General features: G+C 35.4%; 1 protein-coding gene across 1 annotated transcript; it reads right to left on the bottom strand.

Annotated features, from left to right (window-relative positions):
- Window positions 1–3,048: 3,048 nt before the first annotated feature.
- On the bottom strand, window positions 3,049–101,882 carry HFM1 (helicase for meiosis 1). Its single transcript, XM_041749784.1, has 39 exons — window positions 101,460–101,882; window positions 97,233–97,329; window positions 93,549–93,661; window positions 91,733–92,042; window positions 83,043–83,308; window positions 82,628–82,675; window positions 74,550–74,620; window positions 73,918–74,050; window positions 73,105–73,256; window positions 72,454–72,531; window positions 71,860–72,015; window positions 69,021–69,221; window positions 68,850–68,938; window positions 65,951–65,994; window positions 65,743–65,844; window positions 65,206–65,351; window positions 64,219–64,313; window positions 63,260–63,393; window positions 62,208–62,255; window positions 59,022–59,102; window positions 56,436–56,527; window positions 54,925–55,031; window positions 54,782–54,829; window positions 39,983–40,080; window positions 39,772–39,900; window positions 37,425–37,510; window positions 37,114–37,197; window positions 36,819–36,976; window positions 35,342–35,445; window positions 34,745–34,891; window positions 22,463–22,543; window positions 21,832–21,947; window positions 19,402–19,481; window positions 18,130–18,233; window positions 11,687–11,800; window positions 9,883–9,973; window positions 4,858–4,969; window positions 4,611–4,765; window positions 3,049–3,487 (listed from the first exon to the last, which is right to left on the bottom strand). The coding sequence occupies exons 2-39, from the start codon at window positions 97,301–97,303 to the stop codon at window positions 3,418–3,420; spliced, it is 4,314 nt and encodes a 1,437-aa protein (XP_041605718.1). The 5' UTR covers window positions 97,304–97,329; window positions 101,460–101,882; the 3' UTR covers window positions 3,049–3,417.
- Between the last annotated feature and the right edge of the window lie 19,802 nt (window positions 101,883–121,684).

Genomic DNA, 121,684 nt, shown 5'->3' with positions numbered 1-121,684 from the left:
AAGGAGCAAACTGTGCTAAAACCTAAAAGAGTGAATAATTCAGCAATCATTTCTATTTGGCTTTAGAATGCATTATAATACAATTTGCAAAAGATTTATTTTCTAATTACATTTTACCTAAGGTAATATTAAAATAGATTGATATGCTCTACCATAAAACAACTAAGAGTGCTTTTGAACAGGGGACAGAGATAGAGGAATCTATCTGAAAGCATGAGGAAGTATATGTAGGAGGGAGGTGTAAAAGAAAATTTTTCTATGGATGATATACCTATGGAAAGTCAGAGAGTTCATTTGTCAAGTCCTATGCAACTTGAATTGCAGTAATAATTCAAATGTGATTTGCAAGGAAACATTTTCCTTGACTTATGCTTATGATGAGGTTATATCTTAATAAACCTATTGTAAGTTGAAAATATCGTTAAGCCAAAAATGCATTTAATACACTCAACCTACTGAACATCATAGTTTAGACTAGCCTACCTTAAACATGCTCAAAACAATTACATTATCCTATAGTTGGGCAAAATCATCTCACACAAAGCCTATTTTATAATAAAGTGTTGAATATTTCATGTACTTTATTGAATACTGTACTGAAAGTAAAAAACAGATTGGCTGTATGGGTACAGAATGTTGTCAGTGTATAGGTTGTCTATCCTCATGTTCCTGTGGCTGACTAGGGTACAGCTCCCAGCTGCTGCCTAGCATGGCAACAGAGTATCCTATGCAGATCACTAGCTTGAGTAAGGTAAAAACTCACAATCGAAATATGGTTTCCACTGAATGCATATCATTTTCATACTATCACAAAGTTGAAATCAACTGTTAAGTTGGAGACGCTCTGTATTATATTATTTCACCCCTCTGATCGGTTATAGTACTGCTAAGGAGAGGGTTTTTTAGTACAACTACCATTTTTGAGCACATATTATGCATCAGTCCCTAAACTAAGAGCTTCCTATGCAGTGGCTTACTCATTCTCACTCCATACCTGTGAGGTAGGTGCCTATATGCTACATTAGAGGTGGGAAAAATACAGTCTATTAAGGACTTTTTTGACTGAAAAAAAATTGAAAAATTGAACCCAACAAAGATTTGTTATATGGTTTATTATATATTTGAAATGAGTTACAAAATGGAAAACTGTAGGGTTATTCACTTATGGTAAGAATATCCAGTGACTGGACTCCTTTAAGTGGTTAGTCCACTTCTTAAGGACTACTACATCTAATTTTCCAGGTAAACACTTGCACAAAATAAGGCATGTCTATGTTAATTTGACATTTGTTTTGATTACTTAGGAAATGAACTTACCCATATCATATGTTTCCAAAACTGGCCTGATAATAAGGAGTAACCGGGAATCTTGTTATAACGCCCCTCCACTTGGCAATTCTGAATCAGTAGCCCTTAGGTAAGGTCTAGAAATTTTTATATTTAATATATTATCCATGTTTCTTATGATCAGGCAAGTTAGGGAAACATCTGACTGCCGAATAAAGCTCAGGTTTTTAGCATCTAAAGTCCTCCACAGTCTGGCTTTAAGGTACATTTGAAATATCTCCTACAGGGGTACCTGGGTAGCTCAGTTGGTTAAGTGTCTGCTTTCAGCTCAGGTCCTGATCTCAGGGTCCTTGATCAAACTCCATGTCAGGCTCCCTGCTTAGTGAGGAATCTGCTTCTCCCTCTCCCTTTGCCTTTCCCTGCCATCCTGGTTGTGCTGTCTCTCTCAAATAAATAAAATCTTAAAATACACACAACACAGAGACACCTACAACATTAACCCATGTTTAAAATTATCTATTCATTATTCCTCAAAAAGATACTTTCCTCCCTTGGGGCTTTGCTCAAGCTGTTCTCTGCTAGAATGTCCCTTCATATGTTTGTTCATCAAAACTGTATTCATCTTTCAAGTCTCAGCTCAAATTTTAACTTCTCTATATAGGGTTCCCTAAGTCCATGGTCAGGATTGTGTTCTCTCTCTTATGAACTCTCAAAGCTCTTCAAACCTCTAGTGCAGTGATTCTCAAGGTGTGATCCCTGGACAGCAACATCAGTGTTATTTGGGCATCTGTTAGAAATGCACATTCTCTGGCCACACCCTAGACCTACTGAGTCAGAAACTCTGGGTATGGTGCCCAGCAATCTGTTTTCAAACTAGCCTACTAGATGACTGCAATGCATCCTGAAGCTTGAAAACCACTTCTCTAATGTATTCTACATTTTATTATTGCATTATTATATGTCTTAGTTTCTGTACCAGAATGTAAAGTAGGATCCATGAGAACAAAAAACTCCACGAGTGTTTTTATCATTTGCCTCCTTTGCAGTACCAAGCACGGTGCTTTTGCTTAGCAGATCATAATAAGTCTTCTTGAATTAAATTGCTATTTCTTTAGTGTCAAATCTATGTATGCAAGATGAGCAGATTGTAGTGCACCAATTTTTCATTTTAATGGTGTTTAATAACCTTTAAAGGTTGTAGCATGATTGATTCAGATACAGAAACATGGCAAAGGTAAAGATGACTAAAATAAAGGAACTGGTTGCCCTTATTTTTCAATACATAATATAGCTTCTTAGTTTTAAGCTTTTTCTCTATTCTTAATATATATGATGCCTCATAACTATTTACCAGTGACAACAACAGCAACAATTTCATCTGGAAGTTTCTTTTCTTCTCTTGCCTCTAAGGCTTTTATGTTTAAAAGAAAATTCCTAAAATTTCTTAAGTGGGCTTTGACTTCTCATGTATATATAAATAAATTAAATAATAAACACTGCTTATACTTCTACTTATCAATAAATTTGAGAAAAAATTCATGGGAAAATAACATGAAATAGTGTTTGCCATAGCAAAAGTCAATGTAACAAGGTTTTAGAATTCACCATACTGGAAAACAAGCCAAAGGAAAACAATAATCTATATTGATTAACATTTTATTTATTATTGTTTGAAGTCATATAACAATAGGTTCAGCCAGCCACTGGACTCATAAAAATCTTTAGCAAAACAAAACAATATTGGTGAGTTATCCATACAACAAATTGATTCCATGACCTAACATTATTTTGCTTTCAAAGAATATCTTTCTTAAGAAAATATAAAAATGAAATTTTTAATTCTTTCCTGTCAAAATCCAATCAAGATACATTAAATAACCAAATAATATCTAAGTGCAACTTAATTTTCAGCTTACTGAAACAAACCCACTGTAAAAGTGCTTTTCATGAAGTTACAAAAGGAAAACAAATCAGTCCAAAAATGTGGTGCAAATAAGTCAATAAAACTGATCAAACCCAAGAGAAAAAATTTGAGCAATTGTGACTACTTAAAAAAATAAAATGCATGCTTTGTAATTGGGTGTCTTTATATCTTGCCTTATTAATATAAGATGTTTTTTTTGTTTTGTTTTAGAAAATGTCATCAAATATTCCCAGGAAAGACTTCATTTCATCAGCTTCATCATCAGGATGATACCTACTGGAGGGCAGGGGGAAGAAAGTATAGAAATATATATAGATTGCTGACAGATTAATGTGTCAAATAAACCTCAATATGCATAACCTAGGAAGAAGTCTGTGGGGCAAAATCAGACTTCATAAATTATGAGAAGTAGAGATCAAGTCTCTTAGGTATTTCCTTAAGGTTTTTAAAAAGTGATAGCATTTAATCAGTGTATGAACAAGTCTATAAACTTTGACTATTCAAGAGGGTAAGAGAAACTGCTACTTACCCACAGAAGTGACCAGCTTAGAGGGAACTGATCAGACTTAATCTGACTTTTCATTGAAACTGTAGAACCGTGAGAGAATTGATTGGCTAAAATACAACTTGAACTTCTGCAAAATTAGCCAATCTCATTGGGATTTAAGTGATTTTACACTTTATATTATCAACATGTTGTATTCAAATCAGTGAAATAAAGTTTACTAAAACAAAATGTTTTAACTAAAAGTATTAAACATACGTTCTCAAAAACTGAGATATTAATATTATGAATATCTTAAGGAGTTCAGGTCATGAGGGGTCTAAATATTTAATATTTTTCAGTAAATAAAATGTTTAGGTTCTGATCTTTAAAATAAACCAAGGAAAGGGGCATCTGGGTGGCTCAGTCAGTTAAGCATTGGACTCTTGATTTCAACTTAGGTCATGATCTTAGGGTCATAAGATGGAGCCCCATATTGGGCTCTGAGTTGGGCGTGGAGCCTGCTTGAGATTCTCTCTCTTCCTCTACCTTTGCTCTTCCTCTCTCTCTCTTTCTCTAAGATAAAAAAACAAAACAAAACAAAATAAAATAAAATAAAATAAAATAAAATAAAATAAAATAAACCAAGAAAAAAATAATGTTAAATTTTTTTCTTCTTTTTTTTTTTTTAGATTTTATTTGACAGAGAGAGAACACACAAGCAGGAAGAGCACCAGAGGGAGAGGGAGAAGCAGGCTCCCCGCTGTGCAGAGACCTTGATGCAGGGCTCTATCCCAGGACCCTGTATCATGACTTGAGTCAAAGGCAGACACAACTAACTGCCGGGCACCCCTTAATTTCTTCATAGAAAGTTTTTATTGGCATAGTCTTGAAATGTCTTTAAAGAATTCTTACCTGAAATCAATTTCCTCTTTACATTCATTGTTTCTAATAAAGAAATCCACTTTCTTAACAAAATGTGAAGAATTTGGTATTTTTTTAGAGTGAGTAAAGCATAGCTTTTCAATCTCTGGTGACAGATTTTGTTGTTTTCTTTCTTGTGAATGGACCTATAATTTGAGGTTAACAGAAAAAAAGCCAATCATTGAAAGTTTAGCAATTCAGTCAGAATTTAAAAGAAAAACAATTAGGTGCGTCTTACAATAGTTGTATTTCCAGCTTGTTGAGGTAATTTCATCAGGGAGGATGTATCAAACTCGAATACAGGAGAATTTGATAAATAAGTATCTGGCTTCCCATGTGATGAAACAAAACTAAAAAATCAAAAATAATTATTTATAAAATATGGCAACTAAGAGAAACAAACCATTCTAATTTAGATCAATAATGATTCTTTAGGGAATATGATTAAAGTTAACCATATTCATTACCAAAAAAATTGATGCTGTTTCATAGACTCATGGAAACTTTGGTGTAGCTCCTTTCCTTTAGACAAAACACTAATATCTATATTCTAAATTAGATAAGAATACTATTTTTATAAGCCTACAGAAATAATCAATCATTTTCATTAAAATTCGGGCTTATGCTTAATTTTCTATTACCTAGCAGCATGTAAATCTTTTCTAAATCCCATTTTGCTAATTTCCTATCCCTATTCTGGTCTCACTATAAATAGACAACTTGACTTTTCTTCCTATGTAAAACTACATTAGAATTCACCTTCAATCTTCTGTGTTAAATTCATTCATTAAAAAACATTTATTACTATCATATGCCAGATATTGTACTAGGAGTTAGGTATAAAGAGGTAAACAAATCCTCAAGGAGTTATCATCTAGTAGAGGAACAGACAATAAGTAAACAATAAATACACAGAATTATAGATCTTAAAGTGATATGAAGGAAATTAACTGAGTTATATTGCAGGGAATAGTGTGGAGACATAAACCCACTTTAAAAAGGTGGTCATAAATGCATGTCTCTCTGAGGAGGTGACAATTTAAGCTGATGCTTACAGCCTAAAATATGACAGCCATGTAGGGAGTAAGAAGCAATGAGTACAGGTAGTAGAGAAGTACATGTATTGATATGATTGCATCTTTTTGCCTTTGAGGAAAGGCAAGGAATTAAAATAGTAAAAAGGAAAAGCATGTCCCCTTTCCACACCAAATCCTCAGGTCCTGCAGGCCTTCTTTCCAATATCAACTTCTGGCACATTTTTTTCTTTAGAGGCTTCTTGATAAGGATTCCTTTTCAAATCTGCTTAATCTTCTGTTCATCACTTTAAAAAAATTTTTTAAATTTTTATTTATTTATGATAGTCACACACACACAGAGAGAGAGAGAGAGAGAGAGAGAGAGAGAGAGAGAGAGGCAGAGGGAGAAGCAGGCTCCATGCACCAGGAGCCCGACGTGGGATTCGATCCCAGGTCTCCAGGATCATGCCCTGGGCCAAAGGCAGGCGCTAAACCGCTGCACCACCCAGGGATCCTGTTCATCACTTTTAAACTCTCCCTAAATTATCTATAGTTTCTAAAGGTATGGCTCACAAAACTGTTTATGTGCTTTGTTATTTTCCTACTTGTATCTTCCTACTTCCTATTTTTTTGCCTCGTTATACCCACAGCTTTGTTCTACTTTGATGCTTCTAATCTGTTTATTCTGTATGACTCAGAGTTAGAACCAATGAATGGAAATAGTAAGAAGAAATTTTAGGTAAATATTCTTAAAAGCTATTGAATAGGCTGAAAGATCCAAACATGGAACAAACATGTTGGAGTGAATGAGCTCCTGACCACTAGAGCTGTTTGATACACATGGCATGAATACCTGCTGGTGATATTGGATGGTGATTCAGTATCTGGTAGTGGGAAGACTAAATGGTGCTTAAGTTAAACACCTCTGAGTTCTGGAATTATCCAAAATCTGTAATTCTGTGATGCTGATAATCAGTAAAATGACTAGATTATAGCAAATGTGCTGAAAGACACCAAACATTTCTTATTTTTTAAGATAGGAGAAATAAATAATCCTTAGGTGAATTAGATCCTGAACAAAAAGTTGTCAGTATTTCTTCTGGGGAAAGTTTTGACTGTGGCTATAATTGCTCTCCATGACTTCTAATCAGGTCCAATATCCAGATGCACTTTGAATTTCTGAAAAATACTTCAAGTTGAACATTTAAAAAAATTTTTTTTTTTACATTTTTTTTAAGTAGGCTCCATACCCAACATGAGGTTTGAACTCACAACCCTAAGATCAAGGGTTGCATGCTCTACTGACTGAGCCAGCCAGGTACCCCAAGTTGAACATTTTTTATTTTATTTTATTTTATTTTTAATTTTTATTTATTTATGATAGTCACAGAGAGAGAGAGGCAGAGACACAGGCAGAGGGAGAAGCAGGCTCCATGCACTGGGAGCCCGATGTGGGATTCGATCCCGGGTCTCCAGGATCGCGCCCTGGGCCAAAGGCAGGCGCCAAACCACTGCGCCACCCAGGGATCCCTGAACATTTTTTAAATGACTATTTTCTCTTCCAAATGTCTATGTGTCCTATATTCTCAGATAACAACTTCAACTATCCACTTGCCATGTATTTTTTGCATTTCCTCAACTACTGTATCCATCAATTATTAAATCTAGTATGTGCTGTCTATGAAATGCTTCAAAAATCCAACTCTACCTCTCAGTTTGTATCACCTCTTCTCAGTTTAGGCCTGACTATAGCCTGCCTCTCATGCTGGCCATCATGCTTCTTGTGGTCCCACTTTCTACAATTCATTTTATATATCATATCATATCATATCATATCAATCATATCATATCATATCACTATAGGGCATCTATGTGTTATCTTGTGTTTAAGTATATTGGAAAGCTTCCTACTGCTTACATGGAGGTTAAAAACTAAGTTACAGCTAGAGGAGGGCTATAGATTATATCACATTTAAAAAAATTAGTTCTTAAAATTTATGTCAGGAGATGTCACATTAAATTTTAGAGTCTTAGCTTTTTTTTTGAGAATAAGAATATTTGACAACACTAGGCACATATTTCCTGTACAGCAACAACTGGCTGGAGTCAAGTAGTGGTTGACCCTCTTATTTTTATTTTATTTTTTATTATTGAAGTATAATTGACATACAATGTTACATGAACTTCAGGTGTACAACTTACTAATTCAACAATTTTATACATTATTTAATGCTCACCACAATAAGTCTAGTCGCAATCTGTCACCATACAATATCATTACAATATTATTGACTATATTCCCTGTGCTGTAATTTTCTTCTCTCTCTGACTTATTTATAAGTGGAAGTCTGTACATCTTAATCTCCTTTATCTCCTTAATTTCCCCACCCACCCTCTGGTTACCATCAGTTTGTTCTCTGTATTTAAGTCTGTTTTTGTGTTGTTTGTTCATTTATGGTTTTTTTTTAGATTTCACATCTAAGTGAAATCATATGATTTGATTTATTTCACTTGGCATAATACCCTCTAGGTCCACCCGTATTGTTGCAAATGGCAAGATCTCATTCTTTTTTATGGCTGAGTAGTATTATAGATACGTAAATATTGCACATCTCCCTTAGTCATTCATCTATTGCTACCTACAACTTGAATTGTTTCCATATCTTGCTTCTTATAAATAATGCTGCAAAAACACAGGGGTACATATGTCTTTTAAAACTAGTGTTTTTATTTTCTTTGGGTAAATACCCAGTAGTGGAACTACTGGATTATAGGGTAGTTCCAATTTTTTGAGGGAACTCCATACTACTGATTTTCATAGTGGTTGTAACAATTTACATTCCCATCCCCAGTACACAAGTATTCCCCTTTCTCTATATCCTCACTAACACTTATTATTTAAGTCTTTTTGATACTAGCCATTCTGTCTTGCATGAAATAATATCTCATGGTTTCAATTTGCATGTCCCTGATAATTAGTGATGCTAAGCATCTTTTCATATGTGTCTGTTGGCCATCTGTATATCTTCTTTGGAAATATGTCTATTTAGGCCCTCTATTTTTTAATCAAGTTGGGTTTTTTTGTGTGAGTTGTATAAATTCTTTATATATTTTGGATATTAACCCCTTATTGAATATACTATTTGCAAATAGCTTCTCCCATTCAGTAAGTTATCTTTTTGTTTTGTTCATGATTTCCTTTGCTGTGCAAAAGCTTTTTATTTTGGTCTAGTCCCAATAGTTTATTTTTGTTTTTGTTTTCCTTGCCTCAGGAGACATATCCATAAATATGTTGCTAAAACTGATGTCAAAGAGATTACTACGTATATGTTCTTTTAGGAGTTTTATGGTTTCAAGTCTTAAACTTAGGTCTTTAATCCATTATGAGTTTATTTTTGTGTATGGTGTAAAAAAGTGGTCTAGTGTCTAATTTTGTGCCAGTACCATACTATTTTGATAATATTAGCTTTGTAGTATATCCTGAAATCTGGAATTGTAATATTTCCACCATTTTGCCTTTTATATGGGACAATCTCCAGTTGGTCTTGGCCCACCAAATCCTGAAGGCAGTTTGAGTTTGTAACTCCTACCTACTTGATATGTCAAAGTTGTCTAAATACAGCATTCGAGGCTCTTTAGAATCAGACCTCAGCACTCTCGGCCTTAATGCTATGGCCATACAGACAACACTTTACTGACCCTTGAGCATGAGATGCCTTTTCAAGCCTTATACCTTTACACCTGCTTCATCTATCTGGAATACCTTATCCTTATCTTTTCTACCTTTCTCTTCAAACTCCTATTTAGCTTTCCTGGGACCATAATTTGGTAAGTCTAGTGTGGAGCCCAGAAATGTTCATTTTTAATATATTTTAATACTTTTTAAGTAAGTGGTCTGTCAATAGCACTTTGAGAAACACAGCTCTAAAAGAAAGGTTAAGGGGATCCCTGGGTGGCTCAGCAGTTTAGTGCCTTCCTTTGGCCCAGGGCACGATCCTGGAGTCCCGGGATCGAGTCCTGTGTCGGGCATCTGGCATGGAGCCTGCTTCTCCTTCCTCCTGTGTCTCTGCCTCTCTCTCTCTCTCTGTCTCTCTCTCTCTCTCTGTCTGTCTATCATGAATATATAAATAAATAAATCTTTTAAAAAAATAAAAGAAAGTTTAAGCTTCTTTGGCATCTATTTATTTGATCTCCATCTCCAATTATGTGTCAGGAGGATATAGAGTTGTATAGTATTCCAAACTTGCCTTTTTGTCATTTCTCCTTGGAATTTGCTCTTTGGCTCTTGGAGGAATAGCTTACTTCCCCTGGTACTTGAACTCAAAGTGTTTCCAAATCCTATGTAAAGAGATAACATTTTGAAATTAAATGCCAGGAAACAGATGAATGGATCTACAATGGCTCTCTCCAACAGATGTGATCTTATTAAAGAAGGAATAAGGGTAACAGGCACTAAGGAGGGCACTTGATGGGATGAGCACTGAATGTTATATGTTGGCAAATTGAATTTAAATAAAATATTAAAAAAAGAAGGAATGAATAATTCTTCTCAAAAATCAAATTTAATTTATATAGAGAAATAAGGGAGCAAAGCTAAGGGAGTTAAACTATAAAACATAGGTTAGCTTACTAGTCATTAAAGGTCTACTACTACTAAAGGTCCTGAAACCACTTTTACTTACTTAATAATTTTAACTCACGGAAATAATAAATTTAACTCACGGAGTTGAATTTCATTCAGTATTTTCAAAGGTCTACATATAATCAATTTCATTTAAAGTGCGCTATACATGGCATTTAGAGAGTCTGACTTTCCCAGTGTCAAAATTATGCCCGCACATGATTAGGCTAACCTCAAAGACTCAGTACAAAGTGCATCCTAAACTGCAATACACAATGACTTCTAATTTTGAGGTAGGGACTAATAGCTGTTCAGTGATACAGGAAATTGTGGCTACTGACTCCACATCATAGATTTTCCTGGTCTATTTTGTGAAGGTGGTCAAATCCTATTCCTTCTGGAAGGAATAATAGCTCTTAAGGTATTTCTCAGAATCCAGAAACGATAGTATTTTGACTTCTAATTGCTTCCCATTAAGAGTCAACTAAAATTCTGAGAGACTGATTTCCTCCTCTCAGCCATCATGGGAGAGAATACCTCCATTTTGCTGTCTTCTCATATACTCATCAAGATTTACATTTTCCGTTTTAGTGACATAGAGTAAATCTGCCAGTAATTTGGAAAATTAAGTCCCATTATTTTATTTTTTTATTTTTTTTTTAAGTCCCATTATTTTAAGGACTTAAATACAATATCGAATAGAGAAGAAACCAATCTTTTCCTATTATTTATTACACTTGAAAAAAAAATCAGTATGTCTACTAGAAATAAAAGGTATCTTTTATTTTCCTGGCTAGCAGATGAATACTTTTTAAAATGGAGCAATTTTAGGGGCACCTGGATAGCTCTGTAGGTTGGGCGTCTGAATCTTGATTTTGGCTCAGGTCGTGATCTCAGAGTCATAGGATCAAGCCCTATGTGGGGTCTGTGCTCAGTGTGGAGTCTGCTTGTCCCTCTCCCTCTGTTCCTCTCTTGCTCATGTGTATGCTCTCTCTTTCTCTCTCTCATTCATAAATCAATCAATCAATCAATAATTAAAATATTTTTTTAAATGGAGTGATTTTGTCCTTCACAAACATTAGCAAATTTTGTGTGATCACAGAATTGAAAGCTGGATAGTCTGTTTCATGAGGGAAGATTCAATAAATATTTTGAATTTAAATAGAGTTTTTAACAAAATAGAGGAGCAACAGAACAGAAGAAGCCCATCTGCTATATAATTATCATGGAATAACCTTGACTTTTATCCTTAAAAGGAAATGTGATTTATGGAAGGGTCATATTTTCAGTTTTACTAAAAATTATAATCTTAACAAACAAAAGCTGATGAAACAAACATATAAGGCAAAGAAAATTAGTTTCAAAAGCTGAACTGAAAAATATTCAAAGAATTTCTCATGAAATTATTTCATGCTAAAAGCCAATTTTACCTGATGTTTTTGTCTTCTCAGTACTGGCTGAAAAACTAGTAACTTCTAATAAGTTCTCATCATCAAAATCATCCCAAACTTCATTTCCCAATTCAAAGTTCACATTCAAAACTTCTGAGGATGGAGAATTACTTTTATCCCCATCTGTCAAATTCTGGTTTCCAGATGCATTAAGATGTCTGTTGAACAGCACTGTTTGAGGGGCTTTCTCATTTGAAGTTGCAGAATAGTTCCATCTAGAGAAATCTGTCATGTGTATGTATAAAAGAGTATAGGTACTTTTTAAACCATTAACATCATTTTCAATTGATATATCAAACACATCTTTCAACTACTAAACTGAAGTTTGAATAGTAGTTTTCAAAAGTATTGGGTCAAGCATTGTTGATACTGTTTCAACCAATTCTATTTACTATATTACATATACTGATATTTTCACTAAGTTTAGTTTTCAGTGGATTCTTTTAGACAGAATTAATTTTCCCTCTTAATTCCTAAATGAGAATAACCCTACTCTAAAATGAATTTATAATTTCTAAAATGGTCTTCCTTCTTCCAGCTCTTCTCCCTACAAGTGAATTTTGAATATTATTATGAAATATGTTCTTCCAAAATATATCTTAATTCTCCTGCTAAAAAAAATCCTCAGTGTTATCCACTGTTGATAGCCTGGGCTTAGGGCCAGACTACCTGGGTGAAAATTCTACTTCTCTCACTTACTAGTTGTATCATCCTAGACGAGTAATTTAAAGTTTCTGAACCTTATTTTCTCCTCTGCAAAATGGGAATGATAACAGTAACTATTTCATAAGATTATTAGAGGGAATAAATGCTTTTACTTTTGCAGTTTTCCACAGTAGTGTGCTAACAAATTTTTAATAACTGCTTCTCAAAAAAATGTATGCATATATATATTTACATTTATTACATGCATTTATTATAGGTAAAGGATATGTAGCACACAGTTTACAATTAATAATACAATATATAGCATGCTTAATTATACATTCTATATATCTGATTTTCACTGAATGCTCTCATCGAGTTTTGTATCTGTAGCCAACCTATGGTCGCAATTAACAAATGAACATAGTTTTCACATGAATGCTACTTGATATTCTTGTTGAGTTTAACTAAGATGAAAGTAAAATAACTAAGATAGATGAAGGAACTTGACTCATTCACTCATTGACTTAGGCAACTCCTTCGCTAAATTACACAATAGTTTTCAAATACTAGAAGAATATTCCCTCAACTTTTTGTTAATCTGCATTATTAACATTTTCTCCATCATTTTCATAAGTCTAAACAATAAGTCAAGTCCTAATTTGCAGTTTTTGCTGATTCCCATGGTATAAATACTCCCATTATTAATAATTTCAAGCTATCAAAAAAAATAATTTCAAGCTACCAATGTGACATCTCTGAATGCAAAGTTGAGAAGATATGCATAGTAGCACACCACTATATAATATTTCTACCATATAGATACAAATATAGAGGCAAATAATCTCAAGAACACAAATAGTAATATGCAGTAGAATAATTAGGAAGTGATTAGTTTTGAATATTTACCGTCTTTGTTTTTAATTATTTAATTGAAAGTTTATATAATTACACTTTTAATAATGGCTAAAAGATTCCCAAGTATTTAATAATTCTCTCTCACAAGCCAGCACAAGCTTACTCCAGCATATCACCAAATTTCCTTCACTTTAAATATTCTCTGTACCTTTTTTCACCTAGCCAAATCCTACTTTATCTTCCAATTGTACCTACAACTCCAGTTCACATTATTCTACTTTCATTCATTGATACACACATATGATATATATTAAAATAGAAGTAGGGCACAGGAGTGCAATGGGAATACAAAGGGAACAGGATCTAAACTTACAATGGAAGTTAGAGTGGACCTCTAGGGTGGTAAAATGATAAGAAGGTAACACTGGAATTTGAGCTTGGTAGAGTTGTGATTGTGGAGCAGGGCTAAGGGGAAGGCAAGATACTCCATGAAGAGAGGACAGCATGTGAAAGACATGGCGATAATGGAGACCAGAGAATGTCTGGAAAACTATAAGTTTTCTGGATTTCTGGAGCACAAAGTAGAAGGAAAAGAAGTCCACTGAGACTGCACAGGAAGTTTAGTGCCAGATTATATTGATGCTTTTTTTCTTTTCTTTTCTTTTTTTTAAGATTTTATTTATTTATTCATGAGAGGCACACAGAGAGAAGCAGAGACATAGGCAGAGGGAGAAGCAGGCTCCATGCAGGGAGCCTGATGTGGGACTTGATCCTGGGAATCCTGGATCACACCCCGAGCCAAAGTCAGAGGCTCAATCGCTGAGCCACCCAGCGTCCCTTGATGCTTATTTTCCATGTTAAAGAATTCACCTCCCCCCCCCCCTTATAGGCAATGTATAACCACTAAAGACATTTTAGCAAGAGGTTTAGATGATCAGAGATACCTGTTAGATGACTCAAAATAGTCATGGGTGGGATGATAATGAGACTGAAAGCAAAGAGAAAAGTAAGACAGCTACTCCAATAAATGAAAGACAATGAATGTTTGAACTAGAGCATCAGGGACAGAGAAGAAGAACAGATATAAGAGATGTTTAGGAGGCAAAACAGATAGGACCTGGAGATTATTTGCAGGTAAGGTAACATATTTAGGGTGACTCTTTTCCTGCCTTTAGCAGCTTAGAAAAGAAGAGGGTATGCTTAAACACTCTGACCTTTATAAAGATAAATAAAACCATAAAAATGTAAAATATTAACAAAAGAAGAGAAGAAAAGAAAAGGAGCAGTGTGAGGTACAGAGAAGTAGAAGGAGTTCAGATGCTGATATGTTAAGTTTCAGGTGGATATATCCAGAAAGGTGACTGTATAGATGGGCCAGAGGCTAGGCAGAAAGATATAGATGGTAGTTACAGATGTAGAAATCATTTGAATAGAGTTAGTAATTTTAGACATGGACTCAGATGACCTTGTATAAGAAAAGTTTATGAAGTGAGAACAAAAAGAAGAAAAATAATCCTTTGCAACATTAACAGGAAAAAATGCCCAAGCTATTCAAGAAGTAGGAGAACCAACAGAACGGTTTAACTGAAATCAAAGCAGAGTTTTCCAAAAGGAGGGAAAGACCAGATGTGCCAAATACTACGAAGGTAAAAAAATAAAAGTTGAAAAGAGTTTACTGAACTCAGCACTAGAAGATCACTAACTGGTCTAAGTGAAAGCAGTTTCAAAGGAGTGGAGAACCCAAATTTTAGTTAGTGAAAAATGACTAGCAGGTAAGGAAGTGAACACAATGAGTATAAATTGCTCTTTGAAGAATTTTTGTTTTGATGAGAAAGCAGACATTAAACTGTATATACCCTGGTGATTCTGTTCTTTGCCGGACATACTTTCAGATGTATGGAGTATCTTTATTAGGAGTGTCTTTCCTTTCCTTTGGGGAAACTGCCTCCACCCATTCCATGTGATCCTGGTGAGGATGTCATTTATAGTACCCTGGTCCGCAGGGCTACAGAGGAGGAACACATGACCCAAACCTCAGGCTAAAGGGATTGATCAAGGGATGAGTACATAATTTAACTGAGGCCATTTATAATGAACTCTGCTCTGCCAAAGCTAACAGGGAAGACTTTTCTACTGAGGCTGTACAACTGGGAAGATGGAAGGACTACCTGCCATGTGAAAAAGCCTGTTGAAAAAAATAAAAGCAATCAGTAACAGGCATACCAAAAAGACTGAGAGAAAGCCAGAGGCATGACTGAAATCATTTGAGTGCTTAGATCTAGCAAGATTAAATCCAGATGCATGCCTGGACTTTCAGTTTACATGAATGGTCTCCCCTTTTTTGTGATTCAGTTACTTTGAGTAGAATTTCTGTCACTTACAACCAGAACCATTATGACTAGCTAGATGAGGGCAGGGAGCTGAAGAAGGAAGACTTGAGCCTATTTATATGTTGAAGAGAAAGAGGGAGGAAAGTATATGTTAAGAAGAGAGGGATAACTGGTCTCCTAAAGCCCCAAGAGAGGCAGGACTAGAAAGATAAAACTACAGGTGGAGAGATAAACCCTGAATAGAAGAAAAGAGAATTCTTCTATAAAGACAAACAGTGTAAAGAATGGATGCAGACATAGAGAAATATACAGTTGCAAGATGGAAAGTTGAAAGAGTTCATATAGGTTCAATTTTCAATTCTGCACTGATAACTAAAAGTCAATTTCATTTTATAGAAATGGCATTGAGCTGGGAATCAAGAGATATAGAATCTATTTCTGGCCCTGCCATTAATTAGATATGTGATTTTGGGTGAGTCATTTAATCTCACAGAGTCTTGGTTTCTTTCACTATAAAATGAGAAATTGCACAAAGGTCCCTTACAATTTAAATTTTATGATTCAACACACTTTTTCATATAATTTCTGACATTTTTCTTTTTCTTTTCTAAGAATTAGAATATAGATGATAAAAATTGGCATGTTTTTCTTAAAACATTCTCTAGAGAAATATTTGAATACAAATGAAGTATGTTTTGCCATCCAAAACTGACATGTGGAAAGTATAATGAATATACTCAATTACTACTAATAATAGTACCAGATACTATGGTAAGGGATTTATGTATATTATCTCATTTAAAAATCCCTAAAACATAAGCAGATGAGGGAATTGAGATAAAGTAGGTAGATACATTACAAAAGGTAACACAACTACTAAATGGCAGAGCTAGAATTTGAACCTAGACAGATTATTCTAAGTATTTTTTTTTTTTTTTTTTTTGGTAACCTCTAAACCCAGTGTGGGTCTGGAACTCACAACCCTGTGTTCAAGAGTTACATGCTCTACCAACTAAGCCAGCTAAGCATCCCTAGACCGATCATTCTAGATCATGTGAATTTAACTACTATACCACACAGCTTCTCCTTTTTAAAAAAATGTGGCCCATTTTCAATAAAACAGGGATACAATTATCATTGGGGGTTAAAGTATCTAGATGAAACTTTAATATCATAATATAATTTGGATTTGGAATACGGGATAGGAAAGAAATAAAAGTAGGAAAACTATGTAAAGACAGCATGAAAGGAGGCACCTGGGTGGCTCAGTCATTTAAGCATCTGTCTTTGGCTCAGGTCATGATCCCAGGGTTCTGGAATTGAACCCTAGAATCAAATCTCTCTCCACTGAGTAGGGAGCCTGCTTCTCCCTCTCCTCCCCTCTCGCGCTCTCTCGCGCGATTTCTGTCTCTCTCTCTCAAATAAATAAAATCTTAAAAAAAAAAAAAAAAAGCATGAAAGTAAGCAGAGGGATAAACTGTGGTATGGAGAAGGGCAGGGAAGAGAGCAGCAGAATGAGGAATAAGTTAGAGGGCTATAGGTTGAAAAGAGATAAAAATAAGGGAGTTGATAATCTAACACCCCTCCATGTCGTAATGATATTCAGACTTTGAGCAAGCTGGATAAATACTCTGACACTCTAAGTGTGATTAGGGGACTTTCCAACACTATGAATGAAATCCTAATCACTAGGACTCCAGCCCTAGCCTACTTAAGATTTTAAATGATGGCTAGAGGAAGCATAAAGTGACAGCATGAAGGAAAGACTCTCAATAGATGCTAAGGCTACACACATGAAAACATTTACGAGAAACCCCAAGTTTATCATTTCTACATACAGCAACTGAAAAACAATTCTATGGCCAGAATTACTTCTCACACATTTTAACAGACAGGCTATTAATGGCATAACCCAAACAAATAATGCTATTAATAACAGGATCCAGAGTAATGATGAGCTGTCCCAATGTTGAAGAATTATATGCTTTATCTCATTAATCAAATGATTGACACAGATAAAAAGCAAATCTAAATTACATATGAGCTATACCCCATAAACTAGGTTATACTCTCATACTATCAGAGAAATTTTAAGAATTATAAGTTTAGAAATTGGAGAGATATTAAAGATCATTTAATTTAATCCCCTAATTTTAAAGATAAGACTAAGACCTAAAGGGGTTAAATAATTTTCCCAAGATCATACAGCTATTTGGTAAAACTGGACTAATTTTATAAACATAAAATTATTTTAAATAATTCCAAAGACATATAAAAGTAATAGCTCGGTATTTTAATACTTTGTGTATCTCGAGATCCCTTATTTTCTCAGCTTTTCCTCATATTATCTTTAAATAAAAATAACCAACACTATGTAGGGAAGAGATTTTTTAAAAATCTATAACAAACATAGCAGATAGATCTAAAATAACAGACCTAAAAATTTGAAATTGATCCAATAACCCAAGAGGAAAATGTTGCCAAGTTAATAATCATAGTAATTTCAGATGTTGATTTTTCAATAACAATGTCATTCCAAAGTAATGATACACCATTTTCTCTTTCAAGGCAATATCAATGGTAATTCACCTTTGTCTTCATATTCAGATGGTTCTTGTTGAACTTTTACACAGAAATCATGCTGATCCCTCTGCTCCATTACAGACAATCCAGGTATGTTTAAACACTCTGACCTTTATAAAGATAAATAAAACCATAAAAATGTTAAATATTAAAATTAATCTGAATTTGAAAACCACTTACTCATATAAATAAAAAAGAAATGTTTCATCTTCTCAACACTTCTGTGATAAACCGCATTAGCCTGGGTAGTAAAGGGTAAGAAATAGGTGTTTATTGGAAGCAAGATACTTAGTCATCTTTACATGTCCCAAATATGTAGATATCTGTTATCTGTGTATAGCCTTAAAGATCTATTGTTAATGCTACTTTCAATTAGATAACAAAAGCTAGGATCTCTTGAAGTAGTGTTGGCATCTGTTCTGATTGGTCAGTGGCTGTTCTGTACTGTTTGTTAAGTATATTAAATGTCATCCCTGCGTATAGAATACCCTTATCTGGAAGGGAAATGACATATATTCTAGGCATCATGATATAGGAAAAGAATGCTGAGTTATCAGCTAGGCCCTTCTGCTTAATAACTAGGAATATGAGCTTTGATTATTTTATTTATAAAATGGGATATAAATACCCCATTTTATAAGCCAGGTTGTGGTTAAGGCCAAAAGAGATAATATGCAAATGGGCAATTTTAAAATTGTAAGTTATTTTATAAATCTGAAGTGTTATTAACATAGAGTGGGCCCTTAGATGGAAAAGATTAGACTTTGTACAGTAACATGATTTTTCTTTTTAAAGTATACTTTTGTTACCTGTTAAATTTAGAAGGCAGAGAAAGCTGAGGGCATGACATAGGATGAGTAGTTTCCCAGGAAAGACAGGATTCAATGAACGTTAAAATGTAACTGTAGAGTTCTAAATAAATTTAGATAACCAAACTCTTATGATGTCATTACTTCATTATGGGATGAAATAATTACTATAATTTTTTAAAAATATTTTATTCGTTTATTCATGAGAGAGAGAGAGAGAGAGAGGGGCAGAGACACAGGCAGAAGGAGAAGGCTCCATGCAGGGAGCCCGACGTGGGACTCGATCCCGGGTCTTCAAGGTCAGGCCCTGGGCTGAAGGTGGTACTAAACCGCTGAGCCACCCGGGCTGCCCAATTACTATAATTTGAATGTAGCCAGTGTTCACCTTTCACTGAATACATGATTATTTTGGAAGAGCAAGGAGTTTATTATAACCATTCTACGTTGGATAGTAACATTATATTTGTACCTTGATATACTGGAAACAGAAGGTTTTGGAGTAAAACCAAATTCTTTAAGGTCCACACTTCGAGATTTATTCATTTGCATCTATTAATGAAAAAAGTCCAACTGTCAATTTCACACCCAACACTTTTTAACAAATAAGCCAAACAGCAAAAGTCCTGCTGGTACATTAAGTCCCAAAACCAATGAATTATGAAAAACTCAGGCTAGTTCTCAAATCAAATCTCCTTCTTAGGCGCTTCTTAAATGTTGATATTCTTCATTGTTCTTTACCAGGCCTTCTTCTCTCTCTACACATTTTCAAAGATCTCATTTACTTCATGACTTCAATTATCATCTACAAGTGAATGACTCTCAAATCTATATTTCTAATTCAGCTCCTTCTCCTGATTTTTAAACAGTTATATACAACTGTCTGTAGAACATCTTTACAGATGTCCATCTTTACAGATATCTTGCAGACTTCTAAATCCAATATTTTCCCTTAAGCTTATTTTACATCTACTTCTCCAAACTTGCTTTTCCTTTGGAGTTTCCACCCTAGTGAGGCCTCATTTTTTTCCTAGTTGCTCAATCCAGAAAGCTGGCCATCATTTTTACTCCTTCTACTTCACCCTTCATAAGCAATTAAGTACCAAGGTAGTTGATTTTATCTCTGAAAAATGCCTTAAACCTAGCTACTTCTTTCCACTGCTACTGCAGGCCATCATCTTGCCTGGATTATTGCAAAACCCACCTAATGAGTCCTTATGTTCCTCTTCTATCATCCTCTAATCCATTCTCTACATTGAATCTGGAGTGAACTTTAGAAAATCCAATTCTGATCATGTCACTGATTAAAGCCCTTCAGTGGCTTCCCAATACTTTCAGGATAAAGTCCAAATCCTTAAAATAGCAAAAAGGCTTTCATTATCTAGCTCTTACTTACCTCTTCAGTCTCATCTCTCTCTACTCCCTTACTTGTGATTGAACTCCTGACACACTGTGTAACTTCAGTGTTTTAAAAGATCTCTGTTTCTTTCTCAGGTCTTGGACCACTGCATATTTTCTATGCCTGGAATACTCTTCTATCCTTCTCTACTACCACTGTGATGCCTACCTCTCCATACCTGGCTTATGCCTATATATCCTTAAAATCTCAATCATGTTTATTTGAAATCCTTTCCTGGTCTATCACTTTTAAGCTATCTTACATGTCTGTCACAGAATCATTCATCACACTACATTGAAAAAGTCTACTTAGTTATTTGTATCCTTCACCCAACTCTAAGCTCTCTGAGGATTGGGACTAAAACTCTTATTTACTGCCATCTCTTAGCACCGATCACAGTATTTATAGCATATTGTTGGTGCTCAATGAATATGGAAGGGGCACTTGGCTGGCTCAGTTGAAGAGCATGAGACTCTTGATTTCAGTTATGGGTTTGAACCCTGTGTTGGGTGCACAGACTACTAAAAATAATAACTTTTTTTTTTTTTTAAGAGAGGAAGACAGAGAAAGAGGGGAAGTCGTACAGGGGGAGAGAGAGAATCTTAAGCAAGCTCCACACCTAGCACAGAACCCAACATGGGGCTCGATCTCAATACCCTGAGATCATGACCTGAGCTGAAATCAAGAGTCAGACACTTAGCTGACGGAGCCATGTAAGTGCACCAATTAAACAAACTTTAAAAAAATGGATATGGAAGGAAAGAAGGAATAATATGGAATGGGAAGGAAGGCAGAAAGAAAGGAGGGGGTGGGAGGGAGGAGAAAAACCTTGGAGCTACTAAAAAATTATTATCTCAGAGAAGGTGGTGGTGTTTGAAACTGCATGCCTCTGCCTCTTTCTCAATATTCCCCTTGTTTTAGCCTCATGACTTAAAATCTTCATTCTTATTAAAGCCCTAGAAATGCAGACACTCTGCCATTTTCTTGCCTTGTTTCTGTTGCCTGATCAATTATTTTGCCCTGGATGTGGTGACGTAGGGTTAGAATAAGTCTGCTAGTGACCAGCCTATCAACCAGTAGGAACAACCATACTTTCATGACTTGGAAAGGAGGCTCTTGCTCAGTACTCATCTAGGTACTTGAATCAAAATCAACCTCAGACTTTCCATACCACTCCAGCACAGAGAGAACCAGAAAAGGGCAAGCATGTCTAATTTTAATTGCCAAACCAAGCCAAGTGACATATCCCTCTCCATTTCCCTCTTTTTTAGTCAAACACTAATAAGGGGCTGTAGAACTATGTCCCAAAAGTAGATTTACAGACTAATTATTAAGAAGTACAATATTTTACCCTTTAGAAACAATTTGAAAAATGGCCATCCTCCTAGACAAGCCCTCAAGTAACTAAAGTACACTTTGGATTTATACCTAATTGATACAAAGAATAAAGGAATATTCAATACATTAAATTACAGAACAAGGGTAAATACTATTAAAACTTACCTTGAGACGTTTAACCGGAGGCAGTGATGAAACAGCATTCCTGTTTCTTAGATCGGATAAATATGAAGAGATTGTTGGCTCTTTTGTTTCTGACTTTTGTGCCACTCCAGTTTTACCTATGAAAAGAAATTCTAGATTCTTAGGTAGTATTCATGTAAAGCCAAATTTCTTCTTAATTTCTTTTTAAATTTTTTTTAAATTTAAATTAAATTTAGTTAGCATATAATATATTATTAGTTTCAGGGGCAGATCTTCATAATTTCTAATCTAATTTTTTTTCATGTTACCAATAAAGAAAGAAAATTATTTGAGTTATAAATTGAATAATATAAATATCACACATAGGTAATTAGGATGTCATTACTATTCAAAGACCTTTCAATTTTATTTTATTTATTTTTTAAAAGATTTTATTTATTTATTTATTCATGAGAGACAGAGAGAGAGGCAGAGACATAGGCAGAGGGAGAAGTAGGCTCCCTGTGGGGAGCCTAATGCAGTACTCCATCTCAGGACCCTGGCTGGGATCATGCCCTGAGCCAAAGGCAGATGCTGAATGACTGAGTCACCCAGGTGCCCCAAGCTCTTTCAATTTTAAAATCTCAAATAAACTTATTTTTATGGAACTCACAGCAGTCATGTCCACATGTCTGTTTATTTTTACAGTGATGATTACATTCTCGGTTCCCAGGTTTTCTGCAAGCAGTCATTCCTAAATCAATATAAGAAAAACAAACCTACTTTTTACTACAGTTTATTTCCTTTCAGGCAGTACAAAAGTTTATGATTTTCACACTTCTTCAAATGTTAGCCCTTTAATATATAATTTTTTAAAAATATTTTATTTACTTATTCATGAGAGACACACAGAGAGAGGCAGAGACCCAGGCAGAGGGAGAAGCAGGCAGAGGGAGAAGCAGGCTCCACACAGGGAGCCTGACATGGGACTCGATCCTGGGACTCCAGGATCAGGCCCTGGGCCAAAGGCAGAAGCTAAACTGCTGAGCCACCTGGGGATCCCTAATATATAATTTTTAAAATGGTATTTTTGATAACAGCTAGTCCCTGCTGACTATTAGCCCAATTTCAACTCTTCACAAGGAGTATCAACCCACCTATAAGCTTCTCTTCACCTCCCTGATATAAATAGAGCCAAATAAAATAAATAAATAAATAAATAAATAAATAAATAAATAAAGCCAAATACCACAAACTATCAGTAACTCTTATCTTGAATGAGATAAGAATAAGGGTGGGGTTTTGAAACTTCCCTGTTACTTTATACTTACACATAAGAAGAACCTGGAAAGAAGCAAACATCATGGCATTTTGATGGTATCAGTGATAGTTTCTAGTACTTAGGATACCGTAAGTATTTAATAAATGTTAAAAATATATGTTTTAGGGGTATAAGAAATTTGCTGTAGAATTCACAGAGAAAGGAGATTGCTTACAGGTTGACCCCAGGCTAGCATATCCAAATACATAATTTATTCTTCATTTAATATTTCAAATAGGCTTTTTCTTGATCTTAGTAACATGAGGGAAGGGAGAGACATCTGAACTGACAGGATCTGGACATAAGAAGAGGATGAGGGAAAGATATTCTAGATAGAGGGTATAATACTCAAAAGACAGCAAACCATAGACTGTAGAAAGAGAAATAAGTTGACTTTTGCCAAAATGTAGATTTTAATTGAACTAGAAATGTTGGAGAACCTTTATAACCTTTTATGGTCCTTTATTCTTCATTTTCAGTGCTATTGTTCAGTCAATCCTTTTCAAGACCTAGCACATTTAGATAATGATAATATTTGTATAGCACCCTGGAGTAAATGGATAAGGCCGCTTACCTTAGGCAACTGCTAGATGCCTTCAGGGCCTAACAGATCAATGTATTGGGTAGTGATAAAGTAATTAAACATCCCTGGCAGCTGGAAGCTGACAGTTTGAACCACAGTGCTCCCAACTGAATATAAATAATTTTGGCAGAATATAAACAATACTGAGATAATGCCATTCTGTGACTAGCAAAGATTGAAATATGACTACTATGTAATTATTTCTGAAACTTGAAGCAAGGACACTCAAGAACCACAAAAATAACTAAACATCCCCCTCTTCTGGCTAACACAAATGACTACTATTTCCTTAATTCTCCCATCTCCAAGATAAGATATACCAAAATATCCAATACTTCACTTTTTGAAAGTATCCAATTAGAACTGACTTCTGCTCTCTCTAAACCCTCCTAAGAATCACCAGCACAAGCTGAAATCCTATAAATAAGCTCCTCCCAACCTCCTGAGATAACCCACAGCTCTAGCAGTTCAAAAATACTTAACTTTCCTCAAATACAGGTGTGTTCCCAGTGGTCTTTGGATGAAAAGTTTCATATTTAAAGTCCTCCACAACATAATTTGAGTCTCCCTTTCTGGTACTCCTATTAACACTAATCCATCAAAACACATTCACTTACCATTATTCAAATAGTCTCAAGACTTTCTATGACTGTACCTTTGATATTACCTCTTGTCTTAGAAGCTGCTCACTTCTTTGTCTATCAGAAGCTTATCAACTTTCAAGGTCAACTTTAAATGGTACCTCTATTATGGACATCTATCCTTATCACCCCATCTGAAGTGATTTCTCTTTCCTCTGAGCCCCTAGAGAATTTCTTTGTCCCTATTGCTCACTGCATGCTGCCTTATATATTTACGTGGGAAGCACAGTGGTGACATATAGAGCACTCTAAAGTAAGAAAACGTGAGTTTTAATATTGGCTCTTATCTGTAAAAAATAGATTAAAAATACCTGTTTTGTTTACCTCACAGAGATGAAAAAGATAGAATGAAATTAAGTATGTGAAAGCATTTTAAAATTAAGTGATAGAGCATGGATTATCTTTACTATTATTACTTAATTAAGGATTAAACAAGTAACTATAAAATTAAAATTGTCCAGAGTGCTATGAAAGAGAGGAGTACAGTGCTATATGATAACTGGAGACATTGTCCTAGTCAGGAATGTCTTGGAAAGCTTCCCTAAGAAGCAACAAATGAGTTGAGGATTAAAGAAAGAATGGGAATTAAGAAGGCAAAGAGGCAGAAGAAAGAGTACTTCAGGCCGAAGGGATGGCATATGCAAAAGCTCTATGACAAGGGAAAGCATGGCATGTCAGAGAAATTGAAAGAAGATCAGTGTGGCTGATGCTCAGCAAGTAAAGAAAGCAGGCAAGAGATGAGAGGAGAAAGGTCAGGCTGTATTTGTAGATGGCTCTACCGTGGTACCTTGGCAATTTCATGTCTCTACATAGGCCATATCTAAGACTCAACCATTTACAGAATGCCCACTGATCCTCCTTGGGACATGTCAGGATAGGCAGTCTTGTGAGGAGATGCTAAAAGCCACTTCTCATTTGGCTCTCTATCTGGCATAAGACAGCCTTGAAGTAGTCTCTCATCTGCCTCTGGTTCCAGTAAGACACTGGATTTTCTACCTTGTCCCTTCCAAATGCAGGCTATAAAGCCACTTAACTGCAGCCTAGAGCTAATGTTTCAAAAACAAAACAACCCACCATTTGTGTTATCTGGCCCTTCCAGTTCAGTGTCATCCTGTGAGATTAGAAATGCAAACAACTGATAACATGTTGATCTTGTTTTGCTGTCTATGAAAGTTATAAACTATCGAGATCCATTTAGGTTTTTTGTGTCCTTACCAGCCAATTCTACAGAGGTGAGGCAAGACTATCTAGCAGCTGCCGTCCCATTGCAGGAACTGACTGACCACATGACAGTATGGGATGTTAATGATTTGGATATTTTATTCCAAGACCTAGGTTTTATTCTAAAACCACTACAGTGATTTAATCAAGAAAGGAACATAATTAAACTGGCATTTTGAAAAAGGGCTACCAAAAGAGTCTAGGCAAAAAAAAAAAAAAAGGTAACTCAATCTAGAGTGGTGATAGTAGTAGAGTCAGAGAATGGGCTGACTTGAGAGCTAAACAGCAAGTAAAAATATTTTTAATACAGAATCAAGTGAAGCACTTTTCTTTCTTGAGCAGCATATTGTTTTCCCTGTAGTTTTACTGCCTTTCCTTTAGCGTAGCAATATCTATCTTAAATTTAAGTGTATTTGATATTTCAGAGACAAAAACAAATATTGGAGACACCACATATTTATTCTCCCTTCATAGATAACTCCTTTCTTGAGCCCTCCATCTTCCTTCTAATGCAATGTAGGCCTTCCTATAGCTGTTATCCCAAATTTCCTTTCATTAGGCTTCTTGAGTCAATCCACTATTCTCAGGATCTTTGATTTTTTTCTTTCTTGGTTAACTTTGTTATATTTTGCTCATCCTCAAGCAACTGCCTCAGAAAAGATACGCATGAGTTGAACTTTCTAAATCTTTGAATGTATTAAGATTATTTTACTTTCACACTTAATAGTTTGGCTGGGTATAGAACACAGAGTTGAAAATCATTTTTCCCTAAACTTTTAAGACTGTTGTCTTCTACCATCCAGTGTTGCTAATAAAGATTAACAAAATTTCAATTTTTGTTCCTTGGAAGCATTTATTAATTTCTCTTTATCCATGATGTTCTGAAATGTTGCAGTTATTCCTCCTTTGTAGATATTCTTTCATTCATCCTAACTAGCACTGAGTAAGCCTTTTTGACATGCAAATCTGCATCTCCAAGTGTAGAAAATTTTCTTAAATTATTTCTTCTGATTTGTTTGTTCTCTCTTTCTGGAACACTTATAAGTCAGTTATCACACTCCTAGATTTCCCTTTCTCTCTTATATTTTTTCTTCCTTGTCTAATTCCAGATAATCAGACTATCCAGATAAATAGCAAAACTGAGATTCTAACTAAGGTAGTCTAATTCCAGAGCCTGATCTCTCAACACCCTGCTTCCCTAGTTATACTAGCTATCTTAATTATCCCCCCAAATAATACACTTAATTTACATAGGGAAGAAATCATAGGACTTGGGGATGGGTAGACTAGGAGGAAATGCCTTGTAGGTTGTTTTGCAACAAGGGATAAGGAATTGTCTTGTTTCTTAATTCAAGGACTCCTAATAGATGCATTTCTATACATCACCACAAGATGGTGTACAATGACTACACACATTTATTCCCAGTGGTTGAAAACTGCCATTTGGGAGTCAAATTTTAGAGATTTTGGAGACTCCCACAAATTTCAAGGCAGAGTTGGCAAGTCTTGTTGGGAACGAAGACTGTATATACAAGTTTGTTTATAGAATATTAGCATATGGATATTAATGATCTAAATGACAAAAAACTTTTTATTTCTTTTAGAAATGGTATTTAGAAATATAAGTGGTCTCCCATCTCCAACCCACTTGCCATATCTTGAGAATTGTTTTAACTTGTTTTTTTTTTTTTAAGGTTTTATTTATTTATTCATGAAAGACACACAGAGAGAGGTAGAGACACAGGCAGAGGAAGAAGCAGGCTCCATGCAGGAAGCCCGATGCGGGACTCAATTCCGGGACTCCAGAATCACGCCCTGAGCTGAAGACAGATGCTCAACTCCTGAGCCACCCAGGCATCCCTTAACTTGTCTTAATAACAAATATAAGCTTCCAGAGATTTATAATTGGAAAAATTAGGTTCTCAAAGAAAATTAAGGTAAGCTGTATTCTTAGGTGTAATGTTAATCGATCCCATACTACAAAACTATATAATCTGAAATGCATATATTTTCATAGTTTTCTCACATGTGAATTTGAAGGTTTTTAAGGCCCCCCCAATACTAAGGATTTAAAGTAAAATAAATTTATTAATGGCAACTAGAAGTGTATTTAAGGAAAATATTTAAAATTAACAGGGTCAGTTAATAATTTTTAACTATATTATGTGAATGAAGGCACATACTTTAGTTTGTATATATGGCCCGAAATTTGATATTAAATACTAAAATATGTGTTGAACTTGTGAGCACATTTAGAAACAATTATTTAGCAACTACAGTCTCTGAACTGAATATTACTTTGTATCATTTAATGAGAGATCAGTTCAGAAGAACTGAAACGTGGATTGTTTTGAAAAAGCCCAAATTTTTTTTAAATTAATTTTTATTGGTGTTCAATTTACCAACATACAGAAAAACACCCAGTGCTCATCCCGTCAAGTGTCCACCTCAGTGCCCGTCACCCATTCCCCTCCAACACCCGCCCTCCTCCCCTTCCACCACCCCTAGTTCGTTTCCCCGAGTTAGGAGTCTTTATGTTCTGTCTCCCTTCCTGATATTTCCCAACATTTCTTTTCACTTCCTTTATATTCCCTTTCACTATTATTCATATTCCCCAAATGAATGAGAACATACACTGTCCTTCTCCGATTGACTTATTTCACTCAGCATAATACCCTCCAGTTCCATCCACGATGAAGCAAATGGTGGGTATTTGTCGTTTCTAATTGCTGAGTAATATTCCATTGTATACATAAACCACATCTTCTTTATCCATTCATCTTTCGATGGACACCGAGGCTCCTTCCACAGTTTGGCTATTGTGGCCATTGCTGATAGAAACATCGGGGTGCAGGTGTCCCGACGTTTCACTGCATCTGAATCTTTGGGGTAAATCCCCAACAGTGCAATTGCTGGGTCGTAGGGCAGGTCTATTTTTAACTCTTTGAGGAACCTCCACACAGTTTTCCAGAGTGGCTGCACCAGTTCACATTCCCACCAACAGTGTAAGAGGGTTCCCTTTTCTCCGCATCCTCTCCAACATTTGTTGTTTCCTGCCTTGTTAATTTTCCCCATTCTCACTGGTGTGAGGTGGTATCTCATTGTGGTTTTGATTTGTATTTCCCTGATGGCCAGTGATGCAGAGCATTTTCTCATGTGCATGTTGGCCATGTCCATGTCTTCCTCTGTGAGATTTCTCTTCATGTCTTTTGCCCATTTCATGATTGGATTGTTTGTTTCTTTGGTGTTGAGTTTAATAAGTTCTTTATAGATTTTGGAAACCAGCCCTTTATCTGATATGTCATTTGCAAATATCTTCTCCCATTCTGTAGGTTGTCTTTTAGTTTTGTTGACTGTATCCTTTGCTGTGCAAAAGCTTCTTATCTTGATGAAGTCCCAATAGTTCATTTTTGCTTTTGTTTCTTTTGCCTTTGTGGATGTATCTTGCAAGAAGTTACTGTGGCCGAGTTCAAAGAGGGTGTTGCCTGTGTTCTCTTCTATGATTTTGATGGACTCTTGTCTCACATTTAGATCTCTCATCCATTTTGAGTTTATCTTTGTGTATGGTGAAAGAGAGTGGTCCAGTTTCATTCTTCTGCATGTGGATGTCCAATTTTCCCAGCACCATTTATTGAAGAGACTGTCTTTCTTCCAATGGATAGTCTTTCCTCCTTTATCGAATATTAGATGACCATACATTTCAGGGTCCACTTCTGGGTTCTCTATTCTGTTCCATTGATCTATGTGTCTGTTTTTGTGCCAGTACCACACTGTCTTGATGACCACAGGAAAAAGCCCAAATTTTGTTGTCATAACTTAGTAGAGTAAACCTATGATCCCTTCATTGTGTCACTTATTAAGAAAGATGCATATAGGATGTATGTATGTTATGTTTAAAAGTATAATTATGGGGATCCCTGGGTGGCGTAGCGGTTTGGCGCCTGCCTTTGGCCCAGGGCGCGATCCTGGAGACCCGGGATCGAATCCCATGTCGGGCTCCCGGTGCATGGAGCCTGCTTCTCCCTCTGCCTGTGTCTCTGCCTCTCTCTCTCTCTCTCTGTATGACTATCATAAATTAAAAAAAAAAAAAAAAAGTATAATTATGTATCTTTATTTGGGGACATATGAATTTGCATATAAGAACTGAATTATATAATTGAAATGTTCATAAGCTTTGGGATAGTTGAAAAATAGATTCAAAGGGGTACATGCATCCCAATGTTTATTTATTTATTTATTTAAAAGATTTATTTATTTATTCATGGGAGAAGAGAGAGAGAGAAGAGGCAGAGACACAGGCAGAGGGAGAGGCAGCTCCATGCAGGGAGCCTGACCCGGGACTCGATCCCAGGTCTCCAGGATCAAGCCCTGGGCTGAAGGTGGTGCTAAACCGCTGAGCCACCTCAGCTGCCCCGCATCCCAATGTTTATAGCAGCATTATCAGAATAGCCAAAATCTGGAAAGTGCCCTAATGTCTATCAACTGATGAATGGGGAAAAAAAGGTGTGGTATATGTATATATATAATGGAATATCACTCAGCCATCAAAAAGAATGAAATCTTGCCATTTGCAACGATGTGGATAGACCTAGAATGTGTTATGCTAAAAGAAATAAGTCAGAGAAAGAAATACCATATGATTTCATTCATATGTGGAATTTAAGAAACAAGAAAGATGAACATAGGGCAAGGGGGAGAAAAAGGGAGGGGGACAAACCATAAGCAAATCTTAATGACAGAGAACTGAAGGCTGATGGAGGGAGGAGAGTGGGACGGGGTTAGATGGGTGATGGGTATTAAGGAGGGCACTTGTTATGATGAATACCAGGTGTTCTAAGGGAAAGACCACTGAATTCTACTCTTGAAACCAACATTGCACTATATGTTAACTAACTAGAATTTAAATAAAAATTAGGAAAAAAATATTTGGGATGGTTGTGTGTATATTTATGTGAAGGGTGTGTGTGTGTGTGTGTGTGTGTGTGTGTGTGTGATAAAATATTATTTGTCTGATAGGAAGCATCTTTTGTCTGTTTTCAAAGGATTCTGCAAAATAGGTAGGGAACTTCTGCCCTTGTAAAAGGCTCATGCTAGCAGAAAGTAAACATTCCAACTTTTCACTACAATCTTAAGTAACAAACAATTCAAGCTACTTTAAACAAATACAGCTGGTGAGTGGAGGAAATGTGTTACACGGACACAGAAATGTCACAGAATCCAAAAGCAGTTCAGCAAGGCATCAGAAGGGATTGAACCCAAGAAATGGGAAGTCATCAGAATCCCAGCTCTGGCATTCTCGCCTTTGCACCTCTCTGTTCCTCTGCTTCAGTTTTCTCTTCCAAAGTGCAGCTGTGATCTTTTCTGAATGTGGTAATGGATGGTCGCCTGATGCCTCTGAGTCCATATTATCTGCGTGCAGCTCTAATTCTAAATTGTCTTTCTTAAAATGATTTCTGATGCTACTGTAAATGGTATTTTAAAAATTATTATTTCTATATCTCTTTTGTTTGCTTGGGCATAGTAATACAATTGTTTTTCAAATGTTTTAGTTGAAATATAATTTATACCATAAAATCTACCCTTTTAAAATGTACAATTTGTCTTTAATTCTGTACTCTCAAATATATTCCACTGATCTATATATCTATTATTATGCCAGTACAACATTGTCTTGATTACACGGCTTTGTAATAAGTTTTGAAATCAGGAATTCTGAGTCCTCTATCCTTGTTCTTTTTTTTTTTTTTAATAGATTGATTGGCTAATTTGGATCCCTCACATTCTCATGAATTTTAAAATCAGCTTGTGAATTTCTGCCAAAAGCAGAGCTAGGGTTTTGATAGAGATTGCAGTGTATCTGCGGATTGATTTGGAAAATGTTGCCCCCTTAACAATATTAAGACATCCAATCCATGAACATAGAATATCTTTCCATTTATTTACATCTTCTTTAATTTCTCTCAGTGGGGTTTGTAGTTTCCTGTGTTCACATGTTTGATATGCTTTAGCCCTGAGGTTATAAGAGTATTTCTGTTGGGTGCCTGGGTGGCTCAGTGGTTGAGCATCTGCCTTTGGCTCAGATTGTGATCCTGGGGTTCCAGGATCGAGTCCCACATCAGGCTCCTCGCAGAGCCTGCTTCTCCCTCTGCCTTGTATCTCTGTCTCTCATGAATAGATAAATAAAATCTTTTTTTAAAAAAGTATTTTTGCATTTTAATTCTACATACATTTAAAACTCTACAAGTCATTTCAGTTATTTTACAAGAGTTAATTTATATTTAGCCATTTTTTGCCCTTTCTAATATTTTTCATTCCCTTCAGCATTTCTGTACTTTCATCTGTGGTCATTTTCCTTTAAGGAACTCCCTCAAGTATCTCTTTTACTGACGGCCAATAAATTTAGTAATAGTGATGGAGTGCTTCAGTTTTGTTTTATTTTGTTTTCTTCTCAAAATGTCTCCATTTCACTTTCATTTTTAAAGATATTTTTCACTGGGCATAGAAATCTAGGGTAGCAGTTTTTTGAAGCATTTTGAAGCTGTTGGTCCATTATCTTCTGTTTCCATCATCATAGTTGATAAATCAATCAGCTGTCAGTTTCACTGTTGCACCTTTGAAGGTAATGTGTAGTTTTTCTGTGGCTGCTTTTAAGATTTTCAGCAGTTTTGCTATAACATGCCCAACTGTGGTTTTCTGTGTACTTATCTCCTGGGTCTGCAAAGTTCTGAATCTATGAGCTGATATCTTTCTTACTTTGTAATATTCTCAGCCATTGTCTCTAAATATTGCATTTGGCCCATTCTTCTCTGTTTCAGAGATTTTAATTATGTACATTTTAGAACTTTTGAGTATTATGCTTTTTTGTGTTCTTTCCATTCTCTTATCTCTGGGTTTTGACTATTTTTTTCTTGATATGTCTAACAGTACACAAATCCTGAGTTTGGCTATATCCAATCCATTATTAAACCTACCAATGAGTTTTTTCACTTCAGATATTGTATTTTTCAATTCAAGAAAGTCCATTTAAATCTCTGTATGGGTTACAATTTTCTGGTGAAATTTCCCAGCCTTTCACTAATTTTTTTCCTTTATTTTCTTGAAAATATTAAATATAGTTATTTTACAATCTTTAAATGCTAGCTCTTTAATTTGAATCATCTACAGAGCTGCTTCACTTTCTTTACATTGTTTTTTTTTTTTAAAGATTTTATTTATTCATGAGAGACACAGAGAGAAAGAGAGAGAGAGAGAGAGAGAGAGAGAGGCAGAGAGAGAAGCAGGCTCCATGCAGGGAGCCTGATGTGGGACTCGATCCAGGGACTCCAGGATCGCACCCTAGGCTGAAAGCAAGCACTAAACTGCTGAGCCACCCAGGGATCCCCATCTTTACATTGTTAATTATCAGTCATATGGTCTTGCCTCTTTGAAAGTCTCATCATTTTTTACTGTGGCAGACATTGTGTCTGTAGATTCTAGATTATTTTGTATTACACCAAAGAAGGTTTCCTTTTCCTCTTTCTGGCAAACATGGTAAGTGGCTGATAATAGAAACTCTTTTTGAGAGCATGCATACTCAAGCTTTTTAATTAAGAGCCTACAGGTCCTAGACTCCTCAGCCCTGAAATGGTTCTCCCTCTGGAATTTTAGGTCCTTTAATCTGCTTTCACAACTGTCTTAAAAATTATAATTTTTATAACTTGGGTAGACTTAATAGTTGTTGCTGTGGATGCCCTAGCCTGCCACAAACTACTGCATTCTACCCAGAAATGGGAGTTCTTCTGCACTTTTTTTTTTTTTGAGAGAGAGAACACGTGAGAGACACAAGCAGAGGCAAGGGCAGAGTGAGAGGGAGAAGCAGATGCCTCCCTAAGCAGGAAGCCCAATGAGGGGCCCAATCCTAGGATACAGGATCACAACCTGAGCCACAGGTAGATGTTTAACCAACTGAACCTCCCAGGTGCCCTCCTCTGTGTTCTTTAAAGGGGAGGGAGATGAGTGTTCATGGGTTCACATGTGCTCTTCCTGCCTTCTTTCACTGCAGTTGCTATTACTACCAATTCAGAAAACATAACTGTTTAGGTTACTCTGGTAGGAGCCACAGCCTTCACATTCCTCAATACTTATTAATTGCTCCCCTTACTTATAATTAGCAATCTGAATATGAACTCAGTATTGAATGATAATAGTTACTATTCACTTTTTATGTATGAGTAATATATTTATATTTTTTCTTAAATCCTTACCATTTACAAATATATACTGAAACATTTACAGAGGCTATAATATGATAATCAATTTTCTTCAAAACATATAAGGGAAAAACTGAAGAGAGGTATAGATGAAACAATATAAGCCGTGAGTTGATCATTGTTTAAGGTAGGTAATGAGTACATTAGGGTTCATTATATACGTCTGTCTATTTTTTTTTTTTAATTTTTTTTTTTATTTATTTATGATAGTCACAGAGAGAGAGGAGGCAGAGACACAGGCAGAGGGAGAAGCAGGCTCCATGCACCGGGAGCCCGACGTGGGACTCGATCCCAGGTCCCCAGGATCGCGCCCTGGGCCAAAGGCAGGCGCCAAACCGCTGCGCCACCCAGGGATCCCACGTCTGTCTATTTTTGTATATGTTTGAAATACTCCATAATAAAAACAAATTGAAAAAAATTTTTTAAAGATTTTTATTTATTTACTCATGAGAGACACACAGGGAGAATAGCAGAGACATAGGCAGAGGGAGAGTCTCTCTGTGGGGAACCTGATACGGGACTCAATCCCAGGACCCTGGGATCAGGACCTGAGCCAAAGGCAGATGCTCCACCACTGAGCCACCCATGCGCCCCCGTAATAAAAATTTTTAAGCTCACTGTCATCTGGTTTGCCTCATCAAATCTACAAAGTCTTGTATATCATTTACTCTTCCCCAACAATTGCCATAAGAATAGAATGGGTATGAAAAAGAGGCATTGTGTATCAAAAAACTAGACAAATAATTTGTGCTCCAAATATCACCCCAATCTGACAAATACTAATTATAAGAATTCCTACTACATATCATTAATGCAATTATTATGAAGCTTAAAGATCTAATTCCACAGTATCTGCATCTGAATGAAGCAGTACCATAACACTGATACTCCTCCCTAGCCATAACTTTAATGCAATAAAGGAATAATTATAGCTATTTACCTTTATTGGGTCCTGCTATAGTAGATCTATTTGAATGTTTAGAATGGGAAATCTCTGTTTCTGATTTTTTTCGCATAATTATTTGATTTCCAAGCCTCCTGGGTCCTAAGTAAAAGACTGTAAATTTCTGCTGAATATCAAGTCCAACTAGACAAAGGAAAAAAAGTATACAAGTACTTATTTAAGTCATATAAATCTAGCCATGAAATCATTTATTTGTTTTATATTTCTCATATTTCTGTATCTTTTGAAATGAAAGAGCTAACAAGTCCAGGAAATAAAAATGTTAAAAAAAAAGGGGGGGGTTAAAAGTATCACAAATTAAAATTTGTACACCATAAAAATAAAAATCAATGTTCCTACAATTTAAGTTTTATTATCTTGAAAAATAAAATACCTATAAATGAACAGATAAAATTTTAATTTTTTTAACCTAGTTTATGCTTTTACCTATCTAAATACATGACACTTTCTTTAAAATTATTCATATTATTTAAATAAATTACCTTTACCCAGTATCATTTAAATTGCTTTTCTGTTTCAGCATGAAGGAAATTTTTAAATGTTATATTCTTTACATTACTTCAATGAACTTACCATACTCAGAACTAATTAGATTTATGCTAAGATCTTCAGATGTAAAAGCTCTCCTCACATCAATCTTTTTAGTCCAATTTCCAGCTTTTAGTAAAACAGAATCCCTGAAAAAAAGCAATGTATCATTTAAATAGTGATCCAAATACTAAATGAAATAATATATTAATCATCAAGGGCAGACTAACCCATAGATAGGTCCTATCTGGTAGTAAACTGAAGTCAGTACTGAAAAATATTTGCTGCAGATTCTGAGGAGGGAGAAATGGAGTGTCAATTCAGCTACCACAACCATAATTTTCTTAACTACATATTGACCAACAGCTGATTCCAAGTTACGTTGCCTCCTTTCAGGCCCACCTAAATACAGAGTTGACATCAACAACCCATAAGCTTGCCCCAGTCACTACCACTTTTAAATGGTTATACACAGCTTACACGAATTTGTGAGAATTTGAATAGTATCTTTAAAATTCATATAAAAGTCTGTATCCACTAACATTACAAACCAGCAACCAATTTTGCGATTTAATTTATTTTAGATTTATATACTCAAGACTGCCTTCAGACTTAATTGTCACAGAGGACAAAGTCTCTATTTCTTTAGGAATAGACAACATTGCATAGAATATTTTAGAAAGATATCCTCCAGTACTCTGACAACAATGAAGAGATGCCCATTTCAGAGTCACTGCCAATCCTGAATTTACAAGTCAAATAATATGATTAGGAGCATAGGCTCTGGAGTCAGACTGCTTGGGTTTAAATCTAGACTTTGCTATAAACTACCTATATGACCTTGGCAAATTAAACTCTCAGTTTCAATTTCTTCCTCTATTAAATTAAGATAATGATAGCACCTGTCTATACAAAGCTTAAACAATTCAACACCTGGAATCTACTAAGAGCTCGAAAAATATTGGCTATAGCTATAACTGATAATCTTAGAGTTTGCTTATGGCATCCTGGGAGAAAATAACAGTATCAGAAAAAAGGCTAATGTAAAAACCATAGAATGGCATGCTAGAGAACCAGGTGTAAGGAAAGATACCTCCTTTATATATTTGATCTTGTTGCCTGATCCTAAAATGAAGCTATAGTAGTTGGTTGGGTTTTAATTTGGAAATATTAGATATATCTTGAAGGAGCAGAAGGAAGGTAATCAAAGAGTACAAGGTTGTGAATGACTGGCGACAAGCAACAAAATAAGAAAGTTCAACAAAAGTGGGCTACAGCTACTCCTAAAGATCATTTATTCACTCATTTCAAACCATGGTAATAGATTTCACACTTCGTTCATTTGAGTACTAACAACAGACCAATGTTAATACCTTCTTTAACAGACAAGAAACTACCCCATTACACCATCAGGAAAATGTAATTTAATTAATCCCACAGTGGATCTTACTACTCTTTCTCAGCAGAATATTTCTTTTATAGGATATGCTTAGAAATAAAATCAAATGGAAATTATACTTACATAATTTTGTGCTTAAAAACCAGCTGGTTATCTGCATCACCTATGATTAAGGTAACATAGTGAGAATCTGGTGATGTTCTTCTAGCTTGTAGCTGTTCAAAGTTTCTTAATATAATTGTCACTAATATTTCTGCCATGGTATCACTGTATCTTGCAATCTTTAAAAAAAGGATAGGCATAAAAGGTGTTAAAAATAACCTGACTACTCATATTCAGTTCCAAGTCAGCTATAGGTAGCTTTATTCCTGAAAAGACAATGAAATACTTAAAAAAAAAAAGCCCAGAAAATATTTACCTGTTCCACTTCAAGTTCATATTTTGGTAGATACATCACTGTTTCTTTTATTTGCGTTCCAAAGGGGGGGTGTCTATTTAAAATCTAAAAACATTTATATCATTATATTCTTACCATAAGACTAGAAGTTATTTTAGTATATTTTTTAGAGTCAATAGCTTTAATAATGCTTATTACCTAAAACCTTAAGTTAAAATACTTATGACTATGAGAAGGAAAACAATTTTTAAGAAAAAATAAAGATATAAAAAGTAAGCTTTAAAATTAGGATAAAATCCAGGTAACATTAGGAATAAGTGAATATTAAATACCAGTTCAAGTTCCCTTGCATCTGTTTCTTCTATTTTTTTAAAGGAAGTCAAACCTGCATTTACCATTGCATTTGACAATGTTATACCTGTGGAAAATTAATAAAATAGCAGTTCTTAAACAATCCATTTAAACTACATCTATTCTTAAGCTTTCAACAATGACATTAGTAAAAAATTTTTTTTAAAGATTCAGATTAATAACTAATTCTTAAAGGTTTTTGAAAAAGTTTTCAGTTGGGTTAGTTGGGCTGTGACATTTATCCAATTAATTGTTCATATTTATGTTTTCAAACTGAAGTAAAACATGTAGATGCTTTATAGAAAAAAGAAGGAACTCTTTGGTCCATATGATGACTCAACCCTTATTTTTATCATATATCATCCATAGGAAGTATCAAGTAATTCCTATTGTTACATATTATACTCATGTTTGAAAAAAGGCAACATGATTTATAGATGAGAATATTGCTTCATAAAACTATGGCTCTCTGAGCATTTCTGAGAAACAGAGTTTTATGTTTCTGTACTGAAATCAGATAATTTTACTCCTTTAAAATGTCCAATTCCTCTCCATTGCACTTAGAATAGTGACAATTTCCTACCGTGACCAAACTCCATTACCTATTTGACTTGATTACACAGCCTATGTGTCCCATTTAATTTGCTACCATTCCCCTCTTGCTGACTACTCTCTAGCCACATTAACTTTAATTTTGTTCCTCAAAAACATCAAGTTCACTTCCATCTCCGTACTTTCTCTATTACTACTTTAAGAAACTGGATATATAAAATTCTTATACTCACAAATGAATTTAACCAAACTCTGAAATAGGAGATACTGCCAGAAGTGTAAAATTCTAAAATATTAGCATCTTGTCTAAGGCACATATACTGCTGGTGGGGATATTACACTCTATCTTTTTCCATACCTTTAACTATCCTTGGGAATTCCTCTTATTCGTTCTTAAGTTACAACTCCTAGTATTAATAATTCCTTCATGTTCATTTTCCCTCAAAGCTTTTCCTGAATTTTATTTTTTTATAAACATTGTTGAAAATCAATTTGTATTCATTATTTTTTTTCCTGATGTTCAGGAAGGACTTAGATTTGCTTTTTTATTTAGACTCTCTCATTTTTCTATTGTATGAGTTTTGCTGAGCAATTTTTGCTTCTTTCTCTTCAGCCATACTGAGTAAGTGTAAAAAACACATTAGTGTTCAACAACTTGGAAGAGATGGAATGCAAATGGTACCTGATTGACAATATTCTAGTAAGTCAGAAAGTCTGTATTTGTCCTTTTCAAATATAATGAAAATTTTCTAAGTAATAATTTAATTTCAAAAATTTCTGTAAGTTGTTACTTCCTAAATGTTTTATGGAACCTCCTTCCTACATTAGAATTCATCTTTGTGAAATGGGCTCAACATTTGGTTTGCTAGGAGTTCAGTAGAAAGGGGAGACTTAATGTCAAGAATCTCTCCTCTAACTTGACCTTACTTTCACAGCTAATTCCTAGGACTAGTCAGTCCCGCCATCCCACTGATCTCAAACTTCAAGAATAAAAAAAGAACTTCCTCACAAAATAGTCGGAGATTTTTGTTCTAAGGAATAATGAGACAATCCCTAAAAACCCATTACATAATTTTTAAAGTCCCCTAGGTGCACATAAAATTACAAAGCTAACAAAGCTGTCAATCATGGAATAACAACTCTCTTCTTAGAGTTCAAGGTATCCAGAAGAAGTAGGGTCACAAAATCAAAGGCATCCAACTAGAAAACTCGAGTACTTAGTTATACCCCAGTCTTTATAACTGGTTCCCTCCAGAGTTTTTCATTTTTCAGTATGTAACTTGAGCTACATACGAAATAATTAGGCACAATCTTTTGTCTATAGAATTTTTATGAAGATCAGTGCAAACATTGTCCTGTTATTGAAAAAAAGAGGAAAAGTTAAGATATAAGTAAGTCATATAATTTTCTGATATGAATTACGAATGGCCAGGATTGCTAGCTCTGTATCTTGTCGTTGAGATCAAAACAAAATAATCATAAAAGTGGAGAGAGAGCAACACATAGTTACCTAATTACTAAAACAAAATTTCACTCTTGGTTTGAGAACAAATGTAAAAATAAGATTATTCATTTTTATTAGGTTTCCCAATTGATTTCAAATGGAATCCTTCAAGCAGGAGAAAACAAAAATCAGATTTTCAAGAGAAATAAAGTTTAGTACTAAGCCTACCAACACATTTTTCTCTCAAAGTCTGTAAACACAATTTTCCTGACAATGAAAAGCAAAATAAAGCGCAGACATTGACAAATTGCCTGCCTGTATTCAGTACCTACCTATTTTTTCCAGCTGTTTGGATACATGTAGAGAGTTTTCCCAAAGTTTGCATCTAAAACATTTAGCTAAAATCAAACTGTTCAATAATATAGCAAACTTTTCTTGAACAGCCACAAAATCTGACAACCCTAAAAAAAAGTTTCCAAAGTTAAATCTAGTATACTAGTTTACTGGGAAAAATATTGAAAATCCATTAATTCTATAACATACATCTTGTAATTCGTGAGCCATTTCTAAAAATCTTCGAGATATCTTGTGTCAAAGCAAAGTCTTGTATGGGAATGCATCCTAGTTGAGCCTGAATAAGACTGAGGGAAACAAGAAATTTCATGATTTCCTTTTAGAAACTATTATCTCATGGAATTTGATATCCTTGAATGAACTATCTCTTCTTAAAATTTCTCTCTGCCTTGATTTCTTTAACACTAGATGCTTCTATATCTGGCATCATTATTGTTACAAGTCATTGTTGACTTCTTTCCAACTTCTAAAAGTTCCCTTCTTATTTCTCTACTCTTCATTTCCTCAACTTCTCTTTCTCTCAAAAATCTCATTTCTTCTCAAGACTCATTATAATCTCTAAATGCCAAATTTCAAATGCACTGAAAATTGTTCTGCATACAGGACAAAAGACACTCTCAGACCATTTCTTTAATCCCAACACATCTAAAATTGCTGTCATATTCTCCTCAAATAGAGTTCTTTTAGCTCTACATATATAGGTTATTATAGAAAAGCAAGGCATTTTGTGTAATAAACAAATATTTATTGTCTATGAGTGAGAAGCATTTAGTTAGGTCTAAAGACTGTTCAACATATGAAGGATGGTAACATATTAGTTGATTAGTAGAACCTAGCAGTTGTTTGGCTATAAAATTTGAGGAACGGGTGGTAAGAAGAGAGAAAAGGAACTAACATACGTGTTGCCTACTATATGCCATTTTGCCTGTTTACTTTTTTAACCAGACAATGATGTGCAACTCACCCTATGGTTCTAACTAAAATTATCAGGCTTATATTAATCTCTTGAAGGTCTCCTGATAAGTCAGGTATGTAAAGAGAAAGAGAAGAATAATAGTTATATTTCATGATTTAGTTTTAGCAAACAATATGTGAAAACAGAAAGTACTAACCAACTCACTTCTCAAAATGGGTGCATATAGATGAAACTATAGACTACTTAATTCTTTTGGCTATAGTATATCTTCTGAAAATTATTTGGTATTATCTATTAAAAAATAGTTGTAGGGGGTGGCCCCGGGTGGCTCAGTGGTTTAGCACCGCCTTTGGCCCAGGGCCTGATCCTGGAGTCCTGGGATCAAGTCCCGCGTCGGGCTCCCTGCATGGAGCCTGCTTCTCCCTCTGCCCGTGTGTGTGTCTCTCTCTTTCTGTGTCTCTAATAAATAAATAAAATCTTACAAAAAAAAAAAGTTGTAGGGATGCCTGTGTGGCTCAGTGGTTAAGCGTCTGCCTTTGGCTCAGGGCATGATCCTGGAGTCCCAGGATCGAGTCCCACATCGGGCTATCTGCATGGAGCTTACTTCTCCCTCTATGTCTCTGCCTCTCTCTCTCTGTGTCTCTCATGAATAAATAAATAAAATCTCTTTTAAAATAGTTGTAAATAATAATCCTAAAATTTGTATGGAACCACAAAAGATCCCAAAAAGACAAAGCAATCTTGAAAAAGAACAAACCTGAAGATATCACAATCCCAGATTTCAAGATATATTGCAAAGCTGCAGTAATCAAAAGAGTAATCAAAATCAAAACTGGCACAAAAACAGAATTCAATGGAAGAGAATAAAGAGCATAGAAATAAACCCACGATTATAATAAGGTCAATGAGTCTTTGACAAAGGAGGCAAGAATATGCAATTGGAATAGAGTAGGCTCCTCAACAAATGATACTGGGGAAATTGGACAGATACATGCAAAGAAATAAAACTTGGCTACTTTCTTACATCATACACAAAAAGAAACTCAAAATGGATTAAGGGTCTAAATGTGAGACCTGAAACCATCAAAATCTTAGAAGAGGGGATCGCTGGGTGGCTCAGCAGTTTTGCGCCTGCCTTCAGCTCAGGGCATGATCCTGGAGTCCCAGGATCGAGTCCCACATCGGGCTCCCTGCATGGAGCCTGCTTCTTCCTCTGCCTGTGTCTCTGCCTCTCTCTCTCTGGGTCTCTCATGAATAAATAAATAAAATCTTAAAAAAAAAATCTTAGAAGAGAACACAAGCACTAATTTCTCTGACATTTTTCTATATAAATCTCCCACGGCAAGGGAAACAAAAGCAAAAATAGCTATTGGGACTACATCAAAATTAAAAGTTTCTTCACAACAAAGGAAGCAATCAACAAAACAAAAAGACAACCTACTGAAAGGGATAATATACTTACAAATGATATATCTTATAAGGGTTTAGTATCCAAAATTTATAAAGAAGTTATACAACTCAAAACCAAAAAGACAAATAATCCAATTAAAAAATGGGCAGAAGACATGAAATGACATCTCTACAAAGAAGACATACAGATGGCCAACACACATGAAAAGATGCTCAACATCCCTAATCATCAGGAAAATGCAAATCAGAACCATAATTAAATATCACCTCATACATGTCAGAACACCTAAAATCAAAAACACAAGAAACAAATGTTGGTGAGGATATGGAGGAAAAGGAATTCTCGTACGCTATTGGTGGGGATGCAAACTGGTACAGCCACTGTGAAAAACAGTATGGAGGCTCCTCAAAAAATTAAAAATAGAACTACCATATGATCAGTAATTGCCACCACTGGGTATTTATCCAAAGAATATGAAAACATGAATTTGAAAAAAAATATGCACCCTTATGTTTATTGCAGCATTATAAATAATAGCCAAATTACAAAAGCAATCCAAGTGTCTATCAACAGAAGAATGCATAAAGATATTATATATATATACACAATGGAATAGTACTCGGCCATAGAAAAGAACAAAATCTTGGTATTTGCAACAACATGGAGAGAGCTAGAGAGTATTATACTAAGGGAAATCAGTCAGAGAAAGACAAATTCCGTATGATTTCACTCATGCGTGGAATTTAGGAAACAAATCAAATAATTATGGGGAATGGAAGGAGACAGACTGTTAAATACATAGAAAACTAACTTATGGTTATCAGAGAGGAGGTAGGTGGAGAGATAGGTGAAATTGGTGAAAGGGACAATATACTCATCATGATGAACACTGAGCAATGTATAGAATTGATGAATCACTATATTGTACACCTGAAACTAACATAACATTCTATGTTAATTATACTGGAAATAAATGGGGAAAAACGGCTGTAAAGTTACAGTTTATTAACAAAAAAATAACTGATGGAAAAATGTGAATGGGGTGGTTGCAAGGGTTAGAGAAATAATACTTACAAAGCTATCCTGGGATGCACAAATGCAGGATATATACAAAACTGCTAGAGTAAAAGTAAGACTTCTGAAATCATATTTATTCATATTGAACAGCAATATGTCTATTAATAAATAGGATGTCTTTCAGCATTATATTTCCCTGTCAGAAACTTTATTACAAGAAGCAATAATAGGGATCCCTGGGTGGCGCAGTGGTTTGGCGCCTGCCTTTGGCCCAGGGCGCGATCCTGGAGACCCGGAATCGAATCCCACGTCGGGCTCCTGGTACATGGAGACTGCTTCTCCCTCTGCCTGTGTCTCTGCCTCTCTCTCTCTCTCTGTGTGACTATCATAAAAAAAAAAAAACAAGAAGCAATAATAAAAAAGGAATGGGAGGCTGGAGTGCCTTGGTAGCTCAGTCAGTTAAGTGTCTTACTCTTGATCTTAGGGTCGTGAGTTCAAACCCTATGTCAGGCTCCACATTGGGTATGGAGCCTATTTTTAAAACAAGCAAATAAACATGAATGGGAGGGAGAACAGGGATTTATTCCTGTAGGTGCAGAACATTGGTAGAGCTGTCTGTCTTTACCAGATAAGGCTAGCCTGAGCTTGTCCTCAGGAGAAATAGAAGTTGTTTTTTTTTTTTTTTTTTTTAGGTTTTATTTTCAGGTAATCTCTATACCCAACATGGGGCTCAAACGTACAACCCCAAGATCAAGAGTTGCATGCTCCACCAACTGAGTCAGTCAGGCACCCTGGAAATAGAGGTCTTAAAGCCTCAGATGAGGTGGTTCTCTCAACTAAGAGGTGGAGTAGAATTGTGTAGTAGTTAAGTAATGACTAAATCAGGTCTTACTATAAGGATTACATGAAATAAGGTATTAATTCAGTTTGGATTAGGTATAACCCTGACCAGGTTATAATGGCTTAAATACACACAGTTAACTCTCTATGTAAAAGAAATCTAATCAGGCAGTCCAGGGCTTGATATGACAGTCCTACAAGTCACCAAAGACCCAGGATCCCCCTATATTTGTGCTTTGCCATGTATGACTTCCATTCTCAGGCTACCTTGTGGTCAGAGATGACTTCTGCAGCTCTATTCATCACACATTCACTCCTTACAGCATTTTGGAGGAGAGGGGTGGGAGGACAAGAAATGATGCCCTGTTTACCACTTGACTCCTTCCTTTCAGCAGCCTCTAGGAAAACAAACACTTCTACCACTCATATCTCATTAATTGAACAAATCTTAGTAACAGGGCTGCATCTAGCTACAAAGCTGACCGAGAAATACAATCTTCATGTATAGGTAAGAACAGATAATGGGACAATCAGATAGCAGTTTCTGTCTTAGGTATGCAAAGCATCTAATGTAGTAGCTAGAACATAATACGTATTCAAGAAATAGTTATTATTAATTACTATTATCTTTGGTTGAGCCATTTAAGATCTTTCAGCTTCCTCACGTAGCAAACTGATAAAAATGATACAAGAACTTCCCAAAAGACTTCTGTATCCTGGCCAACTTAGTAAAGGAAGGATTTTTCAGAAAATATCTGTGTAAACCCTCTTGCACTGTTGGTGGGAATGTGAACTGGTACAGCCACTCTGGAAAACTGTATGGAGGTTCCTCAAAGAGTTAAAAATAGATCTGCCCTATGACCCAGCAATTACACTGCTAGGGATTTACCCCAAAGGTACAGATGCAGTAAAATGCCGAGACACCTGCACCCCAATGTTTATAGCAGCAATGTCCACAATAGCCAAACTGTGGAAGGAGCCTCGGTGTCCACAGAAAGATGAATGGATAAAGAAGATGTGGTCTATATATACAATAGAATATTAGCCATTAGAAATGACAAATACCCACCATTTGCTTCGACGTGGATGGAACTGGAGGATATTATGCTGAGTGAAATAAGTCAATTGGAGGACAATCATCATATGGTTTCATTCATTTGGGGAATATAAAAAATAGTGAAAGGGAATAAAGGGGGAAAGGAGTGAAAATATCAGTGAGGGTGACAGAACATGAGAGACCCCTAACTCTGGGAAATGAACAAGGGGTGGTGGAGAGGGAGGTGGGTGGGGGTTGGGGTGACTGGGTGATGGGCACTGAGGGGAGCACTTGACGGGATGAGCACTGGGTGATATGCTATATGTTGGCAAATTGAACTCCAATAAAAAAAAAGAAAAAAAAAGAAAAGATTTGTGTATAAAGAATAGACATCTCTCAAATAAATCCTACCTTGGGTACCGCATCTTAATCTAGACCAAAGTAGCTATTTCGTTTTGTTTTTAAATCTATTTCCTTTCTCATCATTTTAGTTAAAGACTATAAATAACAACTACAAAAGAAATCCTTCAAATAAAGGAAAGTTAAAGGTGTACTATGAAGTTGTACAACTCTTCAGAGAAGAGTTATTCTGAAGCTATTTTGTCTGCCTAAACATAAAATAGGAATTTCCAAAGAAATACCTAAGACAAAAGATCAAGATAGCACACAAAGCCTTCTATATACTTACTCCTCAAATTCCATGGAAGGATGGACATATGTATATGTGTGTTCATATGTGTATGTCTCCATTCATTAAACTACAGGAAAGCAAGAAAGCGTGCCACTGGTAGACCAGAAAGTTTAATGTCAGAAATAAAATTTCTGAAGATCAAATCTATGAGGAAAATTTAAATGGAAGAAATTATCCATAATACATGCAAAAGAATCAATAGACATAATATTGTACTAACTAGTAACAGATGGTAACTCTGTTTACTGTGCTGAGCATCATGTAATGTGTAGAATTGTTGAATTACTATGTTATACCCCCAAACTAATATAACATTTTATGTCACCTCTACTTCAATTAAAAAAAAAAAACCTCTTTCCTTGAAAAGAAAAAATATCAACAGATTAAGAAGGAGAGACTCCTGACATATTTGTCTGAGCAATTTACTAGAATGCTGAGCATCTAGGTTAGTTTGCCCCTGCCCATACTCTCTCATTTGTGGAAAATATTAGGCAGTTGTGGTATGTGATTAAGAGGCTAACATAGGAGTATAGACATTGAGGCCAGAGAAGCAGGTCAGTGTTCTAGGGAGTAACAAATACCCAGGAGAGGTAGGAAAACTTTATTCCTTTAAAAAAAAAAGATTACTTATTTATTTAAGAGAGAGAGAAAGAGATTATCAGGGGGAGGGAGCAGAGGGAAAGGGACACACGGACTCTATGCTAAGCACAGAGCTCAATAACGCAGGGCTCAATTCTACAACCCTAACATCATGACCTGGGCTGAAATCAAGAGTTGGCCACCCAACCAACTGAGCCACCCAGGTATCCCAGGAACACTTTATTCTTAGATTACAAGATATTTCTACACTTTTATGGCAGGAAATTTAACAACTTCTCCACAATCATTAGAGATAGTAAGTAACCGAATAGGCAGGCAAAAAGATATTTACAAATAAAAAAGCAAACAATGATGAACTGACTTATAATTGAGAAAAAACATGACCATAAAAGACACACAATAGACTAAATAACTAACAATTAAGGACACAAAACAATGCACAGTTTTAAAATAAGTATAACTAATTTAAATATTTTTAGAGAAGTTAGTAATATCATGTATATTTTAGAAAGTCAAGCAGAGGGGCACCTAGATGGCTTAGTCGGCTGAACCTCCAACTCTTGGCTTCTGCCTACATTGTGATCTCATGGGTTATGGGTCAAGCCCTGAGTCAGGCTCTATGCTCAGTAGGGAATGTGCTTGAAGATTCTTTCCCTTTACCCTTTATCCCACTCATGAGGTGTGCTCTCTCTCTCTCAAATAAATAAATACAAAAAAAAAAAAAAAAAGTCAGGCAGAGATCCAGTAAAATGTTTTATCACTGAAAAAAGCCCCATAGATAAAGCTGAAGAGCAAATTAGACAGATGACTGAGCTAAGGCATTCTTCTAAGAGTCAATAAAAAAGAACAGAGATACGAAATACTGGAGAGAGCATAGCCTGGATGGCTCAGTTGGTAAAGTATCTACCTTCAGCTCAAGTCATGATTCAGGGTCCTGGGACTGAGTCTGAGTCCCCATCGGGCTTCCTCCTCAGTGGAGTTGGCTTCTCCTTCTCTTTCTCCCTCTGCCCCTCCTCTGGCTCAGGGTCTTGCTCTCAAATAAATAAAATCTTTAAAAAAAAAAAAAAAGAAAAATACTCTCTAAAAAAAAATTTACACTTTCTCTATGGGAGAGAAAGTATAAATGTGGAAGAGAGAGCCAGAAACTCCAACATTCATCTAGTAGGAGTTCTAGAAGGAGTGAACAGAGAGAATAAAGAAAAATAACTTACAGAAGATAACTTCCCAAAGCAGAAGAAAGATTTAAGTCTACATATTAAGAGGGCCCCCAGAGTGCTGTGGAAAAACAAAGAATAAAGATACACGTCAAAAAAAAAAATAATAAAGATACACGTCAGACCTTTATGGTGAAATTTCCTAACACAGATAAAGAAAAAATTATTTTAATATTCCAAAAGAAAAAAAAAGGTAATTAACAAAAGGCTGAAAACAAGTTGGGTCACCAAGAATGGATGCAAGAAGAACAGTACCAAAGAAAGTTCCAAAGAATAATTAATCCAACTCATTTAAATGAAAGGGCAAAATATATTTTAGGTTTACAAAGAATCAGAAAGACTCAGAAAATTACTTGAGAATATACCTGGAAGAATAAACTACCTATGTAACAAAAAGGAGGACAGAAATTTTAAAAAGCAGGAAACAAGCAAAAAAGTCAGTGAAAAAAATTTAGGTAAGTCTATAATTTTTAATGCACACTAAAATATTTTAAAATTAACAACTAGCAGGGTACCTGGGTGGCTCAGTGGTTGAATGTCTGCCTTTGGCTCGGGTCATGATCCTGGGGTCCTGGGGTGGAGTCCCACACTGGGATCCCCACAGGGAGCCTTCTTCTCCCTCTGCCTATGTCTCTGCCTCTCTGTGTCTCTCTCATGAACACATAAATAAAATCTTAAAAAAAAAATTTAGCAACTAGAACTAAAATTCCAAATGATCTGAATAAACATGGGAGAGAACAGGAAGTAGGAGAGAAGAAAATGTGATATAAGGTTTTGACTCAAATGGTAAGTTTAAAATGTTCATTTTCTATAGAGATTGATAGAAAAACATATATCTAAATATGCAATACAGAATATTAAAGAAGAGCTATCTGAAAGAACAAAAACAGAGAAAACTTGATATATCCAAGAAGAGGTAAAAAGGCAAAAGAAAAAATAAGTGAGAAAAAAGAAATAAGCAATAAAGTGCTAAGAAAACATACAATAAGAGTAACTCTAAACATAGCAGTAATTATAATAAATTTAAATGGACTAAATTCCTCAAAAGAATTGAGATCAGATTAAAAAACAACAGTAATCAAATCGAGCTATATGTTATCTCTACAAATTACTATTTAAAATAAAGCAATATGAAAACAGTAAGAACAAAAAAGATACAAAATAAAAGAAGTATAACAACATTAATATTAGACAAAACAGAATTAAAAGCAAAAAGCATTAAATAGGACAGTTGTTTGACTCATCTACCCAGCTCCTTCCATTTAGCAGCAGAGAGGACAAGATAGGACAAGAAAGGCAACATGGATATGTGAGCCAAATGGTCTGTAGGGCCCTGAAATATGTCTCAACATACAGGTTAACTACAACTTTTTTTAAAAGATTTATTTATTTTAGAGAGAAAAAGAGCAGGAGGGGAAGAGGGAGAGGAGAGAACAATCAAGCCGACTCTCTGCTGAGCACGGAGCCCAGTGCGGGGCTCAATCTCACATCCCTCAGATCATGACCTGAGAGATGAAACCAAGAGTCAGTTGCTTAACCAACTGAGCCACCCAGGCACCCCTAGTAAAACAACTTTTATGCACAATTCTTTTTTTTTTTTTAAAGACTTATTTATTTATTCATGAGAGACAAAGACTGAGAGAGAGAGGCAGAGACGCAGGCAGAGGGAGAAGCAGGCTCCCCTCAGGGAGCCCAACATGGGACCCGATCCCAGATCCCAGGATCACGACCTGAGCCGAAGGCAGACGCCTAACCACTGAGCCACCCAGGCGTCCCTTTATGCACAATTCTAAGAGGATTTTCTTATGATATGCTTCTTTGTTTATTCCAGAACTCCTCCTAAACTTTTAGTCATTCTCACAGTCCACACCCACCTGGACAATATGTCACTCTTCTACCTACTGTGTACTTGTTCTTTTGTCTGCTTTTCCAAATGTTCTAGTGATGTATATATTCCCTTGAATTACTTGATGTCACATTTCTAGATCCATTATATAATCTTGCTATATTTTCCTTTACCAATATAATAAATTTCTCTTTTGGTTAATAAAACCCTACATGAAAAATGAGAGATATTTTACTTTGAGTAACACAATTATCAAACTATTCTTAGTGGCAAAATATACAGCTTAGTGCCTAGGAAACCTGTCATTCATTTATTCATTTACAGTTCATATAGAACAATCATGAACACCACATATTAAGCCATAAGTAAAGTCACAAAATATATAATCACAACCCAATAAAATTAGAAATTAACAATAAAATGATTTTAAGAATTTGAAAAAACAATTTTAAATAATTCTTAAAGAGGAAATTAACACTGAAATTACCTTTAAAAAGTATAGAAATAGATTTAGAAAATCTCTAGTTGTTCTAGAGATTGCCAAAATGATACTTAGTAGAAAATTTGAAGTATTAAATATTTTAAGGAAAACAAGAAAAACAAAAAATGGAGCAAACACATAACAAAAAAACTACAAATAGAAGAAATTAGAAGGAAGAAAATAAAGATAAAATCAGAAATTAATGGAATAGAAAAATAAATGGCTTGAAAAGATCAAAATATAGAAACCTCTGGAAAAATCAATTAAGAGAAAGAAGAGATGACACAAATAATATTAGAAATTAGAAAGCTGACATTACATCTTCAGAGGAAATTTTTAACTTATTAGAAAACAAAATATGTCATAAAACAGACAATATGGATGAAATGAATTCTACCTCAGGAACATATAAATCAGGAAAAACTGATTCAAGAAAAGTTATAAACACTGCAAAAAAAAAAAAAAGGAATATAAAAGACACTTTCAGATTTTCACAACAATGACAGGTAGCTCTTTACCCTGAACTCAAACCTGTTTTTACATAAGCAAGAAGGAGCATAATGGATCCCAGAACCTAATTCCAAAAATGTGAGGAATTCCTTGGTGGTGCAACAATGGACACTTGACCACTAAAAACAGTAATGAGACAGGATGTTTGATCTGAAACTAAGGACAGTATATTAGAAGTTTCACCTGCAAGTTAAGAAAAATAAGAGCTATACCTATTAGTAATTGAGATAAAACTATCCTTCTTTATAGATATGACTATCTAGGAAATCCCTGCAAACCAAATGAAGGACTTCTAGTACTCTTTTAACAGAGTTCAGTGAGATAGATAAAACAATCAAAATTCAAAAACCAGTAGCCTTAAAAAAAAACAAAAACAAAAAACAAAAACCCAGTAGCCTTCTTATATATACTCCATAACTGATTACAAAATACAATGTTATGCAATTTTTAAAAGGACTCTGTTCACAATGTCAAACTCCAAAAAATACCAAGAAATGAACCTGCCAAGAAATATAAACCTAAATGGTAAACTTCACAGAAAGATATAAAGACCCAAATAGATGGAGAAAGATACCATATTTCTAGACAGAAAGATTTCAGAATTGTAAAAACAAGAATCTTCCCCAATCCATAAAATCAATTTCAAAAGGACTTTTTATAGATCTTGATAAACTGATTCTAAAGTTCATAGAGAGAGGAAAAATATCAGAGTAGCCTTTTGGCTACATCTTTAGAAGAACATAAAGGAGGGAATTGCCTTACCATGTCACAAAACTTTAATATAAGAGGAACAAGTAAAACAATGTGGTATTGTAACAGCAACAAAATAAATAGACTAGACCAACAGTTAAGTGTCTAAAAACAGATGATTAGGAATTTAGTTTATGAAAAGGCAGCATTTCAAATCATTAGGCAAAGAGAGAATAGCAATGTATTTATCAAACATTTCTGACTACCTTTTGGGAACAAAATATAATTAAATTCCTAACTTACACCATATAAAGAAATTAACTCCAGATGCCTTATAGGAAGCCTAAAGGTAAAACATAAAATGGTTTTAAAGTATTTGAAGAAGTGATAGGAGAAGTCCTATGATCTTAGGATTTGTGGCAGAGACTGCTTTGCCTACCCAACATTTATTTACTCTCTTTCCTTTTTTTTTTTTTTTTTTTTTCTCTTTCCTTTTTAATAGCAGAAGCCCAATTTTAATCTAGGCACACTATCTATCACCAAGACATTTCCCAGTCTCCTTTGCACTTAGGGGTAGTCCTATAACTAGGTGTAAAGTGTTATCTGGGACTTCTAAGGAGTCTACTAAAAGATAGAAGGTACTCAAATATAATGGCTGAAGCTCTAGAAGTTATTTTGGACAATAAGGTGACCTTGAAACAGAAGGTATGTGGGATGGCAGAACTGAAAGACAGAAAGCCAAGTACTGATGATACCATGAAGGCACCATATCTACCTTAGACTAATCCACTTTGAACTATCTCTTCTGTGAAAGAAAAGTATCCTGTCTTCTTTAAGCTATTGCTAACTCATTTTATTATGTAGTTTTACATAGTTCAACCTAATCCTAAGAAATACAGGAGGGGAAAAAACTTCCTTAAACAAGACACAAAACATAGAACTCATTAAGAAGAGATTAATATGTATGATTTTATAACTATTTAACACTTCTGCGTAAAACCAAATAATACATCCCTAATAATCAGGGATTTGCAAATTTTTATTTTTATTTTTTTATTTTTTTTAAATTTTTATTTATTTATGATAGTCACACAGAGAGAGAGAGAGAGAGAGGCAGAGACATAGGCAGAGGGAGAAGCAGGCTCCATGCACCGGAGCCCGATGTGGGATTCAATCCCGGGTCTCCAGGATTGTGCCCTGGGCCAAAGGCAGGCGCTAAACCACTGCACCACCCAGGGATCCCGGATTTGCAAATTTTTAAATATAATTTTCACCCATTAGATTGGCAAAAGTTCAAAGATATAAAACAAGCATTAGAGAGGATGTATGGAAATAGTCACTCTTTTTACACTATGAGTGGGAATTATAATTCAGAGAAGCCTTTTCAAAGGCAATTTGGCATTACATATTAAATCTTCTCATTTATATATACTTTCACCCCAGAAATCTTTGAAAAATATGATATAAACACCAGGAAGCTCATTTCAGTACTATTTATAATAGTAAAAATTTGTTAACCATCTAATTCTTTATCAATAAAGGAGTGGTTAGAAATTATAATATACTCATAAACTACATTGCTATTAAAGTATACATTGCCGTTAAAATAAATGAGGTTAACATGTTTATGTACTTATAGGGAATATTAATGGCATCACAAGAACAGTAATTATGATCTTGTTTTTGTAGTAGACATATATGTTTATTAACATACATATTTGTGCTAAATAAATAGAAAATTGGAAGGATGCAGCAAACTACTGATAATAGCTACTTCTAGGGAAGAAATATCAGAGAGGTCAAGACAGACCTTACCTTTTTTTTTTAAGATTTTATTTATTTATTCATGAGAGACACACAGAAAGAGAGAGAGAGAGAGAGAGAGGCAGAGATAACAGGCCGAGGGAGAACAGACTCCATGCAGGGAGCCCAACCTGAGACTCGATCCCGGGTCTCTCCAGAATCACGTCCTGGGCTGAAGGTGGCACTAAACCGCTGAGCCACCTGGGCTGCCCAGACTTTACCTTTTGATTTATAAATTTTTGACTCTTTAAAAATTAATCCATGCCTTATTTATATAATAATAAGAAACAAATGAAGGAGAAAAGAAATCATTGATCTAAAAATACATCCAAGAGTTCTTTGAAAAATACCAGTTAAAGCAATCAGAGCTAGTGGTGAGTACAAAAGATCTGGGAATTAAAGTTACAAAAAATAAAAAATAGCCTAAAATTAAAGTTCGAAAACTTGGAAGAATAAAAGTTTAAAATTAAGAAGATTAATATCTACTTTAAAAAAATCTGAAAAAAAAATCTGAAATTCAGTACAGTAACAGGGATATGAGAGACACACGAAAGTGGTAACTATTAGCTATCATCACCTACGAAAAAACTACATTTTGGATTAAGAAAGGCCCCCACATAGTTCTCTTTTCCCAGTCACACTGAAGTAGACACAGAAAGGTGGGAAATTATAAGAGGAAACTAAATTCTGATATTTATAAAAATTATAAAATCATCAATTCTAAAATCTGACAGCACTAATCAAAAGAATGATGACCCAACCTAAGGGAAGGTAAATAGAAGCATTAAAGCTGCAAATAAAGTGTTCCTAAGAAGATGCTAATGGAAAAGTACTTTGATTTAATATGACCCAATAGTTGATACAACAGAGTATACTGGAAACAAACACTGAAAGAATCAAGAGGTCTAGGTTTTATTTCTAGCTCAGTCTCTAGTAGTGCAGTAATATCTTGGGAAAGTCAGCTTATCTGGGCATCACCCACTTCATTCATAAAATGAAAGGACTAGACTATATGGTCTTGGGTATTTGAATTTCTAGAGAAATATAGCTAAGGAACAGAGCATTAGCTTCTGTTGTCCAAGCTATAGATCTGCCTGTTGAGCTGTATACAACTGTAAGAAGTTTGTTTCTGAGACTTTAAGGCATGTGGCAGATAAAATTCAATGGAATGTAAGGAAGTATACCAGAGTGACCTCCTCTAGCTAAGGAGGAAAAACAAATTTTTTGGTTAACTGGCTTTATTGAGGCACATAGGTCATTTCACATAAATCACCAACTAAATAAAAAAGTTTAGCACTAAGACCTAAATACTCAGTAAATAAAACACTAGGCATAGCAGAAAAATTTGTGTTGCAAACTGTGTAAGTCACAATTTACAATGTAGTCTTAGTTTACACTTCTATTTACTATTCCTCTATATGAACTTCTCATTCTCAGAACAGGCATTCCACTATCACATATGCATTCACTCATGTTTTTCCTATTACTATTTGTCTCTCTCATGGTTTTACTTTTACTATTTGTCTCTCTCAGAATGCTACTCTCATTCAATATACATTTATTATATGTGTTTCCACACTCTCCATTATCTTTATACACGTTTATCCTTATACACATGGTTCTCATTCAAGCTAACTTGAAAGCTCCTGATCATGAAAAACCTAACTTTCTTTTCTCATTACCTTGCTTCAGCAGAACACACTCTCAAAACATATTTATTGATTTAAAAAATTCACAAATCATCTATTTTAACTGAAGTCTGAGAATTTGATATTAATTTCACATCTGTATTCTGATACCTTCCTATGTAAATGTGCTCTTTTTTGTATTAAGGAAAGCAAATTTAAAATAAAATTTTAAAACTAAAAAAAACTTTCATAAATATGAATTACCAATGGTAGCTATTTTTAAGACATTTAACAATCATCTTTACCAATTTATTTTCATTTCTCTTGTTTTAATTCTTCCTTCCATTGGAAATCTATAAATAAAAACACAAGGCAACACTTTATTACTACTTATTTTAACTAAATAAAACTTTTAGAAAATTATTTAAGACTTATTTAACCTCCATACCTGATAGTTACTCTATTTGGATCTTTGTTCAAAGTATTCAATATTTTCTTTTCATTTATCCTTAACTGCACATCTACAAATTCCTTGCAGCTGGATATCATCGTGACCTGTAAATTTTCATCATTTGTTCATTTATTTATGTCCATTCTTTATTTCTTTCCTCTCATCTTCTTACACTTAAAATGTATAACAGAATTAAAAACTTGCTTTATACATTTTGCCTTTTAAAGATTCATTCATTCATTCACTAACACGTTTACAAACACTTGTTATATGCCAGACATTGTGCTAGACTCTGGGACTATGCCAATAAAATCATTAAGATTAATAAAATAAAATTTAAAATATTCAGTCCTGTGCCTACCACATAATACGCCCTCAATAAATGTAACTGTCAATTCTACTATTATGTTATTATTTACCCCTCTGTAGTTTGCAAATCACTATCTTCATTAAGACTAATTTTGTAATGGAAAGAATGCTTTAGATATTAAATTTGTATTGTACGGTCTAGTTCTGCTAGATGACTTAGAGCAAAGCACTCTTTGTGCTTTGGTTTCTCACATCTGTAACATGAAACTAATATCTGTTCTAATTCTCTTACATACTTACTAACTCAAAATAAGAGGAGTTAATGAAAATATTAGGGATTTTCTACTCTTGATTGCTTCTTAGTTAAGAATAATATTTACATAAAAATATAAACATTTTACTTTTCATCAGTTTTTGTGCAATTTTTGTATAATAATATCATTATAATAATCAAATAAGATATTTTAAGTAAAAATTAATGGTTAAATTTGAGAACAAGAATAAGTATCTTGTTGCATATTCACATCCCCTGTAAAGAGAGAAAGGATCAATACAGTTATCAGGTATCAACAAGACTATGGTTTTATTTACTGCTGTAGCTACAAAGCTGCCCCACTGGTGATATCTTAATATAACCTTGTTTTAACTCCCACTTCTCCACAATCACTGTCTTTTTCTGGTCTATCACCAATACTATCCTAGTTCTAACTATTATTGCTATTCTGATGCAAAAGATTTAGGGAAGAATTGCAAGTATGTGGCACATATGTCCAACATTGTGCATCACTCCCAGCAGACTTGTCTAATATATCATGCATGCCACATCATCCTAGTGATGGTACACTTGGTAGCCACTACCAAGGTAACTGGCATTATCAACAAAGTACACTTGGTAGCCACTACCAAGGTAATTGGTATTATCATGTAAGTTGAAAGGTAGTGTCATCCCTACTTTGGATATATATATATTAAATTTCTTAGCCCTAATACAGAGATAAAATTGAAAATTTATTATAAAGAGTAATATTCCATACCTCAATGATCAAAAGTATATAAGATAAAGAGACATAGGTACTATTAAGAATGCTTTCTTGTCTGCTCATTCATTCTTAAATTGCATGATATGCAAATTAGCTGTTTCCCCAATATTTTTTATACTATATAATTACATATTTATTTTCTAGTGACAACTAATTTACCAGATCTAATAAAGTCTCTTTTCCACTGATAGTAGAAAATTTCTTCACTGTCTCAAATGTAATGTAATACCAAGCCATTAATCTTCCTGCCTCTGTGGAAAAAGATGAAAAAAGAAACATTCACTCCATTAGTTGAAACAACTTGCTTTTTCATCAGTTTAACAAACATTCCTTAATGTCTATTCTGTGCCTGTAATAGCATCAGACACAAAAGACACATCAAAAAATCTAGAAGACACAGTGTCTAGAATTTATAGGTTGGCTAGGGAAATAACTATATGCAAAATAGACTACAGAACAAAATCCAGGTAATGATAATATTTACATATACCACTGGGGCGCCTGGGTGATTCAGTCAGTTAAGCATCTGACTCTTGATTTGGGCTTAGGTCATGATCTCAGAGTCATGAGATGAAGCCCCAAGTTGTGCTCTGCGCTCAGCCTGAGTCTGCTTGAGATTCTCTCTCCATCTCCCTCTGCCCCTCCCTGCCCCGAGCACACATTCTCTCTTTCTAAAATAAATAAATCTATCTTTTAAAGATATATTTATATATACAAACTTAAGTACAGAGGAAATTAAACCTAAGAGAATGGTCAGTGTGGGATGGCTTAGTAGAGAAAATGGGGCTTAAGCAGGATTTAAAAATAAATAATATGCCTCAGCAGAAAGGAAATAAAGTTGTCATGATCTCAGTAAAAACCCAAGACTTATTTATCAAAACAGTAAAGTTAAAGACTATCTTTGGGCTCCCTGGGTGGCTCAGTCTGTTAAGCAACCGACTCTTGATTTTGGCTCAGGTCATGATCTCAGGGTCGTGAGACTGAGCCCCACATTTGGCTTGTGCTGGGCATGGAGTCTGCTTAAGATTCTCTCTCCCTCTGTGGCTACTCTAAAAAAAAATTTTTTTTTAAAGACCATCTTTTAGACTACTTTAGTGAGGAATATGGTTTAATAATAACTATGAGTTCAGGTCAAATTGACCTGCTTCAAGTCACTGCTCCATCACTAAGTAGGTGATGATATGGAGGTTATTTTACCAGTTTCTTAATGCAATTTGGGGATAATAGAATTCCATATGTCATGTGTTTGTTGTGAAGATTAAATGCAATAGTATATATATAGTACTTAGCACAGTGCCTAGCACTAAATAAATGTTGTCTATTTTTATTACCACAACATGATGAGTAATAGACTATGAAGGCCTGAAAGAGCCTTGAAATGCTAACAAAGGAGTTTAGGTTTTGGATTTGTTTTGTAAAATAACAGAGGACCACTTAAAATTCTTGAGCAATATTCAATTCAAGTTTGAAAATAAACTGTTTTGGAACTAGAACATTGAGTTGGCTGGGTAGCAGCATGGGTAGAGTAGGGGTAAGTAAATATTGGAATGAAATTAATTTAAAAAGTTACTGGTTTCAATTACAAGTTGTCAAAACATTATAAAGAATTTCAAGTCTTGAGCACACACACAGGAAACAGCTGGGAAGAAATAACTGCATACTGCTTCTCAAGCAAAGGGCTAAAACATTTATATATGTGCCATAGGTTTTGCTGAAGAAGGGAAGAATGTGACAACCCATCAGACATAGGCATCAAGAACATGGTAAAGCAGACAGAATTAAGAATTAGGAAGAGAAGTAGCCCAGCAGCTTAAAAGCCATTTTATCAATTAGGATCTTGGTGGATGTGTTTAGCCAAAATGCGGGTGATGCAGTGTTTCATAAAAGGGAGCTTCTGAGAGCAATGTGTGAGATACAGAGAATATGGTTACCATGGGAAGTAGTATGTTAACCTTTAGGATATATTTAAAGATGCTCCTCTTATCCTAGATGTTTATAAATTAATATGTTTCTCCCTGCAAGAGAAAATGAAAGGTTTGAAAAAAAGACTAGCGGGGATCCCTGGGTGGCTCAGCGGTTTAGGGCCTGCCTTCGGCCCAGGGCGTGATCCCAGAGTCCCGGGATCAAGTCCCACATCAGGCTCCCTGCATGGAGCCTGCTTCTCCCTCTGCCTGTGTCTCTGTTTCTCTCTCTGTCTTTCATGAATAAATAAATAAAATCTTTAAAAAAAGAAGCTCTATAATTTTATACATGGGACTCTTACATACTCTTACATAAATATACCATGCTAATAATGAGGATACCCTATTGACAGCTGAGATTACAATTTAATTTTAGCATCATCTAAATTTTTGTAGGATATATTTTAAAATTTAGTGTTAAGGGACACTTGGGTGGCTCAGTGGTTGAGCGTCTGCCTTCAGCTCAGGGTGTGATCTGCTTCTCCTTCAACCTCTGTCTCTGCCTCTCTCTCTGTGTCTCTCATGAATTTTTTAAAAAAAATTAGTCTTAAGAAATCGTGGGATCCCTGGGTGGCGCAGCGGTTTGGCGCCTGCCTTTGGCCCAGGGCGCGATCCTGGAGACCCGGGATCGAATCCCACATCGGGCTCCCGGTGCATGGAGCCTGCTTCTCCCTCTGCCTATGTCTCTGCCTCTCTCTCTCTCTCACTGTGTGCCTATCATAAATAAATAAAATTAAAAAAAAAAAAAGAAATCGTTATATTTATTAACTGATAAAATAATTACCAGTTGGTTTGAAATTAACATCTTCATCCATCCTTATCAAGTCCAGAGATGATAAATCATGCAGATTCTTCAAACATAATTCTGTTCAATAATAAGAAACATATTTTTTATTTTATAAGGGAGCACACAATATAGAATTTATAATCAAATATGCTCAAGTTGTGTTTCTGTATATTTGCTGTGGGAAAACTGTAGTTGCTACTTATGTGGTAAGAAAAAAACTCATTAAATGAAAGAGCCAGCTAATAGGCTAAAAAGATTTTCTATAATAATACAAATTCTCAAAATAAGTGATGAAATAACATTTACAGCTTGGAACTTTTAATTTTAAATGAGGAAATACAAATTTGTATTTAATTCTCAAATAACACAACAAGGTAGGTACAAATATTATTTCACATACAAGTTAGGAAACAAAGAAATAGATAGGCTAGGTTACTTGCTCCAGGTCTATGTAACCACTCTGTTATATGACTTGAATATGGCATGGTTTTCTTTTTCCTTTTTTTTTTTTAACTTTAATCAAAGATATATACACACAAAGTATAAAGAGTCAAATATATCTACAAAGATTGTTCAAAAAAACACCAGTCTTTTCCCTCCTCTGAGTTTGCCACACTCTTGGAGCAACCACTTGTGACTATTTTGGCACTTCAGTGTCTCTAATATGCTACCATTGCTACCTGGAAAGATTCTCTGAACAGGAAGTAATGAAAGTTCAACTCTCACTGACTGATGAAGACCAGAGCAATTGTAGTAGCCTGCTGACCACAATGCTTCCATTGTTCCATGCCATAAAGCCCAGAAGATTGGAGGTAGTTCAGAGCAGGGAGTGGGAATGCCACAACCTGTTCTATCTTACACAGAGCAGCCACTCACAAAAACACAGCCCTTACAAGGAAAAATTATTTGGGAAATACTTCAGTTTAAGCAACATTGCTTAGGCAGCTTGGTAGTTTTAAGTATTTGGTTAAGTAAGGCTTTGAAGTTGTTGGTAATACTAAACCACTATTAACATGCAATAAGTTAATCAGTCCAAGAAGATCATTAGCACTATTCTAAGCAAGACAAGATTCCTTTTCTACAGAACTTATATTTTATGGAAGAAAACAATCAATACAGAATTTAATAATCAATAATAAAGTTTCAGGCATTGAAAGGTACTATGAAAGAAAATAAAGCTGAAGGAACCTAGAGAATAAGAATTTTTTAAGCTCAACTGAAGCTTATATGTATTTCTGATATAAAGCTATATTAATATCTGATGTAGTAAAGATATATTTATCCCAATTTTCAAAAGAAACATACCACCTTTACAACAGCAGGAAAACAGCAATAATAATAATATGAAAATTGTTTTACCATTCTCTCTGAAAAGGCAGATTTAATTAAGGTAGTCCAGGAAGGCTTCTCTGAGGAGTTGATATTTGATCAAAGATCTGAATGAAATGAAGGTGGAAACCAAGTAAAATATGTGAAAAGTGTTCCAGGAATAAGGAACAGAGTAGAAGGACCTGATGTAGAAACAAGCTTGGTGTATTTAAGGAACAGCAAGAGATCCAATTTAGAAACAGAATGAAAGAGGCGGAAAGTGACAAGAGATGAAGCCAGAGAAATATGCAGGGAGGTATCAAGGAGGATTTGTGGGGTCTGGTGAAAGTTTGCATTTTATTCTAGGAGTGATGAGGGAACCATTGAAGGATCCTGAGCAAAAAAGTATAACCAAATTTAGGAATGCTAAGGATCCTTCCTAAGAGATTTAAGGCAGATCTCCAAGAATACTAAAACATTATATTCAGTTATAAATAAACTTGGCTATTCTTTATATATATATATATATAGCTAAGCAAAACTTAGCTACCCTATAATAACTAAACTAAAGATGAGGCAAATATGAACTGTGGTTCTGCTAATTTAACAAGAGTTAAATAATTACAATTATCAGAATATAGCAAGACATCTCTTGGACTGTCTGATTTCTTGTATTTGATCAGTATGATCAAAATATGTTTTTAAAACTCCATTACAAAATTGGTCAATATGAGTGCCTGGGTGGCTCAGTGGGTTGAGTGTCCAACGTTAGACCCGGTCATGGCCTCAGGGTCCTAGGACTGAGCCCTGCAACAGGCTCCCTGCTTGGCAGGGAGTTTGCCTCTCCCTCTCCCCTTGCTCCTTCTCTCTCCCATTCACACTCTCTCTCTCAAATAAATAAAATCTTTACAAAAAACCCACTAAAATTGGTCTATAAATAAAGGATAATACAACTATTTTATAGATCTGTTTCTCAATTGCAGTATTATGAATATATGCTATTGCTTACCATCTTGTTTCAACAATATATTTACTCTTTAATCAAGACAATTTTACTCCTTCATCCTTATCTCTGCATTTTAATATGCCATGTGTATATCCAAGTAGAGAATAAATTAAAATAGTCTAAATATTTTTGATCTACACCAAGTGAGGGTCTAGATTAGAGTGTTGCTCTGTAGATGGACGTCTACTTCTTGATCCTTTCTATCCTCCTAAGTTATCTTTGCAGCCACTGTGAGGCTCTGAGGCTCAAATTCACAACCCCAAGATCAAGAGTTGCATACTCTACCAATTGAGACAGTGAAGTACCCCAAAATTGGCTAAGTATTTTTAGAGGATCTAAAATTTTTTCTTTCACTGAAAGAGAGTCTCAATACAATGAAGAGCTGACAATTTCTAATCCTAATAAATGCTCAACAATCTTTTGATATTTGAAAAGATAGGTAATGAAATATTGAGTAATTAATTGAAAAATTAAGCTGGGATTTGATGGAAATACATCATTAGCACAGATTAGGATAAGAAGCCCATAATCAAGTAGGCTTATATTTTCAATTAAAATTAAACTAGAAAAATGAAGAGTCTATATCTATAGGCAATATTTTCAAAGACGAGGGTCATTTTTAAAATAAAAAAAAACAAATTAACATATTATGTAAAGGAAGATATTCCAATATAACTAATGAATTCATTAATTCAGAAAAAAATACATGTGCTAAACCTTATTTGCACGTGAAAAACAAATACTTCATATATTTTTTTGAGGAAACTTTACTTTTAAAAAAAATAATTTACCAAGGAGTACTCTTACTTTCACATTGACCTTTTTCATTAAATTTATTAAAAAATATTTTACAAGGAAATACATCTAACCTTGTAATTTTGCTTCAATTCCATCTTTGTTCAATCCAGATGCAAAACCTGTATAAATTATGAAAATTCATAAAATGCTAAAATAGAAAGGACTTAACTCAGCTTTCTAGGCTCAGTTTATACACAAGTTAACTAGAAAACAGTAGTCTAACTTAGTCTTGAGCAGGGAAAAATAGTAGCTTAATGAGTTAAAACAAGGCTTAACTATCTACAGAAAATAACCACTGTTTTGAAATCCTTTCAATATCAATTGGCTATCTCTTGCTTATTTTATTGTGTGTGTGTGTGTGTGTGTGTGTGTGTATGACCATGCATACTGTATTTTTTTCTCCTGGAGATTTTAAAGTTTTAAATCTGTGTGCATTAAAATAGTACTATAACAACACAGGTTTTAATTTGATACTCAGCAATTCCAAGTATTTTTACTTTATAATCTGTACCATATGAAAGAAACTTGTAGAAACAACACAACCACATGTTAGCTTTACAAGCAGGCTGTAAATTCCAGCGGCAACAGCAATACTATATCCTTTGATTTAAACACAGGTTCAGAAAAAATTCAAGAATTTTTTTTACTTTAACATTTTAAAAATAATTTTAGGCATTTTTATTATTTTTATTTGAGTTAAATTTTTTCTAAAAGGTCTATTTTTAGTGGTGCTGATTTCAAACTTTATTAAAAGGCTAGAAATAAAACAGATTTCTCACATTTGTTTACTCTTGCCTCTAATGTCTTTTTTTTTTTTAAGATTTATTTATTTATTTATGAAAAACAGAGAGAGAGAGAGGCAGAGACACAGGAGGAGGGAGAAGCAAGCTCCATGCCGAGAGCCCGACGCAGGACCCAATCCCAGGACTCCAGGATCACACCCTGGGCCAAAGGTAGGCGCTAAACCGCTGAGCCACCCAAGGATCCCCTCTAATGTATTTCTGATTGTTATTCTTTATTTGTTACCTTTTAGTGTCTGTAACCTATTCTGTGACTTAGTAGTATAAATATAGACTCAACTGGCTTGAAAAATTTACTATTTTTTCAAATCAAAGTAACAAACCATAATGAGATGGATTTTTCAAGGCTCTGATATAAAGCAAAGTTGATCGTATCCATTCCAAAGCAATATTCACATCTGTGATGGTATGTAACACTATCTCTGCATTTAAATGTTCGATAAGATGTCTGTGTAAACTAATTAAAAAAAAACTTTGCATTAGTAATATATATTTCAATGACATAATCTTACCTTTTTAAACTGCAATATTTTGAATAATTCAATAATAATTGAATATACTCAGTGCTACATTAATAATTCATGAAAAATAACTTGATCTTCAAATAAATAAGACAAAACCTTAAAAGATAAGTTCAAATATTAAAAATTATAGATTTTTTCTTATCCTATGGCTTCAAAAAACATTATTACTTAACAAGAGTAGGGAGTGAATATTCTCTCAGAGTATTACAATCATATACTTTGCTAAAAGGTCCCGGATAACTTACTATTATTAAACAAATTTTAAAGATGTGAAGAGATGTGAAAATTAAACTCTCCCTCTTATTACTAATTTGGCCTTTTTTTTTTTTAACAAGGATACATGCTATCACAGGTTAGGAAACTACTGAATAAAAATATTATGCTTTTCTTTTTAACTATTGAGTTTCTTAAAAGGACACAAACTTTCTACTTAGATTATTATTATTTTTTTAATTATTTATTTATTTATGATAGTCACAGAGAGAGAGAGAGAGGCAGAGACACAGGCAGAGGGAGAAGCACCGGGAGCCATGCACCGGGAGCCCGACGTGGGATTCGATCCCAGGTCTCCAGGATCGCGCCCTGGGCCAAAGGCAGGCGCCAAACCGCTGCGCCACCCAGGGATCCCCTCTACTTAGATTATTGAAAAGTTTCAAGACAATGGCCTTTGAAAATCTCCTAATCAAATTTCCTTTTAATATGTGAAAAGGAAAAATACAGGCTATAGTAACATCGTTTTAGAATATTTTCTGTATTACCTGCTTTCTACAGTGTCACTACAAGCTAACATCTGAATATACTTCTCTTTTGTACTTAACCGAGTCATAATAACTGCAGTAGCTGTAGTATCAAACTGGAAAAAAATACACACACACACACACATACACACAGAAAGAGAAATGTAGTAAAAAAGAGTACATATTGGGTCCAGTTCTCTTCAATAATTCATGAATTTTATTTTATATTAAATAGTCCTTGTCCTAAACAAGTCAAAAATACCTTAAAAATGCTTCTGAATATGAATGTTTACTAAAAACTTAATTAATTATACTTCCAAGAGTACAGATATAAAAATATTATTTGGTTCAATGTTACATAATTTTGGCAATGGTAAATCAAAACAAATTTAGGTAACTGAATAAAAGTTATAAGATTTGTTCTAGTTTATATATAATCTAATCTTATAAAAATCATGATTTAGATAACATAATATTTTGACATTCTTTGAAAAGATATTCTTCCTAAATGCTCCTATGTCTATACAAATGACTTCTCTATTTAAATATTTGCTAGAGTAGGAGATGTTTTGTAATGTATATGGGCTAATATTTAGGGGTCAATACCTGGGGACCACTATTGGCATTTTGTGCTAAGACTTGGGGATGCTACACATTCTGCAATGAACAATGAAATACTGTCCCATCTAAAATGTACATAGCATCCCCATTCAGAACAAAAAACAAAACAAAAATCAAAATAATTTCAAAACCAAAAAAACCCTTTTGACAGCATATACACATTCATCACCCTAACCATCAGCCAAGGGAAACTTAGAGTATAGGCAGTATGTCTCCTTTGGTGAGACTTGTTTTACTTTTTCTCCACTAAAATAGATTTGCACTTATTTTTAAACCTAATCTGAGTATGAAATGTTAATCTCCTACTTAACAAAAAGTACACAAAAAAAGTTTTTCCTTTTTAGCTTATTTTAAAACAAGTTACAAAAATAAAATATTGTCACTTACTTGAGGTCGACCAGCTCTACCAATCATCTGTAGAATATCTGTTTCACTGTATTCTTCAAACATTCCTCCAGCATAATGCATTGTAGATTTTATAACTACTAGGTGAGCTGGTAAATTTACTCCCATAGCTAAAGTACTGGTGGTAACTGCATCAGATTAAGAAATAATTAATTTAAAGCCATATAACTTTATTGCTTCAGGTAGACATATTTTTATAAAATACATATTCTTATAATAAAAACTCATACATAGGAAATTTAAGAAAAAAGAGGAAAAGAACATTACAATGTAAAATAATAACACATCTTAAAACCAAAAAACTATTAAATTCTTACTTTTCAGGTAGCATTGTATTCAGCAGCATAATAAAGAATTAAAACTACTGTAGCATGTATATGCATGGGTAATTATGTAATTTTAGATTCTTGAAAGAAAAGCAGAAATAAGTCAGAATACTTGCTTTTTCTTTTTTCCTCTTAACAAGTAAATAGTTTTCCAAAATATCTTATAATAGCCACAAAAATAGGTTTTACTTACAAAGAACTGGTAGATCTCCAACAGTGAAAGCTCCTTCAACTACTTTTCTATCTGACAGCTCCATACCAGCATGATGATAAGCAACACCATGTATTAAGATATCTATAATACAAATACATCATCTGTTATATGCTGTTAATGTTTCATCTATAATTGACTCCTTTTATGCATAGTTGAAAACGCTATTTAAAATAATCTCTAAACCTACCTCTCAGTTTTGAATCTCTTATGGAATATGCATACTTCTGTAACCTGTTTTAAAAATACCATAACATTATTAAGAATTATTCCCATTAACATAAAAACTCTTAGTTTATTAATTATTTTGAAACGACAGATATTAAAATTTTTTCACAATATCATTGTTTGAAAATCACCTTTAAGAAGTAGCAAAAATCTAACTTTATACTCAGAAGTCCCTAAATTTACAACTCAGCAAAACAAAACAAGAAATAATTTTAAAATGGTCAAAGGGGGGGATCTCTGGGTGGCTCAGCAGTTTAGCCCATGCCTTCGGCCCAGGGTGTGATCCTGGAGTCCTGGGATCAAGTACTGCATCAGGCTCCCAGCATGGAGCCTGCTTCTCCCTCTGCCTACGTCTCTGCCTCTCTCTCTCTCATAAATAAGTAAGTAAGTAAGTAAGTAAATAAATAAATAAATAAATAAATAAATAAAATCTTTTAAAAAAAATGGGCAAAGGACCTGAATAAACATTTTTCTAGAACAGATAGACAAATGGCCAACTATACACGATGGGTGCCCACATCACTAATCATCAGGCAATAAAGTCAAATCAAAACTACAATGAGCTATCATCTCCTACCTGTTAGGAGGGCTAGTACCAAAATGACAGGAGATACAATTGCTAGCAAGGATATAGAAAAAAGAGCCTTTGTGCACTGTTGGTGGGAAGAGTAAACTAGTATGGCCACTATAGAAAACAGTATGAAGATTCTTCAAAAAATTAAAAATAGAACTACCACATCATGCAGCAATTCTACTTCTGGATTATTCCAAAGGAAACAAAATCAGTATCTCAAAGAGATATCTGTCTCCTAAGTTGATTGCAACATTATTCGGACTAGATAACATATAGAAACAACTTAAGTCTCTGAGACAGATGAATGGAAAAAGAACACCTGATACATACACACACACGGGAATATTCAATCTTAAGAAAGAAGGAAATTCTGCCTTATTCGACAACATGGATGAAGCTAGTGAACATTGTGCTAAGTGAAATTAGCTAAAAAAAGAAAGGTATGTATGGTACCACTTATATGTGGAATTAAAAAAAAAAAAAAACTGAACCAGAAACAGAGTAGAAAAGTGGTTACCAGGAGCTGAAGTTGAGGGAATTAGGAAAAGTTTGGCAAAAGGAAACTTTTAGAAAGGAATCTAAAGGAAACCAGGGATCCCCAACATTCACAATTTTTTTAAGGATTCATGATTTAATGAAGAGAAGGCAAGAGGAAAAGACATATTGGTATTAGATACAAACTCTGTGCTACACACTGTTAGGTGTCTTAGAAATGTTGCTTTATTTAATTCTCACAATAATATGGTGATACAGATAGTTGATTCCCATACTATCCCACCCTGATTAAGAAATTGAAACTGAGGGGATCCCTGGGTGGCGCAGCGGTTTGGCGCCTGCCTTTGGCCCAGGGCGCGATCCTGGAGACCCGGGATCGAATCCCACATCAGGCTCCCGGCGCATGGAGCCTGCTTCTCCCTCCGCCTGTGTCTCTGCCTCTCTCTCTCTCTCTCTCTCTCTCTCTGTGACTATCATAAATAAAAAAAAAAAGAAATTGAAACTGAGAGAAGTAATGTGCCCAAAGGTACACAGCTCGTAAAATGGCAGCACTACAACCCAAATCATGGTCTTTAACTTAATGTTATTTCATTTTTTAAAAAATTAATTAATTTATTTGAGAGAGAGAGAGGGCAGGGGGTGAGGGTGGGGGCAAAGGGACAGGAGAAGAGAATCCCAAGTAGACTCAGAGGCTGATGGGGGCTCCATCCCACCAACCAGAGATCACAGCCTGAGTGAAAACCAACAGCTGGTTGCTCAACCAACTGCACCACTCAGGTGCCTCTCATGCTGTTTCTAATATCAGCATTTCACTTCTAGAAAAACAGGAATAAAAAAGGGGGAAAAAGAAAAAAAAAGGAGAGACAAAGAGTGAAGAAAGAGTTGAAAGACCAGAAATTTTCCTTGAGTAGGTAAGAATGGGAAATGAGAAAAGGAGAAGTATGATAAATCTATATAAGAAAATTACTATCTAGGGGCAGCCCAGGTGGCTCAGCGGTTTAGTGCCGCCTTCAGCCCAGGGCCTGATCTGGAGACCCGGATCGAGTCCCACGTCGGGCTCTCTGCATGGAGCCTGCTTCTCCCTCTGCCTGTGTCTCTGCCTCTCTCTCTCTGTGTCTCATAAATAAATAAAATGTTTAAAAAAACAAAGAAAGAAAATTATTATCTAAAACAAAATTAGCAAAAAAAAAAAAAAACAAAAAAAAAAACAAAATTAGCTAATTTGGGTGCAGCAGACAACAGGAGAAAAGAAAGAGGATGAAATGGAAATTAGTTTTAAGGGTACATACAGGTTAGCTATTTCAGCTCCTTACTCTGGAAGGTTCAGGTTCAAAATAGTAATTATTTAAGTATTTATCTTGGGAGGTATATAGTCATTCTATATGAAGGATGCCACCATTACACAAAGAATTCTATAAGTTTTTAAAAATTTCCTTCAGTGTTAGTGTTCGAGCACGAAAACAAGCCTTACTTCTTGACAACCACATCTGTTTCTGACTAAAAGTCACATGGCCCAACTTGATCAACTAATTTATTCACCCAAGTAGAAGATTCCACATTATTCATTGCTACTTACAGTCTCTTTATACTTACACTTTTTTTTAAATTCCAGTTTACATTTATACTATTACTAGTTTTAAAACGACCTGGTCAATTGGTTTTTGAAATCCCATCTCTGCTTACAGAGGGTGAATAACTTGAAAAGGTGAAGGAATGAACCCAGTTTTCTCATCTCGTCTAGATAATCCCTAAAAGTCTTCTTAACTCCAATAACAAAAACGAGAAAATATACCTCTGTTTCTGTTCCACCGCCATAATAAATTTGGCATCTTTCACTAGAACAGAAGCAGCCTGTTGCACACCTTTCCTTGTTGCACAAAACTGAAAATAAATGAATAATTCTTGGATTAGTCATATTAAAAACTGAGCATTATGCTAAAAATAAGCAACAAACAATCCTTACCACAAGTGTGGGTTTCTGATCAGAGTATGTTTGTATAACACCAGCAATTTTGTAGTTGAGGGTTAAATCAAACTTAAATTCAGTTTGGTTACTTCCGCAGGGGAATCCAAGGACCACTTTCTGAAGTTTCACTGGCCTATGTTTCTCATCCATTTTCAAACATACTGCAGGTCTTTCACCATCTGAAAGCCATTCTGCAATCTTTAAATAACAGAAACATACATTAAAAGTTTTTTCTAGACAAGTTTTATGATTAAAAATAACTCAATAGTAGACTACTTAAAGTCAAGGTATAAAAACAATCAAGTAGTCTTTTTCAGTGTTACATATTCCAGTGACACTATTCTATTGATATATTGGTAAATATTATCAGTAGCAGTATTTTAGGTTATACCCACTTTTCAACATGGTAAACTCCCAATTATTTTGTTTTATTTTCCTAAGAGCCCAAAATAAAATTAAGATTGATTTTGCAGAAAAACTGAATTTGTCATTATCATTATAACCTTCCTATTTTTCAGAACTATGACTTAAATATGCAGGACACATCTTTTGAATTGTGCTAAATAATAGCCAAACAGTAACAAAGTTATGGTTGGCTTAGACTGGCAAGGGTTGACAAAATTTTTAAACAAAGGGCAAATAAATCTTGAGAGATGGGAGTGTCGAAAGCATATTTCAGACTCAGTGCTGGAGCCACTTGTTAATTTCTGAAGCTATGACGAGCAATTCTTATCTTCTTATAACCTGGTTAGTAATCAGGCTTCATGCCCTGCTCTGCAACTGACCATTGCTTTGACAGGAAGATGGATTAATGAGTTTATAGTTGCAGGGGATGGAAATATTAAAATATTTTCAAGGCTATCATGTATGCAAATAAGATCACACAAGAATTTAATCTGAAAGGAGCAAAAGGCTAAGAGTGAAAGCCTTCATTTAGGAGAAAATTGAGGAAGAGGATTTGTATAAAGAGACAAGAAAGTAGCATTCACAGATGTAGTTATTATCAAAAATGGGAAAAGAATTTCAAGAATTACAGAATATTGATATTTAATGACTGCTTACAAATCAATAAGAAAAGTTTATTATCCCAATGTGAAAAAAAGGGTAAAGAACGTGACCTGGCAAGGTGCAAAAATGTTGATTAATATATTAAAAATACTCCCTTCAGTAAAAATCAAAGCAGCACAAATTTTAAAATAAAGTGTATTTTAAACAAGAAATTTGACAACTATTTGTTTCAAAAAATTTTACTTATTTATGAGAGGGAGAGACAGAGAGAACAAGTGGGGAGAGGAGCAGAGGGAGAAGCAGACTCCCCACTGAGCAGGGAGCATGATGCAGGGCAGGATTCCAGGACCCCAGGATCATGACCTGAGCCAAAGGCAGATGCTTACCCGACTGAGCCAGCTGAGGCACCCCAACAACTATTTAAATGTAATAATAACAATAATTTGTTATAAACCCAGTGTTAGAATACAGAGAAATGGCTGAGGATGGAAGTATAAATGACTATACCATTTATTAAAACCACTGTGTCCTTAGAGTTTTACATATCCTTTGACTCAGTTATTTCACTCTAGAAGTTCATCCTAGAGAAATAATCATGATTTTTAAAAAAAAATTTTATTTCAATTATTTATTATTTATTTTAAATTTATTTATTTTAGAGAGAAAGAGGGCATGAGAGCAGGGTGAGAGGTAGAAAGAGAAGCAGACTCCCCGCTGAGCAGGGAGCCCAATGCAGGGGTCAATCCCAAGACTCTGGGATCATGACCTGAGCCCAAAGCAGACGCTTAACTGACTGAATCACCCAGACGCCCCTATCATGATGTTTTCAAAGATATTATTAAGTTTAGCACCATTTACAATAGCAAAAAGGGAAACAATCTTCCATCATTAAAGCATTAGATAAATAAATCATAATAAACCCACAAAAGTTGTACTAAAGAAGAGTATCTAAGGACATGGAAATGTCTGTAGGTGACATGCAAGTCATAAAGAGCATGCATAATATTATTTCACCAATATGTCTGGAAAGATAAACACTAGGTTTCTGTTGATCATATATACTCAAAATACTTATAGTTTTTTGAGTATAGAGATCAAGTATATTCTTGAATATGAACAAAACAAGCTGTCAACTTAAGAACTATAAATGAATGATTACTTTTGCCAAATTAAAGATAAAGGCATAATTTTCCATTGGATTAGACAATATGGGAACTATTTGTCAAATTTCTAAGTAGTAGGAGAAAAACGTCATACTAGGCTGAGAAGTAAATAGGAGTGAGAAACAATGAAACTGTACTATTTTTTAAGAAGTTTACCCAAATATTGAAGAAAAAAATTAAGACACATATTTATTATAGCAAGTATAATACTGAATACAATTATTTTCACTTTTGTACCTATCATTAGTGCTTACCATAACACGTCACATAGAATATGGAAAGGTGGGTGGTAATCACTTAAGCAATTATTTTCATTTTCCACTATACTTTGATATACATCTAGAGTCAGCTGATTAAAACAACCATAACAAATTATTAGTCACGTTATTATGAGGTATCTGAAACCCATAAAAGCCAAGACTTTTAGATACTAGTAAACAACACACTTGTACCAAAAACGTTTCATTAAACCAAATCAACCAAATATTAAGACCTAATACTGCCACACCTATGAGATCTAACCAGAACTTTTTACAACATACTTTGCTATTAAATTGGTTATAGGATTTACAGGAAAAAAAAAAATCCTCACTTTCCTCTAGGATTAAATGACAAAATATTTCACCAGTCATAAAAAAATCTGGTAGACAAAAATTCTAACTTACATCCTCAGCATTTGGAATTGTTGCAGACACAGCTACAAATCTCATTGGAATAACTGTGCTATTTTCTGAAGGAGGAGATAAAGACTGTACAGTTTTCATTCTGCTGACTACAACTTCAAGAGTTGGTCCACGGTTTTCATCTTTTACAACATGTACCTAAGTAAGAAATCAAGAAAAAAAAATGATTGGCTATAAAAATTAAAAACTATTTAATCAATTTAAATCCATAATAATATTAACATTCTTCTTTTTTTTTTTAATTTTTTTTAATTTTTTTTTTTATTTATTTATGATAGTCACAGAGAGAGAGAGAGAGGCAGAGACACAGGCAGAGGGAGAAGCAGGCTCCATGCACTGGGAGCCCGACGTGGGATTCGATCCCGGGTCTCCAGGATCGCGCCCCGGGCCAAAGGCAGGCGCGAAACCACTGCGCCACCCAGGGATCCCCCTATTAACATTATTCTTTAAGAAAATAAGCCTTTCCACTTGAAAGGATAAAACAAAGACACAGTTTGGTTGAAAATGTCATTTCTTTCTATCCATTCTAATCACCATTTTACGTTTATCTCTGGAAATAAGTAAAGTGTTCACTACCTCATCAATGAGAAAGAGTCTAACCAGCTGGACCAAAGAGTTGTCTCTCCATTTCCTAGTCATGCTATCCCATTTTTCCTAAAGAAAAAAGTACAACTGGTTTAACATGGTAGGAAATTATAATAAATATTAAGATATCAATTAAAATTTTAACATGATATAAACAATGGGCAATATTTTAATTCATGTCTTAAAAGTATCCTGAAAAATATTTAAAGATTAAAAACATTTTAAAGGATTCTGATAGTCTTACAAGTGCTTCAAAAACAAAACCCCTATTTATTTTTAAGTTTAACCAAAAATATACAAAATTATAGTCTAATTACCTTTTTTAAGTTCTACGAAGGTCCTACCTCTGTAATACATTAAAACTTGGATAAAAGAGTACAAGCAAAAAGTATGATTACAAATTATCCTCAATAACGAATTGCCTGTTCATGTCTTTTGCCTGTTTCCCATTTGGTAATTTGTCTTTTATTTACTGATTAGTAAATACTCTTTATATAACCTGAACAGTAGATTTTTCATGTTTGTTTTTTACATAGCAAATACATTCTTCTACTTTGTATTTTCTTTTAACTTTTATTCTTGGTGAAGAGAAAGATATTTTCTAATGAACGAAGGAAATAATAGAGTTTAAATAACACCTACTGGAGTTGTCATAATAATATGGGCATGTTGGATCTCAAATAGGTCATCCATTACTGTATCTCCAGTGAGTTCTTTACAATTCAATCCTATTGGCCCAAATTTTTCTTTCCAATCATTGAAACGCTGACTACACAGGGCTTTTATTGGTGCCACTATAACAATAGAAGATATTTATTTTGAATGTCAGTACAACTTTAAAATTACTTTCACAAACACTGGTTAATAAAATTAGGATAAAACTATACATCTAGGAACTGCCTAATATTTATAAATTGAAAGAGTTAATATAAGCATATTACTTAGAGATACAAATATAATCACCAGAATCACCACCACTCCAGACTGAACTAAAAATAGAAAAAGTAACTGTTCAGGGTATTATAACTAAAATCACAGAGATGTAAAGCAGATTACTGGTCTTCATTATAAGCCTTTTCGTGATAATATATTTTTTAACCATGTACATAAACTACTTTGATGAAAAATTTAAAATATATATACCTAAGAAAAGAGAGGAGAGGTTCCCATGAAAATTTTTTAGAATTACAAAATGTTTGAATTTATTTTTCTTGTTGTCCTTTAAAATATAAACATGTAAAAGTCAAATTCTCAATTCAAATACTAGTTTTTATTTACAACTCAGGGAAAATGTGTTTTGAATTTAATATAACAGACAAAAGCAAATGTGATCTTCATTAAGAATGTATGGAGAACCAAATATTAATTCCTATGGCTCGAATTCAAATTTCTTACTTTGCCTCAATGTTTTTGCATTACTGTAATTAATTACTCTTACAATATATAAATACTTACTATAAACAATTTTTATGTTTGACCATGGCAATGGTACTTCCATTAACAATCTTGTTATAGCTAGTTCAAACGCCACAGTTTTCCCAGAACCAGTTGGAGCACAAATCACAAAATTCCTATCTGTGTAAAGAAGCTAAAAAATTAAAAAAAACTTTTTAAATAAAATTTAATCAATCATGGAATATATAGCATTTTTCATTCACACTCTCAATTTTCTCATAGAAAATATGTAAGAAAGACTCTGGAAGAAGAATTCAAATTATTTTTACCTTTAAACTTATTAAAATTCTAACCTTGCTTGGATCCACAACCCTCAAAAAAAAACAAACAAAAAAAAACTACTAATAATTTATCATTTTGCTTTATTTGTGAAAGTAAATTGTTAGGCTAGAAGAAAATAATAATTTATTTAGCTTTGAAATAAATTTTATAAATCTAATAAATATAAACAAGCCCACCTATGAAAGACACATGATTTCATTTAGCAAACATTTTTTGAGTTCCTACAATGTACCAGTCACTGCACGTGGCATTGGAAACAGAAAGATGAATGTGATCTAGTCCTTATCCTTAGAGAACACACAATCAAATTAGAAGAGGCAGATAAGTAAAAATCATAATAAAATACTTACATCATCAAAGGCTTTGGACTGTATATAGTTGAAATATGGGAATTCTTTGAAAATACTTCTAAATTTTGCCGCTTAGAATAGCATTAAGGAGTCAAATATTTCACAATTTTAAGAATTGGTTACTTTTAATTAATTTATGTATTTTTGATTACTTTTAATTTAAAATTTCAATTAATTAATATTAACTGTGATAATACTTAATGATGAGGCCTTAATACTTGCTGTTTTAACATCATAAGAAAGGAATTAATAGAGAGACGGACCAATGTGGCAATATAAGAAGCTCCTGAACTTTCCCTCCTCCCACAGATGCACCAAAAATACAACTATACAAGGAGCAATTCTGAGAAAAATCCAGCAATTCACTGACCCCTACACATTGGGTAAATGAAAATACTCCCAATGAAATGGGTAAGAAAGACTGAGACAACTGTTACCCTAAATCCCATCCTTGGCACAGCATCATACAATTAAGATGAACTCCCAACTCCCAGCTTCTCCCTGAGGAGCAAAGATTTTGGACCACATATTTAGAGCCCCAACCTTTAAAGCTCCCACCTGGGGGATAAACCCCCCAAACACCCAACTCCATAAGCCAACAGGGCTTGCATTTATGAGACCCAAAGGACTACAGCAAACAAACAGTTCTTACATAGGCACAGGAACAACCCCTCTACCTCTGCAGGTATATATTCAGGCTCAATGCAGAGGGAGCAGCAAAAAATGTTCATCTCCAGTTTCTACCTGGAAAGGATTTCACTTCATATTTCTCAGCTGCTATCTCAGGTTCTGGCTTCTAATCAGCCTGCACCTAGGTGCTGATTACAACCCTGTCCTTTTGGACATTGATAAGTTTTGGCACAACTATTAGAAGCAACTAAGAACTAAGACAGTGAGTTAGGCAGTCAGAAAGGTTTTAAAGAAAACTAGGATCTTGGGCTAGGTTAACTGATGAGGCTCATCTCCTATACAAGACCAGTCTGTCAAGACTGGGAGAGGTGGATGTTTTATCTAATGTCTGGAACCAGAACAGAGGGTTAAAAAAAATTAAGAAATGGGAATATGTTTCAAACAAAAAACAGGATAAATCTCCAGAAACCAAACTAACTAATCACTTACTAGAAGTAAGTGATTTAATTTACCAAATATTTTTAAATAATGCATAAAGATGCTCCTTAAGGTCAGGAAAGCAATGCATAAACAAAGTAAGAATTTCAACAAAGTCATACAAGTTATAAAAATGTACCAAACAGAAATCATAGAGCTAATGACTATAATAAATGAACTGAAAAACTCAATAGAGGGATTCAACATCAGACAAATCAAACAGAAGAAAGGACCACTGAACTTAAAGATAGGGCAATGGACTTAATCCAGTCAGAGGAACAAAATGAAAAAAGAATTTTAAAAAAATGAAGATGACTTAAGGGATTTATTTTATACTAATACCAAAGCCAGATAAGAATACTACAAGAAAAGAAGATTACAGGCCAGTATCACTAATGAACACAGACGCAAAAATGCTCTACAAAATATTAGCAAACTAAACTCAACAGTACATTAAAACAGTCATACACTCATGATCAAATGGAATTTATTTCTGGAATATAAAGATGGTTCAACATCCACAAATCAATCAGCATGATACTCTCATGTTAAAAAGTTAAAGATTAGGGGTGCCTGGCTTGCTCAGTCAGTAGAGTATGTGACTCCTGATATTAGGGTCATGAGTTCAAGCCCCACAATGGGCATAGAGCTTATTTAAAAAAAAAGGTTAAAGATAAAAACCATATGATCATCTCATTAGATGCAGAAAAAGCATTTGACAAATACAATATCTTTTCATGATAAAAACTGTCCAGAAACTGGGTTAAAAAGGAATGTACCTCAATATAATAAAGGCCATATATGACAAGTTCATAGCTTACATCATATTCAATGGCAAAAAGCTGAACATTTCTGTCTAAGATTAGGAACAAGTATGTCCACTTTCACCACTTTTATTCAACTATTAGTGGAAATTCTAACCACAGCAATTAGGCTAGAAAGAGATATAAAAGGTACCGAAACTGAAAAAGAAGAAATAAAAGTCTCTATCCACAGACGACATATTATATATAGAAAATCCTAATACTTCACCAAAAAAACTGTTAGAACTAATACGCAAATTCAGTAAAGTTGCAGGACACAAAATTAATATACAAAAATCAGCTGCATTTCCATACACTAACAACAAAATACCAAAAAAAGAAATGAAGAAAACCATCTCATTTACAATAGCATCAAAAAATAAAATACCAAGGAATAAAGTTAACCATCCAATGTAGCATTAAAAATAAAATAAAATGCTAACAAGTAAATTTAACCAATAACTATAAGACACTGGCAAAAGAAATTGAAGACACAAAAAAATGGAAAGATATCCCGTGTTTAAGGATTCAAGAATCAATACCACTAAATTGTAAACTGCCAAAGAAATTTACAGATTCAATGTAATCCTTATCAAAATTCCAACTGCATTTTTCAGAGAAATATGAAAAACAATCCTAAAATTCATATGTAGCTACAGAAGACCCCAAATAGCCAAAGCAATCTTAAGAACAACAAATCCAGAGGCATCACACTTTAATATCCAAAATATCCAAGGAACTCATACAACTCAATAACCAAAAAACCCCCCAAATAATCCAATTATGGGACACTCTGTGGAATATTTTTACAAATCTAGTATTTTTTTTAAAAGAAATTTGCAGTTTATACCTATAATCTGATTTACATGTCTGGGCATGCTGCTCCCTCTGCATTGAGCCTCAATGTATACCTGCAGAGGAAGAGGGGTTGTTCCTGTGCCCATGTAAGAACTGTTTGTTTGCTATAGTCCTTTGGGTCTCATAAATCTGAGTCCTGTTGGCTTATGGAGTTGGGTGTTTGGGGGGGTTTATCCCCTGGGTGGGAGCTTTAAAGGTTGGGGCTCTAGATATGTGGTCCAAAATAATCCAATTTAAAAATGGGCAAAGGACCTGAATAGACATTTTTCCAAAGAAAACACAAATGGCCTACAGTACATGAAAAGATGCTCAATGTTACTAATCATCTGAGAAATGCAAATTAAAACCACAATGAGATATTACCTCACATCTGGTAGGATATGAATTTACAAAAAAAAAAAAAGATAAATATGGTGAGGATGTGGTGAAAAGGGAACCCTTAGACACTGTTGGTAGGAATGTAAAGGGGTACAGCAATTATGGAAAACAGCTGGAGGTTATGATCTAGCAATTACACTTCTGCGTACATATTCAATGTGGGGCTTGAATTCACAACCCTGAGATCAAGATCTGAGCCGAGATAAGGAGTCAGTTACTAAATGGGCTGAGCCATCCAGGTGCTCCTAGGATACTCATAGGAAACAAAATCAGTATCTCAATAACTATAATCCTTTTTTCACTGAAGCATTATTCACAATAACCAAGGTATGGAAACAATCTTAAGTGCCTGTCAAGAGACAAACGGATAAAGGAAATGTGAAATACACACACACACACACACTGAAATATTATTCTGCCTTAAAAATGGAAGGGAATTCTGCCTTTCTTTTCTTTTTTTTTTTTTTTTTTTTGACAAATTGGATGAACCTGAAGGGCATTATGCAAAATCAATTAGAAAGAGAAAGAGAGGTGATGGAGAGTTGAAACTAACTTAATGGTGGCAACTTATTGCAATGCATATGTACATCAAATTATCATGTTGTACATCTGATATAGTACATTCAAATTTTATTTGTCAATTATACCTCAATAAAGCCAGGAGGGGAGAGAAATGAACAGAAATTATCACAGTCCCCAGTAACACTCCATATTCTGAAAAAATTTGTAAAATCCCTATGTGGAAAGAAGGTTTATACAAGGCTTATAATTTGACAATTAAATCTGATGGAGTAGATCCCTGGGTGGCTCAGTGTTTTAGTGCCTGCCTTTGGCCCAGGGCATGATCCTAAAGTTCTAGGATCAAGTTCCACATTGGGTTCCCTGCATGGAGCCTGCCCGGGGCATGATCCTGGAGACCTAGGATCGAGTCCCACGTCGGGCTCCCTGCATGAAGCCTGCTTCTCCCTCTACCTGTGTCTCTGCCTCTCTCTCTCTCCCTCTCTCTCTCTCTCTGTCTCTCATGAATAAATAAAATGTTTAAAATAAACAAATAAATCTGACGGAAAAGATGTAGAAACTTGCATATGTGCCAGTATTTCAAAACTAAGTGTATGATTTATCTTTTGAAGAGTGGTGTTTTTTTATTCATGTTGAGTAGGCCATTTGATTTTTATATCTTTTTTAAAGTTCCAAATTTCACATTTTAACTGTTGATTGTGTTTCATTAGCTGATGTGTGTTTCTGGTCACCTAATCCTGAAATGCTTTGTTTTCAATAATTTAGTTGTACTAAGTGGTGCAATTATCAGCAATTATCAGCATATTGCAATATAAGCATATTGCAATATAAGACCTTAAACTGTCCTTCCTCCATAAGAAAGCTCAAAAATATTAATATATATGAAGAATAAGTTGTCCCCTCTCCAAGCTGAGAGTCCATTGTTAGTTCAGGAAATATTTGTACTTACATGGTATTCTTCTTAGTCTGAGTCACAATTATCAACCACAGTTATTAAACACTATATACAAAATACATTACTGGATTTGGAAAGCTATGGGAAGCTGTAAAGAAGAAGATGAGTTCTTACAATGGAAGTTATTTTATTCTATTAGGAAACATAAAACAATATATCTGAGAATTCAAATACATAATTGTTTAAGCAATTACATTTGTATGAACATATACAAAGACTGATGGACTGTAGTAAGTGATCTTGTTAAAAAATTAAATGAGAACAATTCCCTGCTTTGTCTCAAAGCATATGGCTACAAGGACCTACATGATCTTGCCTCTCCCCCTACATTTTTGTGATTCTGACCTCAGGTCCTACTAATCTTGCCTCTGACTAATATCCTCTAGCTATATCGGCCTCTTTTCTGTTCTTCAAAAACACTGGCCATGTTCCTGCTGTAAAGCCTTCCCTCTGCCTAGACTGCTTCCCTCATTTCCTTCACTTCCTTCAATTGCTTACATCTCTTTTCAAGAAGACCTACCCAAATTACTCTACTTAATTCTAAACCTGAGCCCCCAATTATAGCATCCCCAATTTAATATCCCTTACTTCTGCTCCACTTTTTTTATTTTCCATATTATTCATTGCCTTCTAACATACTATATGACTTATTTATACACTGTTACAATTGTTCAGATCTATCTTCTTCCCCATACCTAACCCAAGAATGTTAACTCCTCAAGGGCAAGGATTCATTGTCTGTTTCCTTAACTGACATATCCCAAGTACCTAGAACAGTGCCTAGCACACAGTAAGCACTCAATTAATATGTTTGCATTTATTAAATCAAGTAGATAATATACAAATCTTCATTTTACTTTCAGTTGTACAGAGTATCAGAATATTTGTGCCAAAACAAAAGTGTAATTTTGAGTTTGTCAATCCATCAAGCTTTTGAAAGAATCCCATTTTTCCTTCAAAATATGTCTCTTCCTATAAAATATTTATTTGTAACAAGCCCACAAGTGAGCCATCATGCTGGTTTTTGTCTCATTAGGTAGTTCCACATCAATTTACATTCACAAAAATGAATCTTTGATTCAGAGTAGATGTAGAATTAGTTTTCCAGCTCATGAGAAAACTCAACTACTAACATCATTTATCATCACTATAAACACTTGATATCAAGTTTTTCCTTTCATTCAACAAACTCTCAGCAGTGTCACTGCAATTATATGTTATAACAGGTAGGAAAATGTCTGTAGAATTGAAAATGACAAGACTACTATAGCAAAATCAAACTGACCAAGCTTCTAGTATCCTGAGGATTCAAATATAGTAAAATACCATAAAAGAATCAGAATATATGTTGTGTCCAAGTAATTCCAAAACTCTCAAATTATCATGAAAAGTATTTAATCTTCCACTTTATTTACTTCTTTTTTAAATTTTTATTTTTTTATTTGAGAGAGAGCATAAGCAACAGGGAGGGGCAGAGGGAGAAGCAGACTCCCCGCTGAGCAGGGAGTCCTAAGTGATGACTAGACCTCAGGACCTAAGATCATGACCCAAAAGGATGCTTAACCAATTGAGCCACCCAGGCGCTCCTAGTCTTCCACTTTAAATACAGACTTAGAAATAATAAAGAGCAGCAGTTCTGTGAGTTTGACAGCAAATGAACATTTTGGACAATAAATCAATGCACACAAGAGTAGGCAATAGTCTTAACTAACAGAGACCTAAACAATAGAACCATTTCAGCTGTGCTAATATAGCATGAAAATATTTAAAACTCTTCAAAAGTTACTGTCATATTACGGCAAGTTCCAGTAAGGGATAAGAAGCCTTTCTCATCACACAGATAATGAAACTAACTTTTAACTGGTTAAGGCTAACCTATTTCCTATGTTCCAACTGTATTTAGATTACCAGAGAGAAGAAAATACAACAAAATTGAGACACCATGCTGAAGAGAAGCACTAAAAGCTGACTATATCTGAAGTTATGATATCATCATCTATAGCCCTTTATTGTTCTCTCCTTCCATTCTAACTTAGTTCAGTTATCTGCACTGGAGGCAAATTTTCATGATTGGTCAGGCAAATATCTTCTAACCATACCTCAGAATTATCTCAGTCCCCTGAGTACACAGGATTAGAATCACTCTTCCCTAGATTCCTCCAGCTCAGCTACCCAATATCTGGAATTTATTTTCTGTTTTGCCAACTAGACAATAACTTTGGTGGAGCCTAGAGCTTTCCCCAGCTTTGAGTCATTAATTCTACATTCCTAAAGCATGGTTTTGATGATATAACTTGGATCTGCTCAAAAATACTGCATGATTTCTCCTCATTGCTTAATAAATTAAAAAAACCTCCAGACTTTGGAATCCATGGCATTAAATAGCCTGATCCTAAGATACCAATCTTAGGATCATCAAACATTATTTCCTACTACCCCTGTAATCATAGCTCTTATTTCAGCCAAACTGGGATGCTGGTTCTTTCTAACATATTCCACACTATTTTACCCCCAGGTTGACTCATGGCTACTCTTTTTTTTTTTTTTTCATGGCTACTCTTTTGCCAGAACAGCTTCCTTTACCTGCCTTTCAGTGTCTTCAGAGATAGGAAGATAAATAAGGAGTGGTCCTTCCCTTCAAGGAGTTCATAGGTCACAGGGAAATGGTCACATAATAGTCATAGCTGCTGGATTATAATAAAAAACAGTAAGTACACTATGTTATAGACATACACAGGGCATCAAAAAAGCAAAGAGGATGTTACCTCCAAAACACACATACATACTCAAAATATTTATATTGGAATGCCCAGACATGTAAATCAGATTATAGGCATAAACTGCAAATTTCTTTTAAAAATTCCTAGATTTGTAAAAATATTCCCAATCTGGGCATCCCGGGTGGCTCAGCGGTTTAGCACCATCCTCGGCCCAGGGCGTGATCCTGGAAACCTGGAATCGAGTCCCATGTCAGGCTTCCTTGCATGGAGCCTGCTTCTCCCTCTGCCTCTGTGCCTCTCTCTCTATATGTCTCTAATGAATAAATAAATAAAAATCTTAAAAAACAATTCCCAATCCACAAAATGTCCCATTCTCATTTATTTCCACTACCCATGTTTATCCAAATATGCTATCCTTACCCAAAGTGTAAGAAATTATCTGTATCTGTTTGTAAGTAAATATGCTCAGAATTCAGCCAATATTTCAAATCTTATTTCTGTACTTATCTTATCACAAACTGGTAACAAGCAATTCACAAACTGGCACCAGTCTGCAGACCACACATTGAATAGCACTGACAATCACACACACTGGATCTCTTACGTGATTCAAAAGATTCACTTTTCCTTCTTTTTCTTTGTCAACCAAAAAAAAAAAAAAAGACACAATGGAATAATATGCTTACAAATTTTTATTTCAAACATAAAGCTGCTGTAGTAAAATAATTTAAAGGATACGGATTTCTGTGACAGCCTTCAAAGAATCTAAATCATTTTCTGTTGCCCCTAAAAAAAATTCAACAAATTTATACAGGTATTTTTTAATCTCTCCCATGCAAACTGGTTCAATAAAACTAGTATAACTTTTTTATTAAGAGCACAGTTAAATTTTAGATCATAGTTATTTCATTTTGTATTTTTTTTAAGTAGGCCCCATACCCAACACAGAGCTTGAACTCATGACCCTGCTCTACCAACTGACCCTAGATCAGGCACCCTAGATCATAGTTGTAAAATGCAATATGATCAAGAAATGCAGAAATTTTACACAGATAACCTACTCAAATTTATTATTTTTTTATTCTTCCTTAATGCTGAAAAATTCAGACCAGATTATACCATTATAAAACCAACTGAAAAAGCAAGGAATTACCTTGAACTTCATGAGGTTGGGATGCAACTGAAAAAGTTGGTCCTTTGAATATGTCTTCTCTGATTTCAGAAGCTGAAACAGCATTGCTTGCTGCAAACATATTAATGTCTGAATATTGATGTTTCTGCTTACTATTGCTACATTTCCATGATTCCCCTTTGTTCATTTCTGTTGGGACAATTTTCACTGAGCCAACAGAAGACTCCAAGTTTGTACTGTCATTAGAATAAACAGCCTCACGTATATTGTCAGATATTTTAAATAATCTGCAAAACAAAAAAACAAAACAAAACATGTTTGTACTTGTAACAGCTGCTTAGAAATGGGAAAAACTATTGGCCCCTTTAAAAATGCCCCATAAATTATGGTTTATTCAAACATAAAATGTAATCTTTCTCCTAAAATATGACTTGCTAAATTTACCACTGACTTGCTAAATTTACCACTGTCACTTTTCAGAAATTCAAATCCCTTACAGAAGAACCCCTGAGACAGCTCCAAGGATATCTGTCTCCTGCTATTCAGACCCTTTTCAAATTAGGACTTCATGTCAGGTCAGAATCACATGACTAGCAGAGTATTGCAGAAGTACAAGTGCGTGACTACCAAGGGAAGGTCACAAAAGATACTGACACTTGTGCATACTCTCTTGGATCATTCACACTCGGAAGAACTAGCCACTACATCATAAGAATACACAGGCAACCATGTGGAGAGGCCCATGTAGACAGGTATTGTGGCTTCTTGTCAGTAATAGCATCAACTTCCCAAACATTATCCACTAATCATTTTAATTTAAAAAATACTAAATAAGTATAGGCATCAAGAAGAATACTTTGCAAAGAAGTATTTTCTTTGCAAAACATGGGCCATCTTTAAGATTGCAATTTATTATATTCAACTGATCAAAAGACAACCCATCAAACTTATTTATTCACCATAGCCCTAAGGAAGTGACCATTAAAGTTCCTAATACAGGGGTGCCTGGGTGGCCCAGTGGGTTAAGCATCCAACTCTTGATTTTAGCTCACGTCATGATCTGAGGCTTCTGGGATCAAGTCCCACATAGGGTATGGAACTTGGTTAAGAATGTCTCTCTCCGGGATCCCTGCGTGGCTCAGCGGTTTGGCACCTGCCTTCGGCCAAAGGCCTGATCCTGGAGTCCCGGGATTGAGTCCCACATCAGGCTCCCTGGATGGAGCCTGCTTCTCCCTCTGCCTGTGTCTCTGCCTTTATCTGTGTCTCTCATGAATAAATAAATAAAATCTTAAAAAAAAAAAGATTCTCTCTCCCTCTCTCTGCTCTTTCCCACCCCCTCTTGTGCACATATGGGCTTTCTCTCTATCTCAAAAAATAATTTTTTTTAAAAAGAGCTCCTAATACAATACTTGTTGTATTACAAAATATTACTTACAAAATAAGTAGGACATGACAGAAGATATTAATCTTACAGAATTCTATAAGAAATGACATCCAAACAAGTATTGTGCAAATACAAAAGACTTTCTGAATAATTTTTACTATCAATTTCAACATGTTTCCACATAAGAAAGAAGGAATCTTTAAAAACACTATAGAATGAGAAATACACTTCAGAACAAACTGTAGGGCTGCATCCTCCAATGCCAGCAGTTCTATCTTTGAAGATTGAAAAATCAAAAGCAGATGGTTAGTTTTGGATAATATAGTAGAATTTGATTACAAAATGGTATTGAGGAAAAAAATGGTATTGAGGACAAGAAAAACAACTTATGCCACAGGATGACTCCTTGTTATAAGCTGTCATGTCAGTTAAAAGCATGGATTTTGGAAACAGACAAAACTGGGTTTAAATCCAGAGCTCTTCTACTTTCTAGCTGTGTGACTTTAGGATTTGAAATAAGTTTTGTGACCTATAAAGACATCATCCATGTGCTAGTTACCTAAATTCTCTGGACCTCAGATTCTTCCTAGTTCCTCTGGAACTCCCACTCCAGTAACTCCCCTATGTCCTCGACTTCTTCACTGATTGTTACAGTTTCTTCCTGGTCTTAACAAAAATATTGCATCGCCCTAAAAATAACTCTTGCTTCTTAAAAAACTGAAGTAGAAACTGCTCATTTTTTCCATATCCAAGTGCACTTGAGGGATGAGACTCTGTGCCTTCTCCATCCCAAATCTACATCATTATTCTTCCATTCTCTTACAAAAGTATCTGTGCTAACTAGTTATAGCACCTTGTAACCCATGGCATATATCATATATCAACGTCTGGACACTCTACAATCTTTTCCTCTCACTTCCAAATTCTGTCACCATCTATGTTATTTCAATATTCACAGAGATGAAAAAAAAATTCACATAGATGAAACATTCAAAATCCTCTCCTCTCCATTTCTTAGGCACTCATCTCCAGTGGCTTTCTCCTTCAAACAATCTCATTCACCTGTTATTCTCTGATCTTAAATACTGTCATTATCCAGAACTGCTCCTCCTCTCAAATCAATCATTCTATCATTCTCTGACCACACCCTCTTATCTTTTTAGCTTGTTTGCACAAGGTATCAATGAGGTCAAAAAGCAAACTTATTGTAATGAACCTCTTTATTTTCTCCCAAACTATCTTCCCTTCTCTTTTCTCATCTACCTTTAATGGACTTAGATTCCATGGCCTATCTTTTTTACCACTCTTTTACTAATATTTTAAATTCCAATTCTCTTTTATCCTTTTAACATACTTATCTTGCAAAACCTCAAATCCTAGATGAATCTATCTACTTTTTAAAATAACTGCAGGGTGCCTGGGTGGCTGTCAGTTGAGCAGCTACCTTCTGCTCAGGTCATTATCCTGGTGTCCAGGTATCAAGCCCTGCATTGCATCAGGCTCCCTGCCGAGAGGCGGGGGTGGGGTGGGGGGGAGCCTGTTCCTCCCTCTCCCTCTACAGCTCCCCCTGCTTGTGCTCTCTCCCTCTCATAAAAAATAAATTTAAAAATCTTTAAAATAATTGCAGCCAGGCAGGGGAATATTACTGGAAAAAGCAGTTTGGTAGATGATTCAACACTCTGAACATTAAAATTGAGAGTCGGCAGCAGCAGCAAGACTGCAGATATAAAATCAATATACCAAAATCAATTATTGATGTTTATACACTTGCAATGTACAATCTGAAAAAAAAATTAAGTCCATTTATAAAAGCATCAAAAAGAATAAAGTATTTAGGAATAAACTTAACAAAATAAGTATGACTTGTCCACTGAAAATCTCACAACATTACTGAAAGAAATTAAAGAAAATTTAAACAAATGTAATGATATTACATGTTCACAAACCAGGAGACTTAATGTTATTAAGATGGTAAAGCTCAAGTTGATCTAGAGAATCAACATGTTCCCCATCAAAATCCCAGCTGGCTTCTTTGCAGAAATTGACCAGTTTATTGTAACATTCATATGAAAATGCAAATAACCCAGAAAAGCCAAGAAAATCTTGAAAAAAGGAACAAAATTGGAGGATTCACACATTCCAATTTGAAACTTCACAACAAAAGCTACAGCAGCAATCAAGACATTGTGGGATAGGTCCTTATGTAAAGCATAAGGAAAGACATATCAGTCAATGGAATAGAATTGAGAGTTCAGAAATAAACCTTTATTTAGTAGATAGTTTCCTCACTGGCATAATAGGAAACATACATTTGGTCTTGTTCTAGTTCCTGGCACGGAGTTCCTAAAACCCTTGGAATTTCATGTGATAGAAGTGATAAAAAGCATCTTTTGTTATTCATGACAAACTCCTTTCAACTATACCCGAGTTTATGCTAATGAAGTTACTCCTGTAGGACCCCTGCATAGCTTCAGGATGGGGGTTAATTGCCAGAAAAAAATAAACCCTAATTATAAAAGGTTAAACTTTCAGCCTCATCTGTGACATCCAAGGAAGAAAGAGGAATGGAGATTGGGTTCAATCACCCACCAATGGCCAATGATTTAATCAATCGTGCCTACCTAATGAAACTACTATAAAAGAAAAACCCCTAAATGACGGGAGGTTCAGAGAGCATCAAAGGTAGTAAACAGAGGCGCCTGGATGGCTCAGGCAGTAGAGCATCTAACTCTTGATTTCGACTCAGGTCATAATGTCAGGGTTGTGGGATCCAGCCCTAGTTGAGCTCCACGCTAAGTGCAGTCTGCTTGTCCCTCTTCCTCTGCTCCTTCCCCTGCTCCTGCTTTCTCTCTAAAATAAATACAAGCTTAAAAAAAATAAATGTAAGGACTAAAACTATAAAAATCTTAGAAGAAAACGTAGTAGTAAACCTTTATACAGCCTCACTCAGTGTGGAGTCTACTTCTCGCCCTCTAGCCCACATGTACACTCATGAGCTCTCTCCCTAAAATAAATAAATCTTTTTTTTTTAAAGGTTGTAAACACACTAAGGTGCTCATAAGGTGATATACTTGAAGAGGCATTGAAACTCTACACACCCTCCTTCTCCATAACTTGCTCTATGCATCTCTCCCATTTGGCTGTTCTTGGATTGTATCCTTTATAATGATTTGGTAAACATAAGTATAGTGTTTTCCTCAGTTATATAAGTCATTCTAGAAAATTATTAAACCTAATGTGGGGGTTATGGGAACCCCTAAATTTGTATTCTGCAAGGCAGAAATTTGGGTAGCCTGGAACCCTGTCTATGGATGACATCTGAAGTGGGGCAGTCTTATGGAATTGAGCCCTTAGCCTGTAAGATGTGATGCTAATTCCGGGAGGTAGTATGAATACAGAATTGAATTGTTGAACACCCATCAGTATAAGAGATGCAGAGAATTGATTGGGGTCAGAAAACCCTCCCCTAGACCCTATATTTGCAGTCAACTGATTTTTTTTTTTTTTTTTTTTATGATAGTCACAGAGAGAGAGAGAGAGAGAGGCAGAGACACAGGCAGAGGGAGAAGCAGGCTCCATGCACCGGGAGCCCGACGTGGGATTCGATCCCGGGTCTCCAGGATCGCGCCCTGGGCCAAAGGCAGGCGCCAAACCGCTGCGCCACCAAGGGATCCCAGTCAACTGATTTTCAGTTAAGGTGCTATGACATTCAATGGGGGAAGAATAGTTTTTTCAACAAATGGTGCCAGAACAACAGAATATCTACGTGCAAAAAATATGAAGCTGGATTTCTACCTTGTACCACATTGAAAATTAACTCAAAATAGACCTAGGGGCTCAGTAAGCTCTAAAATAGTCCTGAGTAGCTCAGTAAGTTGAGCATCTGACTTGATTTCAGCTCAAGTTATGATCTCATACTCCTGGGATCAAGCCCCATGTCAGGCTCTGTGTTCAGCACTGAGTCTGCTTATACCTCTCCCTCTGCTCCTCTCCCCTGCTCATGTTCTCTCTCTCCCTCTCTCTCTCTAAAATAAATCAATATAAAAAGTCTTTTTTAAAAATAGATTACATGGGGGATCCCTGGGTGGCTCAGTGGTTTGGTGCCTGCCTTTGGCCCAGGGCATGATCCTGGAGTCCTGGGATCAAGTCCCACATCAGGCTTCCTGCATGGAGCCTGCTTCTCCTCTGTCTGTGTCTCTGCCTCTCTCTCTCTCTCTCTGTCTCTCATGAAAAAATAAAATCTTAAAAATAAATAAATAAATAAATAAATAAATAAATAAATAAATAAATAAAAGATTACAGACCTAAATGTAAGAGCTAAAACTATAAAAATCTTAAAAGAAAATGTAGTAGTAAATCTTTATACAACCTTGGATTAAGCAATGGTTTCTTGGATATGACACCAAAAGCCCAAGGAACAAAAGAAAAATTAGATAAGTTGGACTCATCAAAATTTAAAACTTTTGGAGTGCTAAGGGCATTATCAAAAAAGTGAAAGAAAACCAACACAAAGAATAGGAAAAATATTACCAAATCATACAACTGATAAAAGAATTTTATCCAGAATATATAAAGAACTCTTACACCTCAACAATAAAAAGACGGAAACCCCAACTTAAAAAGCAGACAAAGAATCTGAATAGACATTACTACAAAGGTAATAATACACAAAGCCAATAATCACATGAAAAGATGCCCAATACCATAAGTCATTAGGGAAATGCTAATCAATGAGATGTCACTTCATACCCAGTGGAATGGCTACAATAAAAAAAAAAAAAAAAACCATAACAACTGCTGACAAGGATGTAGAGAAATTGAAACCCTTACATGTTGTTTGTAGGGTTGTGAATTGATGCAGTTACTTTGGAAAATAATTTAGCAGTTTCTCAAAAAAGCTAAGTATATAGTTACCATATGACCCAGCAATTTCAGTTCTAGGTATAAATCCAAAAGAATTAAAAAAATAAATTCATACAGAAACTTGTACATGAATGTTCAGAGCAACATTATTAGTAATAGCCAAAAAGTAAAAGCAATCCAGATCCCCAAGAATTGATAGATGGATAAACAAAATGTTGTATTGTCCACTCAATGGAATATTATTTGACCATAAAAAGAATGAAGTATTGATACATGACATAATATGGATAAACCTTGAAAACATGCTAAGTGAAAGAAGCCAGACACAAAAGGTCAGACATTGGATAATTCTACTTACATGAAAGTCTAGAATATGTAAATGCATAAAAACAGAAAGATTAGTGGTTGCCAGGGGCTGGGGAGGAGGAGGAGAATGAGGAGTTGGAAAGGGGAGTGATCAATAATGAATACAGTTTCTTTGAGGGGGATGAAAATGTTTTAAAATTAGATAGTAGTGATGATTACCCAACTCAGTGAATATTCTAAAAACCAATGAACTGTATACTTCAGAAGAGTGAATTTTCACGTGAGTTATATCTCTTTAAGATTTTATTTGTTTGAGAGAGTATGAGCAGGGGGAAGAACAGAGTGGGGAGGGAGAGGGAGAGAATCTCAAGCGGACTCCCTGCTGTGCAAGCAGCCCCATGCAGGGCTCTGTCTCACAACCCTGAGATCATGACCAGAGCCAAAACCAAGAGTTAGATGCTTAACTATCTGAGCCACCCACGTGCCCCAAGTTATATCTTAATAGAGATGTTACAAAAAAAAATTCATAGACATCAACAGCAACTGGGCTCTTTAGAGTGCCCAACAATCCTACCATTATTCAAACTGGATTGCTTTCCCATTTTCCATAATCTCCTCCACTCTTTTCATACGTGCTCAATACTCCCACTTTTTCCCTCCAACTCCACAAATGATCTCATTTCTTATGTCACAGAGAAAACAAAACCTATCAACTAGAGCTCTTCTGAATCTTTAAACCCATGCATCGAATTCTCTATTTGGACAATTTATAGATCCTCAAACTCAACATGTCCAAATCTGTACTCATCACCATCCCCAAAACCTGTTCTTCTTTAATAGTTTTCTATATTATGAAAGGGCACTACCATCCTTCACTGTTCTGGCTCAAGTCAGATAACTTGGAGTCAGGGGTCATATCTAATAATCATTTAGGTCCTATGGGATTCTATCTCCTAAATCACTCTGAACTCTCTCATCCTGCTACCACAGTCAACATCAGGCTCCCATTCTCTCTCACCTAGATTAATAATAAATAAATAAATAAATAAATAAATAAATAAATAAACCTTCTTAAAGTAACCTTTCACAACATATTCTAGCTCCCTTCTGATTCATCATACTAATGCCAAAGTGGACTTTAAATTAAAAAATAAAAACTAATTTTATTCTTCTGGTTAAAATGCAGGACCTTAAAACACTTGCTTTCAAACTTTAGTGTGCATAACAATCATGCAGAAAAACTGTTGACAATTCCTGGGTCCCTTCCCCACCTTCAGCTAGACTGTGATTCAACAGGCCTAAGGTAGGACCCAGGAATCCAAATTTCTAACAAGCACTCCAGGTGATTCTGATAGAGTGGGCCCACAGGCCACAGTTGAAGAAACAATGCCTTAAGAAAAAGCACAAAGTTTATCACAGGCTATGTGACTCTGAATGACTTGCTCCCTCTAAACCTTACCTCTCTGAATTCTGATTTTACCCAAAAGGAAATTTTCTAAGAATAGGTCAAGCTCTGTCCTACCTTATATCTTTTGCACATACTATTCCTTCTGCCTGGAATATTCTCTTTTATTTGCCCTTAGTTTAAACCTATTCTTCCTTAAGGCTAAGTTTAAATACTATTTCTTCAGGAAAGCCTTCCCTGATGCTTCAGAGCTGTAACAGCGATTCTCAAAGAATGGTTGAGACCCTTTCAAAGAGTTCATAGTATCAAAACAATTTTCTAATATTACTAAAGCATCATGTACTTTTAAAATTTTTTCAATTTTGATTTCTAATATAGTTAAATATTGATAGACATAACCACATACACAAAAACTGTTGAGAATCCTCAATAATTTTTAAGTGTAAAGGGTCCCAACAATAAAAAGTTTAAGAACCTTTGTTATAACCATATACCTCATCAAAATAATTATTGTAGTATTAAGTAATCAATTATTTTTCATTATTTACCGTCTTTCCCCCATTAAGTTGTAGCTCTCTAAAGGCAAGAACCTATGACTAGAATCCCAGGTTTAACAAAGCATCTGGTATATAGTAAACCCTATTTGTTGTTACTGTTTTTCTCATTTAGATTTTATTATACTTCATACATTTGGACATATCATAAATATCCACCTTTATTACTGAGTCTTCAGTGTTTCATTTAATTAATTACCTTTTTCGGAAGGCTGATGTGCTCTCTCCTTTATCTTCTGCAAAATTTACTAATTTTGTATTACCTGAAACATTTTTCTCAGGTGCTATCTCGGTGCCAATGTGATTTTTGTATTTCTGAGAACCATAGGTCAGCTTCCCAGGAACACGTGTTAAGTTATGGTTACCTGCTTCTGTTAAATTCAGATCACCTGTTTCACATTTATTTGAGGAAAAGGCAAATTGGAATTTTTGTGTTGGTGAAATATAATTTGTGTTTACATTAGTCATCTTTAAATTTGATGGTAACATTTTTGGCCTTTCTTCCTGACCTACAAAAATGGAATATATTAATTAATATATGTTCTCCACGAAAATAAACTTTCAAAATGACCATGAAAAAATTTAATAAAAATTTTCAAAACAATTGACGAGGTAAACATGAAAGTTATTCATACAATAACAAGAGAATCTGTAATATCACATATGGTTTTGAACTACAGATGATTGGTACTGCTACTGAACATATCACTGAAGGGCACTCAATCAAGGATTATTGAAATTTGAAATTTATATAAAACCTAATTTATAAAATAGATTTAATTTCTGACCCTCAGAAATAACCATAATTATACCTTTAAGTATTTTATCTACTAAAAATGACATATAATTATACAATTATGAGGATCTGAAAATTTTTTTTTTGAGGATCTGAAAATTTATATAGCCAATCTACACACAGAAATACAATGACCAAAAAAAAAAAAAAAAGAAAGAAATACAATGACCAATCATACAAAATGTTACTGAATTTAAGTATTAAAATACATGATACAATGCTTTTAATTTTGTAATACTGCTTCTAAAATCAAGATAAAGGTATGATTTCATCAGGGTGGCAAAATTTTTAAAGTTTCTTTACAGAGACTTTACAAGCATCTTTCAAAGGTTGGGAGGAATCTGGAGGCCTTATTAGGGCTTAAATTTGCTTTATCATCTATGTATATGGTATATATAGCTTGTGTAACCTATATATTATTTGGTACATATAGGAATATAAATAATGTATATTTTCATGTATATAATATATACAAATTACAAAGTTTAAGATATACATAAATGAACTACCACCAAATTTAAAAATCAAAATGTTGTCAATAATACCACATAATAAGGGCAGCCCGGGTGGCTCAGCGGTTTAGCACCGTCTTCAGCCCAGGGTGTGATCCTGGAGACCCAGGATCAAGTCCCACGTCAGGCTCCCTGCATGGAGCCTGCTTCTCCCTTTGCCTGTGTCTCTGCCTCTCTCTCTCTCTCTCTCTCTCTCTCTCTCTCTCTGTGTGTGTGTTTCTCATGAACAAATAAATAAAATATTTAAAAAATAATAATACCACATAAGATCACATATATTGTTTGAATGTGCTTGCTTGTCTTTAACTTTATAAAAATGGTACCAAACTATATATAATATTCCACATCTTGTTTTTTTCAGGAATGTGGTTTTCCTAAGCTAGAGAGGATCCTACCTTTAGTAAAAGGCAAGACAAAAACTAAATGGGACCAACAATTTTAATAAGAGGAAACAAATTCATACAATAGAACATGTGTGTGATAGTGTACTGTATACATTTAATATGCATATATATGTGTATATATGTATAGAAAGGAAAATGTTTTAGATTTTTAGATTCGGTGAGCACTATTTTGAACAAAATAAGTCTCTATCATTTTATTCCATTAAAATAAAGGAATTAATACTTTAATGTGTTACTAGATTTTTTACATTGACATAAGTTGCATGGGTTTAATAACTTCATAACAAATATGTGATGGCTTACCTAACAGTTTATGACTTTCTATTTCCTCCTCTAATACCTGAGTATCTGGAATTTCTGAAATCAATGGAACAGGTGGGAGAAACCAATCCAATGATTTTTCATTGTCTGGATAGCTATACAAAATATAAAGGTATGAAGATACGTTAATAAAGTTACATCAGAAATTATTAATTAAACATTACTCAATTACAGACTCCTAGATAAACATCCTATAAATTAATTTTCTATGGTGAATTTGATGTATCTCTATACACAGCAGTGTTCTCAATCTTTTCCCTTGTGTGTCATAGGATTAATAACACTGCTATGTGAGATATGCTATCTAAATATTGACTATAACTCCATCTCTTTTTCTCCAATTCAAACACTTGTGACAAGAATCTTAAATCTACTCCATATTAAAAAAAAAAAAGTAGTAAATCATTCTGAAACGTTAGTATCCTATCACAAGTAACAAGTTACTTATGACACACCTCACAACTAATCATGGGTCATCAGTGTATAAATGACACTACTACTGGTATTCTAGAGTATTCCTAAAACATTACAAATTACTGTGCTAACCCAAAAAGTCTTGATCCAGAACCACCTATAAACCACAGAAAATCCAAGAAACCAGTTGAAACTGACAATCACTTTGTAAACCTATAGTTGTTGAGATTTTTGGCACCTTGTTGGCATTGTGAACTACTACCTCTCCTTATCCTTCAGCTGTGATCCTATTAACATATAATGTTTTAATGTTTCCTTTTCAAAAAACATTGATTTGCCCTTCATTAGAACAAAAAGATAAATATTAAGTGACAGGAAATATATTTGAGAAGAGCACCACATACACTGTTTATGCCACGCAGCAAGGATTTTATGATTTGTTTTTTACTCTCTTCATTTAGGATTTTAAGCTCTTAAAAGTGAGAGCCAGTCTTTTACTTTACTGCCTTTCATAGCAAATAATGCATAGCTACTTTAGCTATGTTTTCCAAATAAAAAATCTACAATACGTTATCTAACAATGTCCTGACAGACTGATAATGGGCCAAAGCATTTGAAATTTAGGACTGTCAGAGAGGCCCCAAGATTACCCCAGAGCCAATGATTCCCCGAACTAATTCAAAGGACTCAACATATCATGCTACTCATGATTATGAGGCAAAGTTCAGGGGAAACCAAGAACAAGCTTCCAAAGGCCCTCTCCCAGTACAGTAACACAGGACATCTTTAATTCCCTCAGGAAAAAGCTGTAACAACATGTATGAAGTGTTGCCAATGAGGGGGCTCATTAGATACTCAGGGCCCAGGGTTTTTATTGCAGACCAATCACTGGGCATCCCGTGTCTGGTATATACCTAAATTCTAGAAAATCTAAGAAAGGTATTAACAATATACAAAAAGCACACATCTAATTCTACTATCCAGCCTCCCCATAAAATCAAATCTGCCTTATAATTTTCCTATTTTCTAGAGGTGTCATCATTCCCTTACCCATCCAGAATCCAAATTATAGCATAATCTTTTACCTACTATATCCAGACATATGCCAGGTCTTACTGCATCTTCTTTATGCTTCTTGAATTTGTTATTTCCTTGTACTTCCACTGTCACTATTCCAATCAAAGCTCTAATCAATTTATGTATGGTTAAGAACAAGTGTCCTAACTGGCTTCATTGCCTCCAGATTTCACTAATATATTTTACACACTCCTATCACATTAATTTAGAATTGTTTTCATTATAATTAGATTCCATTCAAAATACTTCAGTGGTTTCCAAAGAATGCCAAACGTCCAAATGGCCTTAGGCTACCTTACAATTTTAACTCTCCTACACTAGGGAACTTACAGTCCAGGCCAAAGTGAACTACTTGTATACCAAATAGATAATGCATTCTATCCCTCATCTTTGTTCAAAAATATTTCCTTTACTCTGCTTGTCACTGGACATGACCCTATCCCATATCTATCTATAGAAGTTCAACTCTTTCATTCTTTCATTAATCTATTCAATAGCTATTTACTGAGTACTAAGTTCCAGCCACTGTTCAAGGCCCTAGAGCTTACATTCATTCAAAATCAAGCTTAAATACTTCCGTCATCTTAAGTACTATTTGAACCTATAATATTTATCACAGTTCTCTTATATTATGTGTATCTGTATGTAGGTCTAATATAGATATATAGGCATATAGAAAGATTAATGATAGATCAGTCTGATACCACTCCTAGATCATAAACACTTAAGGGTTTATTTCTAGTTCCATTCACATCTATAATACTTAGCAAGTATTTACATAATTAGGCATATTAGTCAATAAATGTTTATTGATTTAGTTCCATGGCTTTTAGCACATACAAAGTCATGTCCAAGATCCTTATTCTGGCCCTTAACATCCACCACAACCTATCCTCAGTTTATTTTTCTAACTTTATGTCTAATTGTTTCTCCTTTATGAACCTTCTATTCCAGAAAACTTCTCTATACACTCTCTCCTAAAGGTATTGCAAATTGTCCCACCTCCATTCTTCTTTCTTGCTGTTAAATTCTGCCTTCAAGTGGCCTCCTCTTCTCTGCTATTTTAGAATTACAAAATCCTTCAAGGTCTTGCAAAGTCTCTCCCCATTACCATAGAGCCTAACCCAATCAGTCTGTACTCCCTCCAAATCTGAAATTTCATTGTGTGAATATAGGCTAATATTTCCTTCGCACCTTTTTTGACTCTGTGTTGTTAGAAAGACCAATATATTTTGCATTTTGCCCAGGCCAGGCCTGATTAACACCTGTTGTGCAAATTGGATGCACTCTTTCAGTCTCAAAGCATCCAAATCTGAATGAATTATAGTCATGTTATTTATTGATGACATATCCATATGTATGCTTAATCTCCTCAAATAGATTTTAAGTTCTTTTGAAGTACAAGTCTGTCTCATCCTTCTTATATCCCTTTCAGCATTCAATCAATATTTGAGTTAATATTTGAATAAATGAAAAAAATTAATGAAGCAATAAATACTCAATGCTTCCTTATTTAAAACAAAAAAAGATAACACAGGGTTGCATGGCTGGCTCAGTCAGTGAAACATGCAACTCTTAATCCTGTGAGTTCTAGCCCCACACTGGTATAGAGATTACTCAAAAATAAAATCTTAAAAAAAAAAAAAGATAATACAATAGAATACATAGAAAACTTAGAAGTGAGAACAATTTACATGTGAAAATCCATAAAAACCTGTATTTTACAGACTATTCTCTGTTCTTATTTCCTTCGGCACCACACCTTTATTTCCACCCCTATTTCCTGCCTACAATGAATTTGCCCATCATATTTGGCTTTTGGCACACTACCCATTCTGTTTTCAAAAGTTGCCATCACTATTTGTCCAGGGCTACTGTTTGACCATTACTTCAAGTCTTTACCTTTGCCAAAAATAATTGGAACAAATCAGAAATGCAAACAAATGAAAGCAAAATAGACAAGAATCTACTCTATTTCTTAAGTTACAATATTTAAGATGTTAAACTTCAGTTACTCCCTTATATCTGAATTCCACGTTTACCAAAAATATACCTGAAATATCATTCTATTGATCCCTCATTTATTTGTATATTTCCAGAAAGAAAATTAAAACTCCTCAAAAATCAAGTAGCTCTAAAACAATATACTATGTTATCCTTTAAAGGCAGACTTACTTTTTAGCTTCATCTGGTTTTTCAAAAAACAAAGTATCCAAAGAAAACAAGGAGTCATTTGATTTCAGCATTGTTAAAACTGGACTGTGTCACAAATCTACCAAAATATAGAAAAAGTAGTTTATATTTTTGTTATTAATATTAATATTTAGTTTATATCTTAGTTATTTAGAACTTAGTTTTACAGATCTGTTCTTAGTTTTACAGATCTGTACAAAAATATTTCTGAATACATGAACTATAATTATTAATTTCCCAGGATAACCACAGACTATCTTTCCAGCTGTATCTTCTGCAGCTTCCTCCGAAGTGCCTCAATATTCAAATACATTATTTTCTGTTCTCCACTCATTCATGCATATTCACATTTGCACCCTTCTCTTCATACTGCACCAATGCTTAGAATGTGTTTTCTTCCATTTCCTTACTTCCAGATCCTTACTCATCCTTCATGTATTGGTCAAACGACATTTCTTTTTCAAAGGCTTCTCTGAGTTTGTCTTGTTCTCCAAGACAGAATTAATCACTCCTTTTGGGCTCTTAATACTTTGTTCACACCATTATTATTGATTTAGGATAATACATTTTATCACGAATGTGTCTCTAACAATATGCCAAATACATATGTAGAGGTTTGCTTCAAAATAAATGGGGAGAGATAAAGGGGTATTGATGAAAGAATATTGGTAATGAGTTGATAACTGCTACCACTAAATAATAGGTACATGGAGTTCAGTATAATGTTCTGTCAATTTTGTATATGTTTGAACTTTTCCAAAATAAAAAAATGTGCAAGTTTAATGTATATATATCTGTTTACATTCACATTACGTAAGGTATATATAGAAATGTTTACATTCCTTTCTAAAAAGACAATTTTTACCTTAATAGATAGTATCTAAATATAAAGGATAAAAACATTCAGTACTGGCCACCTGAGGATATAATAAAATTCTAGGGCTGTACAAAGTCTCAAACTTAACAGGAAACTGAAGAACCATTTCTACAGACACAGACATTGTTCCATTCACTTTGCCATTCTTTTCCCCTGCACATCAACACTACACCTCAATTTTTTTCTAAATTCTGAAACATGATAGAAAATTCTATATGACAAAACATGAAATAGATGCACAAACCATAAAACATAAATCATATTTCTATTTACTATGATAGTTAATATATTGCAATTCTTTTCTTAGGATAGAAGCTAAAATCAAAGGAACTATATGAGTGCCATCTTGTGGAGAAATCCATACTACCAAGTGAGATCATATTCCTTCAGTTTTGGGTCCTCCCTGATGTAGGGAGTATGTAGAGGCGACAGGAATGTTTCCACATGCACCCTTAACAAAATACTACTGATAAGAGGCTAAATCTATGTGTATGTTAGGACTGTTCTTATTCAGAATGTTGTAGGATTTTTCATGTTTTAGTTACTGAGTTTTTTCTCCCTTCCCAGTTGTTTAATTGCCCTCTTCATTTTTTTTTAATTTATTAATCAGTCACCAACAAAAAGAAACAGTTAAATTGAAACAAATTAGCATGGTTCTACAAATGTCTAAAACGATGTATTAACAATAAAAACCTAAGATAACAGGGAGAAGAGACAGAAGGGAGTCATTCCAAAATCTGCTAACGGAGTCTTTAACATCTTTATCTAAGTAAACGATTTCAGAACTTGAAAATAATACCTGATAAAGTATGAATGAAAATGCTAATCATGTTGTTATAGTATCCAAAAAGTAACAAATAGGGGAACCTGGGTGGCTCAGTGGGTTAAACCTCCAATTCCGGATTTCAACTCATGATCTCAGGGTCCTGACTGCTCCATACTCAGGAAGGAGTCAGCTTGAGATTCTCTCTCCCTCTTGTCCCACCCCTCACCTCTCTCTCTCTCTCTCTCTCTCTCTCTCAAAATAAATAAATAAATCTTTTTTAAAAAAGAGTAACAAAATATCCCCTTTCTCATTTTAGGAAAACTATAATTTTAAGTAACAAAAAAAGTTTTCAATATTGAAAGTCACTGGACCACTTTTATATGGCTTCAATACCTCAAAATTTAAGTAGGAAATCCTAAGGCTTACATGTATGTGTTTCAATCCTTTATTCTAAAGGAAACTCCAAACAAAATGAACCTATAAATTAAAAATACTTGTTTGGGGAAAAAAATTATTTCATAAACTAATTCAAAAACCTCCCAAATAAATAACAAATATATTCAAAAGAATTTCTGATTCAATTTCTAGTTCTGGCAAAAAAAAAAAGAAAATATAACTTTCTTCAGTTCAGAATAAAAACATCTATATATTTTTCGTTCTGATGAGCCTCTATGAAATAAAACAACTTTTATCTAAAAGTCTTCTTTGGGGGCAGCCCGGGTGGCTCAGCGGTTTAGCACTGCCTTCAGCCCCGGGTGTGATCCTGGAGACCGGAGATAAAGTCCCACGTGGGGCTCCCTGCATGGAGCCTGCTTCTTCCTCTGCCTGTGTCTCTGCCCCTCTCTCTCTCCCTGTGTATTTCATGAATAATAATTTTTTTAAAATCTTAAAAAATAATAATAAAAGTCTCCGTTGGGATCCCTGGGTGGCTCAGCAGTTAAGCGCCTGCCTTTAGCCCAGGGCGTGATCCTGGAGACTCGCGATGGAGTCTGAGTCCCGCATCCAGCTTCCTGCCTGGAGCCTGCTTCTCTCTCGGCCTCTGTCTGTGTCTCTCATTAATAAATAAATTCTTTAAGAAAATAAATAAATGTTTGTGTATGGTACATTATTTTTCTTCATAGCACGAAGAGCTAACTGGCATACGATATGTTTAGGTTCTTTATCTTCCTCTAGAGTGAGCAACTTTTTGCTCACTAATGTATTCTAATAACCCAGACAGCGCCTGGTAAATGAGCCGTAAGAATTCATTGTGGAATAAACACATTAGCAATTTATAAAAGTAATTTTAAATAAAATTTTTATTTAAAATTATCTTCCATCAACCCTGAAACCTAGAATTTTATGCCAAAATTTATTCATCAGAGACACACAGAGAAAGGCAGAGACACAGGCAGAGGGAGAAGCAGGCTCCCAATGTGGGGCTCAATTCCAGGATCCCGGGATCACGCCCTGAGCCAAAGGCAGGCGCTCACCCGCTGAGCCACCCAGGCGTCCCTTATGCCAAATTTTTAATGTTCAATTTAAAAATGTGGAATATTTTCTAGTTCAGATTCTTTCAATAAATTCTTCAAAGTACTAAAAGATCATTAATTTGGCACTTTCATTACATAAATAAATATTCTCTAAAACACAGGACCTAGGACGTACTTTGCTATGTTTTAATATGAATTTATAATCGTAAAGATGCTAGATTTTTAAACTAATTTAAGTTGGAGGTCTAGAGTCAGATTTTCTAAGTATGCATGTTTGATCATTCTCCACAAAGTTTTAGTTTCAGCATGTGATATAAAATCCTATTATTTTTTAGGTGTTTGCTTCTGCTCCAATCACTCTTAAAATATTTCAACTCTATGGCTACATAATCGGTTGTCTGTTGAGGTGACCTGCCCTTTACCTAATTACCTCAGTGACAATTCAGCATTTTCTTATCTTCTATAATGCCTCTTATACGAATTCCTGTCATCTCTTAGTCGTTCCTCAGGATTTGTACTCTCAGAAATAAATAAAACCCATTTCAAAAGCGCAGAAGCTCGGAACAGACTGGCCAGAAATCGGCAGTCAGCGAGGCCGAGCCCGACACTCCCTCGAACGAGCGGCCGTCACGGGGAGGAAACAGAAGACCCGCGGTCTCCGCGTCCCCGCCGGGGACGGGTCCCCAGAGGACAAGCCGGGAGCCCGGTCCGGGCCTGAGGCAGAAACCCCCTCGGGACTGCCGGGGCCCGCCCCGACTCCACGCCCACCCTCCCGGGCGCCACGAGGAAGCCTTCAGGGCCGCGCGTGTGGGCCGCGCCGCGAGCGCGCCCCGGCTCCCACCGCGGGAGAGCCCGGCGGCTACAGCGCCCCCGCAGGCCGCACCTCCAGCCGCTGAGGGGGCCGCGTCCGCCCTCACGTAACCCCAGGGGCCCGGAGCGGCGGCTCCGTCACCCCGCGGGAGGGCCGTCCTCCCGCCAGCCCCGCCCACGCGAGCGGCCGCCCCGCCCCGAGCGCCTCGGGCCTCGCCCGGCTCCCGGCCGGACCTCCGGGAGGCCCCGCGCGGCGCGGGCCGGGGCGGGCTCTGCTCCCTCACCGCAGCTCGACGCCGAAGGTGGGCCACCGCCGGCACGCACGGACGGACTGGGCCCCCCGGCTCCGTGGGATCCCGTTCTCGCGGGCCAGCGTCCCCCCGCGAGACCTCGGGGCTCCTAGCTCGCGGAGAGGAGGCCTATCCAGCGGCCCCGCGAGGCCCCCCAGCCTGGCGAGGCGAGCTCCCAGCCATGGGTCGGCGGGGCCTGGGGGCTCTCCCTTCCCGCGTCCCCTTTTCTTCCAACAAAAGTTGCTAATTAGCTTTGAGAATATTGCTCTGTCGATAAGCTGTGGCCTGTCCTCGTTAAATAGAGATCCGGGGATCCCCGGGTGGCTCAGCGGTTGAGCGCCGCCTTTGGCTCAGGGCGGGATCCTGGGGTCCCGGGATCAAGTCCCGCGTCGGGCTCCCTGCATGGAGCCTGCTTCTCCCTCTGCCTGTGTCTCTGCCTCTCTCTGTCTCTCACGGATGAATAAATAAAATCTTAAATTAAAAAAAAAAATCCTAGTCCTTCCCCCAGTACCCGGTAACCTTTACCCCTCTAGGAATTTGCCTATTCCAGGTACCTCATGGGAGCGGAATCCAACGTGTGTCCTGTATCTGGCTTATTTCATTCCGCGCGTCTTTAAGTTCATCATTTGTAGCACAGATCTGAACGTCATTCTTTTTTCTTATTTTTTTTTAAAGATCTTATTTATTTATTCATGAGAGACACACACAGAAAGAGATAGAGAGAGGCAGAGACATTCTTTTGCCTGTCATTCTTTTTTATTTTTATTGTTTTTCTTTTTCTTTTTTTTTTTAATTGGAGTTCAATTTGCCAAGATACAGCAAAACGCCCAGTGCTCATCCCACCAAGTGCCCCCCTCAGTGCCTGTCACCCAGTCACCCCCACCCCCGCCCACCTCCCACCTCCCTTTCCACCACCCCCTCTTCGTTTCCCAGACTTAGGAGTCTCTCATGTCGTCTCTGTCATTCTTCTTTAAAGTCGAATATCCCACTGTGTGTGCGTGTGTGTGTGTGCGTGTGTGTGTGCGCCACATTTTGTTTATCCCTTCATCTGTGGGTAGACATTTGCTTAGTTTCCACCTTTGGGCTATGGTGTTATAAACATTAGGGTAGGGATACCTGATTGGGTCCCTGCTTTCAGTTGTTTAGCTATACATCTAGGAGTGCCATTGCTGAGTCATATGGTAATTCTAAATTAAACCTTTTGAAAAAACCACCAGTTTTTCACAGCTGCTGTTATCACTTTGCACTTCCACCAATAATGCAAGAGGGCCCAAATTTCTCTACATCCTTGTCAGCACATTATTGTCCATTTTTTTAAAAAAATATAGTCATCCTATTAGATGTGAAGTAATATCTAATTGTGGTTTGGGTTTTCATTTCCCTAAAGACTAATGATACTGAGCATCTTTTAATATGCTTAATGGACATTTCGAATATCTTCTTGGAGAAATATCTATTCAAGTCCTGTGCCAATTTTTGTGATGTATCTTTTTATTATTGAATTGTAGGAGTTTTAAAAATATATTATGGATATTTATCCCTTATCAGAGATAAGATTTGCAAATATTTTCTCCCATATAGTAGGTTGGTTTTTTTTGTTTTGTTTTCTTGATAGTATCCTTTGATGCACAAAAATTCTTACCCTTTTTTTTTTTTTTTTGTCTTTTGCTGCCTGGGCTTTTGGTGTTATATCCATGAAGTCATTGCCAAATCCAATACCATAAAGATTTTCTGCAACGTTTTCTTCTAAGAGTTTTATAGGTTTAGCTCTTAAGTTTAGCTCTTTGATCCATTTTGGTCTGATGGACCAATAAGTCTTATTTATGTGGATTAGAGTAAATAAAGGGACCCATTTCAAATAAAAGAGTTTAGGGGAACATAGTTTTCAAAAAGACTAGAAGAGCTTGATAGACAAATAATAGGTGCTCATGACACAAGAACAACATATATTTTTCCTAACACAATTGATGCCATGGGTTCAGGTTCAAAAAATCTACATAACCAAGATTTTCCCTACTTTGTAACCTCCACTCTATTTAAACTCTGATTACCTGTGTCTCTACCTCTCTGTCTCTCTGTTTCTTATGAATAAATAAAATATTTTTAAAAGATTTTTTAAAAAGGAGTTGATTTTGAAAGGTTAGTGCTGATGGCTCTAGAGCAGGCGGAACCAAGAAATGCCCAGGACTGTTTTTCTCTGGGTAACTGCCAGAAATGTGCAAATACTATTTTCATACTTGGAAAAGAAAAGGTAAAGAGATCATTTGGAAGAATCTGAAAATTGTAGAATTAATGCCTGAGCAAAAAAGAAGGAAAAGAAAAGAAAAAGGAAGGGAAGGTAGGGAAGGGACAGGAAAGAAAGGAAACAAATGTAGTCTGGTAGGATGGGACCCTGGAAGGAAAGAAAACTTTAGACAGTCATGCACAATTCTGTGTAGGAGAGTCCAATACTATCTATGCATTTTAGTAGGTACATAACTAACAAAAGGATAAATGAATGAAGACCAAATCAATGGATAATTGTTCTTTAGGTAAAGATTTATTAAGTCCCAGTGTAACCAAGAAAATAGTAAACACAAATTGATTAGAGAGTAATTCCTTGAGTTCCAGCTGCTAAAGGAGTATGTGTAATGATGTACAAGACCCTAGTACCTGTATTTCAGACTTGTTTGTTTTTCAGGCAGAAATTGACTTCTGCAGCAAAAATGAATTTAGAATATCTTCTGTTCTCCCAAGCCAAGAATGTTAATTCTAATGAGATTGTCAGGCAAGATGCTCCAGTTTGACCCTGAACCAAAACATCCCACTGACTTGGCTAGCCAGAGAGTATTAATACAAAGAATCTAAGCCTTCCATAGAAATCAGTTGATAAAGATTCAATATTCAACAGTTGTTCTTTATATAATTGCATTGTAGTGTCTAAAGTATGGTAACATAATCCCTGAAGTAAGAAGCAAACATCCCAGCACAGAATCTTTGGGACAACAAGCAGTAGTCCACACTGGGATAGAATTATTTCCTAATCAAAAATTAATACCAGTTCCTTCAGGGGGAGTAAAAGCAAATTGATAACCAGTAGATAATCTCTATGAGTAGTTCTATTTAGATTTATATAATAAATTGTACATACTTTTTCTTGCAATATGTATGAGGCTTAATTTGCCATATTATAAAGTCCCCAGGTAAATAGGAATTAACACATTCTTTCAAGAGGTTAGTATCTGAATGTGGTAGACTTTACCTGACTATTATAATCAAGGTTCTGGCATCCAGAATCTTGTATTATCTTAATGAAACATGGGGATATATTATACCTGCAAAAAGGTTATTTGAAGGAATTTTTAAAAGCTACTGTAACTTTTTAAAATATATTTAAATGTCAGGAATCAGAGTATAAAACAGATTTTAAGAACAGGTATTCTTTGTTTTTCTTTGTTTTTTTAAGGTTTTATTTGAAGTAATCTCTATGCCCAATGTGGGGCTCAGACTCACAACCCCAAAATCAAGAGTTGCATGCTCTTCTGATTGAGTCATCCAGGCAACCCTCTTCATTTTGTTTTTTGATCTAAACACACACACACACACACACACACACACACACACACACAGATTGGCAGGATTTTGCAGTAATGTGATCAAAGATTATATAATATTGTTTACATGTTGTTTAGAAATAAGGTACTTTCTAGAGGTGATATAATTTTGTAGTTATTAAAGAGATTTATTAAGATACTGGACAGAATGGGGTATGGACAGAATTATAGAAATAAGATACACCATGAAGAAACAGGAATAATACATCTATCGAGAATCCCTTCCAAAAAGGGAGTGTGACAGGGGAATTAGTAAGAGATGCTATAGCAACTGTTACATAATTATTTATTTGTGATATATGTCAAGTTTTGATGCATTGAAGCCTGGGTTAATCTCATGTTTAAATATGTCAAAGCATTGAGAAAGCACAGTGCACATAATAGCATATATTTTAACATTTTGGATGATCCCTGGAACAAAGTTGAGAGTGCTGTATCCATGTTTACCCAGAATTTGAAGCCACTGCAAAGGGAAATGGATGAATCCATTTTCTCACAACAGCTACCACCATTAATAATCACCAGAGAAGGAAAGAAAGTAAACCTAAAAATATTCTCTAGAAATTCTGGCTGTTCATGGCCCCTGCCAGTTCTGGGAACACAGGATAGATTTCTGGAGGAAGAGTCGCCCTGTCGAAGCGCACAAGGAACAAAAGTAGCTCAGTGCTAAGACAGGTATACAAAGGGAATGTTGAAACTGTATCAGAACTGTATTTATTTTAAAAACTGATCTCAAAGTCTGTCCATCGAGTGTACAAAAAAAAACAGAGCATACGTTAGTACAAGTTTAACCTGAAAATTTATTTGTGAAAAAAGCTAGTTTTGATGAGGAAAAATTCAATTCTGTCCTTGTAAACATAAACTCAGGGGGAATTTTAAAGATAGTAGACCAGAAAATGCAACAGTTACTCTTATAATCCTTCTCAATTAAACAGACAAATCAAGTTGAAGACACAAGTTAAAAGAGTTTTCAGATTATTTACCAGTTCCTGTGTATCTTAGTTTAGTGATAGTTTCATTTCTAGTCAATTATTTGTATCTTATTTTTTTGTCAGTACCAAAAGAATTCATTATGTGAACAGACTTTTAAAATAATTTCTGGGGTTGCCTGGTGGCTCAGCAGTTGAGTGTCTGCCTTTGGCTCAGAGCATGATCCCAGGATCCAGAATCCAGGACTGAGTCCCACGTTGGGTTCCCTGCAGGGAGCCTGCTTCTCCTTCTGCCTTTGTCTCTGCCTCTCTTTCTCTGTGTCTCTTGCGAATAAATAGATAAATCTTTAAAAAAATAAAGCAAAATAATTTCTGTATGTTGTATATATAAAATGGCTTTTATTGAAGAGCTTATCTTCTACTTGCAAGTTTATGAAAATACCAATATGTCAAAATAAATAAAAAGTGGAAGAAAAAAAAAGTAGCTCAGTGCTGAGGTTAGGTGCCCCCTCAGCCCCACAGCTGGCCACCCTAAGGAACACACATTCCATCGAGGGAACACAGACTCAGCAAGGAGCAGCAAGAGTAGCCAAAGGGACTAGGCTGTGGAGGAGAGGCAGCTAAGCAATGCTGGGTCTGGCCCCCATTAAGCCTTCCAGAGTGAAAGGTCCTGCCTTGGGCGAGATCTGCTGGCCTCAGAACAACACATTGCCCAGACAGAGGCAGTGACATGGGCAGCAAAACTGACCAGAGCTCCAGTGGATGCTCTAAAGTAGGAGTTTTGAAATCGGCCAGGAAAGTGAGCCTGGCTTATGAAATAAAGTATATGTGATTTATGAGGGTTAAGACTGATTGCAAAAGCCAGGAGAGTTTATAAAGCCCCTCTTTCCCATTTTCATCTGGAGACTGTTGGGTGGGGATTGTCAGAGAAGCTGGATTCCAACAATTAGGGGACATAGTTTCAGAGTAATGTGTTCTGTTGCCTTTGGTGGGGGGAGAGTTACATACATTGTTACCCTGCTTTATCTGATTCAGATTAGTGACCTGTGAAAACACCAGTGTCACAACAAAATTTACATACATACTCTACAGTTTACAGATGTTTATAAACACCTATTTATTTAATTGATGGAGGAAAATGTCTAAGAATTCATACAAATGGTGTGTGTGCATGCCTGAGTGAATGTGTAAGAGAGGAGATACATTGCATGTGTGTATTATGGGGAGGGAAGTGGAACCAAGTAGATGGGAAAAAAATTATACACTTAAGTGGAAGGAATATTATCCTTACCCTAGTAAATAGAGGCATGTGGGTTGAAATAAGTCCAAGTGAAACCATTCTGGCCAGAAACACACCACAAAAGGTGAAGGCTGTGGATTTAAGAAAATACATGGAAAGAAAGAAAGAAGAAAGAAAGAAAGAAAGAAAGAAAGAAAGAAAGAAAGAAAGAAAGAAAGAAAGAAAGAAAGAAAAATACATGGAGACTGGGAAGGAAATTAAAACCCTTAGTCTAGGAAACACCAAGTAAGAGAGTGATAAATTTGAAAGTGAAATAGCTGATGTATACTGTTAGAACTTTTTCAGATACCTGTAGAATAAAAGAGCTGTCAAACTGTAAGTTCTCATTGAACATTAGGAACTTTATTCACCCATTTTATGTATTTCCTGATAACAGAATACTTTAAACATACTCTCTAGGGGGAAAAAATTACAGAATTAACTCTAAAAAGAAGTCCTGCCAAACCCCACAGTCTGTGTTCACACTTTGTATTCCATCCACATGTGGAGGAATGGGCAAGTAACCAGTAGGAAATTTCTTTTTCCAGCAAGATGCTTTGTATCACAAGTCACTTGGGGAAGTTTTAACTAAAGTTATTTTGTAGGCCATGACCTATAATATTGAAGAATTAGAAACCATTTTTTTCTAGATAAAAATACTGTTTACATAATTTAGCTGAAAATTTCCCCAAATCAGGAAATATCTTAGAAATTAGTATTTGATATCTAACATGGTGAAGTAATTTTGCCTGGATCTTCCTATACCTGGCCCCTGGCTCTTTCTACAAACCATACTACTTCTTCTAAAAGGCAGTTGTTGCTGATTTTTTGTTGATGTTGTTGTTTAAATGTTATAATTAGAAAATGTACTTTTTAAAAAATCTCTGGCTTTGAACAAATTCTCATTTTATTTGCAACATCTGTTGTTATATAGAGCAGACTTAAAGTATAAAAAGATATATATTTCCCTAGACTTAACTCCCAAATGGCATCTTTCTCAACATATTGAGATACACAAATCACATAAAATATGTTTTTATAGCAATGCATCTTCTAAACAGCTCTGAAATTTTTAAATTTTTAATTCCTCCCAACCTAACATCTGAGTTGCCATATGTTTTGCATTTTTCCAACTCACAGAGATTACATAGCAAGTCACAAACTTGCATGATCTAAAGCACATGACCGGAAAATCTCTAACATCAGAAGTTAAGGGTCATTGATCCACACGCAAATGGAAAAATGTACAAACCTCCAAACACAAATCTGATACAAAACTAAACAATTCTTTTCAAGTCACAAAACATTTCTTTAAGCCTCAGTCATTTGTAAGCAGAATGTCTCAGTTCATTTATATTTCCTAATTGAGAAGATTTCTCAGAGATTCTTACCTGTACTTTCATTTATTGATGCTAAAAATGAATAAAAATCATAGGTCAAATAATTTCAGCTCCTGATTATACTGAGAAATCTACAATGACTGATTCACTTAAGATCAAAATGCTAGTCATTTTCTGGCAGAACCAGAGAACTTGTATTTCCCTATCCTGGTCCTCAATTTTTCCACAAAGCATACTATCTCCCTTGAACAAGACAACAGATTACACAGAGTGTTGCATTCAGTTTTGGATGATTCATCTTATTAGGTAAGTTGACAAACTAAACTTTGTTCAAAATGGGAAAACAGGTTAAAAAGCCTAAGACTTAAAGACTCAGGGCCTGATCCAGAGGTCCAGGGCTCCCACATCGGGCTCCCTGCATGGAGCCTGCTTCTCCCTCTGCCTATGTCTCTGCCTCTCTCTGTGTGTCTCTCATGAATAAATAAAATCTTAAAAAAAAAAAATAAAGTACATCTCTTGTAGTTAGCAGATGGTTAGGTCTGCCTTTTAAGCCATTCTGACAATCTTTGTTTCTTCATGGGAGTGTTTAGTCAATTTACTTTTAATGTAATTATTGTTATAGTTGGATTTAGGTCTACTATTTTATTTATAGTCTGTTGTCATCTCAATTTTTTGTTTCTCTTTGCTTCTTTTGCTGCCTTCTTTCAGATTATTTGAATGTTTGGTAGATGTTCAGTTTAACTGGTCTCTTGGCTTTTTAACTATACCTCTTAAATTTTTAGTGGTTGCTTTAGGTATTACTATATACATTAAACTTTTCACAGTCCACTTACAGTTAATATAATACCCTGCAGCAACATAAGTCCATTTCCACCTGTCCCTACCATTCTTTATGTTATGATTATTTTGTGTATTACTTATACATATATATTTTTAAAGATTTTATTTATTTATTCATCACACACACACACACACACACACACACACACACACACAGAGGCAGAGAGATGGAGAAGCAGGCTCCATGCAGGGAGCCAGACGCGGGACTCGATCCCGGGACTCCAGGATCACACCAGGGCTGAAGGCAGCGCTAAACTGCTGAGCCACCCAGGGATCCCTTATACATATATTTTTAAACTCTTTGGGGATCCCTGGGTGGCTCGGCAGTTTAGCGCCTGCCTTCGGCCCAAGGCGTGATCCTGGAGTCCTGGGATCTAGTCCCACGTTGGGCTTCCTGCAGGGAGCCTGCTTCTCCCTCTGCCTGTGTCTCTGCCTCTCTCTCTGTGTCTCTCATGAATAAATAAATAAAATATTTTTTAAAAATATAAAAAAATAAACCCTTCAAGACAATGTTCTAATTTTTCCTTCTATTTTTATTTTTAAAAAGATTTTATTTCCTATTTATTTATTTATTTATTTATTTAAGAGAGTGAGCATGCAAGTAGGGGAGAGCAGACAAGGAGTGAGAGAGAGAATCTCAAGCAGACTGATGAGTGTGGCACACCATGCAGGGCTCCATCTTATGACTCTGAGATAATTCCCTGAGCCAAAACCAAGAGCTGGATGTTTAACTGACTGAGCCACCCAGGTGCCCCTAATTTTTGTTTGTAAAAGTCACATATAGTTTTCTTTTTAAATTATTTTTAATAGGTGCTTTTTTTTAAAGAGAGAGAGAATGCACAGGCAAGCAGGGCATGTGGGCAGAGAGAGAGAGGGAGGGAGAGAATCTTAAGCAGGCTCCATGCTCAGCATGGAGCAATGCAGGGATGAATCTCACAATCCTGAGATTGTAACCTGAGCTGAAATCAAGAGTTGGACAAATAACCAAATGAGCTACCCAGGTGCCCCTAAAGTCATATATAATTTTTAAAAATTAACATAAAAATAGTTTTCTAATTTACTTGATATTAAGGTTTTTCTCATGGTCCTTATTTCTTCCCAAAGAGTCAAATTTCTCTCTGGTATCATTTTCTTTCAACTTGAGGAAACTCTTTTAGCATTTCTTGCATTATGGGTATATTGGGGACAAATCCTCTTAGGTTTCTTTACCTGAAAATACCTTTGTTTTGCCTTTATATTTCAAGAATATTTTCAGTGGCTATAGAATTCTGGGTTTGCAAGTTTTTCTTTCAGCACTGTGTAGATGTGATTGCATTAAATATGACCACCACCATGTCTGATGGTAAGTTTGTAATCATTTGAATCATCATTCTTTTGCATGTAACATGTCATTTTTCTCTGGCCTAAGATTTTCCCCTTATTTTGATATTCTGCAGTTTGATCATGATGTGCTTAGACTTAGGTTTCTTCAAATTTATCCTTTGTAGAGTTCACAAAGCTCCTTGAATCTATAAATTCATGCCTTTCTTCACATTTGAGCAGTTTTCTCTATTTCTTCCAATATATTTTTCTGCCTCATTACTTAACTTCTCTATTTCTGGACTCCAATTAATATATATCAGAACTTTTGTTTTTGTTCCTAAGGTCCCTAAGATTCTGTTCAATCTTTTTCAGTCTTTTTTTCCCTCTTTCTCTTCTTCAGATTTAATCATTTCTTTTGACTTATCTTCTAGTTTACTAATTTTTCTGTCATCTCCATTCTGATATATCTGTGGTAGTGGTTAATTTTATGTGTCAACTTGACTGGGCTAAGTGATGCTCAGATAACTGGTAAAACTTATTTTAGAGTCTGTGAGAGTGTTTATGGAAGAAATTAGCATTTAATTCAATAGTCTGAGTAAAGAAAAGCCACCCCCACCAATATGGTCAAGTATCATTTAATCCACTGGAGGCCCAAATAGAACAAAAGGTAAAGGAAGGCAAACTGAAAAAATAGAAATAATTCTCATCAAGGAAATATAAGATAAAGAAGAAACAAATAGAAATTTTAGAGCTGAAAAATACAATAACTAAAATAAAAAACTCAATGGATGGTCTAAACAGCAAAATGAATGGAAAAGAGAAAGGATCTATGAAACTGGAAGATAGAACAAGAGTAATTAAGCAATCAGAACAGAAAGAAAATATACTAAAAAACGGCGGGGGGGAGGGCTGAGGAACCTGGGAAACTATAAAATATTTATAGTATTTAGGTCATCAGAGTACCAGAAAGAGAGGTGAAAGTAGGCAGAGATGAAAAAGCAGTCAAAGAAATACTGGCTGAAATATTCTCATATTTAGCAAAAGACATAAACCCACATATTCCAGAAGCTGAGGAAATAGGATAAGTCTCCTCCAAGACACATTATAATTGAACCTCTGAAAACTAAAGACAAAGAAAAAAATCTTGAAGGCAGCCAGAGAGGAACATCATATAATCAACAGATGGAAAACAATTTGAATGACAGCAGATTTCTCATCAAAACACATGGAGGCCAAAAATCAGGGTCATAAATTTTTTTAGGTGCTGAAAGAAAAGAACTAGAAGCTTGCAATTCTATATCTAATAAGAACCTCCTTATTTTTTTTTTTAGATTTTATTTATTTATTCATGAGAGAGAGAGAGAGACAGAGAGACAGAGAGAGAGAGAGAGAGAGAGGCAGAGACACAGGCAGAGGGAGAAGCAGGCTTCATGCAGGGAGCCCGATGTGGGACTCGATCTTGGGTCTCTAGGATCACGCCCTGGGCCTCCAGAATCATGCCCTGGGCCGAAGGCAGGCGCTAAACTGCTGAGCCACCCAGGGATCCCCTAAGAACCTCCTTATATCTGCAGTAGAGATGGTAGGGGATGCAAGAAGTTAACAATTTGTCTGTGAAACACATTCTCCTGACTATGACATTTCCTTTCTCTACTATAACACTAGTTGCCTCAGGATCCCTGCCCTTAATTCTCTAGCCAGAGATGGTGGGATTTTCCAAGGAAGTTTTAGCCACCTATATACCACCTGCCTCCACTGTACTATATGGGCCTTGGAATAAACCATTAAAAACATGGAGATGTTTATCCCAATTATAAACATATTCTGATGATTAAAGCTAATAATAGTATATTGCATAATTAAATGTTGCTTAAAAAGTAGATCTTAAATATTCTCACCACAAAAAAGAAGTGATAATCAAGTGACAGGATGGAGTATTAGCTAATACCATGGTGGTAATCACTTTGTGATATATAAATGTTTCAAATCAACATGTCATACACCTTAAACTTATGCAATGTTATATGTAAATTCTATCTCAATGAAGCTGAGAATGAATGAATGGTTGAATGAATGAATGAATGAATGAATGAAAAGTTTGTTCTAGCTGCATGGTCCAAGTTTTTTACACTGTTATTCGTGAGAGAATTGGTTCGCTAGATACTCAACTTCTCTGTAGCAGAAGCAAACCAGGACTTACCATTTTAAAGCTTGCATATGACTAAAATATTGGGCCCAAATATTTGATTTCCTTGCACACACTAAGATTTGAATAAAACTTTATTAAGATATAGTTAGTGACAGCCCAAAACCAATAAGATTTTTTTTTTGTAGTTACTCTTTGTACACTAAATCACAAAAATCTCACATTCTGTACTAACACTCTTAGGCTCTTGGTATGTTAATACGAACTTTCAAAACAAAATTTTCAGGATGATGGCATTAGAGAGTTATTCTAAAAAGGAAGTTCTACCTTCATTCTTTTAATAATTACTACACCTCTCCTAACATTCAACATGTTTGCTTATTTATCATTAACAATTTGAATTTGGAAAGGAAGGGACAACAAAACTTTAAAGATACAGATTTAGAAATCTTATCTATGTAAAAATCAGTCAGAAATTGGAATAAAACTGATATTTTAGCACACATTGGTAGTTTCAAACAATTGTTATTTTCAGAATTTGAGGATATTTTACGACAAATGGTATGCATACCTCTGATACAAAGTTCATATGTATGTTGTTTTAATAATACATGTAAAATAATTTAATTGGTTCTGTTTTACTCTACTCTCCCTGGATGGATATACTGCTTCATGCCTACCAAGATCTATTTTTTCTATCTTCCATACAAACAAAATTATAACTGGGCTTATCTAGCTAGGGACAAAATTGCTGACTCCCACTTGCGGTTAAGGGTAGCCACATGGCCACATGACTGAGGTCCTGCCAATGAAATGTAATGCAAGAGAAGTACGTCACTTCTGACTCAGAGCTTAAGATACATTCTCTTTCCCATCAGTCAGAACCTGCAGTGACCCAGTTTTGACCATGCAGATGCCAACAGTGCCTCGGGATGTTAGCACAACATGGTGGGTAGAACATGAGGCCCTAAATGATCACAACTAGAAGGCCGTCTGCCAACCTGGAACACTCACAGCACACTGTTATATAACAGAGGAGTGAAAGTTTACCTTCTTTAAGAAAATGAATTAATGTTAGGTGTCTTTGTTTCAATAGATCAGCCTTTCCGTAATTAATACGCCCTGGGTTTGGTTTCAAATATTCTAGATAGTAGTATAGGTAGGGAGAACAGATTCTATTCTATTCTAAGCAGCAGGTTCTACAATTGCACCCTTTTACACAAGGCACCAGGATAAAAAGCACCTGTTATTCTAAGTGTGAGACTCCTTCCAGGCAGCTTTGTCAGCTGATTAGGCAGTAGAACAATGTAGCCAGAAGTTACTGTCTACAGAAACTTGACCAAGGTCAACATAAGAAATAACAGACATGCTTCATTCCCAGAAGCTCTCTTAAATAAGAGAGCTAAAATTAACCATCTTAAAAATAACTCACATTCTTCCCCTCCTGACCTCATTCTTTGTCTCTGGCAGGAACCTGTGCAACCTCCCCCCAGATTTCTCCCAAAGTAAATCTAAGAGGCTCAGGAGCACCGTTTTCAACAACCCCAGATGCTGCCTTTCACATCAGAACCTAATTACTGTTTCCTACAAGTGCTTTTCCCCTATTATAATGTTATTACCATGGAGTTCAGGCCCCAGTGCCTGGGACGTTAGGATATGGCTGTAAGTTTCAGCTTTCCTTGTGAGAATTGAACTCTTCTTGATTGAATTTGTACCATGTTCTTGGCTTAGCTTACTCTTGAGAACGAAAGAATGCAAAATATTCCATAGTCCTGCCTGCTTTGTCTCTGTGTTGTCTGTCTCATCTTAATGATCCAGTGACCTGTACAGTATCTTAGGAACTGACTAAACTCCCAGAGTCTTTTTCAAATACTTAACTTTGATACCTTCCTCCCATACAATAGTGTTTCCATTTTATTTTTTCCTCTAATTGATACCTCTCTTACAACCTTTCTCTTTCTCTCAGATAATGAAAGGATATTTCTTCTTCCAATTTTTTTTATATCTTTGAATAAAATAGGATTCCTGATTAAGATGCTACTTTGTAACTCTTCCTATTAGAAGTCCCATTCCCCAGCAGGTCCTTTCTGACCACTTCTATGGTGACCTTATAGTCTGTCTGGGGCTCCAGAAATGGCTGCAGTATAACTAAAACAGTTTCTTCTTCCTTAGCACAGAGCATCCTACATTTCCCAGCCCCACTGTATTTTATAGGACCAAGTGACTAATTCTCACTATGTTATTAGAGGGAATCTCAGGGCCAAGACAGTTAAAAAGAAAGTATGCCTTCTCTGCAGTCTTTGTCTTTGCTCCTTGGCTGGCCAGATGGAAAGTGTCCAGGAGGAATTCAAGATCCTAGAGGAAAGCAGAGCCAGTAGACAGAAGGGGCCTGGGTCTCTGAAATATCACTTACCAAACATCTAATTAGACTCATGGAGCAAGAAACAAACTTGTTATTTCAAGCCACCCAGATTTGGGAACTTGGGAGGGAGAGGAACATTGTTATTAATTATATCATAGCAGGGCCTATTCTAACACACTCAGCAAGTCATTTTTCCCTCAGTTATACCCGAATATCCCCTAATGAAAACTTTAAAATCAAAGTAATTATGTAAAAATAGCTAAACCACACAAATTTTAAGCACTTTTTATGAAATATTTAACTTTAGTAATTTCTACTATTAATTTTTCTTGGTAGGTTGCTGTGCAGATTGTAACCACCAATATTTTCTCAGTAAAGAGAAGAGATTAGGATGTTTTCAATTCTTTAAGTAAATGTTTTAATTGAACTATAACATATGTACATATATATAGAAAAAAACAAAACTCCTAAGTATACAGCTTCCTGTTTGTTTTTGTTTTTTTACAAAGCAAACAACTGTATAACCAACCCCTGATAAAGATAAATTATCTCCCTTCAAATGTAACTTCTGAAGACTAGTGTTGCCTGTATCCAAACTTCACATAAATTGAATCACATAATATGCATTCTTATGTGACTGACTTCTTTTGCCCAATATTAGGTCTATGAGATTCATCCATGTTGTTGCATATACTTTTATTGCTATCTAGTATTCCATTTTAAGAATGCACCAAATCTAGGGGGCACCTGCCTGGTTCAGTCAGTTAAGTGACCGACTTTTATTTTCCTCCTTTCCTTTCCTTTCCTTTTTATTTTCCTCCAGCGCCGCTTTACACCACGTGGACGGGATGTCATAACACACCGATCTCAGGGTGTTGAGATTGAATCCTGGGTCGGCTCCATGCTCAATGCAGAGTCTGCTTGATACTCTCCACCAGAGAGAGCCACCCGGACATGAGTCTCTTGTCAGTTACATATATTGCAAATATTTTCTCCCACTCTATGACTCACCTATTTACCCCCTCAATGGTACCTCTTGATAAGCAGAAGTTCTTTAACGATGTTCAGTTTATCAATATTCTCCCTCTTGTTTAGTATCTAAGAAATCTTGACCTAGTCCAAGTTCATAAAGACATTCTCCTATGTTGTTTTCTAGGAGTGTTATTGCTTTGGTTTGCACAAGAACTGATTTTTGTGTATTGATTTTTAATATGGATATTCAATTGACCTGGCTCTCTTTACTGCAAAGAGTATGTTGTTCCCTATTGCTCTGCAGTGGCACCTTTGCCACATGCTCCATATGAGAGTATTTCTAAATTCTGTTCTGTTCTATTAGTCTATTTGCCCATCATTGTGATAATACTATACTGTTTCATTATCATTTTATGTCTTGGTATTCAGTAGTGAAAGTTTCCCAACTTTATTCTGTTTTAAGATTTTCCTTTTAGGGGAACCTGGCTGGCTCAATTGAGTATGTGACTCTTGATCTCAGGGTTGTGAGTTCAAGCCCCACATTGGGTGTAGAGATTTTTTTTTTTTAAAAGACTTTCTGGGACGCCTAGGTGGTTCAGCAGTTGAGCGTCTGTCCTTGGCTCCGGGCATGATCCCGATGTCCTGGGATCACCTCCCGCATCCAGCTCCCTGAAAGGAGCCTGCTTCTCCCTCTACCTATGTCTCTACCTCTCTCTCTGTTATCTCTCATGAATAAATGAATAAAATCTTTTAAAAATAAAAATAAATAAAAAAATTTTTCTTTTATATGTATTTCCATATAAATTTTAGAATAGACTAGTCAAATTCTACCAAAAAAAAAAAAATCTGTTGGAAGTTTGATTGGCATTTGCATTGAATCCATAGATTGATATGGAGAGAACTGAAATCTTATAATACTGTTATTTTTTAAAGATTTTATTCATTTATTTATGAGACAGGCAGTCAGAGAGAGCACGAGCAGGGGGAGAGGCAAAGGGAGAGAGAGAGGGACAAGCAGACTCCTCACTGAGCAGAGGGGCTGACCCTGGGCTCCACCCCAGGACCCCAGGATCACAACCTAAGCCAAAGTCAGACGTTTACCTGACTGAGCCAGTGAGGCACCCCATAATATTGTTACTCTCAGATGATTTCTGCTTATTTTTAAATGCTCTTTGTCTCATAAACTGAAATATAAACTCTGTGAGGGCAGAAGCTTTGTCTACTTTGCTTACTGCCATATCCCAAATCCTAGAAGAATACATGGCACACTGTAGGTTCTCAATAAATATTTTTTTGAAGTAGCTAATTAATGTTCTACTGAGAATGTCTTTGATATCCTCCTCTCTCCAATTTCTTGGTCAATTAAACTTATCCTTTAGATTTGAAATTATCTGCCATTTTCTCAAGGGAACCTTCTCTGATCCCCCAGTTACAGAAACCGTACTTGTTTCTTAGCACTTAACTACTTACTGTTATACAATAATACTAGTTACTATGCAATACTACATATTATTTTATATCAGTCTCCCATTTAGAGTGCAAACTCTCTGGGGACAAGGACCAAACATTTCATACTTACTTCTATTCCCCCAATACCTGGCCTGGACCAGCAACAAAATATTATTACATTATTTTCTGAAAGAGGCCTAGGCAGTCTCTTCTGTTTCTTAAAAATAGAGTTATTCTATTGCCAACACTTTGCTACCCTAAAACCAAAAATCTCTCCAGATATTTTCTGCTGCTTCTATCTTCTGGATTATTTGGTGGACATTCTCCACCAGACTTTCTGGAGTTGGGGGAGGGGGCATCCTTCATGGCTTCCCATCCCAGACTGGCTGAATCAGAAGACTCCTAAATTGGAACTGGAAAAGCTGCATTGCTAACAAACTCTGCAAGTAACTTTTGCACTGATGAGTTTGGCGCCCACTTCCTTGGACCACATTCATGACATGACTGCTTTATCTCTTTGCGCTCTACAGTTTTCTTCAGACTGCTCTGGGTCCAGCTACTCCTATCATCTCTGCCCATGCTGTGTTCTGCTTTTGCTCTCAAGGCCATATTTTCTCTTTGGCCCTCTGCCCTCCAAGGACTGCTGGAAGGCCACCCTGGCTGCCTAATTAAAAACCTCATTAATCTCATCTTTATCTTTCTGGTCATGCTGACCACCCCAGCAAGGGCCACACACTGTCACAGCTCTCTGATCCAACTTCAGAGACAGTGAAAAGGAAATAGCCCAAGATTTAGGGAATTTTGAATCAGGAAATCAAAAGTTGCTGTCTGTGTGATTTTGAAAATATCATTTAACTTTTCTCTTCAGGTATAATAATAATACCTGCTATCCCACCTCAGAAATGTGAAAATCAAATGACATGATGTATCATGTCAGAACTTCGTGAACTATAAATGGATATATACACATTACCTATAACTGATAACCTCAATCATCCAATTCTTTTTTTTTTAATATTTTATTTTTAAGTAATCTCTATACCCAATGTGGGGCTCAAATTCACAACCTCAAGATCAAAAATCTTACACTGCACCAACAGAGCCAGCCAGGTAGTCTACAATCATCTCCCTCTTTGCAAAATAGGGGGTACTATTTATACTACCCAGTGTTTAATGGGAATGGACATCCTTCCTAGTGCTATTTCATTCCTTCTAAGAAATAAACCAACTGGTTTCTCTGACTTCAAAATATCACATACATTGTACTTCTGGCTGTGTGGTAAAATCTTTTAACATTTTAGAACTTTTCCGTGCAAATCTTGTAACATAATACACAAGGAACTTCTTAACTAACCCTGCCTACTTCCCTAGCTGTATATTGTCTACTTTTCCTCTTTCTTTCCTCCTCCAGTTTTAAAAATAAACTTTTAGGGATGCCTGGGTGGCTCAGAAGTTGAGCGTCTGTATTCAGGTTGGGTCCCGCAGTCCCAGGATCCAGTCTCACATCGGGTTCCCTGCATGGAACCTGCTTCTCCCTCTGCCTCTGTCTCTGCCTTTCTCTCTCTCTCTCTCTCTGTCTCTCATGAACAAATAAAAATCTTAAAAAAATAAACTTTTAGTTTTACAATATTTTTAGATTTACAGAATAATTGCAAAGATAGTATAGTATAGTATATATATAGTATATATATATATATATATATATAGTATATATAGTATATAGTATAGTATAGTATAGTATATAGATAGTATAGTGGGTTCCCACATACTCTGATCCCAGTAAAAACTTATTCTCTTACTTACTGGCATTTTACATTAATATGGTACTGTTGTCAGTGTTCACAAATCAATATTGATACATTATTTTTTTAAATATTTATTTATTTATTTGAGAGAAAGAGAGAGAGATTGTGTGTGTAGGCAGGAGGAGGGGCAGAGGGAGAGGAAGAGAATCTCAAGCAGATTCCCTACTGAGTAGTGAGCCCACCTCAGGGCTTGATCTCACAACCCTGCGATCATGACCTAAGCCAAAATCAAGAGTTGCTGCTTAACCAATTGAGCCACCCAGGTGCCCTGATACATTATTATCAACTGAGGCCCATTCTTTATTTAGATATCCTGTTTTTACCAATTCTCTGTCCCAGCATCTCACTCAGGGTACCACATTACATTTGGTTACCCTCTCTCTTGTTCTTATCTCTTTCCCTTTCTTTTCCTTTTCCTTCCTTCTTTCCTTATTTATTTGTTTCTTCTCTGTGCTAAACACTGTACATATAAATAAGCATGGCTTTTTCTTAAATCTAGTCAGAAAAACTGAAAAAGAAAATTTAATCAATTAAGATAATTAAGATCTATGTTAAGAAGAACACAAACAGTAGACCATCAGAAGCTACACTTAACAGATTCCACATAATAAGTAATTCCATCTGATTTTTTTAAAGATTATTCTTGGGGGGAGTTAAAGTTGTAGCAGAAACATATGTTAAGGAAGCTACTATAACAGTCCAGGTTGGAGATGATAGTGGCTTGGATTGAGCTGGAACAGTAGAGACAGAATTAGAAATGTTAACTATATTCCAGAGAAATTTTTGAGGTATGAACTAGGAGACTTGTTGATACATGTAGATATGGAGGATGAGGACAAAATGGAATCAATCACCAACCTCTTACTATAGATCTTCTATACTCTAGGCATACCCATCACCTATTCTTCACACTCGCTTTGAGAGCTAAGGTCCCAAACTCTTACATTTACTGAATCCTCTGGCTAAATGCCCCTTGCTCTCCCAATTTTTGGTAAATAATTTCTCCTCGATATTCTTTCCTCTTTAATATTCTTCACCACTTCTGGGAAGCTTCCCCTGCAATGTCTCCCACGATTCTACCTTCTTGAGTTAAGGGGCTTTCCCTTCCTTCTCTTCCCCTAGCAGCCTGCACATACTTCTATGCTAGCTTGTACCACCCCATATTGTACTTACATATTTGCTTACGTATCTGTCCCTTGGAGGAATTGTGTCATTTCATAGTATAGTACCTGGCACAGAGAGGAGTAAATGAATTGATTGACTCTTTACTATAATTTCACAGAAACAGAAAAAATAATATTACTTATAGTTTTCATATAAGAAAACCATTATCAAAGCAATCACTAGTCAATCTAAAATATAACAAATGTCATCTACCTTGTACTTCAAACTTTCAGTCTTTTGGAAGCACATTCCTTTTTAAAACTTGCAATCTGGATGTCTCTTTTATTCTAGAATATATTTCATAGACCTCTTTATTGGGAGACATCTGTAGAAGAGTCACATTATTTGTAAAGTTTCAGCCAACATTTCTTAATTCTATTACTCTTGGTTTCACAGAAGAACTCTGGCCTCCATTTCTAAAATTAAGAATCACTCATGTAAGTCAAAGAACTAAAGCTCCAAACTTTGATTCATTGAAAATTTATTATGAACGTTACTAAGAGTGTGAATGTGCATGTATGTGTTTCAATTCCTTTTCTTTTAGATTACTGTCTTCTGTTTCATTTCAGGGAAATGAGAGTATGGTTATGTAGCTTATTTAATTAGCTTGATTTATAAATTTAATCAGCATGATTATAAGGATCTTTTCCTTCTCATAAACATATTAGTCTTCTATTTATTTGCATATTAGAAACATGTTCACAATTTTGTCATACTTTTGTAAGTAATAGACACTGCATTTCCTAAAATCAAGAGCAACTTTCAACAAGTATGCTTTGTTCAACTTATATATAGATTCCTTTCTCTTTTTTTTTGTATATATTTTTATATTGGAGTTCGATTTGCCAACATATAGCATAACACCTAGTGCTCATCCCGTCAAGTGCCCCCTTCAGTGCCCATATATAGATTCCTTTCAAGAGTTTTCTCAGGGAAAAAAAATTCTGTTAGTCCTATTTTCTTGTCTAATGCAGCATACTATAGTTTAAAATACTCAGAAGACCTGGAGTTAAGGTTATACAACTGCAGCTATTTTTTAAA

The sequence above is a fragment of the Vulpes lagopus genome, chromosome 3 (assembly GCF_018345385.1).
Source record: "Vulpes lagopus strain Blue_001 chromosome 3, ASM1834538v1, whole genome shotgun sequence".
Taxonomy (NCBI): domain Eukaryota; kingdom Metazoa; phylum Chordata; class Mammalia; order Carnivora; family Canidae; genus Vulpes; species Vulpes lagopus.
The sequence above is the reverse complement of the archived record's forward strand: the minus strand, read 5'-3'. Positions and strand labels throughout refer to the sequence as shown.

Coding starts and splice junctions, on each gene's coding strand:
- HFM1 (XM_041749784.1), bottom strand. CDS start 97,303: ATGCTGAAATCAAATGACTCCTTGTTTTCTTTGGATACTTTGTTTTTT. Junction 63,394..64,218: donor AGTGACACTGTAGAAAGCAG/GTAATACAGAAA, acceptor TTTTTTAATTAG/TTTACACAGACATCTTATCG. Junction 40,081..54,781: donor AGAGAAATGAAAATAAATTG/GTAAAGATGATT, acceptor TGTTTCCCTCAG/TCTTATTCAGGCTCAACTAG.